The sequence below is a fragment of the Lytechinus variegatus genome, chromosome 14 (assembly GCF_018143015.1).
Source record: "Lytechinus variegatus isolate NC3 chromosome 14, Lvar_3.0, whole genome shotgun sequence".
In the NCBI taxonomy this organism is placed as follows: Eukaryota; Metazoa; Echinodermata; class Echinoidea; order Temnopleuroida; family Toxopneustidae; genus Lytechinus; species Lytechinus variegatus.
Window position 1 is genome coordinate 22,777,475 of NC_054753.1, and position 120,886 is coordinate 22,898,360.

Below are 120,886 nucleotides of genomic sequence, written 5' to 3' on the forward strand. Positions count from 1 at the left end.
TAAGATCCTATTTGTAGTACATGAGTGCATTTCCAATTGCATTGAAACAAGGAAAAGCCCATAAATGTTTTTTTTTCTTTAAAAAAATCATTGTGAAACAAGAGAAGAGATAGATTCTTGAATTTAATTGATCGAAAAGTCCCACAGTTTAATGGTTTTCTTTTTTATTATTGTTTTGAAACTGGGGACTGAATACATGGAGATGGTCTTTGTGTGGTGTGGTCAACAGTTTCATATTCGTTCTATCCTTGTTTTGATTGGTGCCGTAACAATTCCTGTGACGTTGTTCAAGAAACCACGCAAGATACGATTGTTGTTTTCAATAAAAGAGAAACTAGGAGATCATGAGATTAGTGAATTTAAAGCAAGAATATACAATGATATGACACAAAATAATTATCTTTAAAATCATATTTTTTACATGCAAATTGGCAATGTTGCGATTTACTCTTCATCTCTTTTTCACTATTTTCTGTGCTAAAAAACCAAGAATGTATTCAACATACAATATTGATCATTTATCTATTCCATTCTCATTAAAAACATATTTACACAATTATCACAAACAGTGCATATGTATATACAAATATTAAAATCAAAACGATAATTGAATGTTCATTATTTACTCGTCCAATCACGTTGTCTACTTTCATTTAGTCTAATGTCATTCTGTCCAACAACATTTTGTTTCACAACCATTTGGTCCAATCATCACATCGTCTACTCACCATTTGGTCTCATTACCAGTTGGTCTTATATCCTTTCATTTTCATTCATTTTGCACAATCAACACTTATTCCAATTAGACCAAATGTTATATGGACTAAATAGCTATTGGAACAACTGGTCAGTAGACGAAATGGTGAGTGGACGAAATCGGAAATTAGACCATGTGGGTAGTGGACGGCATGATGGTAGACCAAATGATAGTAGACGAGTTGTCAACTGGGATGAATTGGCATTAAACAAATTGAAAATAAACCAGAGAATGATAAGAGCAGATTAGTGAAAAAGAAAGGAAACAGGATAAGAAAATAATGAAAGGGGAAAAAATTCATTTACAATGATTTACATTATGAAAGAAGGTACACATTTAAGGAATAACATTTTCTATGCATTATCCAAACATTTGGCTATCATTTGCAATTTGAATGCTTTAGACAGGAACAGACAATGGTATAGGCCTTTCTAGTGACTTTGATGTTGCTAGCCAACTTCAAGGTTAAAAACTGCTGTGTTTATGGATAATAATCCAGCATTTATCAGAAGGAAAGGGTGGGGTGGCGTTTCCCTCCTGATATTCATTAAAAAATTAAGTCGTCCAAGATAAAGTTGATCAAGGTCAAAGCACAGATTTTGAGTGAAAGGATAAGAAAAGGGAGTAGCTTGCCAAAATTAGAACAAAATACTGGGACATCATGAGCAGCGCTTGATTATGTGAAAACTTTTGGTTGCTCTAGGCATGGAAGTCCATACTCTAGGGGGGGGGGGGGCAAGATAGTCCTCTCCCGACACTCTCATGTAGATCACCACCCAGGCTACAAAGGTATGACAGAGAAATGGGCTTACAACCACCCCCATAAAATATAATACCCCAATATATAGCAATAATAATGATAATAAGCAGTTCTTTGAGACACATAATACCATAAAAAATAGTATCTACATATATGTGTGTAGAAGAATTATTAATTTCTATAGGGCTAATTTATAATGCCCTAAATTGTTTTTTTCATGAAAGTTGTATTATGAGGCCAGAAAAATAACAATGTCTTTTAGTTGTCATCCATGAAGGACATACATATATAGAGAGACAAACAAACAAATAGAGAATTGGCATCAAATAACCATAAGGGAAAATAAACATAGAGTAGAAAGGTAAACTGAGAAGCCCACAGACTATCATTCATTTTTTGACAAGTAATAAACAAAAATATGATGCCATGTATAGCTGAAATATATGACCTAGAAAAATGGGTGGAGCCTAATTCTATTCTTGTGCCATTACTCATAAATAGTCTACCAAAGCAGACTTCACATGAAACTTGAAAAAAAATGGTAAAATTGGGTTGAGTGCAGCACAATGTGGATGAATTTCTTGCCGAAGGAAATTACGCTATGGCTGGGATTCGAAACCACAGCCATCAGTTTCAAAGTCCAAAGACTAATCCACTGGGCCACAACGCTCCACATATAGGCCTACAAAGATAAATCTCTTAGCAGGATAATGTAGTCTGTGAAAAAGCCACAATAATCGAGAACTCAAATTCAGCGAATGGGGTCTCATGCTGCTTTTGAAGGAGCATATCCATGTATTGCGAAACATGAAAACTACTGGGTCTGTGCATACAGACTACAGGTAGACCATACTTGCACTTTTATTATCATATCAATATGTACAGACAGGGAATGATGTTTTTTTTTAAGGGGGGGGGTGTACGCAACAGGGATAACTTTGGCAACCGAATGTCCATTCTTCTCCACACAATATGTGATGAGCTCTCTAGATGCAAATTGATGTTTCAATTTCCATTAAGCTTGACAGGTGAAAGGAGAAGTTCAAACGTTAAAAATTTGCATTAAATAGATAATCCTTCATTATAATACAGGTCAGCCTATATCAGCGAATGTTTCATATAATTTATCTGTGTGAGAACCCGTTCTGTGCTGATGTTGCAATTTTGCACATTCAAACAGTTAAATTGCACAATCGTAATAATTAGCTTTCTCCCTTAACATTTATACCGGAGAAGCTAAAAAATGGCTATAGTCATTGAGTAACAATATATTATCAATGGTGCAATCAGGAACTTTAAATTCCCAGAAAATATCATAAATACATCATATAATACAAAATCATGTCATTATAATCCCCCATAATAAATTCAGTGGGCAAAGAGTTAAATGGCCATTGTCTTCATTAGAAGAGTCCATATCAGATTAAAATCAAACAAATTTGTCTCTTTTTTAGGGCTCCATGTTCTCTATTGGGAGTATCTCTTTATGTTAGAAACTAGTAATCACACATGGAATATAATTATTATTATTCTTTCAGCATCATCAAACAGAAAATAATATATACAAACAATAGGATACGGAGAGTCACATGGATGTCAGGAAAGGGAAAAAGATTAACTGAATAACTATAGCCCGAAGGTTTTCCTTTCCGGAGAGAGAAAAAATATGTCCCCCCCCAAAAAAAATATATATATATATAAATACATGTATATGCAGTATGTGGTGCCATCTCTGTGTACATGTACCTTTTAGTTCTAAGTCATTTTTTATTATTTTTTGTGGATCAATTTATTGTAGTAAACATGCAAGTTACGGGTGGATCCCATGAACATAAAAGAAAGATCACCAACCTGAATTTCACAATTTAATTATAAAAAAACCCTGAAAATGTCCAAACATTTTAATCTCATATACATGTACAGTGTAAAAAACAATTCAAATAACGCTGTTTACTAAGTGAATCGCACAGTAGTTGTTTGAAAGTGTCCAAAATCTTAAACAACCATGCTTGAATTATTGATAATTAAATATTTGAATTTAAACTTTGTTGTTTAAGATTTTAAACAATTGTCTAAAATGTTTAAACAACTATTAAGATTTTAAACAAATGTCTAAAATGTTTAAACTACTAAAATGTTTAAACAACTGGGCGTTGTGGCGTGCGCCTGTAATCCAAGCTGTGGGGAAGTTACAAATTGATGCAGAGGTTCGAAGTTCGAGCCCTGGTCACGTCTTTCGGATGGTGACGTTAAAGGTCGGTCCCATGCAGACGTAAATAATCATATCTGATTTATACACGTCTGACAAAACTCAAATACACACACTATTGTGTGATTGACATAACAAACCGCATTGTTCAAATTATATTTAACTTTTATCTTATATATGTATCTAATATCTACTGATCAACTAAAACTATTGAATAAATTGGCCTTTAAGTTATTCAAGTGCTAGAAGTTATCTGTATTGTATTGTAGGCAAATCATTTGATATTTTCTGATGAGCTTTTGCCCCACAGGTTCTTTAATATTCAGGTCGTTGCAGGCCATTTCTCATCAGGGTTTTCCCCCCAAACCAACCCTAGAGTATAATACTCCAGCTTTAAAACTGGGTCAACCAATCATTTGTGGCTAATTAAAAACCAGGTCAAAACATTAATCACACCCAAAAGGGAATAGTTTAGATGGTATATGGTGGATCTGGAGTACACTAGCGGTTACAATTGTAAACTCATAAAATAAATTAGTATTCCCTCATCTATTACATTATTGTACATGCACTGAAATTTATCATCTGCTGTATATAAACTTTCAATGATTTGAAATGAATTTATATTCTTATGTGCAGTAAATGTGTAAATCTTTAACAGGGGCGGATCCAGCTTTTCCATAAGGGGGGGGGGCAAATTTTTCAAAGGAAAATTTTGACAAGCCCCCCCCCCGCCCAAAAAAGGGTCTTCAACAACCAATTAAAGATATTTTGTACCCGAAAAAATTTGACTAGCAAAAAAAAAAAAAAGGTTTTCAACAGAGGGGACACATCTCTGTTTTAATGGCATTTTTACATTATAAATTTTAATTTTGCTTCTCAAAGGGGGGGCGTGCCCCCTGTGCCCCCCTGGATCCGCGCCTGATCTTTAATGATTTGACACTGAATTGAATTACCAAAGCAATGGGATTGTCAACATGTCTAAAATACATACTTACATGTAACAACACCCCCAAGGAGAAAAAAATTGAAATATTAATTTCAAGTTTGACATACTAAATACAAACCTTGCTTTCAATCTAAGGCAGAATTCATTATGCAGTCTTTTTCCTTCTTAATTTATCTTTTCATAATGCCCAAAATAAAAAAGATATATTAAAAGAGAAATCAGATGGAATGATTGGCTAAAAAAACTAAAATTTAAAGTATTGCAACAAATTTTCCATAACTTCAGGTCTCTGTGCAAATATGAACTCCGAAACCAGTGCTCAAATCTTGACAAGTATACCTCCACACCCAAACTCCCTGGGATTAAGCTCTGATCAAAACAGAAATATCATAAACTGACGTTAATCCAACAAATTCCCTGATCATTCTATAACTGTGCACACACTATCCAACATTCTATGCCACAACCGTGCCCTACAACACCTCCCAAAATAAAATCCTATTTCAAATCAAAACGGTTTTCCATTAATCCAGCCGTCAAAATTTGAGAGGGGTGCACTGTGACCCCCTTAGGGCGTGTCGTGTGCCCCCCATCGCAGTTTGTCTAGGGTAAATACAGCGATGGGGTAACACAAAGGCTCCCTTTTTCAAGCTTTTAATAGAGCGTCAGGAAAACTGGATTTGGGGACCTAATTCTTGGGGGCAAGGCATGACCTGAATAATTGCTAGATTAAACGGTGGCAATTATATTCCGATCAGGCGTTTCATGCCATAACATCCAGGTGATGTATAGTATGTTATTCTCCACATATTACTTGTGCATCTTATACCCCTTTCATAAACCCAATTATGCGGCTAATAGCAGCATAATTTGGTCGTAAAATCGGAGGAGGACCAGAGTTATCCGCATTATTTTGATGCTGCAATTATCCGCATAATAGCAGCATCGGGACCAGATTTTGACTTAATGAACGCATTTCGAAAGTAATGTGGATAATTGCCAATGGAGGGGTCACAAGGTCACCCTTTTCCAACGCAACCGCATCAGAGGGGGTGTGTGCGGTTGCCATGACGATTATTCTTTTTCAGGACGGGCGCTCAAGTAGTGCAGATTATTTTCGAAGTTTATGAACGCAATTCTTATTGAATTATCCGCATTACTCTTAGGCGGCTAATTGGAGGATAGGTTTATGAAAGGGGTATTACATACTGTAATGAACTACAGACCTAAACTGTGGAACAAACAAAAGGTACTCTTTTATATGGGTCATTTTCAGGCCATTCACATTCAGGTAATACAGATATTCTTCATATTCTGTGGTTCCTAACTTCATATCAAACTACAGACATATATACTGCACATCACTCAGTATTTTTGTTTACATGAATGGGTCAGTTTTTTTATAACATAGAGTTCAATCTAGGTAATATACACATGGGAATTTAATTGTATTAAACTATTGACCTAATCTATACAACAAACAGTTAATAGTTTTATATCTATAGGTCATTCTTCGGGTCATACAATGACAATACAAATTTCAGTTGACAAATATTCTTCATACAGTTTGGGTCCTAACTGTTTTATTGACCTTAACTGTTGATTGGGTCAATAGTTTGTTATATGGGCCAGTTTACAATACAATATTGAAGTAATACCCACCTGAGCATTATCTACAGTATTTAACTATTGACCTGATATGTAGAACAAACAGTGAATAGTTGTTTATATTGGTTTGTATTTGATGATAATCAATAGGGACAGTCCCTTATTAATTGGCCATTTTCCAACAGCTGTCAACTATATCACTGTAATAGTACTAAATGATTAACTTAAATAAACATGATAGTTTCCTGTTGTATGCTATTATTCCAAAGAATACGGAAAACACCTAGTATACTTTTGCAACATTAGTATAATAATAATAATACTAATATGTCCATTTATATAGTGAGGTTACCATGTGCATATACTCAACTCCGCCTTGATACTTCGCATCATATTATTTCCCCAGCTGTAGCTAAGCTGCCATATTAATGAAACTAAAGCATTCAAGAAATAAATCCTACCGGGTACCCATTTACCTCACCTCACGAGTGCAGCACAAAATGGATGAATTTCTTGCTGAAGGAAAATTACGCCATGGCTGGGATTTGAACCCACGACCCTCTGTTTTGAAGTCCGAAGACTAATCCACTGGGCCACAAGGCTCCACATAATAGTAACCAATAATATGCACAGCAATCATGATCTGCGCAACATTGGCAATTGAAGATAGAGTAATCATCCATATCTTTTGTATCATTCGTACGGACAAAATATCTGATTGCATATACTATCTTACAACACATCTAATGGATGACTGCAATATCAAGTTGCCCAATCTGACAAAACCAAACCGTAACAAAACCTAATGGTATGAAAAATGCGAATTTTAAACTTAACATTTCTGAATTACATACAGTTGTGTGAAGCACCTGAAATGCAGCATATAAATGAAGCTTGCTCATAGAAAACTTACTATTACTATTCTGCTAAATAAGAAAATAAACAGCTAAAAATGAAATAGCAGGATCCCCCCCCCCCTGGAAAAAAAATCAAAATTTTGTTCAGTTGTGTTAATACCTTGGTCACATTTGCTACGGCCGCCGTAGATTCTAAAATTTCTACGGCAAGTAGTAATTCTACGGTCGCCTCAGAATTTCCACGGCCACTTACTCTAGCGGTCACATATGTTACGGTCGCCGCACGGCGTATTTTTTAATTTATGGAGAAAAAAAATCTGCGGCTGACGTAAGTCCTTGAAATCATGACGTACGGTCGCCCTAGGGCGACCCTGCGCTGGCCGTAGGTTTTTGACAAATTCTACGGCAGACGCGAGGTGGCCGCAAGGCGCCCTCACGGCGGCCGCAGGGGGACTATACAGTGAGTATACCATGAATTGCTTTTCACACTCATGATATTTTACATTAAACATTTCATTTCAGAAAGTTTTTACAGTTTCGCACCACGCCCATACACGCATTCTGGGCGGGAGGGAGGGAGTGGGTTTTCGGGGTCCGGCCCCTGAGTAGGCAAAAAGGGGGCGCCAAAAAGAGGGAGGGAAGAAAGGGAAAGAAAAGGGAGATAAAAAGGGAGGGAGAAAGAAGAGAAACAGAAAAGGGAGAAAAGAAAGAGATAAGGAAACAAGAAGGGAAAAGGAGAAAGGGGGAGTAATAAAAGTGCGGGAGCACCAAATTAATATTCGACCTAGGAAGGGGGGTCGCCAAATTAATGTTTGACACTGAATATTATACGATCAGTAATGTTCGACCTAGGAATGGGGGGGGGACAAATTCGACCTTTGGGGTGATTCGCACGTCGCGCTCGCATCGAATAATTAGTTTGATGGACATCCTGTTAATGAATACCTAAATTGCGTAGAATGTCCAATTTTGGAACGGAATATAAAAAAAGTTCAGCTCGCTCTTGGCGCTCGCGTCGAATAATTTTTAAGTGCCCATCCTGTTCATGATTACCAATAATGCTTAGAATTTACAAACTTTGGGTCATTTTGGAATATAAACAATTTTCAGCTCGCCCTGACAGATAGATAAATACCCATCCTGCTCATGCTTACAAAATTTATCAGAATATTCTATTTTCAGGTTTATACACAAGCTAAAAATCGCGTTCGCATTATTTATTTGGAGTTAAACATGTTAACTTGTTTGTAGGAATAAAGTTAAGATGTAAATAAACGCATTAGTCTTAAGTAAGAACTACACCCTATATAGGAAACAACAAAAATCAGCATTTAACTCCACATGATGATAATGATGTTAATAATAACAATAATAATAAGGTCATATTTTACCCAAGTTAGCCCCTGGTGAAAAGGCAATATCTGTGATTCCTGGTCACATTAATTTTGTTCTTAAAAAAAGTGGTATTACATCATATTCATGGATAGTTTGCTTTTAAAAAGTGGTCTGCAGTTGCCCTTTTTCATGTGATTATAAAATAAGATAATTCAACATGCATTTAAGGCACCTGTTTGCCTGACGAGGAGGGGTCGCCATTTTTTGTTCGAAAAGTACACATACATATGGGCCAAAATTATGGGGTCGGGCCCCCGAGGTGCAAAATTCTAAATACGCGCCTGGTGGCTCCCGAGCAGATAACACAAAAGGAGAAGGGGAAAGGAGGGAAGAAAAACAAGAGGGCAGCCGCACGGCCACCGCACGCTCGACGTACGGCCGCCGTAGACCGTTCTACGCCATGCCTACGGCTAGTCTAATTTCTACGGCGAGCGTAGAAAAGAAAAAATGTTATAACTCCGCGTTAAAATTCTACGGCCACCCCTACGGCCTGTAAAAAGTAGGAATCCGCCGTACGTCGACCCTGCGGCCACCGTAGATTTTCTGCGGCCGCCGCAGAAATCTCTCGAATTCAGGTATCTACGGCCGCCGTACGGCCGCCGTAGAGCAAATGTGACCATGGTATAAAGCATCTGAAATACAGCACATCAATGATGAAGCTGCCGCAATGTAAAAAACTTAACATAATACTTTTACATTAAATCACAAAAATAAAGAAAATAAACACAACTGGAAAGGAAAGAAAAGGACCCCCTTCCCCTGAAAAAGAATAAATCTGAAATAATGTTCAGTTGTGGTAAAGTGTCTGGTATATTACATATAGCATGAAGCTGATTCACAGTTGAAAACTTAAAAATTTTACATTGCATCAGAAAAATAAGCAAGACAATAAGCCCAACTAAAATAGCAGATCCTGCCCTGAAAAAGAAGTATGGCCATACAAATCAAAATTAGAATCCCACATATTGTGTTTTTAACAGCTTCGCCAAATTCGGATGTACAGTTTACCTGTTTATTGTCTGTAAGAAATGTAAACAAGGTTGTTGATTGCATATCATGATATATGTCTGTGCCTGTCACTAGGATGCTTGTCACTAGGATGCTCTGGATTTTGGACTGTTTACTGCTTTTATCTCTTAAAATTCTACGTTTCACTAAGACAATCATGTTTTAGGACCATCTGAGAACACATAGAAACCACTGGTAATGTGAATTTTCACCTGATGTTGTTAAATGTTTGATACTAAATACTGGCATAATAGGTATCAGCTTGTACTTCAGTCCCACCTATATACTTTTTCATCGAGGGTGTATGAAGACCATAATGACTAATTGAGCTGAGCTACAGGTCTCTTTGACTTATCCCTCATTGGAACCAGTTCATCCAGTATCATATGTGTGGAAACATTTGCTAAAGTGATTTTATATTTGATATTGATACCTGAGTATACTTTATTCACCAAGACAGTGTGAACTTTGCTTCAGTCCCACTCCATTCCCACTTGTGTGATTCTGTGCTGGTGATGACTTATTATCACAAAGTTCATTGGTATTCTCAGGACTGCTTTCTGGTCCTTTGGTGACTGATTCGCCTTAATAACTTGTCAGTTACTGATACACTAACTCTCTGTACTCAATTCTGAGGCCAAATTGTCCTTTAATCCTCAGTCCCAGTAGTTCAGTACAATATTACTTTACTCTTTGCCTCCTTGTCTGAGGAAGAGATTACTACTTACCTACTTCCTCCGGTTCACTTAAACTGCTTTTTTTTAAAGTCACATTGCCATTTGATAATGTGTAGTAACCAGACAGCATGTCGGGTGCTAAAAGACCCAACCTTCATCCTCGATTGAAGTCCGACTCTGTTGCATGCAATTCATCACTGGCAGGGAAAGGCACTCCGCTTACCCCGCATTCTACTAGTGTAAAGAAAGGGAGCTATACTAGTACTACCCCGCTTTCCTCCCGTACCAGTGATGAAGTCAACCTCAGCCCAGCTCAGGGCTGGGATCATTTACAGACTGTTGTAGAAAAGGCAGTTTCGTCTGCTTTAGTGAAGGAACGACACTCCTACACTGAAATCCTGGAAGCAAAGCTCACAGCTGCCATGGAGGCTGAGCGGCATAAAATCAGCGACATCTTGGATGAGAAGCTTGGCACACTTCATGTCTTGGAGGTAGCCATCGATAGCAAGCTCCACCAGTTACGTGAAGTAGAGGCTACACTGGAAACCACTTCAGCTAAATTGAAGGACCTAGAAGCCAGGGTAGATCACCTTGATCAGTACTCGCGACGTAACAGCATACGGCTCCTGGGAGTCAAAGCTACCCCTGGAGAGGACACCAACCAGATTGCCATCGATATCGCCAAGCAAATTGGAGTCGATCTTAAACCTGATAGTATTGATCGCTCACACCGGATCCCAGCTCGTATCTCACCAAGCAATGACACTACCCGTTCACGCCCACCACCTATTATCGTCAAATTCGTTTCACACCAAACCAAATTCCTAATGTTCAGTAACCGTAGAAAACTAAAAGGTTCTGGTGTTGTTATAGCAGAAGATCTCTCAAAGAAAAATCTTGACCTGCTTACACGCACATCGCGTCATCCTCGCGTATCAACTTCGTGGAGCACAGATGGCCGCGTCTTTGCCTTGATCCAACAGGATGATGGTCAAATGAACAAAAAACTTATCAGAACCGTGTCTGATCTGAACGCATTAAACTAATATGATGTATTCATAGACGATTTGTGAACGAACTTGTAAACTGGACTTATAGAAATACATATTAAACTATGAACTCAGTATTAAACTCTTGTCTTATTGAACATCTACGGATTACTTAAACTATGGATATCATCCTGAGTATCAAAATACTTACATGCTTACAGTGATAAACTTGCCAGTGGACTCAACTTCATATCTATACTAGTTGTTTCAAATTTACCTTGTCTGTTTCGTGTAAATATATATATACATTTTGTTTTTCTTCTTTTCCGTACGGTTCATAATTTTTGTGTGAGTGGTGATGAAGTGTTATATTTGTGGTAAATGCCTGAGACAGTATACACGAGGTAACTTATGTGATGATTGTATTTATGTGTTACCCTTTAATCATTATAAATCCGACAATGAATTCAAATTCCAGTTATTATCATTCTTTAAGTTGAATAAGGATATTGAGTATGACAGATTTAGATGTATGAAATTAAACCCATTCGAAATGAATGATCTAGATTTTGACATTTGTTCTTATGGTTTGGACAATGAAAACTTTATTGAAAGATTAAAATGTAATTATATATTTTCTGACGAGTTCAATAACATGCTCAACTGGGATCCAGATGATTTATTTTCCTTGCTTCATATTAATGCAAGGAGTTTGATCAGAAACTTTGACAAATTTTTATACTTACTGGGGTCAATTCAACATAAGTTCAGTGTCATTGGTATATCAGAAACCTGGTTTCAACCATATACAATCACAGATATGTTTAATATTCCTGGTTATACTCTTGTACATGTAAATAGATCTGAAAAGGCTGGAGGTGGAGTGTGTATCTATGTTAACAATGATTTTGATTTTGAAACATACCAGGATGTATCTACTTGCTCTGATATATGTGATTCTTTATTTATTGAATTGAAATGCAAGAAAAGAAAGTCTATTGTTGTTGGTTGTGTTTACAAAGCACCAAATGTGAACTTGACATGTTTTAATGAGAAAATGCATGAATATATTAATATGATTAATAGAAGTAATCTTGAAATGTTTATTATGGGTGACTTTAATGCAAATCTATTGAATGTTGAAACAAGTCAGAGTACTAATGCATTTTTGAATCTCATGTATAGTAATAGCTTTTATCCATTAATAACCAAACCCACAAGAATATCTAACGCATCAGCAACTCTCATCGATAACATTTTTTGTAATTCTTATGATGTCAATATGATAAAAAGCTGTTTACTTATCGATGATGTATCAGATCACTTTCCTATTTGTGCAGTGAAGAAGATTACACATGTGAACAAATGTCCTAATACAACTGTAAAGAAGAGATTAATTACTGATGACAATATCAATGCATTTAAGAGAAAACTAAAAAACGCAGACTGGAGTATTTTAAGTGCAATCAATGATGTCAATGTATGTTATGAAATGTTTCTCAACAAATTTCAACGTCTGTATAATGAGTCTTTTCCAGAGGTAGTTAAAAGAACACATAAACACAAATTTAAAAAACCATGGGTATCAAAGGGCTTGTTGCGATCTATTAATAAAAAGAACAGACTGCATAAGAATTATTTGAAAAATCGATGTCTGGAAAATAAGATTAAGTTGAATAAATATAGGAATAAACTAACTCATTTGTTACGTGCTGCAAAAGAAGATTATTATCTTCATCTCTTTAATAATATTAGAGGAGATATTAAGAAAACATGGAACCAAATAAACCATCTGCTAGGGAAAAGAAAGCTTCGTGGTATTCCTAATGTTATGTTTAATAATGGTAAAAAGTATGAAACAGCACCTGATATTGCAAATGAATTTAACTCATTTTTTGCTTCCATAGGTAGTAACATTTCTCAGAATATTCCATCTACACCATGCTCATTCAGCTCCTTTCTTAGTAATGAATCCCCGATAAATTCAATGTTTTTAACTCCAACTTCGGTTTTTGAAGTTCTGAAAGTATGTTCCACTTTAAATCCATCAAAGTCGAGCGGCTTTGATGATATATCACCTCGTGTGGTAAAAGAGTGTATAAACTTTTTTGTAGAACCATTAACCTATATCTTCAACCAATCACTTTGTTATGGAATTGTACCTAATAAACTGAAAATATCAAAAATTATACCCATATTCAAAAAAGGTGACAAAAACGAAATGACTAATTATAGACCCATAGCAGTACTCCCAATCTTTGCAAAACTACTTGAAAAACTCATTCACAAAAGATTGTATTCTTATCTTCAGTTGCATAATATTTTGATAAAAGACCAGTATGGTTTTAGAAAACAACATTCTACTGAACTTGCAGTTTTGAATTTATTTCAACATATTTTATCAAATATAGAACATGGGAAGTACTGTGTTGGAATATTTATGGACTTGTCCAAAGCATTTGACACCATTGATCACCACATTCTTTTACAAAAGCTTCTTCATTACGGCGTGAGAGGTAATGCATTTAATTGGTTTGATAACTACTTGAATAATAGAACACAATACGTGGTGGTCAATGGTGTCAAATCATCTATTCAATCGAATAGATGTGGGGTACCCCAGGGTTCTGTCTTAGGCCCCCTCCTGTTCCTTGTCTACATTAATGATATTGTAAATTCATCACACTTGGTTAAATTTTCTTTGTTTGCTGACGACACTTGTGCAATGATGGCTAATAAATCTTTAACTAATGTTATTCAATCCATTAATGTCGAATTAAAAAAGATAAACACCTGGTTCCAATGTAATAAATTATCCTTAAACGTTTCAAAAACTAATTATATTATTTTCAGGACAAGGAACAGGAGGGTTCCTGGAAACCTAGATGATATTCATATTGATAATACAACATTAAATAGATTAAGTGATGTTAAATTTCTTGGGATTATATTTAATGAAAATCTAAACTGGAGTACACATATACATCACCTCTGCAACACAATATCAAAGAATGTTGGTATATTATCCAGGCTTAAGTATATTCTACCTAAACATATTCTGCTTATATTATATAATACCCTTATTTTGTCTTATCTTAATTATGGAAGTTATGTCTGGGGCAACACGTATAAAACTCATTTATCCAAAATTGAATTACTTCAAAAGAAAGCAGTTAGAATAATCAACAAATCTGATTTTCGTTCCCCATCTGCTCCTCTATTTAAAAATTTGAAAATACTGCCTATTTATGAACTTGTCACTTTTAATACAATTATATTTATTTACTCCACATTGAATAATATCATTCCTGAGTCTAAGGATAATCCTTTTGTATTTAATTCAGAACTGCACCCTTATAACACTCGTCAAGGTAACAAGCTTTATATTCCTCTTTTTAAAACTACAGCTGGTCTTCAGTCCCTAATAAGCAATGGAGTAAAGAAATGGAATGAACTCCCACCAGATATTAAATCAAGTACAACTCTGAATAAATTTAAATTACTGTTCAAATCACTACTTATGGACACTCTTTAAATATATGTACCTCCCTTAAGTCTTTTAGTCTCAGGCATTTGTGTGTGTGTGTGTGTTAGGGTATGTGTTTGTGTGTGTGTGCGTATGTTGGTGTGTGAACTTATGTTCTATTGTTATTGCATTTGTTCTTAATGTAAGTTATTTCCTGTTTTTTATAATTTTTTGGGATACCATGTACAAGCATTTTGCTTTTCGGTGTCCCAAACCATAATTTAATTTTATCATCTATTGTACATTGCTATTTTGATATGTGTTTTATGGTTGAATAAATAAATACAATACAATAAATACAATATAGACAAGGCACATCCAGTTGTGCAATAATTAGTGAACCCACCACAATAATAACTCCTTAATAACTTCATTTGATTGTTTTCTTCTGCATTCATATCATCCGTAAATACATTTTTCCATAACATAACATATTAAACAGTTTTTGGCATGAATTAGAGTGAGGAAAGTACTGTAGACAATGAAACTACACTGGTCAGCGAGCCCAGAGAAACAAACTTTAATTTATTGAATGTTATACAGATATTCACTAATGGGGTGTGTAATATAAACATTCTTTGGACCGCCTATTGTATTTTCCCGAGGCCATGAATATATTTTTCTGCATGTATGGCGCCCTCTTGTGGATTAGATTTTACCATGCATTATCGGCCTGCCTTGGGTCCTGGACCTGGACATTCTTTGGACCGCCTTTTGTATTTTCCCGGTCCATGAATATATTTTTCTGCATGTATGGCGCCCTCTTGTGGATTAGATGTTACCATGCATTATCGGCCTGTCTTGGGTCCTGAGGGGTTATATTTTCCTGAAGCGTGCAGCGCTGAGGGAAAATATGATCACGAGGGAAAATATTAATCCTTTAGGTGGTCCAAAGAATTTTTTTAAAACACATCCCATCATCCAATATCTGTTATATTAGATAGCCTCTAATGATGAAGATAAAGTAAGGCCTTACGATGCGTGCAGCTTATATTCACAGTGATTGATTGAACTGTTATAAATATAACGTTGGATCTTGATCTATAGATATCTAAGTAACGTTAGTCTAACGCAGTGAATGACCCTTTTCTATTCAAATCAACTTCGTTTAGGCCTAGCCCTAGATTTAAATCTAAGTTTGAACCCAGTCCAGGTCCAGGACCCAAGGCAGGCCGAAAATGCATGGTAACATCTAATCCACAAGAGGGCGCCATACACGTAGAAAAATATATTCATGGACCGGTTGGTCAATATATTCATCGAAGGTGGACCGGCTGGGAAATACATTGATTTCGATCATATCACGTGACGCGTTATGGACCAATCACGCTTGGCTATCTGTCTTGGCTATCTAATATAATATTTTATTGCCTGACTTCACAATCAATACATGTATCTAAAGCAGAGCAGGACTTTCAATACGTTCATTATTTGGTGGGGTTCACTAACTTTCGAGCACCACTGTATAAGCACATCCACCATTAAGGCAGATACGAACCAACAGCGCCATCTCGAGTCCTGAACTGCTCATACCTGGCCAGTTTCCTGACCCATAATAATAACAGGCATTTATATAGCGCCATCTATCTAGAAATATTCTATTCCGAGGCGCCTTCTTCTTATTATTATTATTATTACAATTCTAGTGTAGGCTAGTAATGTAGACCCACTTGAACGATAACATGCTAATCAACTACTCAATACATTTATAACGCAATAATTACATGTATGTTACCAAGTACCGGTAGTAAAACGATTACTTTTCCTCTAAAAACATTTTAGTTTCTCTATATACAAATATAATTATATGTCAATTTATTCTCAGTAGTTTTAGTAGATCTGAAAATGTATATTTTAAGACTTTGTTGTATTTCCATAGTCAATGAGAGTCCACACACAGTTCACTCGCCCTTTAAAAACATAATGGTCTTTAATCAACATCTCTCAAAATTCACACCAGCATTTAAATCCATGCATACAAAATCATTGTAAACATTTTACAGGTAGAAGAAATTCATTGAAGAATCTGGTATATAAGTAAACATGATTTATTTATAACTTCTTGTAATTTTTAAGGGCATCTGATCTATGTCAATAAAAAGGTTGTTATTGCCTAGAAGGAAGAAATATTAGAGTAGGATTGTTGTTGATTTATACAGAAATCCAAAGGAATATAACTGAAACATATAGATCATCTTCCAAAAAACCTATGGCATTATGCATTGAAATTTGCTTCTGAGTTAAACACGTATCTAATCGCTGTACTGTTTAAATGAAAAACAAAACCAAATTTACAATTACATGGGCGGAATGTGTAACTTTGCTGCGATTTTATTTTCCCTAGACTTCTGGTCGAATGCATAATAGGTAAATAACTACTACACCATGAGTATCATATCATTCCCAGAAAATGTATTTAAGTTTGAGCAACAGAAATACTGATTAAAGAGATTTGTGTCTTGCTTTGCTGCCCATATCACTGCAACCTAAGGGCTCAAATGGGGAAGTTCATCCTACATATTAGGTTGGTTCTAATAGAAGCAGAAAAATCGTAGAAAAATATTGGTGAAGGTTTGATGAAAAAACATCAAAGAATAAGAGAGTTATGAATATTAAGTTATAAATTTATGATGTCATATATTCGAGCAGCTTCCTAAAATCATTCAATTTCTTAATGGACTAAGTATTTTCTTGTCAAAAGGGGGGTTTGAATGGTGTGTTAAGGAGCTTCTCATCTGTGAATGTCACAAAATCAAAACTTAAAACTTAAAGGTAAATGCTAGTTTTGGTTACGATATCAAAATGAGTTCATACAGAATCCAATGAAATGACCACCAAAGCGTCTGTTTGTATGAATAAAAAATATGTGCCAAAGGATTCTGGAAGAAATTGTGTAATTTCTGAGAAATCAGCAAATAAGCACAGGATTCGGGTCAAGCGTCGGGCCCGACATTCAAAGCAATGATTATACACTGTCCCACGTGCTCTTATCTGGTGATCTTCGGTGTGAATATTTTTCAGCGTAGATTTCAAGATTTCTCAAAGTTCGAATGTTGTTTGAAGGTTTGCATGGTGGCATGTACAATTGCTGATGTGGTTTACGGTACACCATGTGGAGTGTTATAGAAGCAGTGGATAGAAGGAGAGAGGAAGTGGATAGGCGAGAAAGTGGAGATTTGAGAATAGAGTATTCTTTCTTGAGAATAGTCCTGAAAAGGACTGTAAACCAGAAGGAATGTTGAGTGAGAACAGCTTGAGTAGTAGAGCTGATGAGGAGATGCTGGCTTGCGTCGGCGAGTAGAGATGATGAGTAGTAGAGAGACTCGACGTTTCGGACAGGTTGACTGTCCGTCTTCAGGAGTGAAGACGGACAGTTCAGTTTATGTAACTGTACCAGAAGTTCAGTTTATGTAACTGTACCAGATCTAGATCCTCGATGATGTACTGACAATTAAGCCTTGTTTTACAGACTTTCTCATGAAATCAGTGTTTACTGCAACTACTGGCATTTCTCTTTAAACTTTATAAATCCATTATTCTCAGAGCTACCAAGTCTCACGCAATATGCGTGAGACTCAAGCATTTTGGACTCTTGTTCATCCCCTCAAATCTCTGTCTCACGCAACTATCACAGCCTATCCCCATATACATTGTACACAATGTCTATGATCTCACTCAGATTCACAGAAAATCTCGCGCATAGCTGGTCTTTGAACTTGGCATCTCTGTATTCTTTCATGGATTTTCATCAAACCTCACCAACATATTTTTATCTAACTTCTCTTTTTACCAAAACCCACCTGATATTCAGAATGAACTTTCCATTTCAGTTAGACCAGTACCTTTGTGGCCATAAGTCCTTTTATCACTAAACCACATGGACTCAAAGTCAATACACATGTAATCTTCTTAGAATACCAATTCCTCGTAATGGTGATCATCTGTTCAGAAAAATAACAATGCAATGTAAAATTCTTGACATATTTAATGCATGCATATTACGCCCCCCTACATGAATATAATAAATATATCAACAGATAGAAATGTAATTGATACCGTAACAATGGATAGGTACACAATACACCCCTACATGTACTTCCACACACGTTGCAATTGAAGAAATAACCAAATCTTTGACCCCCCCTTCAAACAATAGTACGTATCATGCATATGGAATTGTTGATATAGAGGTCACTGACCACTGGATATTGTAGGGTTTGTGTGAATTAGTCATAACTGTTTATTTGAGTTCGGATGACCTTTGCTTTGTGAGTAAGGCTTGTAATATTTTACTCATTTATCAACAATGATAGACAGTTTGACAGACACTTGATGGTGTATAGTGCTTCCTGAGGACAATGGTCTATTCTTATTCATCAGGACACATTGTTGATTTACATTGCGGTCCAGTGGATTAGTCTCCGGACTTTGAAACAGAGGGTCGTGGGTTCAAATCCCAGCCATGGCGTAATTTCATGCCGTAACAAGGAATTCATCCACAGTGTGCTGCATGCACTCGACCCAGGTGAGGTAAATGGGTACCGGCAGGAAGTAATTCCTCAAAAAGCTGCGTGCACCGAATAGTTAGCCTAGCTTAGCCAGGTAATTATAATGCAGGGTCCGCTGGAAGAACATTTTTCGGAACTAAAGTGGCTACCATGGGTAAAGATACCATTTTTATCATTACTATATTAGAGAACTAGAATCATGCTGAATGCATTACAACAAACGGAAAATGGTGGGGGGGGGGCTACTTTATCCCATAATACGGTGTGGCATTTCTAAACGAATCATTGCATTATACTCAATTAACTGATTTATTGATGATGGGGAACTCTATAATTGGAAAATAATCACCGATTTATCATGTTTTCAAAGACCTTATGCATTACTGTCATCGCACCGCCATCGTAGAGGCTGATGCCATTGCCTTGATCTGCAGCTGGCACATCCCTGACAACCCTATAAATGCGTATTCCTACATCCTCTGAGGGAGGGCACTGTCAACGAGATTATGACATCATGTGCATTTAAGGTGTACAAAATACTATATACCTTGGAAATTATACCTATCGAAAACAGAGTTTAGATCTCGTCATTCACACAACATACTTTATGAATTTCTTTTCTAACGCCCCCCCAAATATCTCACAATTACTTCAAACCGCTGGCGTAAATTCAAGCAGTGAACCTATTACTCGGGGAGGGGGGATGAACTTTTGTGCCATCCACCCCCCCCTCCTTGAATAATATAACGTCATGTATCTACACCCTTGCTTCATACGTTGAAATTGCATAAACTTCAGTAGATCTAGCAAACCGTAATACAATGCATGCTCTAACTTTTTTAAACCATCCAACATTGTGGCCGTTCTCCCCCCCCCCCCCCCCCCCCCCCGAAAAAAAATTCAATGACCCAACATAACACAATGAATTACTCAACACAATTCATTTCAGAAACCTATTATTACCTGCTCTAAGAAGTGTCAGTGAACTCAAAATGTACATTGTATTTTCTTTCCCATTGATCATCACGTGAGAGGTGAATCAACTTAATTTCCAACAACTATATGATGATTTGGGATGATTTCAGTGCATTGTCTAGTTTCTTTTTTCAATAAACCTTAATCTATTTACCAGTTATTGAAGTTATCATTTTTTTGCATGTGGCTGTGGGTTTTACATGTAATTGGAATCTGAATGATTAAGAAACCATGGAGTATGCTGGTCGGAAGTCATTAAACTCTGTAGACCGCGCAGGCAGTATTCACATACAGCAAAGCTAAAGTTAACCTTAGGTTAACTTGGGACTACATTTTTAAAAATGAATATTCAATAAAAATGCAAAATTGAGCATTCCATAAAAGGGAGGACTGAAATCCTTGTAAAGTCTTGGGGTTAACTGTTAAAGATAAAAAAAAATATGGTTGGTAACCAAGAAACTAAAAGATGAAATGTTCACAAAAGTGAACAAATCTTCTACAGAATTATAAAAACTATAAATCAATATCTGCAAAACAATTTTTCTGGAAAATATATAATTAAAGAGTAATGAGCAAATGAAAAAGATTTGAAAAATGATTGCCCCTTTATGGTGTGGTCCTGGTCCATCATTTTGTTTCCTGTGTTAGCTATACTAGGAGAATCATGTGGTAATGAAGACAATTTCAAAGGAAAGAAGAACAAACTAGATTAGAAAAGAAAGATCTTGGAAAAAATTCTCCATTGATAGATAAACCATTTGGATATGGATGCCATTAACAGAACCGAAAGTAGAGAAATAGAATTCACCATGAATCAATTGTTTATAATGCAATTCAACTACTCTTTGTCTGAAAGCTCTCAAAGAAGACATGCTTTGTATATTTCGAACCAACAGCGACAAAAATATGTCATGCTCAACTAATTCTTGCTAAAAGATCAATCAGAAACAAAAACGGAAATCAATTTTTCCTACTCTTGGTGAAAATCAAGCGACCTTCACGCATCTGAAAATCAAGGCCATTTGTCTCAATGTTCATGCCAATCATAGCTTGCCTCATCTGCCAAATTCAGTTTCAATTGCTGGCTTTCTATTGACAAAATATTGTATATATTTTGCTTATTTACATGGTATCCAGGCAACGCTGTGTTTGCGATCTAAACATAGGCATGGGTTATTTATGGTTCGCTAATCCCATCATTTGGGATTTAGAATATTTTCAGTTTTGGGAAGATTAGTCATAATTCAAAACACTGTCTATATGTACAGTACAACCATGGACCTACTAGCTTTATCACCATGTTATAATTACACTGCCAAAAATCTGGTGTTGATTTAACACAAGCCTGGAATCTAAAGATGTCCACACCAGAGAAGTGCTAAACAACACCAGTTTGGTTTGGTCTAACACCAGATAGGTGTTTATACAACACCAGTTAGTATTAAAACAGCATCGGTTTGATTTCAAACTGGTGTTATCTCAATACTTCTCTGGTGTGGACATATAGAGATTCTGGGCTGGTGTTAAATCAACAACGGAGATTTTGCAGTGTATAAGTATGAACTATGTATCTGAAATCTCCACACTAAAAGTATATGAAACCAAACATCCTGAAACAGAATATATAAGGATGATGTTACTTTAAATATAATTAGAAAGTCATCATATTTTTACAGGAATTATCCCCTGGGGGGCAAATATATTGCTGTACACATGCGTGACAAAAAATTTGTTTAAAGGTTTTTTTTTCAGTTTTGGACACAGGCCCCAAGAAAAAGGGTGGTTTTGAAAGACTGGTCAATAAAAAAGAGAGAAAACATACATAGAAACATTTTTTTCTCCTAAAAAATCTGAGTAGTTTGGAGGTCAGAATTCATAAGTCAACTACCATCACCTGCGTATTTGATTCTGATATACATATATTGCTAAGAATTATTATGATTAAATGGTAACAGTATTCAAAATTCCAAGCTGCCTATCTTCAGCTATGTCTGCAAGTATCAGAATTGCACATCAGCAAAATCACTGGTTACACAACATCTGGGGCCCCGTCTTACAAAGAGTTAAGATTGATCCGATCATATGGAAATCCATCAATGTCATGATTTCCCTTTTGGAAATTCGCTCAATATCCTCTGAAAACGGAGAGAATACTGAATTGTCAGAAAACAGTGAATGTATGAATATACGTAAGTTCTATAAAATATTTTGAACAAACATGTATTTCAGATGTTGATGATGCTTGCGTTCCATAGTTGTGATTGTTGGATCAATCACATTATCACAACTCTTTGTAAGACCGGCCCCTGTTGTTTAATAGTATAAAGTATGAGTGGGTTCAAGTGCATCGTATACATCCTTCTACATGGAATGGGTAAGCTTTTCGAAATGATTTCCTTTGCAACAGGAAAATCAATGTTCCCACTCGTCTGTGAAAAGGACAAGTGATATTAAAGGGAAAGGGAAAAATCCACATAAAAACCCAAGGTTTGAAATGAATCAAAAAGCTAAAATGGTGAGATAATGTCATCATTGGCTTACAAATTTTCCTCGACTCGTTCATCATGCACTTTTCAAAATGCACTAAATGTAATACATTTGGGCCTGTTGCATAAAGCTTTTACCCTAGAGAACTTGGGTTGTTTTAACCCCAGTTTTTCTCCTGTTTTAAAATCAATGGCAGAAGTCGGACCAATCTGAGTGTTTAGATTTAACCAGAGTTTTCTCAGGTTAAAAGTTTTAGTGCGACAGGCCCATGATTTGTATTTTTTATATTTTATTGTTTACTTTTTAAATTTCATTATCAAGTCAACACATATTTTTGGAGGACTTTGCCTTTAGGGTCAAGGGCTGATTGAATTGTATGAATTTGCTGTGAAACAAATTAATAAGGAGGGGAAGGGGCATTATATAGGCTGGAGAAAAAGATATTAAATGCTCAGTGAACCCTGAGGAAAAAAATGATAGTACCTGTATATCTTGGATGGGAGTTAGAGCAGGATTTCAAAGCCCTAAAACAAATTATCAGGATAATCATTTCATTCTTTTTAAGAACTCTACTATAAAGTGAACAAAGGAAGAAATATCCTATTCCTCCCCCCCCCAAAAAAAAAGATGCAGGGATGTCCATGAGGTAGAGTCTTAGCAGAATGTTTATTTCTATACAATGTCATAAAGGGGTAATGTCCAGGAAAATTGCAAACGGGGCAACATAACACAAATCACAGCTTTGCGGATAAATCATGCTTTATGTGCAATGGAATAATGCCTGGATATTTTCCGAACAATGACGCAGGGCACTTAAAGTGAACAAAGGAAGAAAAAGATGCAGGGATGTCCATGAGGTAGAGTCTTAGCAGAATGTTTATTTCTATACAATGTCATAAAGGGGTAATGTCCAGGACAATTGCAAACGGGGCAACATAACACAAATCACAGCTTTGCGGATAAATCATGCTTTATGTGCAATGGAATAATGCCTGGATATTTTCCAAACAATGACGCAGGGCACTTAAGTGGAATAGTAATGTCCTGTATTATGAGAAGTTATCACGAGAGGGATTCCCCTTTTTGATTGGAAAGCAATACTGGTGACATTAATAATTAGCCATTAGTACATTAATGATCGCCGTAAATTGTGCGGACGGACGTCATTGCATTCTTAAACTACATCACAAACAGGAAATACTTTATGATTAATTCCAGGTACGTACATTCATGCCTCTATTTTGAATGTGTGCGTGAATCAATGTAGTAATTATGGAACATTAATGTTTGAGGGATTGTTTCAGTCCTTGAAGATATTTCAGGAAAACAAAGAATTGATTGCAGCTGCTGCAATCAAGAGCGGAGAAAAATTGTGGATGTGTTTTGCTCATAAGTGCATGTAAAAGTCCCGATAGTTAAGCCACTCAGAAAGATTGGGAGGGGGCCAAGTCTTTAAAATCCCTAGCAAATATGGAGAGTTGACATTAAATTAAACATAACAAAGATGCTAAATAGAAATGAAATTAATATTACATATAATGAAAAAAAATAAATGAAACCAAATATGATAGCCTTCAATAAAAACTAAGAAAAACTAAAATTAAACAAGATAACAAAATATAAAAATAATGAAATAAAATGAAATTGACACCCTGGAAGCTAAGATAAAATAAAACAATAAAGAGTATTTCTTATCAATTCTAAATGAAGTGTCAAAGTTACAGAATCCTTTAATCTTATATGTTTTGTGGACTATTGCATCAAAATAAAATGATACAAGGAATGCTCATATTCTATTTATAAATATGCATGACACATTACAATGAGTAAGATGAAACAGGATTGGTTTTGTTCCCTTTACTAGTAGTACAGACACAATACTGGAAGTATAGAGATGATCAATAGGCAAGAAACAAAACAACTGTAGGTTTCACGCCACAAGGGGGAGCTATTTAATTAGAAACATTGCCTCAGATAATATCAATCTCAAACTACATTTGGATTTGGATACTAATGGGATTCAAACATGAAATTAACATTATTGTAAGTTAAAACCAGTTTCATATGATGGAAAAGGTCAAAGAATCTTATCTTCCCAAACAATTGAGTAAAAATTCAAGAAATTAAAACAAAATAAAGAAAAAGGCATTAAGAGAATCCTGTAAAAGGTGCCACTTTCTTTTCCAGTGCAATCATTTACTTAAAGGGGAAGTTCACCCTGAAGAAAACTTTGTTGTAAAAATAGCAGAAAAAATAGTAAAAAATATTGGTGAAGGTTTGAGGAAAATCCGATAAAGAGTAAGAAAATTATTAGAGTTCAAAATTTGGGATTTGTGACGTCATAAACGAGCAGCTGCCCCATGTGTTATGTAATATAAAATGTGTGAATTTCAAATTTTGTATGGTTCCTGATGACTTAATTTTGTTTTCTTTTCATGATCGGGTGTGAAATGATTTGTCTATTGATATACAAAAGTTACAGTGAAAACCATTTTCAATTTTCTGAGAAAATGACATTTCATTGATTTTTTACCATTTGCTATGTAGAAATGCTGCTCGCATATGACGTCACAAATCAAATAATTGAAATTCTAATAACTTTTTAATTATTTGATGAATTTTTCTCAAACCTTCGGCAATATTTTTTATTATTTTTTCTGCTATTTTTACAATAAACTTTTTGTCAGGGTGAACTTCCCCTTTAATAGCGACTAAAATGTATAAAACGAGAAACTTCCACTAAATCATTACTCTCACTAACTTCACTTTCTCTCAATTTGATATTCTTGGGACAAAGGATGAAACAATTAATTAATAATCAATAATATTCCATTTGTATATATCAGAATATGAAAATAAGTCAAATTGACTTCACACACAAATTTGGGACTATGTCTGTGCGACTTAGTGAAATCACAAATGAAATGAACTTTCTCACACACAAACACACACACATATACATATTACTTTGATCAAAATAAGAATGAAAGATAGCACAAAAACATTAATTTTATTTCATAAATATTTTAATACAAATCTCCTTCACAAGGAGAACATTTCATGTGTTTTTTTTATACAAAAGACATCCATTAACGCTCTTTAGCTATGGCAGAAAACACCTCAAAAAACTTTGAGGGATTAGTGAGAGTTTTATTTTTTCAGTTGGAAGCAACTCTCATTTTCAAACTTTGTAAAAATGACAATTATGATGTACTGAAAGGAATATAAGTTTTCTTTAATATGGCTTTTTATGTTTGATAGAGAAATTTGTCCATTTAATTTGCCAATTGTGATATTTCAGTCCATTTTACATTTATAATTAATTTTTAATTTTAATTTGATATGAAAATATAAATCATAATAACAATGATAGTGTTATTCTTACTTTGAGAATTATTCATTGAGAAAAAAAATCCTATGAACAAAACTACTGACAACAGAAAATTTAAGACAGCCAAACACATGTACTCAACCAAATGTGCACCATCTCCACACAGTTTTTGATTTCCTTATGTTGCTGCAAATATTTTTACAAATTTAGGCAAGTCTAGTTTATAATAGTTCAAATACATCAAATATAGTATCAGATGCTCAAGATAACAAGGGTTGGGGTCTATGGGACTTGTGTATCAAATTGTGTTCAACTGGTCAATATAATATTCACTGTAGTTCTTATGGCACTCTGACGAGCATGGGAGCTGTGCATTAGTCGGTGCGGAGAGCTTGTCTTGCTGCTATGGATTTGTTTGATTCATTGTTTTCTTCTGCATCCATAACATTCGTATAATACATTTTTCATAACATAATTAACATATGTTAGCATTTCTGGCATGAATCATAAATAAAGAGTACTAAAAAGATAATTCCAGACAAAAATGATTAACTATACGATATTCACAGGAGAAGGATTTGCAGGAGGATTGTCATCATAAGCAGATTGCTTGAAAAAAATGACAATCTCAAACTTATACTAATTGAATTAATTAATACATCTATAAAGCAGAATGGGCATATATTTTCAAATACGAAACTAGGATGAATTCATGCAATATTATAGTACGAAGATGGAGACGATGAAGCTGAGGGTGATGGTGATATGATGGATTTAAAGGATTTAAATCCTTTACAAAAGTAAAAAGAAAACCTCCCTACATCACCAGTTTTTCAAAAATAAGTTTACTCAATTTCCAAACCCCTCACCAAGATCATGAAATAGAGGCTATGTTTAGGTAAACTTTGTCAACATATTGTATAGAGCTACTACACGTTTTGAGTTTGATATTTGTTTCTGTAAAGCTCATATAAAACATTCTGAGCAATTAGTCTTGTAAAATAGGCCCATTTGAATGATATCACTCTTATTCACAACTTAATCCATTAATACCTCAATAATAATGGTATGAAGAAGCATAAGAGGTACTTTTCCTCTAAATTTTTTTTAGCTCCTATAGGCAAATATACTTTTTGTGTTACTAATAGTTATCTCAAAAAGGTATATTTCAAGACTAGCTATTCATAACACACTGTCAATGAGAGACCACACACAGTATTGTTCAGTTCGTTCCCCCTGTATACTGAAAATTGCTGTATGACCATCAGGCAATAAAGAAATTAAATTTCACGATTGTTTCAGGTATGTAACTACCTAATAAACTTGCCTTAACCGGAGCTTTCTTGATAATGTCTGAGTTGCTGTATTTCATCATGTAACCAGCTACAACCTCCGACTGGCAATCAAGTGTTGCAAGACTACTGCGAAAGAATCAACAAGGATGGTATGTTTTAGAGTTATTGCAGTTACGAATGTTTGTCGGCCATATTTGTGCGCACATACTGGCTGTGGAAATCAAATCATACTCATTAAAGTGATTGGTTAACATTGGTTTGACTTTTAAAAAATCTGAGCTTGAAGGTCACACTTGTCACTTGTGTCTGTGATGTTACAACAAGTGGAATGCCTCTGGCCGTCTCACCTGCATCACACGATTCGACATAGCAGCATTGCTGACTTTGAAAACTACTATAACTCGCACAAGATGTTCAGTGATACTTGGTTACTCGTATTTCCACGTTTTATGAACTAGACCAATACACTTACAGAGATAGGATGGTAATTCAACAAATACCCCCAATGTGGCCAAAATTCATTGACCTCATCTGACCTTTGACCTTGATCATTTGACCTGAAATTTCCACATGATATCCAATGATACTTGATTACTCGTAAATCCAAGTTTCAAAAGTCAGATCAATAAACTTGCAAAGTTATGATGGTAATTCAACAGATACCCCCATTATGGCCAAAGTTCATTGACCTTTGACCTTGGTCATGTGACCTAAAATGCGCACAGGATGTTCAGTGATACTTGATTACTCTTATGTCCAAGATTTATGAACTAGACCAACATACTTTCAAAGTTATGATGGTAATTCAACAAATACCCCCAATTCGGCCTAAGTTCATTGACCCTAAATGGCCTTTGACCTTGATCATGTGACCTGAAACTTGCACAGGATGTTCAGTGATACTTGATTACTATCATGTCCAAGTTTCATGAATCAGATCCAAAAACTTTTAAAGTTTTGATTGTAATTCAACAGATACCCCCAAATCGGCCAAAGTTCATTGACCCTAAATGACCTTTGACCTTGGTCATGTGACATGAAACTCACGCAGGATGTTTGGTGATACATGATTGACCTTATGTCCAAGTTTAATGAACTAGGTCCATATATTTTCTAAGTTATGATGACATTTCAAAAACTTAACCTCAGGTTAAGATTTTGATGTTGATTCCCCCAACATGGTCTAAGTTCATTGACCCTAAATGACCTTTGACCTTGGTCATGTGACATGAAACTATAGTAGGATGTTCAGTAAAACTTGATTAACCTTATGGCCAAGTTTTATGAACTAGGTCCATACACTTTTTAAGTTATGATGTCATTTCAAAAACTTAACCTCAGGTTTAGATTTGATGTTGTCGCCGCCGCCGCCGCCATCGGAAAAGCGGCGCCTTTAGTCTCACTCTGCTATGCAGATGAGACAAAAATGAAGCCCAGAAAAAATTGCATTCGAAAATAGTTATTTTAGTGCTTCAAAAATTGGAATATAAAGTGACCGGAAACACCATCTTAATTTCATCCCATACACATATGTGTACTATTTAGGCGTCTATCAGATGCCTATTTACAAAATCGGGGTTTGCCTTGTAGTTTTAGCTTTTCATTCTCAATAATGGTTGTTATCAGGGTTTTTTAGTTCTAATACATGCACTTGTACACATGTTTCATCTTGGTTTGAGAATTTTTTAAATCGGCTGCTCACAAAGTTAAACAATACCTTTAATCTGCTTGATTCACAATATAGTGCACCATCTATCAGTTGCAAAATTTCAAATTTTGGGGTTGACATCGTGCGCAGGCACAGGCAGCGTACAGAGCTAGTGCTTCAATAATGGAAACCATATGGCAAGAATTCACCAGAAACGGTCTGAATTTCGCAAAGAAATATATGCGGGCAAATATCTCTCCTACCTCCCGGACCCTACTTAACAGCATATCTGGTCAAGCCGCGTGAATGCATTAATTTTAGTACTAGCATGTGCAACAGATGTCGACTTTTTTCCCATGATGCATTGCAAATTGCTGCCTGTCCGCAGCATCCGATAGATGGCGCACCGTATTGTGAATCCACCTGGGCTCCGTAACACAAAGATTAGTGATCAATCGCTAAATGAACTGACCAATCAATATCAATGTTACTTGCGCATTAGGTTTGAAATATTGACCAGGGACCAATCAGTGCGGTTCTTGCATATTTGCGATTGATCACAAACCTTTGTGTTACGGAGCCCAGATTGATCTGCACCCTGCTTTTAGCTACACAAACATGTATGGTATACTTTAATATGGACTGCCTAAACAAAGAGCGATCCTCCCCTTAATAATAATAATAATATAGGATATTTATATTGCGCACATATCCACCTTGTTAGGTGCTCAAGGCGCTCCTATATTACCAGGCTAAGCTAAGCGTTCATAGCGCACACAGCTTCTTAAGGAATTACTTCCTACCGGTACCCATTTACCTCACCTGGGTTGAGTACAGCACATTGTGGATCAGTTTCTTGCTGAAGGAAATTACGCCATGGCTGTTACAACCTCTATCGTATCCACTCTTTACTATCAGTAGTTTCACATGACTTGAGTAGAAAATTAAATCCCAGGTTGCCCAAACTTGAATATGGGACTGTGCTTTATCTTCACACAGTGCAAAAAATATATATTAAGACTCATTTTTTTTAAAATTAAGTTTCAAAACTAAGTCTCTTATAGTTTCTCTTGACATTGGCTGAAGTAAAAGTTAGGATGAAACACAAAATAATGAAAGAAACTTCAAGTTTTGCTTAGATGGTGGGCTCAGGTAAACTGAGACGTAGTCTGAGATGCTGATAAACTACTAACATGAACCCTTCATTTTTTGTCTTAAAGGAAAATGAAACCCATATCTAATACCACATAATATCATCAAAAAATGCAAGATAATCAAAATGAATTCACTTATACCCCAATCTGACTCGCAAGTATGGAGTACCACCTCTTCAATTTTTTTTTCAGGCTTATAGTCCCTGGAAGAAGGGGGGGGGGTTAGTTCAAAATTTGACCTCAGCGACAAACTACATCTCTAAGTAGATATCTACGTTCATCTATTATTGATTCGATTTCCAAATAATCAATCAGAAATACACATAAAATTCATAACAGCATTATTCAAAATTTGTTTGATATCATATTATTGTTTCAAAATACGATATGATGAATTTTAATGATTAATTTTACACCCTTCCAATTTCCAAATTGTAGATATGGGTGTAAAATTTATTATCAGAATTCATCAAATCGTATTTTAAAATTATAATATTAAACAAATTTTAAACAATATTTTTATAAGTTTTATGTGTATACATTTCATTTATCATTGGTAAAATAGAATCAGTCATAGGCAAACATTTTAGAGATGTAGTTTGTCGCTAATGTCACAATTTTAAAAAACCCCGCAAAAATCCTGACCCCCATCAAGAAACTTTGAACCTGAAGAATCCCAACTCTGAAGCGGTGATACTCCATACTGGGAAATCAGATTGGGGTATAAGTGGATTCATTTTGATGGTCATGTACTTATCAATGATATTATGAGGTATTATATTTTGGGTTTCGTATTCCACTAATTCTCCTTTTTTTTAAGAGTTAAATTTAATTGGACCCTTTATATTACTTGATTGTTTATTTAGCATGTGGGCAGACAGATTGTATACAGATATACTCTGTTGTAGTAGTAATAATAATAAGCCGTGTCCAAAAGCACGTATCACAATCACTATATGTTTTCACCAAGATTGAAAGAACAATAAGGAACACTAATTATGAGATCAAAAATCCCATGCTGCTTTAAATGCAGAAGTATGAAGGAGCAAGTCCAAAGAAACACTGATATTCTAGTAACAAAAACTTCCCATTGGATTCAATTTGTAGACAGGTAATGATTATTTACTGTGGTCTACCTAGTCACTGTATCTCATAAACATGATATGTACAAAAAAAATGATAGTTACCTTTCAAACTTGAAGGAGCATTGGTGGTACGATCTTGTTCACCGTTTCCTGCCCTTTGAGCTGCTCTACAATTGCTAAGGCAAACTCAAAGGCTGTCCCCGGGCCTCGGCTTGTTATCAGTTTGTCATCTCGCACAACTCGGTCTTCGCTATAGGTGAATAAACCTAGAAATGAAAAAAAAAAAGATTTAATAAATATTCCTTACCAATATGAATGAAAGCATCAAAGCAGGTTTCATAATTGTGGAGCATCGTGGCCCAGTGGATTGGTCTCCGGACTTGAAACAGAGGGGCATGGGTTCAAATCAAAGCCATGGGGTAATTTCCTTCAGTAAGGAATTCATCCACAGTGTGCTGCACTCGACCCAGGTGAGGTAAATGGGTACCGGCAGGAAGTAATTCCTCAAAAAGCTGTGTGCACCTGAATAAGTAGCCTAGCTAAACCGGGTAACAGCAAGGCCTGCTGGGAGAACATTTTCGGAACTGAAGTGGCTACCCTGGGTAAATATACCATTATTATTATAATGAAAAAAAAAGTTGCACAAACTAGTTTAAAACTTTCAACCATTCTTTTTTTAAATTAAAAATGAGGTTAAAAATTTCCTAAAAAGAAAATTTCTTATATCATAATTACTATTAATATTTAAGTATATATACATGGACTTGCATTGCTCCAATAACTACCATCCTCAGAGCTTCTGCCCAGGACCCGATTGCATAAAAGTCACTATATATGGTCGTTCTGTCATCCAATGGTGACTTTAAATATTGAGTATTGTGGTAAACTGCCAATGCGTCTATTGCCAACTCGTCCACTCATCACATGGTCTACTTTCATTTAGTCTAATGCCATTCCATCCATCAACATTTCCTCTGACAACCATTTGGTCCAATAACCATTTGGTCCTATAATCACTTCGTCAAATCACCAGTTCGTCTACGACCAGTTCGTCTAACAACCAGTTGGTCCAATACCCACTTTCTTTTCATTCATTTTGCCCAATAAACACTTATACAATTACACCAAATGGTTTATGGACTAAATGGCTATTGGACCAAATGGTTATTAGACAAAATGGAAAATGGACGAAATGGCAATTAGACCATGTGGATAGAGGACGAATTGATGATAGACCAAATGATAGCTGATAAGTCAGTAATTAGACGAATTGGAAATAAACCAGCGGTGTCACCATGGTAGTTGTCACTAGATGCAACAGGGTCCAACAATGTAAGGCCCCTCTTGATAAATAAAAGAAAAATCTTACCACTATTTTCAAGTTTCTCTTTCACCCCAGGGTGTGAAGTAATTGTTTTCTTTACTCCAACTTTGTGCGTCATCAATGCCGTTGGTGCTAGAATATGCAAAACAGATAGAATAAAGAGAAGATAGCTTGGTCATGTCACTTTACAAAAATATGAATAAATTTCACTTTTTGTAATCCCCCTACTTTCAAACTAGCCGGGTGGGTGTTTCATACAGCTCTTTTTAACTTACAAACGACTTTACAAACGACTGGTGATCGTTTCTCAGGATTTAAATAAACATCAATAAATATCTTGTGAGTAATTTACCACAAGGATCACAAGCTGTTTGTAAAGTTGCTCATATCTCCAGAACAGCTTCATGAAACTCCCACCTGGTGCCGCCACAGGGATCGGGATAAGATCCAGGGTCCTGTCTTAAAAAGAGTTGCGAATGATTCGATCAATCTCAAGTATATGGAAATCCATCACCATCATAATTTCCCATAAAAATTCTGCACAAAGTTCACTTGTAATCAGAGGAACAAACCAAATTGTCAAGACAACAATGAATGTATAAGTATACATCAGAAAACATTTCGAAACAATCATGCATTTTAGATGTTGACTTCCATAGATGTGGTTGATAGGATCAAAGGTAACTAACTCTTTGTAAGATGGGGCCTTGTTTTCTGATCAATGCAATGCATATTCTTTAGTGTTCTAATGCTGTGTTTTCTGCAGTATGTATCAATCATAAGGTAAAGCAGAACTTGTACTGTAAAGAGCGAATATCTTTGGATTATGTAACTGTCCACATTTCTTACACAAAACCTTTATTGCTTGTTTATAGCAGGTGTTGCCCTAAAAAAAGAAGCCCCTAAAATGAAAGAAATGGCGCCCAAAATTCAGTAATCGCCCTCATGTGGAAAAGATAGCCCCTAGAAATAAATAATAATTTTATGTTTTTGTTTTCTCTTGAGGACAAACTTTGGACTATTACGCAGGTTGATCTTATAAGCGAATCGTGCTTATAGTGTAACTCGCCGGGTAAGTTCGCGTAAAAGTGTTCTATTGCAAATATAATGTACAAGCGCACAGTGAATGGGGAGTTTATGCGAGAAAATCACTTCAGTACAAAATATTCACACACAAACACTCTTATGTTTCTTTTTTCCAACTACTTATGTTTTTCTTTTGGGGTGGGGTGTTGTAGTCCGTTCTAGAAAAACAAATCTTTCTCATCACAAAATAAAAGAGATTTAAGACATACAATAACCTGGAAAAAAAACTGCAGCATATTTTTAATTTAGAGCAAATCATAGGCGATCGTGTACCTGTGCATGCAGTGGATCCTATGCGTGCATCCAGTGCATTGGTGTGCAAACAAATGGTACCAAACAACACAGAGGCAGTGCGCGCACACACTGGACACATTTTCAAGAAGCTAGGGAGCAAGTTACACTATAGCAGGAGTTTACAGTTTAAGACCGTAACAAAAGGCCACTAAATGTGAACTCACCAGCACAGATAGCTGCAATGATCCTCCCAGAATCTTCCTGTTCCTTTAACAGTTCACCAACTTTCTTGGACTACGGAATGAAAGGGTAAAAAATTTTGAAACATACTGAAAGACCAACAGACTAAAAGTCATCACTAGGTCTATGTTGAACTTTTTTTTTGGAAAAACGTACTTACAAAAATTCTCTCATCGTATAAATCTCCAGCCTGTAGCTGTCGGATAACATAAAAAGGCACGGTACGGGGCCAGAACAATCTACGCATTTGATCACTGTAAAGAATCGGAAAGCAATGCGGCTCTGTCTATGGAAAGCACATCATACAATATACATAACTATGGAACATAGTCCATGCTAACAAATTTTCATAAAAATGAAATAGAACATACAAAAACTGTATTCATAGCATAAACAGGAATATACATGCCCCCAATGGGAATATATTCATCAAAAAAAAAAAGAAGGATTGGAAGGCATCTCTGCATCCCCTTCAAACCTACTTCTATTCACCTACCTCACAAAGATTCTTTGCTCCTGGCCCACCCCCTGGAAGTATGATAACATCATAAGGTCCCTGTTGAAATAAACATAAAAACCTTGTTAATCTTGCAGTCTTACCATTCAGGAAATATAACGGCAGAGCTGTCAACTTTAAAAAAGTAAAAAGTAGTAATCCAGAAGCTCAAAAGTCATAATTTTGACATAAAGTCATAATTTCATATGCACCATGCGGTATTATACATGTAAGTTTCTTTGAAGAGGTCATTATAAAGAACAGATTCCTTAAAAAGAAATGAATCATCTTTCTTACAAGGCTCGTATTCAGAACAATCTCTGGTACTCTCTCTCTTTTGCGTAAATCCATGATAAATCCAAGAGGAAATATCACAAGATTGAGTCAGTATTTAAGCCTGCGATAACATTCAGACTATTTCACAGCAATGTAAACAAATATACACAATCTTGTGAATATTGAGCATCGTTAGCAACCTTCAGATGAGTTTGCCACTGCCCAATGTATTAGCATTAAATGTAAACATACTGATTTGCCCTAAAAGTAAAATAATTAAGGTCGGAAGCATAATGACATATAATTAAAGGGGAAGTTCACCCTGAAGAAAACTTTGTTGTAAAAATAGCAGAAAAAATAGTAAAAAATATTTGTGAAGGTTTGAGGGAAATCCGTTAAAGAGTAAGAAAGTTATTAGAGTTCAAAGTTTTGGATTTGTGACGTCATAAACGAGCAGCTGCCCCATGTGTTATGTAATATAAAATGCATGAATTTCATATTTTGTATGGTTCCTTATGACTTAATTTTATTTTCTATTCACGATCGGATGTGAAATGATTTGTCTATTGATATACAAAAGGTACAGCGAAAATCATTTTCAATTTTCTGAGAAAATGAAATTTCATTGATTTTTTACCATTCGCTATGTAGGGATGCTGCTCGCATATGACGTCACAAATCAAATAATTGAAATTCTAATAACTTTTTAATTATTTGATGAATTTTTCTCAAACCTTCGGCAATATTTTTTATTATTTTTTCTGCTATTTTTACAATAAACTTTTTGTCAGGGTGAACTTCCCCTTTAAGGTCAGAAGCATAATGACATAATGTTGCATAAGAATTGTAATAATTTTCACTTTTTCTGAATGGTTGGCAGCTCTGTAATGGTGGACAATGATTTAAGAAATTTAAATGTCTGGCAGAGTACTTTGCACAAAATAGAGTATGGCAAGGTCCTTCCCTTGCCAAACTCTATAGGATATTAGATTTGGTATTAAACTCAGTGTTCCAGTTCTGGCTTTGTGGTTAAGAGTTCAGGATTTAGGCTGAAAGTTCTGAGCTTAGGATTAGAATCAGATTATAGAAATTGTTTTCTTGAAGTCACAGGTTTCTAAGAAACCGTTTTACCTCAAGTAACTGGAATAGCAATTTGCTAATATTTGATTGAGTAAAAGACAAGCACTGGAAATGCCTGCAATAAGAGCTACATCTCTAGGGTACACAGCTAAATCAGCTTTCTCAGCATACGTTTATTATAACATTTATATAACTTTTGGCATTTTCAGCCAGGAAATTAGAGATACAGAAGTTACTTTTGCAGTTGGCAGAGATGCCAAGTTCAAAGACCAGCTATGCATGAGATTTTCTGTGAATCTGAGTGAGATCACAGACATTGTGTACATTGTATATGGGGATAGGCTGTGATAGTTGCGTGAGACAGAGATTTGAGGGGATGAACAAGAGTCCAAAATGCTTGAGTTTCACGCATAAAGCGTGAGACTAGGTAGCTATGCAGTTGGATGAGTAAAATATACAGAGTAAATACATGCATCCAATTCCATCTTAAATCTAGGAAAGGGACATTACCTCCACCTACTTGAAACGCTTTAAAGGAAACCAAAACCCAAGCAGAGAAGCAATCTTATTTGAAAGAGTCAAATGAGAGGGACAGTTTAAAAAAAGTTTCTCCTTTATTTTACATATTTCATATTATCTTCTCCTGACCTTGACATATGTGGTGTGAATTATATTTTCCCATGACATATGTTGTGCTCAGAAGGAGGCACGATGCATTTTGAAAGATAATGAGGAAAATCTGAAAATTTGTGTACAAAACAAATGGAGAGTTGCCCACAAAATCAGCCATTTTGAAGCACGTTTGCCAATTTGAGGATCTCCATGGAAAGTACAACAAGATTTTTCAAACTCCCAAAACTTGCTTATTTCATAACCGATTTTGATGAAACTTTCACTAAATTGTTCCTTTCAATTTACTTTTTTCAACAAGACTGCTTCTCTTCTTGGGTTTTGGTTTCCTGTAATGGTGAATGGATTCCCCCACAAAAGCTAGTCTGCAGGCTCAGACTCATATTTGACACTTCAACCAACAACAAGTCTAGAGTGAAACCTAGACTCTAAAGACTATGTCTGTGTCAAGAGCCAGCCACAGTACATAGTGAATCTAGTCTCACTACTTCAGACTCTGCATTATGAACTATGCAGATTGTGAAATCCGAGGGTCTGTGCCAGCAGACTACACAAAAACAATTCCTAGCAATAATACCCTCTGCTCAAGGTAATTCAGATTGGGATCTATGAAAAAACTTTATGAGAGTGAAATCAAAATGCTCTCGATGGGTGAAAATTAATAAAGGGGAAGCTCACCCTAAAGAAAAAATTAAGGCAAAAATACAAGAAAATATAATAGAAAAATATTGGTGAAGATTTGAGGAAAGTCCGTCAAAAATTAAGAGAGTTTTTAGAATTTCAATTTTTTTTTATTTGTGCCTTCATAGACCAGCAGATGCCCCATATGTTATAAAGTATGCATGAATTTCAATTTTTTACAGGATCATGACTAAATTTTTTTTTCATTCAGGAGCGGGTGTGAAATAATTTGTCTGCTGAAGGCACAATGAAAAATTGAAAACCATTTTCAAATTTTTGAGGAAATGAGATTTCATTATTTTTCTACACGATGTATGTGGGAGCTGTTAGCAGAGCTTAGTTAGCACACGTCACAAATGAGAATATTAACATTCTAATAACTTCTTTCATCTTTTCCTTTGATAGATTTTCCTCAAAGCTTAACCAATATTTTTAAAAGTTATATTTAGAATAAACTCTGTGTCAGGGTGAACTTCACCTTTCAGTTGGCCTTTGCACTCCTTACCTGTGCAACAGCTTCATCCAGAGTTACGTCAGGAACGATGGTGACATTTCTGCTGCAAATCACTGGATCCTTGCCAAACAATCCTGCCACAGTGACTTTAACCTGGAAATAAAATGTTGACAAGGTCATCAGGGTTCCCAGCTTTACAAGACAACATTCCCTGATGAAGTATAAAAATTCCCTGAGAATTATTTAAACCCATTCCCAGTTTCGCATGTTTTCTGAGTTGTTGCCGTGAATTACATGTATTTTCAGTATAAAAACAATACCGGTAATTTAAAACTAATTAGTGCCACCATAACCAGTCATTCAATGAACATTGTCTTGATTTGCACAAAACATAACAGAGTCTGACTGACTACCGTGCTTTTGACTTTTGGGCTGCTCGAAATGCCCTGATATTCCCCCATTTGAGGCATTTTCCCCTGATTTAAGGTACCAGTATTTTTCATCAAACTCCCTAATTTTTCTGTGACTGGAAAAAAATAAAATACAAAACAAGTATGAAGCCATAAAAGGAGGAAAAACCCTATAGAAACCTATACCATGAGAAAATTTGAAGTTTAAGGAATAAAATGATGTATAATTCAAGGGCATACCTTGCCCCGCAAAGCACTTAGAAAAAAAGGATTACACAGTCCCAGTTATTGCATTTTGGGTAAGTTATGAAAATCTACTTTTGCTGTAAAAAAATCTGCACATTCTCCCCTTTAAACAGTAATATCTGTGTCAATATTTGACATCATGAGTTGATTTAAGCACAATTCTTTTATTTCACAAGCTTTCAAATAGAACCAAATTTGTTGGGATACCTTCAATTTGTTCAAGATTTCTAAAAGCACCTCGCATGTTGTGTGAGTGCGCTCAAGCAAGCTTTCATTTTTTCAACATTTTTTTTTGACAGAGCAAATTCTACATATTTTCCCCTGTGAATTGGAATATCGCAGTCAATATATCAGACAATGAGTTGATTGCAGCACCATTTTTTTTTTATTTCACAAGCTTTCCATCATTGGTCCAATGATATCAAATTTGTTGGGATTCCTTTAATTGAAGATTTAAAAAATCACCAAACTCCCTACCGTACCGGAAGGCGGAAGAATAAAAAAAAGAATAAAACTAAAAGAGAATGAAAGAAGAGTGTTTTGGAGTTGGAGAATTAATATTTTTCAAAATTAGTGGAGGGGACATAAGTAAGTTTTTCCATGTTATTCTCCATTTCTAACTCAAATTAATAACTTATTTCCCTCGCTAGTATTAATCGAATCCAGACCCCTGTGCTCCCCCGCCTTCTCGGCGGAGCTTCTTGACAGAGGCCCGTAGCTCAGCTACCCCCGGCGAGAAATTGAAATGACTTATTCTCAGATCTCATGTTGACGTGACGGCATATTCAATCATCTCTTTACCTCAGCACGTCTCAGAACATCAACTGGAATGACAGTTTCCATCTCTTCCGCTCCGGGAGCCAAAATCAGCATCACAGACATTATGAAAGCCAAGTTACGATGTCGATTTTTACAAAATAATTAACTTCAAAAAGTTTGTGGTTGTATGCATGGCAAATGGACGTGAAAGTGTTATGGAACGCCAGATGCCATGTATTACAATTATTATTATTTGGTTTTATTTTTGTTATGATTTATAGGTTCATTAAACTATCAAGACAATTAGTGAAAACTTATGAATAATTAAAATACCTAAAGATTACTATTTTTGCTGGTCTTTTTTTTACAATAGATATGAATGCAAATCATTTTCGAGATATTATGATAATTTTATGGAACGCCAGGTGCTGAGGATGGAGAAAACATGGGGACAAAGTGGAAAATATTGACAGCGGCCAATATACCATAAGGTGAGTCCTTTCTTCCCGCCTTTCTTCCAGCATCAAACTTCATTGTCATCAAAGTTCAATACATATATGATTTTTCCTTTGAATTGCATAATACATCAATTATTCCGTGCATTTCGTATGGAAATCGGATTGAGATTATATCAAATATATCCACTCTCCAGCATAGATTAATGGTTTATCTTTGGTTTACAATATTGCTTGATCGATCATCTTTTTTACTAGTTATATTGCAACCATTTATTTTCATTGCAAAATCGGTATAAGAATACCTCCTTTCTATCAATATGTGCATGTGTGTATAATTTTGAGAATTATTGTTAACAGGCGTGGATCAATGCATGATACACGCATTTACAATTGTTTTGGAACTCGTAATTGATTTATAATCATTGTTATCGTATTTCATTTGTATTTGTTTATATTTACGATGTATGTTTGATTTGTATTTGTTTATAATGTTGATACTGGAAATGGAAAATAAACTTAAACTTGAACTCAATTTTTTTATGAATGTCATTCTATATCAAGACTGACTTTAATTTTAAATCAAGAAATCAATCTTGCAACGGCCCTCTCCATATGCTAACCTCACTTTTCTGTATTCTTGGTTTTATGCCACTTGGTAATTGATCTACTATCTCAGTAAAAAATTGTTTCGGTTTCCATGGTCGCTTTGTGACTACCTTTCCCCTTTTTATTCTAGTGAAACATGATATATTTATGATACACCAGTCTTAAAAGGACAAGTCCACCCCAACCAAAACTTGATTTTAATAAAACGAGAAACAAGCATAACATTGAAAATTTCATCAATATCAGGTGATGTAAAATAAGAGAGTTATGACATTTTAAAGTTTCTCTTAATTTCACAAACCAGTTATATGAAAAGATCCTGGTCGGTAAGCAAAATGGGGAGACTGATGACGGCTACCACTCTCTGTTTCTTTTGTATTTATCACATGAAATATTCAGATTTTCTCCTCATTGTCAAGCCACTGACATGACTAAGTCAAGGGTCGATCGTGTGGTCCAGTGGTTAGAGCATTGGACTCATAATCGCAAGGATGTGAGTTCGAGTCATCACTCTGCCATTGTCTCTACTTTGATGAAAAGGCCTGACAGTAATATTCTGTCGTCTACAAAGTCAGCCATTCTAACTGATTAATCTAGACGTAAAAATGTTTCCTAGGTAATTTACCAGCAAAATGATTTCCTGTCGAGTTCCTACAGGAGTTACCATAAACAGAAACAGAAAACTAAAATTAATTGCTCCCTGAACATGTGGAATCAGCATTGTTTAATACATTGTTTAATGGTTCAGTCAAGTTGCTCCTTAATATTCAAACAATAGAAAGCAAAAGAAATAGTGAGGGACATCAAGGACTGTCTTATTAATGTCCAGAATTGCGCATTTTTTTTTAGATAGAGGCGAACATTTTAAATGTCACAACTTTTTTAAATTTTACATCAAATTTTGATATTTTCAGCGTTATGCAAATTTGATTTTTCTTTAATGATTAAAATCAATATTTTCTGGGGTGGACTTAACCTCTAACAACGAGATAAGATACGAACAAAAAGATAAATAATTGAGATTTAATTATAGGCTATAGCAAAGAAATCAGTTTCAGTATCTCACTAAAATATAAATATATTGACACGTAAATTCAATTTGATTCAATTCAAGATTTATTAAAACATGATCGCAGATGTTTGACAGCTGACTTGAAAACTGTTTCACCACACAAAATAAAATGCAAATCCAATGAATCATACAATTATAACAAATTAGGATATCACGAACAAAAATTGCATACAATTTCCAACATCATTACATAATTTGCATTATACTGTACTTTGTTCCGTTGGAAATAAAACTTAATTTGAATGTGAGTGTAATATGGGTATGTGCTTGCATTATTATTCCACATTTCTCCTTTTTCCATTAATAATGCAAATAAAAATATGCATATAAAGTACTTTGATTGAATGGATCCAATGCATAAAGTGTAATGTACAGGACCGTATCTAAAACGATGTGATATGAAGAAAATATAAGATGCAGTATAAGGAACTCATCTATGGGTTTGGTACTAGGAACTCATCTTATAAGGTGTGTATAAGGAATTCATCTGTGTTTGGTATAAGGAACCCGTTTTATAAGGTGTGGTAAAAAGAGTTCATTTCATAGGGTTTGGTAACCCATCTTACAAGTGATATAAGCAAATTCATCATACAGGGTTTGTTATATAAGTATTAGTTGTGGTATAGGAATTCATTTTATTATTTTTATAAGATGTGATGTAAGGATTTTTCTTACATGGCTCGTTATAAGGAATCAATCTTATAAGATGTACTAAAAAGAATTCATCTTTCAGTGTTTGGTATAAGGAACCCATACTATAAGGTGTGAGAAGGAATTCATCCAAAAGGCTGTGATATAAGGTATTTATTTTGTAAATACAGGCGGCATGAGAAAATAACTTTTTAGGTGCTAATGGCTTGCATACCCTTCCTTGAATGGAACATATTCAACACGATTGACACAAGTCATGATAGGCCAATACAATTCGTGATGATATATGATATGAAATTACATTAATTTTATTTCTTTCAACTCTTCCGATATGAGAATCATAACTTACAACATAATCACAACTTGGCAGTTAAAAACAAACATATGAAATTAAATTTTTCCCAAGTACAAGAATAAAAAATATAGATGAAATAATGAGGTAAGAACATATCTTACACTTAAATCTACCTACTAAACTTCTTTTACATCATTCTAACCTGGCAGGTTTGGAAATCTTTACATTTTAAGTATTAAACAGTTCCTTCGTTTTCAAACTATGTGGATTAATTCTACACAGAAATAAAAACAAGAGTTGACAAGATAAAAGTTTGAAAATCATATGTCATCTCGGGAACTACGATTATAACTCATGGTTAATAATTTCATATAATGCCTCTCGATTGAGTTCCGGTATGACTGATATCTGACGTTTAGGTTTATGTGCCATTTTGGCAATGACTGTAGAATGTCAAGTGTTCCTATTCTTGGTTCTCTTCCAAGCTATAAAAAGATATTGCCATGCCTTAAAATCTCGCTTCCATTGTTGCTCAACCTCCGAGATGGATGCTGTAAAATGAAATAAAACAATGCCAAAGTTTTAACAAATAAATATAATGCCAGTTGGGACAATAGCCCCGACAACTGACTTCTACCCATTGAACCATCCCACCGAAGGGTTACCTCAAAATAATTCTGCCCCACAATATGGATATTCAATTTGAAAATGGTTTAATCTTGTTCTAAGTTATTCATTGAAGTCCCTTTTTATTTTGTCGTGCAGTTATCATCCACAAAATACTGATCTTCTGGTTTGTGTGTGAGGATGTGGGGTGTGTGTGTGTGAGTGGATGTGTGTCTGTGAGGGTGTGTATTTATAATTCTGGCCGATACTATTCAAACTGAAAATGGTTTTTCAAAGTCCCTCCTTATTTTGTCGTGCAGTTATTATCCACAAAATATTGATCTTCTGGTGCGTGGGTGTGTGTGAGAAGGTGTATGTGCGTTGGTGTGTGAGTGTGTGTATTGATAATTCAGCCCCATAGAGAACGGGTATTATTGAAAAGGTCTATTCCTGATTATTATAGCTCCAACTTTATCTTGCAGTTATTATTCACAAAATATTGAAATTCTATAGTTTGTGAGTAGAGGATCCTTAAACCTACTTCTACTGTTCTGCTCTTTCCGCAGCTGCGAACATTTCTAATTCACGGTACAGAGACCCATTTTATGTTCACAGCCTTTACCATTTAGTGGGGGTAAGTGCGTGGGTATTTGAGTTACACTTATAAAGTAAAGGAAACTTGAAAAAGAGAAAGGAAATGTGTGTTTTTCGGTCACTTACCGGTTGATGCTTTCAATCGTGGCATATACACATTCAAGAAGTGACACTCCCTTGCCCTTGCTGCCCTACCATTAGGGAATGCAGGAGACAGGTCTTTGTGCATCAGGCCATTCTCGGTGAAAGGCAACCAAGGTTCAAAAGCATCGTTCACAAAACCATCTTTACTCGCCTTGTTAGGGTCACTGCAATGATTATCAAACATATGTTACTCAATCTTAAAAAAGCACCTAAAAACATTACGTTCACTTCTTAATAATTTTGTCTAAAATTTCTTAGAAAAGCGCATTTAGTACTCTATGCATTCATTATCATATGAATTATGATGATGATGATGATAGTCGCATTTTCCCAACACCTCATCGACACACAAAAAGTATAGAAATCCTATTATTCTAACATCGAGTGATTACTAACCACACTTATCCCTATCAACCTTATAGAAACATTCTCATAGCATGTGAACAAAAATTGCCCTGCGACGCGTGCACTCGAATATTTTCACGGTAAGAACAATCAGTGCTCTAACTGTTAATATCATATATCTGTCGCATTTGAGACACCTTACGGCAGAGGCTACAAAACACTCTTTTGAAAAGCTGTTTATGAATTCTATGAATCAATCTTACCCTGATTTCGCAAAGTTGGCCCAGAATAGCATGATCTGGAGAGAAAGAGACCTTTCTTCCTCTGTGACATTAAATACATGAGAAATCTCTTCAATAAAGGGCAACCCGAAGACAAAGGTCACTTCTTCGGAATGAGTCGCCTTTAACCAACGAGTAGATGGGGTGACATCAATCTGTGTTTCATGTATGAATTCTTGAATACTCCTGTAACAAGGAACCGAGGCCAAAAAAGAATATGCATCATCCCTGGTTTCAGGGGAACTTGATAATTATTTTGCTAACCAAGAATTGTAGAGGTAACTGTTATGAACTTGAAGTTACTTTCAGTGGAGCCACCAGACTCGGTGTCCCAGCAATGGATATAATAGACCTTATAACTTGAGCTTCGCGAATGCTCGGTGAGATGAGTTATGACGAGGAACGTTGTCGAACGTAAAGTACAATTACGTAACGTTTATAGGCTAAATCTAATCAAAACTTAAACTTGGACTTCTGAGATTTTTTTCTATTCTATTTTTAAGAATCTTAAACGAGAGTGTTTTTAATATTCAGGACAAAGGTTTAAATTTGTACTTTACTATAGTTGCTGGCATTGTCCCATTTTGGAGCTTGCTGGTTTTGGTTCTTGAACAGCTGTCCATATGGAGTCCTAACTATGATAACGTTGTAAAAAACATGTCTCATTTTATGTTCTAAGATTGGTACAGTGCCCCGGGGGAGTTCCTAATTAAATGCCTATGGTCAAAATTCGCCTCGATGAAAATGGGTATACATCGAAAAAAAAATTCACAAGTTCATGTTTGACTCACTTGGTTGGCGCGTGTGTGAAAATATACTTGAAGATTGGGTGAACACCCAATGCCTGATGAGCTCGAAGAACTTTGTCCGAGGTACATGCATAGTTCACATCCGTGAGTACGTCCACGTAGGTCCGAGAGAAGTTGCCATTGATCAAGTCCTCGGACCAGTCTGTGTACATCTCCAGAACTGCGTTACGGAGGATCATTGATTCGTTGTAACCCTTCCATGACACGAAGGATGTCACATGATCGTGAGCAGTTGTCAGGTTCATACTGGGAGGGTACGGTTCGTAACGATGGTCCCGGAACATGGTTCGCAGTCTGGCCGTGCCTTCGTCTTTATTGTAACCTGCCATGATGGGACATTGTTTGAAGTCGCCCATCCTATAGAGGTTGTCCGGTGTGTCCTCCAAGAAAAGGCCATCAACGTGGAGCTTGTATCGCCAGCCATGTATCTTTGGGAAAAAGAAAATGAACATAGCTATCGGTCTCTAGAAAAACAATTCGCTGACTTGGGAAATACAGCATGTCGATTGAGCTCAAAAGACATAGAGAATATTTTGTTAAGATAGAACGGCGACGATGATGATGACGACGATGATGATGATGAAGATGATGATGATGAAGTTCATGATGAAGATGATGGAGATGATGAGGAAGATGATGGTGATAATAGTGATGATTATGCTGCTGATAATGATGATGATGGTGATGATGATGATGATGAAGATGATGATGATGATGAAGATGTTGATGATGAAGATGACGATTAAACAATGACCACATGAATCCTTTAGGAAAAGGAGAAAAGTAAATAAGTTAAAATGTAGGGCCTAGCGAGAGAGATGGATGGGAAAAAGAAAGAAGAGAGAAAGAGCGAATACCGTTCCTGCAGCCTCCATGAGATCGGTGGCATCTTTCGATCTCAGGCATTCAATCATGGCGGGCACAGAGGCAGTTTGACATCCCATTGACTGGCCGAGTTCTAGAGCTCTCTTCCGATCATCCTGTAATGGTGTATTCTCGAAAGCCCACTCGGCATAAGCATTTCCACTCTAGAAAAGAGAAAAATGTTATAGTTCAAAGTGACACAAAAATATTGTTAGTGATGTGCTCACTCAACATATGACATGGTACTATTAATCTCATTAGCCTTCGGCCTATACGTCTTAATAAAAAAATTTGTGGATATATATGCAGGGGCCCGTTTTATAAGAACATGCACAGCTTAAACAAGAATATGATCAACCAATCAAATTGAATGATTTATGTAGCTTTAAACTGTATTTAATTACAAATGTTTATTATAGCAAGTTTCATGAAATGGGACCCCGGAGGTCTGTGTAAGAGCCTTACGTCTATAATGGTGCATGAGACCAAGTCTCATTTATCTGACATGTGCCATAGTATGGGGGTGCTTCTCGATCAGCCAGTGAAATTCAAGAGAAGTTCTCATATCTGACAACTTATCGGTAAAAGAATGATGACAAAACGGAAATACAACTTTCTAATCTGAATGGAGAATTTTCATAAAGCTTGCTATTCATAATAGAAAAGGGTTCCCTATTCATAAGGGTCATTATTCATAACAAGGAAAATGGGTTATCATAGCTGAAGGATCTCTCTTCATGATAAGGAAAAGGGTCATTATCCACAAGGTTCAATATCTTGCTATAATAAAAAAAAGGATCAAACAAGAGGTCACTTTTCATAATGGACAAGAAGTTCGGTCAAGCTTAAGGTCAACGTTCGTCATCCCATAGTGGTCATTATGCATAACAAAACAAACAGTAAATGGGGTGGTTACCTGCATTATAGCTTGGCTGAAAAGTCCCCGACTCAACTTAGAAAGCAAGTGAAAGTGCACACTTGCAGAACCAGCGCTGGCACCAAATATCGTAACCCTGCTTTGGTCTCCACCGAAAGCTTATACAAAGACAGCGGAAAACCACGTCACAATTAAATATGAATACCAGTTGTGGCACAATTTCATAATGAGTTCGTACAGAATCAATACAGAATGCCAAAGTGACTGTATGTATGAATAAACAAGCGCCGAATTCTAGAATAAATGAGAATTTCAGCCAGATTTCGGGCCTTTCTGCAAGCAATTCTGACCCCAATCCCCAACTTCCTGGACAGTAATTTAAAATAAAATTCACATTCAAATTCAAAAGTTTATTGATATAAAATCCTGACATATAAGGATCATCATCAAAAACAAAGAAACATAAGACAAAATAATAATACAACATAAACATAACATATAGTGACAATGAGGTATTAAAAAAAAGAAAAAAAAAAAAATACAAAGAAAAAAAGAAGAAGAAAAATACCAATCTTGGATGCAATGTTAGATGCGAGATAAATAAATGCATACAATATGCATACACATACATATTATACCTAAACATTAATACACCCATATACAAATACATAAGTATAATATCATATTTTACTTTCAAGCATCCTAAGTCTCTCCACGTACACATTACTTATTCCTATATATAACACATTATTTGCTAATATCCATGTCATTGCTACCTAATATTAATTGGAAAATAATGCGCATTGGTAATTTTCATGGGGGGGGGGGTGGGTTCGCACCGCAAAGCAGAACGAATCAAGAACACATGCAGTAAACATATTGAAAATGCCAGTCAAATAACAAAGAACAGCTGCGAGGTCTTTGTCGAATATTGGTGAACTGGAAAAGCATGTAGGTTTCGTCCAAGTTTCGGAGCTGACGAAAAATTACAAATATGTCGGGGGTTTTTCTAGATTCCAGGACGAAACTGCTATTTTGAATCACCAAATTTTTGACAAAGACTATATCTTGGTTATTCTTTGTTATATTATAAAAAGGCAATTGACAATACATTTTCTATGATCTTGAATTCGTCCTGCGACGCGTTGGGAAAAAAATCGCTTATTTTACTCAGAACCGCAAAGTCATTTCGTACAGTATACATAGTAAAAAAAAAATAGATACATTGCTGTTTACTACATGAACCTTACAGTAATTGTTTAAACAGTTTAAACAGGAATTTAAATCTTAAGCAACAAAGTTCAATTTTCAATATATAATCTTCAATGAATTCAACATTATTGTTTTAACGGTTAAACAAATACTGTAAGGTTCATATAGTAAACAGCGTTGTATAAAATCTTAAACAGCTTTTTTACTGTGTACATGACAACGATGTAGTGTCCCCCCCCCTTAATTATACCAGAGTATACTTCACGTGTTTGCAGCCCAAATTATGACAGGCACGTATACGCTTATAAATACCATAGTTTTCACAGTGTACATAAAATCTTACAATTATCTACTTTTTCGTTTTTTCTCTCGGTTACAAGTGGCTGCCGATTTTATCCATATTATAGTAATTATTGTTCAATTGATCCTTTACATACCTCCGATATTTCGTTGTATCCAGCGTAAGGCTTCTACCTGATCAAGCATGCCATAATTACCTCGTGAGCCTTCCGTCCCTTTTAAATAGAGAATATAATGATTGTTGGATATTGATAGAAACTTTAAACTTAATAAAACGCATACAAGCTCAATCCGTTTATTTTTTTTTTGGTAACTCCCGTAGGAACTCGGTGTGTGTGTGTGTATTTTAGTTTTGTCAGACGTGTATCAATCAGATATGATTATTTACGTCTGGGACCGACCTTTAACGTCACCATCCGAAAGACGTGACCAGGGCTCGAACCTCTGCATCAATTTGTAACTTCCCCACAGCTTGGATTACAGCGCACGCCACAACGTTTACTCGGTAAACGCCACGCTGGTATATAACCAATATGAAACATTTTACGTTTAGGTTAGTCAGTCATAGCGACTGACCTTATAGACGACATATATTATTCTAGGGTCTTTTTATCAAAGTGGAGACAATGGCAGAGTGGGGATTCAAACTCACAACCTTGCGATTATGGTTCCAATGCTCTAACCACTGGACCACACGGGTGGTCCATCCCCCACACAGACTTTATAACTTTCCCCCTCTCCCTCTATATTCTCATACCTCGTTCATAAAATGATGAAAATTATGCACCAAGGTTAATCTTAAACAGACAATTAAACTCGATTAAGACTGAGTTTGTCCACTCATTTTTAGTCACCCAAAGTAAGACCAAATGTTCAACCCTAAATCAAAATACAATTGTCAATTTTGTATTATAAATATCAATTGTTGGAGCTCTGAAGTTCTAAAAACAGCAGGTACGTAAGCACAGAGAATTATCTTTTGTTCATTGTTCCACCCCGAAACACAAATGATCTGCGCTGACGGCCATGACAATCACTATCTAATGGATTCCAGAAAAGATCACTTAGCCCCGCCCCCCCCCCCCCCGTGTACCAGGCCATGTCCCTGGAAACAAGGTTGAATTTAGTCAACATTCCCATTGACCTATATTGACTATAAGATAATCAACAAAATGAATATCAGCAACCTTTGCCCGACAATGAAAGTAACTTTCGCAGAAGTTATTTCCTTCCTTCCTGCGTGCAGATTTGCTTGAAATCTAGTTTAAGTGCAATTCTTCTCATAAAATATTCCAACGCAAAGTGCAAGGATGTAAAATGAATTACACACTTAATCTAAAAATATATATATATTTTCAGGTTAAATATGGGCGGATGAGTCTCTTCCAAACGGGCATTCCTACAAAATTAAGTCTTTTCGCCATAAACAGCGATGTATATGCATGTTATTAGCTTTTCTTGTTGTCGTTGTTGACCAGGCACTCATTTCTTCTTTCTCCTCCCGATTATCGATCTCTTCACTTTGTCGTATAACATCCCCCTCCCCAAAACAATCTCCCCGTCCCTATTTTTTTAGGACCGTGCTTGACTAACCCGTTGAAAATCGTGAAAATATTCCGACTCTGTAATTGATGGTGACAACGATGACGTCACCTACGGCAGCCAATGGGACTCCATAAAACATGTACGTCATTGCTGAACCGGTCAAGAAAGACCCACCGTGGATGAAAACTAGCACAGCGGATCGCTCCAACTAGAAGTCAATAAATGAAAAAAAGGTTATATTTTGAGAAATTGCCAAAATCAAGAACAACAGGAACACATAGTCTTATTGAAAACAAAATAGTAGACGGTCATATAAATTTAAATTTGTAATTGCAGTCAACTATCTAATAACGTTACATATTTGCTGTATTAATATAAATGTTAAAGCTTGTGTATAGTTTTGGTAAATCCACCAAAATGCACCTATCACTATTCCAATTCATTGCTAGCTAATATGAATGGATATGCCCTATAACAGTTATGATGTGGAGGATATGAAATGAAAATGTGTTTTACAGGATAAATTTTGCGATTTTACATGGAAATTTAACTTGATCGGGTCACCCGATCAAATTAAAATATCTGTGTGTTTTTGTCTTTCAATTAAATCCTATTCCAAATCATGGAATGGGCTGAAACTTTCAAGATATGTTCTTTGTCTGTAACTTTTGGATATCTAATCACTAAATTTATAAGATAAGTGCTTGAATGCCCATTTTTAAAATTTAAAACAAGCATCGCCGAGAGAGGGCGCTATATATCCAAGATTTGAATACTTGAAATTTTCTCAGAGAAGTGCAGTTGGAAAAATATCTAACGGTCTCTACGCTTCAGTAAGACTGTCATATTAGATGATATTCGATTATCAATCACATTATTGACCCTTTACCAAAGCTATACACAGGCTTTAACAAATGTGTGATATTTTGTCGTCCATATACTTAGAGGGTGTACCCCCCCCCCTCCAGAGAAAGGAACTTTCGTTATTTTAACATGATGATCACACGGAGTGAACATAATGAATGTTTATGATATTACAAAATAATCATTGATCTATGGTGATACATCAGCCAGTGGCGTTCCGTGGGTCACAGCATTGGGGGGCACCAGCTATTTTTTTTTAATCACTTAGTGAGCGTGCGAAGCGCGCTAGTCGACAGGTATACTGACCTAATAGAGATATTTTACCATTAAACGGATATTATTTCACTGATTAAATAATGCGAGCGCGAAGCGCGAGCTGACAAATTTTGAAATTCAGACCTCAAAAGGGACGTTATAAGCAAAGATTTTAAATCATGATACGTACCTGTCTTGCAAAACAAACAAGGCGAGCGCAAAGCGCGAGCTGAAAATTTTGTATATATTGACCCCAAATAGGAAATTTTAAGGACTTTATTTTAGGAAACCATTAAAAGTATCCACATCTTACCACAGTTATCTAATTCGAGTGCCACGCGCTGGCTGATTTTGTTAGAATTACATCTAAACACACAAAGCACTTGTATTCATTGTAATCATGATTAAAATACGCATCTCAATCAAAATATTGCGAGCGCGAAGCGCGAGCTGAAAATCTAAGAAATTCAGAACTGAGGAGGGGAATTTCAAGGACTGTTTGTAGGAATCAATGAAGATCATACGTATTTCACTTATCAAATGATTCGAGCGCGAAGCGCGAGCTGATTTTTTTTATATATTGGCCCCAAACAGGGATATTTTAAGGACTATTTTTGAAGGAATTAAGAATATACATATCTCACCATATTCATCTAATGCTATCTAGTGCTAGCTGATTTTGCTAGAATTACATTAAAGCACGTGAAGCACCTTTTGTATTCATTGTAATCATGATTATCATACGCATCTCACTAATCAAATAATGCGAGCGCGAAGCGCGAACTGAAAATTTAAGAAATTCAGACATGAAGAGGGGCATTCTAAGGCTTGTTTGTAGGAATCGACTAAAGTATTTCACTAAGCAAAATGATGCGAGCACGAAGTGCGAGCTGAGATTATTTGATATTCAGATCGGAAAAATTTACATTTTAAGGACTGATTTTAGGAATTGCGAACGTAAGCAAGAAATCAGCCATTTTAAAGGAAAGTATGCCAATTTGAGGATCCCCATAAAAAGTACAACAAGAATTTTTATACATCCATAACTTGCTTATTTCTTAACCGATTTTGATGAAACTGTTTCTTTTTAATTGTTCCTCTCATTTTACTATTTCCAATGAAATTGCTTCTGTTCTTGGGTTTTGGTTTCCTTTAAAATGGTGCAATCACTTTAAGTAGTCATAAAAAAGAAGTATGCCACTACATAAAACAATAATAACTCGAAGTGCGAGGAAATATATTTGGTGTATATTGGCATGAAAACGGGCGATTTTAGTACAACATGAGTAATATATCTTGTTAAACCGACAAAAAGAATGCGAGCACCAGGAATAATGAAGACATAGGCCCTGAGCAAAGTATATGTTTCATAAAGTTATGAAAAATGTTTCTTATGTAATATAGCATAACATAATTGAAATATAATATAACATTAAAATGAACAATAATTTCTTCTTTCCCGCTAAGTTTCTCTTCCTTTCTCCTCCCCCTTTTTTGGGCCGGCCGATGGGGGGGGGGCACGTGCCCCCCTTCCCCCCGCCCGGTTTACGCCACTGACATCAGCATAAAATGAATCTCTCGTGACTTCAGAAATGTACTGGACGTATATGAAGCTCTCTTTCGAATTGGGCGATTTGTCGACCATTATAATATATACATGTATATATATCGACTTAATATGATATGGGTTCTAATCACAAAACAACTTGATTTAAACTAAAAATATTGTCAGTAATGAGGTTAAGTTGACTTACTTATGTACATATTTGTGACTTAAGGATTAAATGAATGATGAAACAATGTTGTCTTTTTTTTGTCTGTATTTTTTGCTCAAAGAATATCGGTACTATTTAAAGGGGTGGTCCAGACTGAAAGTATTTAAAGCTTAATAAATAGAGTAGAATGCACTGAGCAAAATGCCAAAAATTTCGTCAAAATCGGACAACAAATAGCAAAGTTATTGAATTTTAAAGTTTAGTAATATTTTTTTATCAAACAGTCGTCCTGAATATGCATTAGGTGGGCTGATGATGTCACGTCTCCACTTGTTATTTTGTATTTTATTATATGAAATTAGGTTTATTCAATTTTTTTCCTCCAAGAACTAGAAAAATTGGATTGACAACTGATTTAGTGCAATAGATATTCATTGCTGCAACTTATTTCATTATAAGGGAGACATTATTCACACAAGTATGAAATAATGAAAAAAATATGGTTTTATGTGTAATAACATAAGAAAACGGAAAGTGGAAATATGACATCATCAGCTAAACTAATGAATATTCATGACGACTGTTTTCACAAAATATTGCTAAACTTTAAACTTCAATAACTTTATCATTTTTTATCCGATTTTGATGAAATTTTCGGCGTTTTGCTAGGTGAATTCTACTCTGTGTATTAAGATATGAATATTTTCAGCCTGGACCACCCTTTTAATGAATATAATAAAGACAACTTAAACAAAGAAAAACTGAAAAGTATGGCATATTCTGTTACTAACCTTTGATAGAATAAGAATAAACGGTTTAGTGTCTACGAATATATATTTTTTGGGGGGTGTATGGGGTGCTATATCCACAACCCTACCGCTATTGATTGGTTATATTTCGACATTGCTATTTTCATCGAATTTCCCCAGAACATTTTCCAAACTCAAACTCAAAATAAATCAGCTCTAAATGTTTTCACTGACCATTTTTCTTTTCTGGCTCCTGCAGGCTCAACAAGCTTTGCTTTTTATGCAGCTTCCCGTTCCCTTATACCTTACTCCATCGCCTTTTTTTTAATTGGCTTTCATTTCAAATCCTGTATGCTTTAATTAATTGAATCATTATTCCATGTCTGATTTATCCCATGTTGAGTCTCGTGATATGATATTATTTCTTATTATGTTGACTTGTGATATATGTAAAATAGGGTCAAATTCATTTTAAATGCATTGGTGACCCAGGAACGACATTTGAAGGGGGGTGCTGGTTTGGAAAAAAAATTGACAGGCCCAAAGAAAAAAAAGTGGGTATGGGGGACGTTTTCGTTGCAAAAACAAACGTATTTTTTTGTTTAAGTTTCTACATTTTACCATACCCCCTGCATGATTTCTAGGGAGTGCTGCCTATGGCTACGCACCCCCCCCCCAAAAAAAAAAATCCCAGGGTGCTTCACACATACGGCCATGAAATTCAATTATACTTTACCTTATGTTTTGGGGAATACACATTCAAGTAAAGGCAGTCTTCATCGATGTCAGGAAATCGTGGATTGGTCGGCTGCATACATGCTGATTTGAACTCGGTGGTGTTCAGGGTACCTGGCCATGGACTCTTGGGGACCGGTGCACTGAAACGTTCTGGTGGTTCAGCATATGGAACTCCCTGTATTTTATATATAAACATCTAGTTTCTTAGTTCAATTCAATTGAACTGGCCATGGACCCTTGGGGACCGGTGCACTGAAACGTTCTGGTGGTTCAGCATATGGAACTCCCTGTATTTTATATATAAACATCTAGTTTCTTCCATTATCACATAAAAAATAAGAATAAACATTCTAATCCATTTCAACCTGAGTGCAGGATCAGCATCAAAACTTGTTTTGATCGTCTTTAATCTTTAAGTTGAGCTTAACTAAAAATTAGATTTGAAAAAGAAATCCACTCTCTTTTATATCATTGGTATTATAAACTGGTGGCGATGGGGGGGGGGGGGTACCAGGAGGGGGGTCCACCCGCCAGTCATAAGGACCACTGGTCATAATACCCGCTAGTTATAAGGACCGCTAGTCATAATAGTCATAAGGGTCGCTATTCATAAGGGGCTTTGTTCATAGAGGTCGCAAGTCATAATCAACGATGGGGTTCGCCATTCATAATCAAACAAGAGGGTCGCTAGTCATAATAAAGGAAGAGGGTCGCCAGTCATAAGGAGGAAAAGGGTTCGTTGATCATAAGGGTCGCCATTCATAATAGTGGATGAGGGTCGCCAGTCATAATAGTAGAAGGGGTTCGCCAGTCATAATGGTAGATGAGGGTCGCTATTCATAATAGTAGAAAGGGTTCGCCAATCATAATAATGGATGAGGGTCGCCAGTCATAATAGTAGAAGGGGTTCGCCAGTCATAATGGTAGATGAGGGTCGTTAGTCATAATAGTAGATGGGGTTCGCCAGTCATAATAATGGATGAGGGTCGCCAGTCATAATATTAGAAGGGGTTCGCCAGTCATAATGGCAGATGAGGGTCGCTAGTTATAATAGTAGATGGGGTTCGCCAGTCATAATAATAGATGAGGGTCGCCAGTCATAATATTAGAAGGGGTTCGCCAGTCATAATGGCAGATGAGGGTCGCTAGTCATAACAGTAGATGGGGTTCGCCAGTCATAATGGTAGATGAGGGTCGCTATTCATAATAGTAGAAAGGGTTCGCCAATTATAATAATGGATGAGGGTTGCCAGTCATAATAGTAGAAGGGGTTCGCCAGTCATAATGGTAGAGGAGGGTCGCTATTCATAATAGTAGAAAGGGTTCGCCAATCATAATAATGGATGAGGGTCGCCAGTCATAATAGTAGAAGGGGTTCGCCAGTCATAATGGTAGATGAGGGTCGTTAGTCATAATAGTAGATGGGGTTCGCCAGTCATAATAATGGATGAGGGTCGCCAGTCATAATATTAGAAGGGGTTCGCCAGTCATAATGGCAGATGAGGGTCGCTAGTTATAATAGTAGATGGGGTTCGCCAGTCATAATAATAGATGAGGGTCGCCAGTCATAATATTAGAAGGGGTTCGCCAGTCATAATGGCAGATGAGGGTCGCTAGTCATAACAGTAGATGGGGTTCGCCAGTCATAATGGTAGATGAGGGTCGCTATTCATAATAGTAGAAAGGGTTCGCCAATTATAATAATGGATGAGGGTCGCCAGTCATAATAGTAGAAGGGGTTCGCCAGTCATAATGGTAGATGAGGGTCGTTAGTCATAATAGTAGATGGGGTTCGCCAGTCATAATAATGGATGAGGGTCGCCAGTCATAATACCAGAAGGGGTTCGCCAGTCATAATGGCAGATGAGGGTCGCTAGTCATAATAGTAGATGGGGTTCGCCAGTCATAATAATAGATGAGGGTCGCCAGTCATAATATTAGAAGGGGTTCGCCAGTCATAATGGCAGATGAGGGTCGCTAGTCATAATAGTAGATGGGGTTCGCCAGTCATAATAGTGGATGAGGGTCGCTATTCATAATAGTAGAAAGGGTTCGCTAGTCATAATAATGGATGAGGGTCGCCAGTCATAATATTAAAAGGGGTTCGCCAGTCATAATGGCAGATGAGGGTCGCCAGTCATAATAGTAGAAGGGGTTCGCCAGTCATAATGGTTGATGAGGGTCGCTATTCATAATAGTAGAAAGGGTTCGCCAGTCATAATAATGGATGAGGGTCGCCAGTCATAATAGTACATGGGGTTCGCCAGTCATAATAATGGATGAGGGTCGCCAGTCATAATATTAGAAGGGGTTCGCCAGTCATAATGGCAGATGAGGGTCGCTAGTTATAATAGTAGATGGGGTTCGCCAGTCATAATAATAGATGAGGGTCGCCAGTCATAATATTAGAAGGGGTTCGCCAGTCATAATGGCAGATGAGGGTCGCTAGTCATAACAGTAGATGGGGTTCGCCAGTCATAATGGTAGATGAGGGTCGCTATTCATAATAGTAGAAAGGGTTCGCCAATTATAATAATGGATGAGGGTCGCCAGTCATAATAGTAGAAGGGGTTCGCCAGTCATAATGGTAGATGAGGGTCGTTAGTCATAATAGTAGATGGGGTTCGCCAGTCATAATAATGGATGAGGGTCGCCAGTCATAATACTAGAAGGGGTTCGCCAGTCATAATGGCAGATGAGGGTCGCCAGTCATAATAGTAAAAGGGGTTCGCCAGTCATAATGGTAGATGAGGGTCGCTCGTCATAATAGTAGCTGGGGTTCGCCAGTCATAATGGTAGATGAGGGTCGCTATTCATAATAGTAGAAAGGGTTCGCCAATCATAATAATGGATGAGGGTCGCCAGTCATAATAGTAGAAGGGGTTCGCCAGTCATAATGGTAGATGAGGGTCGTTAGTCATAATAGTAGATGGGGTTCGCCAGTCATAATAATGGATGAGGGTCGCCAGTCATAATATTAGAAGGGGTTCGCCAGTCATAATGGCAGATGAGGGTCGATAGTTATAATAGTAGATGGGGTTCGCCAGTCATAATAATAGATGAGGGTCGCCAGTCATAATATTAGAAGGGGTTCGCCAGTCATAATGGCAGATGAGGGTCGCTAGTCATAACAGTAGATGGGGTTCGCCAGTCATAATAATAGATGAGGGTCGCCAGTCATAATATTAGAAGGGGTTCGCCAGTCATAATGGCAGATGAGGGTCGCTAGTCATAACAGTAGATGGGGTTCGCCAGTCATAATAGTGGATGAGGGTCGCTATTCATAATAGTAAAAAAGGGTTCGCCAGTTATAATAATGGATGAGGGTCGCCAGTCATAATATTAAAAGGGGTTCGTTAGTCATAATGGTAGATGAGGGTCGCTATTCATAATAGTAGAAAGGGTTCGCCAGTCATAATAATGGATGAGGGTCGCCAGTCATAATAGTAGAAGGGGTTCGCCAGTCATAATGGTAGATGAGGGTCGTTAGTCATAATAGTAGATGGGGTTCGCCAGTCATAATAATGGATGAGGGTCGCCAGTCATAATATTAGAAGGGGTTCGCCAGTCATAATGGCAGATGAGGGTCGCTAGTCATAATAGTAGATGGGGTTCGCCAGTCATAATAGTGGATGAGGGTCGCTATTCATAATAGTAAAAAAGGGTTCGCCAGTTATAATAATGGATGAGGGTCGCCAGTCATAATATTAAAAGGGGTTCGCTAGTCATAATGGTAGATGAGGGTCGCTATTCATAATAGTAGAAAGGGTTCGCCAGTCATAATAATGGATGAGGGTCGCCAGTCATAATAGTAGAAGGGGTTCGCCAGTCATAATGGTAGATCAGGGTCGTTAGTCATAATAGTAGATGGGGTTCGCCAGTCATAATAATGGATGAGGGTCGCCAGTCATAATATTAGAAGGGGTTCGCCAGTCATAATGGCAGATGAGGGTCGCTAGTCATAATAGTAGATGGGGTTCGCCAGTCATAATAATAGATGAGGGTCGCCAGTCATAATATTAGAAGGGGTTCGCCAGTCATAATGGCAGATGAGGGTCGCTAGTCGTAATAGTAGATGGGGTTCGCAAGTCGTAATAATAGATGAGGGTCGCCAGTCATAATATTAGAAGGGGTTCGCCTGACATAATGGCAGATGAGGGTCGCTAGTCATAATAGTAGATGGGGTTCGCCAGTCATAATAGTGGATGAGGGTCGCTATTCATAATAGTAGAAAGGATTCGCCAGTCATAATAATGGATGAGGGTCGCCAGTCATAATATTAAAAGGGGTTCGCCAGTCATAATGGTAGATGAGGGTTTCTCGTCATAATAGTAGCTGGGGTTCGCCAGTCATAATAATGGATGAGGGTCGCCATTCATAATCAAACAAGAGGGTCGCTAGTCATAATAAAGGAAGAGGGTCGCCAGTCATAAGGAGGAAAAGGGTTCGTTGATCATAAGGGTCGCCATTCATAATAGTGGATGAGGGTCACCAGTCATAATAGTAGAAGGGGTTCGCCAGTCATAATGGTAGATGAGGGTCGCTATTCATAATAGTAGAAATGGTTCGCCAGTCATAATAATGGATGAGGGTCTCTAGTCATAATATTAGAAGGGGTTCGCCAGTCATAATGGCAGATGAGGGTCGATACTCATAATAGTAGAAGGGGTTCGCCAGTCATAATAGTGGATGAGGGTCGCTATTCATAATAATAGAAAGGGTTCGCCAGTCATAATAATGGATGAGGGTCGCCAGTCATAATATTAGAAGGGGTTCGCCAGTCATAATGGCAGATGAGGGTCGCTAGTCATAATAGTAGAAGGGGTTCGCCAGTCATAATGGTAGATGAGGGTCGTTAGTCATAATAGTAGATGGGGTTCGCCAGTCATAATAATGGATGAGGGTCGCCAGTCATAATAGTAGAAGGGGTTCGCCAGTCATAATGGTAGATGAGGGTCGTTAGTCATAATAGTAGATGGGGTTCGCCAGTCATAATAATGGATGAGGGTCGCCAGTCATAATATTAGAAGGGGTTCGCCAGTCATAATGGCAGATGAGGGTCGCTAGTTATAATAGTAGATGGGGTTCGCCAGTCATAATAATAGATGAGGGTCGCCAGTCATAATATTAGAAGGGGTTCGCCAGTCATAATGGCAGATGAGGGTCGCTAGTCATAACAGTAGATGGGGTTCGCCAGTCATAATAATAGATGAGGGTCGCCAGTCATAATATTAGAAGGGGTTCGCCAGTCATAATGGCAGATGAGGGTCGCTAGTCATAATAGTAGATGGGGTTCGCCAGTCATAATGGTAGATGAGGGTCGCTATTCATAATAGTAGAACGGGTTCGCCAGTCATAATAATGGATGAGGGTCGCCAGTCATAATAGTAGAAGGGGTTCGCCAGTCATAATGGTAGATGAGGGTCGTTAGTCATAATAGTAGATGGGGTTCGCCAGTCATAATAATAGATGAGGGTCGCCAGTCATAATATTAGAAGGGGTTCGCCAGTCATAATGGCAGATGAGGGTCGCTAGTCATAATAGTAGATGGGGTTCGCCAGTCATAATAGTGGATGAGGGTCGCTATTCATAATAGTAAAAAAGGGTTCGCCAGTTATAATAATGGATGAGGGTCGCCAGTCATAATATTAAAAGGGGTTCGCTAGTCATAATGGTAGATGAGGGTCGCTATTCATAATAGTAGAAAGGGTTCGCCAGTCATAATAATGGATGAGGGTCGCCAGTCATAATAGTAGAAGGGGTTCGCCAGTCATAATGGTAGATGAAGGTCGTTAGTCATAATAGTAGATGGGGTTCGCCAGTCATAATAATGGATGAGGGTCGCCAGTCATAATATTAGAAGGGGTTCGCCAGTCATAATGGCAGATGAGGGTCGCTAGTCATAATAGTAGATGGGGTTCGCCAGTCATAATAATAGATGAGGGTCGCCAGTCATAATATTAGAAGGGGTTCGCCAGTCATAATGGCAGATGAGGGTCGCTAGTCGTAATAGTAGATGGGGTTCGCAAGTCGTAATAATAGATGAGGGTCGCCAGTCATAATATTAGAAGGGGTTCGCCTGACATAATGGCAGATGAGGGTCGCTAGTCATAATAGTAGATGGGGTTTGCCAGTCATAATAGTGGATGAGGGTCGCTATTCATAATAGTAGAAAGGATTCGCCAGTCATAATAATGGATGAGGGTCGCCAGTCATAATATTAAAAGGGGTTCGCCAGTCATAATGGTAGATGAGGGTCGCTCGTCATAATAGTAGCTGGGGTTCGCCAGTCATAATAATGGATGAGGGTCGCCATTCATAATCAAACAAGAGGGTCGCTAGTCATAATAAAGGAAGAGGGTCGCCAGTCATAAGGAGGAAAAGGGTTCGTTGATCATAAGGGTCGCCATTCATAATAGTGGATGAGGGTCACCAGTCATAATAGTAGAAGGGGTTCGCCAGTCATAATGGTAGATGAGGGTCGCTATTCATAATAGTAGAAATGGTTCGCCAGTCATAATAATGGATGAGGGTCTCTAGTCATAATATTAGAAGGGGTTCGCCAGTCATAATGGCAGATGAGGGTCGCTACTCATAATAGTAGAAGGGGTTCGCCAGTCATAATAGTGGATGAGGGTCGCTATTCATAATAATAGAAAGGGTTCGCCAGTCATAATAATGGATGAGGGTCGCCAGTCATAATATTAGAAGGGGTTCGCCAGTCATAATGGCAGATGAGGGTCGGTAGTCATAATAGTAGAAGGGGTTCGCCAGTCATAATGGTAGATGAGGGCCGTTAGTCATAATAGTAGATGGGGTTCGCCAGTCATAATAATGGATGAGGGTCGCCAGTCATAATAGTAGAAGGGGTTCGCCAGTCATAATGGTAGATGAGGGTCGTTAGTCATAATAGTAGATGGGGTTCGCCAGTCATAATAATGGATGAGGGTCGCCAGTCATAATATTAGAAGGGGTTCGCCAGTCATAATGGCAGATGAGGGTCGCTAGTCATAATAGTAGATGGGGTTCGCCAGTCATAATAATAGATGAGGGTCGCCAGTCATAATATTAGAAGGGGTTCGCCAGTCATAATGGCAGATGAGGGTCGCTAGTCATAATAGTAGATGGGGTTCGCCAGTCATAATAGTGGATGAGGGTCGCTATTCTTAATAGTAGAAAGGGTTCGCCAGTCATAATAATGGATGAGGGTCGCCAGTCATAATATTAAAAGGGGTTCGCCAGTCATAATGGTAGAAGAGGGTCGCTAGTCATAATAGTAGATGGGGTTCGCCAGTCATAATGGTAGATAAGGGTCGCTATTCATAATAGTAGAAAGGGTTCGCTAGTCATAATAATAGATGAGGGTCGCCAGTCATAATAGTTGAAGGGGTACGCCAGTCATAATGGTAGATGAGGGTCGCTATTCATAATAATAGAAAGGGTTCGTCAGTCATAATAATGGATGAGGGTCGCCAGTCATAATAGTAGAAGGGGTTCGCCAGTCATAATGGTAGATGAGGGTCGCTAGTCATAATAGTAGATGGGGTTCGCCAGTCATAATGGTGGATAAGGGTCGCTATTCATAATAGTAGAAAGGGTTCGCCAGTCATAATAATGGTCGCCAGTCATAATAGGAGAAAGGGTTCGCCAGTCATAATGGTAGATGAGGGTCGCTAGTCATAATAGTAGATGGGGTTCGCCAGTCATAATAATGGATGAGGGTCGCCAGTCATAATAGTACATTGTAAAAAATAAGGTGCTAATTTAGCGCTTACAGTGATTGTATAGTGATTGCACTGGGAGTGTTGGTTTTCTAGTTTAAATTTGAACTAGAAAATCAGCACTAGTAGTACAGTCACTATACAAGCACTGTAAGTGCTGAATTAGCAATTAATTTTTACAGTGTAGTAGGGGTTTGCTAGTCATAATAGTAGATGAGGGTCGCAAGTCTTATTAGTAGAAGAGGGTCGCTAACCATGATAGTGGAAGGGGTTCGCCTGTCAGTAGAAGGGAACTTTGCTACATAATAGCTGAGGTGGGCGCAAAGCGTGAGAACACAAAAAAATGTGATTTTCAAGCCTAATATGTATTATATTGTAGTTCAAAAAGGGTATTTAATTTCGAATAAGAGCACATTTTTATTTTGAAAAATGGGATTTTTTTTAAATCATAACCAGCAGGAGCTATTAAAAATGACACCCTTTAGAAAGATAAATTATCTCATGTTATTGACATTACTTTTGAAAAAAGAGCACATTTCATTTTGCCAAAAGGCTTTTTCCTTTTGAAAAAGGGCATTTTTTTTTACCTACGGCGATTTTTTTTTCATCATAACCAGCAGAAGTTGTTAGAAATGACACCCTCCCCTAAAAAAAAATCAAATTATCTTTAGGCGAAAAGGTGTAGATTGTGAATGATTCCAATAACAAGGAAATCTTCTTTGAATATATGCATTTAAGATAGTGTTGACCTAAACCTGTACCACAGTATTTTCTAAAAGCCTTTTTTTTTAATAGAGGTTTTTTTTTAAGAAAAATGTCTTTTCTATCTATATTATACTTTTTTTTAGTTGATGTTGAATATGATATGAGCATGAAATTATTCCTTCATATTATATATTTCATTTTTTGAAAAGGAAAAAAAACAAATATTCATTGTTTACAGGACACTCATTTTGTAAAGGATTTGGAAGAAAGCATCTTAAAGGAGTGGGAGGAAGGTTTTTTTCTCATATATATCATCTAATGCAATGCTATATTATTTGATAAAAACATACAACTTGTTATTAAGAGAGTAAAATGCGACACTGATGGAAAGTATGTTCCTTATTTCATTGATTTCATTGTATGGGCAAAATGACCCTAAATTTTTTAGATGTATTGAAAGTATCTTATTGGACTATGATGATCCTCATAAAATCCTATGTGGTGATTGGAACCTGGTCCAAAGTTTTGAGTCAGTGAGTTAATTTAGTTGATCCATGGCGTCAGTTAAATCCAAATCCAAAATGTTATACTTGGAGACAGCCCACACCATTGAAGCAAAGTAGAAAACATTATTTTTTTGATATCTTCAGATATTATTTCTTTGGTTAGAAAATGTGATATTTTTATTTTTTTATTTTTTTTTTTTTTTAAACAAGTGCACACCTAGTTACCAATAATGCATACAGCATTTCCATTTATTTGAAAGCAGGATAAAAGAGCATTGTAGATTAAATGCCTTGCTCACGGGCATAGCTGCTGCGGCCGGGGATCGAACCCCGGACTTTCCATGTATAGCCAGGCGCCTTAGACCACTCGGCCACGGCACCTCCACGATATCCTAAATATTGATTTAGGATATCGTACCGATCACACAATGATCAGTTTAGAGATTGTGTTAGCTAAATGTTTTTACAGTATCTTGATATTGTCTTCATGGTAAAGCTTTTGAAACTGTTAGAAAAGAGAAACTCAGATTTATTATTGATTATCAGTTGTTTTTTTATACACTGTTCATAGGCGGATCTAGGGGGTCCGAGGGGCCCACCCCCCCCCCCATTGGCGGAGCAAAAATATTAAAAGGGGGGAAGAAAGAAAGAAAGAAAGAGAGAAAAAAAAGAAAAAGAAGGGAAAAGAGAGGAGAAAAAAAGAAGGGGAAACACAAGAAGAGGAAGACGAGTGAATAAAATAAGATGAGGGGAAGCCTAGGAAAATGATTTTTAAAATCCTTAATGTCACTATAAAAAAAAATCTCTTGCGCTTCTCGCTTGCATTGCATGTAAGGTGATTTACATATCAATATGGAGATTGAAATATTAAAATTTGAAGTCAACATAGAAAACATATTTCAGCTCAGAAATCGTACTTTCATTATTTTGTTTGATTTACAAAGTGATTTTTAAAAAGTGCTCAGCAAAACTTTTTGTTTTATGGTCTGAATTTTTAAAAATTTCGGCTCGCGATTATAGCTCGCATTGATTGTTGAAAATCTATCAACTCATGCATCTTCTTCATAAATCATAAATACAAAAGTGCTTTAAATGTATAGTTTTCAGGTCATAATATTAATAGATTTCACGCTCTCACATTAGGCTTATTAGGTTAATAAATAAGATATTAATTTAAGAATCAAATTGTCCCTTTTTTTCTTATAGTCATAATTTTCATATGATGACACAATGCTCTTGGAATGTCCTGGTCCTATGTCAAAACTCAAAGTAATAATAATGAAACTTTTGAATGAAATTAAAATAATGAAACTCTTTTTTTTAAATCTCATCCATATCCACCTCACAATTTTTCCTACAAAGTGCTTGAAATACAGAGCTTAAATTGACCCTTTTCAGATCGGAATATCAAATGTTTTAAGCTCGCGCTTCGCGCTCACACTTTATCGATTTTAACGATGACAAAAGGTATTTAGAATGCCCACTCAGATTCTAGGTCTAAATCTGAAACACGCGCGCGTTTATTCAGATACGCAGCTTGTTCTCTGTATAAATCATTATCCAGTTTTATTCCACAATATAAAAAAAATTGTGCTCGCGCTTTGCGCTCAATGTAGAAAGATATCCAATTACTCATCCTTTTCATGATTTACAAAACATGAATGGAGTGTCCCGTTTTTAGGTGTAAACAGCGGCGTAACAGGGGTCGGTGGCCAAGGGGAGGGGGGGGGGGGCAAGAGACAAAAATTTCCCGGTCATATCATGGAATAAACAGGCGCAATGGTGTAATTAGGCGACGATTTCGAAAGGGCAAGACATTGTGTATCAGGCAGAATTTATCTTTTAACCCTATCTAGGCCGGGGTATTTTGGGAGTTCCTATGGCCGGGGGGGGGGGCCTCCCAGGCCCCCCCCCCTAAGATCTCGGCCGTCGACCGCGCGATCGCGCCGAAAATTGGCACGCGGGTTGCCTGGGGCATAATCTACAAGATTGTATAGTAATTTATTTCATGCGAATCGCTATTAAGTGATTATGCTAATTTATGCGTAATTAGTATGCGAAATCATACTTTTCCCTCTAACTCCCTAAATAAAGCTCTAAATGTACTAATTTTTGGTATAGAAACTCTTTGTGGTGTCCTTAGCAAGCGTACATGAAAAAAATTGTGATATCAAATCATTTTCTTATGTATTATATTGTTTTTTGCAATTTCTTATGTATTTCTTTGTTTTTTGGGCCTTTTGTTTTTCATTGTTTTTTCAATGAAATTTGTTGGGGACTCTTCTGTGATCATTAAAAGCATAAAATGAATACATTTAGACTAGAAAAACAATAAATAATCATACATTTATGAATTTTGGTTGAAAACACAATTTGCATTGACTTTGTACACGAAATCACGTTTTTGAGCAATTTTCGGTCTGACATGCACTTACATAATGTTGCGTAATTTCGGAACCACGTACCCGGGTGATGCAAAATTGGTCTCAAAAGTTGTGCAAGACTTGAAAGTAAAAAGTCAGCGAGCGGTGCGGTCAAAAAATTTCGCACGGCGAAAATATCGCGCGATTCGTTGAGGGGGGGGGCCTCCGAGGCCCCCCCCCCCCGGCCTAGATAGGGTTAAAAAAAAGTTGCGAGAGAGCGATGCGAGCGAGCAAAAATTTTGACATTTTTAATTCAAAAATCCAATTTTGTGATAGATTTTGACATGATATCCAGAGAATATATTTCACTCTTCTCTCTTTCCATCCCTTTTTTGTGATCTGTACGCCACTGTTAACAGGATTATTTGCGGCAGTAGCGTGCAGAGTAAAGAAAACCAAAATCAAGGGGCGCAGTATGGCGCATGTGCTAAAAAAGCTGCTTAATATAAGTCCCGAGCGAGCGAAGCGAGAAAAAAATCACCTTTTCATGAGAATCTAAATTTGAGATATCTTTTTTTACATGGTAAAACTTTTGGGGACCATGGCCCAACCCTTCCATACTCATATACGGCAGTGCTATGCGTTTGGGGTCTGGGGCGTAGCCCCCGGAACTTCTTGATATCAAAGCCATTTAAACCTCGCAGATTGCCGCTATTTAATCAAATTGCGGGTATATACAGAATATAGCTTTTACACAACACATTTATTCAACCCAGTTGAACCAAATATTTTGAGGGGGCAAAACATAGCAATGTGGGGGGAAGTCGCCAGCGAGCAAGCGAGCTGGAAAAAAATGCCTATTGAAATTAAATTCTAATTATGTGATAGATTTCTCCATTATATTCAGCAAATAACACATTTAATTGTTTCCATTCATTTCATTATACGTTGTCTCCCATAAATTCTTTAATTTCCTCTTGGGAGTTGAACCAAGACCCCCCCTGCGCCTGTACGCCAGTGATTGAAAGTAAAGCTTAATGTAGGAAGGGTCCCTAAAGGGGGGGGGCGTAATAGAGCCATTTGAAGGTCATAGATGAAGAGCCCCTACTGCTTGGGGTCTGGGGCAAAGCCCCGGTAGCTTTTTTTGCATAAAATTTAGCAAGCTAATAGCACAATGTTGTATGCAGTTCCTCTTTCTTCTCGCTCTTTATTTTCTATCCTCGTCAGCCCGGTCGTGTTATTAAGTTTTTATTTCTTGTCCCTTTTCTTTATTTTCCAATTTAGCTTTTGACTAATTCCATTCTACCTTCATTTCCCGCTATTGTTTGCCATCTTTTAATTTATTTCCCATCATGCTATTGCACTATATAGGTCTATTTCAGAATGATTTGTTCTTTCTCAAATGTTTTTCTTTCGTTCTTCCCGCTTTCCTTCCTTTTCCATTTCAAAAAATATATTTTTCCTTGTTTTCTTTTTAATATATTATATTAACAATTTCTGCTCGCGCTTTGCGCTCGCTATATTAAAGGAAACCAAAACCCAAGAAGAAAAGCAATTTCACTTGAAAGAGTAAAATGAAAGGATCAATTTAAAAAAAGTTTCATCAAAATCGGTTATGAAATAAGCAAGTTATGGGAGTTTGAAAACTCTTGTTGTACTTTCTAAGGGCATCCTTAAATTGGCAAACGTGCTTCAATATGGCTGATTTTGTGGACAACTCTCCATTTGTTTTGTACACAAATTTTCAGATTTTCCTCATTATCTTTCAAGTTGCATCTTGCCTCCTTCTGAGCACAACATATGTCATGGGAAAATATAATCCACACAATATATGTCAAGGTCAGGAGGTGATAATGTGAAATATGTAAAATAAAGGGGAAAATCTGAAAATATGTGTACAAAACAAATGGAGAGTTGTCCACAAAATCAGCCATTCAGTCAACTCTGCTCGCGCTTCACGTTCGTAGTAGTTATTTGCATGCACATCTTTTTCAGAAAAAATACAAAGGATTTCCAAAAAATTAGCTCGCGCTTCGCGCTCACATTATATAAATAAAGATGATATTGTCTATAAATGTTCATTCATAGGAATAAAGCTAAGAAGTGAGTATTAGGATTACCCCTTCAAAGAAACCAAAAATTATCTTCGAGTGGCCGATCGGGGAAAATATGTCTGAAAAAAATTCCGCCCCCCCCCCCTATTCAACATTTGTTGAATTGATTCATGATAATGGTACAGTATTGCAAGAACAAACAGACATCTTAAGAGAAATTGGGTCATATAATGAACAGTTATATAAATATAAATATCATGGAAATAGTGATGCTGAAGAACTTTTTTTTATCTTATTAGAGAAGAGAGTTTCCATAGTCTTACAGAGGAAAACGATTCTTCTTTAGGAGAAATATCTTACAGTGAAGTTGATTTTGCATTAAAAAAATATGAAAAATAATAAGCCTCCTGGACGAGATGGATTTACAACTGATTTTTTTAAAGCATTCTTTCAGGACTTAGGTATATTCTTGGTACGAAGTATGAATTTTGCTTATATTTCTGGAAAATTATCCATCTCACAAACAATAATGGCTTGATAACATTAATTCCTTAAGGTGACAAAGTAAGACATTTCATCAAAAATTGGAGATCAGTTTCATTGTTGAATGTTGTTTGTAAACTGTTGTAAAGTTGTATTGCTCACAGACTTTAAAAAGTATTACCATATAATTATTCATGTTAATCAATCAGGATTCTTGTCTGGACGATTTATTGGTGAAAATAGGAAAATTTTGTATTATTTAATTGTGTATATGGAGAAGAAACATATTCCTGATTTCTGATTTTTCATGATTTTTTGTTTAAAACGCTTTCCATTTTTAAATTTGGCAAATCTTTCATGACATGAATAAAAATACTTGATCAGAATGCATTTTCTAGTGTTATAGTCAATGGGCAAATGACATTAAGATTCGTTTTTGTTAAGCGCTAGAAGTCTTGGGTTGTTAATTCGAAATTCACACTCTGCCAAACGAATTTATGTTGGCTTAAAAGAATACAAAGTTCTTTAAAATGCGGATGACACAGTTTATTTCTCAATGGTGCAGCTGCCAGTTTCTGTAATGTACTAAATATTTTGGATTCATTTGCTAAATGTAGTGGGTTGAAGGTCAATACGCAAAATCTACCATATACCTCAGCTACCATTTTGACTGGCGAACCCCTTCTACTATTATGAAAATCGACCCCCATCTACTATTATGACTGGCGAACCCTTTCTTCTATTATGACTGGCGACCCCAATCCATTATTATGATTGGCGAACCCTTTCTACTATTATGAATAGCGACCCTCATCTACCATTATGACTGGCGAACCCTTCTACTGTTGACTGGCGAACCCCTTTTAGTATTATGACTGGTGACCCTCATCCATTATTATGACTGGCGAACCCTTTCTGCTATTATGAATAGCGACCCTCATCTACCATTATGACTGGCGAACCCCTTCTACTTTTATGAATAGCGACCCTAATCTACCATTATGACTGGCGAACCCCTTCTACTTTTATGACGGGCGAACCCCTTTTAGTATTTTGACTGGCGACCCTCATCCATTTTTATGACTGGCGAACCCATTCTCCTATTATGACCGGCGACCCTCATTCATTATTATGACTTCCGAACCCTTTCTACTATTATTAATAGCGACTCTCATCTACCATTATGACTGGCGAACCCCTTTTATTATTATGACTGGCGACCCTGATCTATTATTATGACTGGCGAACCCTTTCTACTATTATGAATAGCGACCCTCATCTACCATTATGACTGGCGAACCCCTTCTACTGTTATGACTGGCGAACCCCTTTTAGTATTATGACTGGTGACCCTCATCCATTATTATGACTGGCGAACCCTTTCTGCTATTATAAATAGCGACAGTCATCTACCATTATGACTGGCGAACCCCTTCTACTTTTATGAATAGCGACCTTAATCTACCATTATGACTGGCGAACCCCTTCTACTTTTATGACGGGCGAACCCCTTTTAGTATTTTGACTGGCGACCCTCATCCATTATTATGACTGGCGACCCTCATCCATTATTATGACTGGCGAACCCTTTCTACTATTATGAATAGCGACCCCTATCTACCATTATGACTTGCGAACCCCTTCTACCATTATGACTGGCGAACCCCTTCTACTTTTATGACTGGCGAACCCTTTCTACTATTATGAATAGCGACCCCCATCTACCATTATGACTGGCGAACCCCTTCTACTTTTATGACGGGCGAACCCCTTTTAGTATTTTGACTGGCGACCCTCATCCATTATTATGACTGGCGACCCTCATCCATTATTATGACTGGCGAACCCTTTCTACTATTATGAATAGCGACCCCTATCTACCATTATGACTTGCGAACCCCTTCTACTTTTATGACTGGCGAACCCTTTCTACTATTATGAATAGCGACCCCCATCTACCATTATGACTTGCGAACCCCTTCTACCATTATGACTGGCGAACCCCTTCTACTTTTATGACTGGCGAACCCTTTTTAGTATTATGACTGGCGACCCTCATCCATTATTATGACTGGCGAACCCTTTCTCCTATTATGACTGGCGACCCTCATTCCTTATTATGACTGGCGAACCCTTTCTACTATTATGAATAGCGACCCTCATCTACCATTATGACTGGCGAACCCCTTCTACTATTATGAATAGCGACCCTCATCTACCATTATGACTGGCGAACCCCTTCTACTATTATGAATAGCGACCCTCATCTACCATTATGACTTGCGAACCCCTTCTACTATTATGACTGGCGAACCCCTTTTAGTATTATAACTGGCGACCCTCATCCATTATTATGACTGGCGAACCCTTTCTCCTATTATGACTGGCGACCCTCATCCATTATTATGACTGGCGACCCTCATTCCTTATTATGACTGGCGAACCCTTTCTACTATTATGAATAGCGACCCTCATCTACCATTATGACTGGCGAACCCCTTCTACTATTATGAATAGCGACCCTCATCTACCATTATGACTGGCGAACCCCTTCTACTATTATGAATAGCGACCCTCATCTACCATTATGACTGGCGAACCCCTTCTACTTTTATGTCTGGCGAACCCCTTTTAGTATTATGACTGGCGACCCTCATCCATTATTATGACTGGCGAACCCTTTCTCCTATTATGACTGGCGACCCTCATCCATTATTATGACTGGCGAACCCTTTCTACTATTATGAATAGCGACCCTCATCAACCATTATGACTTGCGAACCCCTTCTACTATTATGACTAGCGAACCCCTTTTAGTATTATGACTGGCGACCCTCATCCATTATTATGACTGGCGAACCCTTTCTCCTATTATGACTGGCGACCCTCATCCATTATTATGACTGGCGACCCTCATCCATTATTATGACTGGCGAACCCTTTCTACTATTATGAATAGCGACCCCTATCTACCATTATGACTTGCGAACCCCTTCTACCATTATGACTGGCGAACCCCTTCTACTTTTATGACTGGCGAACCCTTTTTAGTATTATGACTGGCGACCCTCATCCATTATTATGACTGGCGAACCCTTTCTCCTATTATGACTGGCGACCCTCATTCCTTATTATGACTGGCGAACCCTTTCTACTATTATGAATAGCGACCCTCATCTACCATTATGACTGGCGAACCCCTTCTACTATTATGAATAGCGACCCTCATCTACCATTATGACTGGCGAACCCCTTCTACTATTATGAATAGCGACCCTCATCTACCATTATGACTTGCGAACCCCTTCTACTATTATGACTGGCAAACCCCTTTTAGTATTATAACTGGCGACCCTCATCCATTATTATGACTGGCGAACCCTTTCTCCTATTATGACTGGCGACCCTCATCCATTATTATGACTGGCGACCCTCATTCCTTATTATGACTGGCGAACCCTTTCTACTATTATGAATAGCGACCCTCATCTACCATTATGACTGGCGAACCCCTTCTACTATTATGAATAGCGACCCTCATCTACCATTATGACTGGCGAACCCTTTCTACTATTATGAATAGCGACCCTCATCTACCATTATGACTGGCGAACCCCTTCTACTATTATGAATGGCGACCCTCATCTACCATTATGACTGGCGAACCCCTTCTACTTTTATGTCTGGCGAACCCCTTTTAGTATTATGACTGGCGACCCTCATCCATTATTATGACTGGCGAACCCTTTCTCCTATTATGACTGGCGACCCTCATCCATTATTATGACTGGCGAACCCTTTCTACTATTATGAATAGCGACCCTCATCTACCATTATGACTTGCGAACCCTTCTACTATTATGACTAGCGAACCCCTTTTAGTATTATGACTGGCGACCCTCATCCATTATTATGACTGGCGAACCCTTTCTCCTATTATGACTGGCGACCCTCATCCATTATTATGACTGGCGACCCTCATCCATTATTATGACTGGCGAACCCTTTCTACTATTATGAATAGCGACCCCCATCTACCATTATGACTTGCGAACCCCTTCTACCATTATGACTGGCGAACCCCTTCTACTTTTATGACTGGCGAACCCTTTTTAGTATTATGACTGGCGACCCTCATCCATTATTATGACTGGCGAACCCTTTCTCCTATTATGACTGGCGACCCTCATTCCTTATTATGACTGGCGAACCCTTTCTACTATTATGAATAGCGACCCTCATCTACCATTATGACTGGCGAACCCCTTCTACTATTATGAATAGCGACCCTCATCTACCATTATGACTGGCGAACCCCTTCTACTATTATGACTGGCGAACCCCTTCTACTATTATGAATAGCGACTCTCATCTACCATTATGACTGGCGAACCCCTTTTACTATTATGACTGGCGACCCTGATCTATTATTATGACTGGCGAACCCTTTCTACTATTATGAATAGCGACCCTCATCTACCATTATGACTGGCGAACCCCTTCTACTATTATGAATAGCGACCCTCATCTACCATTATGACTGGCGAACCCCTTCTACTATTATGAATAGCGACCCTCATCTACCATTATGACTGGCGAACCCCTTCTACTATTATGAATAGCGACCCTCATCTACCATTATGACTGGCGAACCCCTTCTACTTTTATGATTGGCGAACCCCTTTTAGTATTATGACTGGCGACCCTCATCCATTATTATGACTGGCGAACCCTTTCTCCTATTATGACTGGCGACCCTCATCCGTTATTATGACTGGCGACCCTCATCCATTATTATGACTGACGAACCCTTTCTCCTATTATGACTGGCGACCCTCATCTACCATTATGACTGGCGAACCCCTTCTACTATTATGAATAGCGACCCTCATCTACCATTATGACTGGCGAACCCCTTCTACTATTATGAATAGCGACCCTCATCTACCATTATGACTGGCGAACCCCTTCTACTTTTATGACTGGCGAACCCCTTTTATTATTATGACTGGCGACCCTCATCCATTATTATGACTGGCGACCCTCATCCATTATTATGACTGGCGAACCCTTTCTACTATTATGAATAGCGACCCTCATCTACCATTATGACTTGCGAACCCCTTCTACAATTATGACTGGCGAACCCCTTTTATTATTATGACTGGCGACCCTCATGTATTATTATGACTGACGAACCCCTTCTACTATTATGACTGGCGACCCTCATCACCTATTATGACTGGCGACCCTTATGATTAATGTAGCCTCTTCCTTTTTATGACTAGCGACCCTTATCTAGTATTATGAATACCGACCCTCGTTGTTGATTATGACTAGCGATCCTTATGATCAATTACCCTTATGGTCCATTATGAATAGCGACCCTTATCTTGCATTATGAAAATCGGACCTTATGACCCATGGTCCTTATGACCTTATGACTAGCGACCCCTTTTGCCTATTATGACTAGCGAGCTTTTGGGTATAGGATTTTACACGTTATGACTAGCGGTCCTTATGACCAGTCAGTATTATGACTTATGGTCCTTATGACTGACGGGCTTATCCCACCAGGAGGTGCATGCAATGTCAGATACAGACAACGGGTAAAATGAGTGAGGATGGGGTGACTTATGGACACTCATGGTGAATTTCGTTTTCAGTTCTTCCATTTCACTTTGTTTTTCAATTTTGTGAACATAGATTCATACAAAATCAGTTTGCATGAATATGTTCTAAGAAGGCATAAGCAAGCAAAACACTTGTGTGTGGCGAAGTTACGCCAGCCCTGTAGACATTTAAAAAATATACAAATACAAGCAACAAACTTGAAGCTTGCCATACAAAGAAATAAAGAAAAGGTAATGTTATTTTTTTATACACATTTGGCCCAATATCATTCTTGATCCCGATGGTCATTAATTCATCAACATCGTTAGTGATGTCCTGGTAGGCATTTTTTTCAATATTGAATCATCTATATTCCTTCCTTTCGACTTATACAACAGAAAATAATATTACATGAAATTATAATCCATTTAAAACAATGAAAACATAGTAAACAAAATAAATCTAAACACAGCAAAACAATCTGTTATCAAATGAGACAAATTTGTTACGTTTAGCAGAGCGATGAAAGTTCGACATTGCTTTGAAAATTTTAAATGATAATGCGCCATTTTCCTTTGTTGGAATATATATACACAGCAAAAACTGTGGTGTACATAGAGGACCACACCAGTTATTTTACACCGGTGTTAAATTGGTGGTGTTAGTTTTACACCTATAGGTGTTATTACAACACCTTTTGTTGTTACATTTACACTCTCTGGCATGTCTGGTGTTATGTTTGTTAAGTTTAATCTCTAGGGTCTAATTTTAACATCTCAGGGTGTGGTCCTCTATTAACACCAATTGGTGTAAGTTTTAACACCGCAGTTTTTACAGTGTATAAATAACATTTTGCACATCACAAAATTCATGACAACTTACCAAAAACACATCGACTGGTTTACTGATTTGAATATGTTTATGTTCTTCAAACAAGACTGTCTTTCCTCCTATCAATCCTTCGTGCAGTCTTATCACGGGCTGGCTAAAAATCTCCAGAGAGAAAAACACTAAAACAATAAAAGCACATATCACCGTCTTCTCAGCAATTTCCATTATGCTATGAAAATAAATAAACACATTCTGTATGGGAAGAGATTGATGTGCAATGGATGTACAGTAGACCTCATACTGACTAGGCATATAACAACTTTATGTGCGTCATGAGCGCGGCGGACAAAATCTAATTTCTGCGTTTTCAGTAGCAAAGGGCGGGGGGGGGGGAGAGGGCGACGCAGTGGCGTACCTAGGATTTCCCAGGGGGGGGGGCAAAACCGTCCGCCAAATAAATATAAAAATTTGACAAGCAAAAAAAAGTCTTCAATCACAAATAAAGGATATTGTACCAGAAAAAAAGTGACAAGCAAAAAAAAGGAAAAAAGGTCTTCAATCACAAATAAAGGATATTGTACCAGAAAAAAAGTGACAAGCAAAAAAAAAGAAAAAAGGTCTTCAATCACAAATAAAGGATATTGTACCAGAAAAAAGTGAGAAGCCAAAAAAGGTCTTCAAGCTTGTCAGTGGGGGGGGGGGGCAAAAAAGGTCTTTCAAGCTCGTCAGGTACGCTAGTGGAGTGACGCCAAGGTAATGGAAGCTGAGAAGCGGGGAGGGGGTGTTAAGACGACATTGGTAAATCTAGGGGCGGGCATGGGCTATGCCCCGGCCAAAATCTTTCAAATTCACTTTAGAATATGTCAAAGTGCTCCCGTGAAAATCTTGGCGGCCTAGCTCCCTGCATTGCTTAGTTCATTCGATTTTCTTCCAATTCGTTTGCGTCTTATAACACCCCCCCCCCGGAAAAAAAATCTCACGACCATGTATGAAAGTACTGCTAATGGTTTGTGTATCATTCTGGCCACCTTATATGTACACGAATTAAGACAAAAACCCGAGGTTATGATGTGTTTGTCATTCCGCCCCCTAAAAAGGAAATATATTTATTCATTATGAATCTCAAGAAACTATGCTTTTAGTTATTTTTTAATGTGTAATCCAAACCGAAATGTTTAATTTTAAGATAGGGGTCAATTTTGCGATTTCTTACATGCAGGCCTATACATGTAGATGTATTTTCTTTTGTTTGGATGGGGAGCATGCAGTTTTAGCAGTTGTACCTGGTGCAGCTGCCCTCCGCCCCCCATAGATTCGCTTTTTTTATCTCTCTCATGCCACAACGGTCAGTGGAGAAATAAGTATAAAAAAGGGGGAATTGAGGGGCAGAAAATAGCGTGCAGGAGCATCATTTCTAAAATCTTTCGAGCGAGAGAAACTGTTAAACATTTTTGAAGGAATATCTGATTATTGGTAGATTTCGATATGATATTCAGAAAATGATCCACCCTTTTCCCTTTACCCTTTTTTCCCTCTCATTTCGCTTGGTCGTCGAAGTTTACCCCATCCCAATAGAGGCCTATGCCAGTGATAGTGATGAAAAAATGAGAAAAAATGACATTTTGTCGTCATCAAAAGTTTTTATAGTTGAGTGCCTGGTAAATGGATAGATATATTCATTATTCTTCGGCTAAAGATTTTCAACTGAGGAGTTTAAACTATCGTGCCTGTACATGTATAGGTAAACTGAAGACTTTAGACTATAGTTCGAATAAAAGGAAAAGAAGGTCACGTGCCGTCGCGAGAGAGAGAAAAAAAATGGGCTGGAATCGAAAAACTCTGAAATATGATACCATCTTATGAATATCGTATAAAAATATTTACACAAATTTTGATTTTTGTTTTATTTTTAATGTATAAACATAAAACTGCTCGCTTGCTTGTGACTCTTTTTGTAAATTTTGCCCCATTGTTGTGCCCCTTCTAAGATGTTTGCTGATGGTGCCATGCACGTATGTCTAGACTCTGAATAACATACATGTGTGTTTTTAATCGTGTGATCAATACTGGCAAGTCATAAACAATGAAATTAATCTTTAAAACTCGATCAACAAACTTGTGGGGCGGCGTTGACTAAATGAATCATTTTTTATCTGTGTTTTATCTGATGAGCTGAACGATAAATAATATATATATATATATATATATATATATATATATATATATATATATATATATATATATATATATATATATATATATATATACAGTGCGAGAGCGATGCACGAGGTAAAATCTTTGGGAAATTTAATGTATTTTGTCTTCAAAATTTAACATTCTGGGCATTCCTGAGCAGAATTTTAAAATAAACGTTCTGGTCTGATCTTGGAGAGACCTGTGAAGGACTGTGTGCAATTAGGCATGAAGACATATTTCAACGATATAATAATGCTAGCGCGAAGCGCGAGCTGAATTTTTTTGACATTCTGACCTAAAAGAATGGACACTCCATGCAAGCACATGGAACGGGATAGGTATATACCCAAAGACCTTATAATATATTACTAGACCGAAAGCTGCGCGCGCGTTCAGCACAAAACAAATGAGATTAGACTCCGCCTACCGCGATCATTTGAAGACAAAAATAAGCCCCCATTGACATTCATGAGCGTAAATATATTCATATTCCGGCCTTGTCATTGGCTAAGAGCGTCATTAATACGCGATTTCCCCGATTTGTTGTCATCGATACTAGTGGTATCGTGTTACAGAAGTAATTATTCATTTGACCTCATTACGTCATCTAATTTATTCATTCTGAAACTTTTCTTTCCACACAAAAATGGACCTACGAACACTCCGGTGAGTACGTATAAATTGATATAACCACATGAATTCTGTGGACTATTTACAAATTTCACACTGTATTTTGTGATCTTAGGTTATTTCTCTACCAAATTAGAGAGTTTACTATCATTCTTCTGTTAAAGGAAAGCAGAATTTGGTCTTTGAAATTGAAGTTAGATTGTCATCGTCGCCCAGTGCAGCCTGTATGTTGCTTGCAGTGTTGCGGTTATGCAGCTGTATTAACCACATGTATTTTGTACGGGCTCCTAGCCGATTAATTGGGCATCGAGAGAATTTCGGGCCGGTTCGGAACACCTCCAATTAACAAGGACCAAGGGTGGTATTCTGAGATCCATTTTATCTCAGATAAAATAAAATATTTTATCTCCGTTAAAATCAGTGAGATAAAATACCCTTAAAATCTCTCCGAATTGGTATTCTGAGAACCATTTTATCTTCATTTTATCTCTGTAAGACACACCTATTTTTAAATCAATATCCAATTAGAAACGCGCTTTTATAGCTCTCTCATATCACTCAACCAATCAAAATCCATTCCGCCGGGAGGTGTGGCAAAGGGTTGGGATTGCGTCAATTTATCGACTTCAAATACGCTTGCACTATACGCTTACGCGTCTTTACGGAGATTTCTTTTTAACAAAAAGGACAATACTCTCATATTTTTTGGAGGCTTCATCGAATCTTTTCAAGCATCATTTCAAAGGCAATATTAGTCAAGAAAAGTCTTATGAAATACTCTCTGATTGTACAGGAACAACGTTAAGGTGTTATTCTCAATAAATATATAATTTTTCTTCATTTTCATGTCACCATTTGGGGTTAATTCACCCAGAAATATTGGTGAAATCAACGTCGCAGAGATAAAATAGCCTCTACCCTCTTTTAAGTTTATTTTATTTTTGTCTTGAAAGTAACATGGGCGTAAGCACATCATCTGCGTTGCAATGGCCAGATACGCGATGGGTATGTGTACGCAGGCATTGTTCTGTTGCGTATCATCTGTAGATACGCAAGATAAAATTTATACGCAAGATAAAATTGTAAATTTTATCTCGGAGATAAAATGTCATCTCAGAATACCAATTTCATTTTAAGAGATAAAATAAAATATTTTAAAGATAAAATGACCTCAGAATACCGCCCCAACCCACGATTGATTAAAGCAAGAAGAATGAAGCTTCTTTTTGTACACTGTAACGTTAGATCTAGAGGGAGATCTGCATCTATCTTCAGTAGATCGAAACCCAGTCAGGAATAAACTGTGAAGTGGAGTGTGGATGAAGATATATTGCCTGTCATTGTGTCAATCCTCACTTTCAGTTTCAGATATCAATTTTTTTTGCATAACTATAGGCTTCTTCATTTAGCCCCCACCCATTTTAACTTATTGTTATTTATAAATAGGGTCTATAGTTAGACTCCTAGACCAAAAGCTTCAGTCTCTCTATTTTGGTTGTTCCGCTGAACTGTGTTGGCTCACTCACGAATAGTAAAAAAATGTCAGAAATTGTTGAATAAATCCCCAGAAACGACGGTTATTCCTGTATACGAAATAATATGCTGCTCTGCATGCATGTTTGTCTTATTATCAATAGGCTAGATCTAGGACCTAGATAGGCCTAACGTTAGATCTAATTTCTAACTTGGTTAACAGAGGATCTAGGCCTAGTCCTAGTGTTACTGTTGCTTCTTATTAATATTATTTTAGACTTAGATCTAGGCCTACGGTACTTCACTTTTATTCATTGATGCTTTCTAATTCTAGGCCAACCTAATTCAAATCGAGCCATCTAAATTATACTTTCCCAACCCGCGACACTTACCCCAGGCCCAGGGCTTATGATCTAGGTCTGTAATTTAGGCCTAGATCTAGGTCTGGGCCTAAACGACTCCATTTACATGTAGGCCTACGAGTATGCCTGTCAGTGTCAGTGGACCAAGGACTAGATCTAATCTTGGTCAATAATGGCAATGAAGTTTAAACTTTTAGCCAGGAATAAAAGACATCAAATCCATATAGGCCTAGATCTCAGTTTAGAACCAAAGCTTTACTTTCTAGGTCTAGATAGATCGAGAGTCCATCGTTACTATCTAGATCTAGACCTACGAGTAATTTAGATACGCGAATGCTGTTGCACAGCTCTGAGTCTTGGACTAGATCTATACTTTCTTACAAATAGATCTAGACCTAGTGCATGAGATGAAATTATGTTAAAGTCAAATGAAATAAGATTCGGAAATAAAAAGATGCAGATGTTTCTTTTTGGGGGGGAGGGCAGACATTTGAAAAAATTTAGAGAAACCTAAAATTCAGAAAGCGAGGGCCAGAAGTAACCAATATTACCTATGGCCGTTTTGTGCATTTTCTAAAATAAAATTGAAGGATGTCATGCAATTCTTTTTTTGATGAAGGTTTTCACATTTCATCTCTTACCCAAATCCCTCCCCTATACATACGGCCATGAAAAATATCACTTCTTATTATTGTACTCTCTTTTCTTTCACAAACAGGTTGAGTTTGAAGAAAAAGAAAAACAGGTTGAGTTTGAAGGACAAGAAAAACAGTATAGAGGTCTACCTATTTTGCAGATTCTCATCCAGGTATAAAAGTTAAACTAACCCATTCAAAATTACAGATACATTACATGCATTGAATGTTAACCATGTTTACATTAAATAAAAATAACCTGAGCCACAAAGAGGTAGGATCTGTACGGAACATACACTTCTTAAATATACAGGCTCTCGAGTCTAAAGTAGAACCAATGTCAAAAGTTATGTACTTTGGGCAAATTTATAAAATTAGGACATGTCCTTGATCTACTAGTAATTAAATTGCCTTTTTATTTCCTATTTGTTTATAAACAAAGCAATATTTATTTTTCATGAGTTATATTTTATAAAATTCATTTTATTCATTCTTTAGTGTGATATTCATATTTCATATTTGTAGATTTACGATTTTTTTTTGGTTTTACATTTTGTCTAATAGGATGATGCAATTTGACAATTTCCATGGAGGTGATTGATGATGATAAATAATTGGTGAAGTAGGCCTAATAGAACAGTGCCTGGACCACAGAGAGAAATACAAACTACAGCAGTTATATGAGTGAGTGAGTGAGTTAGTTAGTGATTATTTTTGATAATGGAGGTTGTTCACATTTTTTTGGCAACAAATAGACCTGCCTTTGAAAAACCCATTTCAATTTTGTTTCTAGATTATAGTTAGTGTCGTTTTTAATTACAGATCAAAATATTCTGTGCAACAAAACATATCAACTTTAATTCTGACTATTCATATAATTTACATATGTTAATTTATATATTCATATTTACAAGAAATCTCTGTCATTTTTTCGAAGAGTACATGTAGTTAGAATGGAGAGTGGTATGTAAACTGCAGAGAACATGTTTAAGTGATATGCTTTATAGAAGTACAACTTTATAATTAGAAGTAAGATTTCCAATGGTATGTGTTGAAGAAACATATATACCTATGCATAGTCGCACTTTTCTTAAAAACATTTGTTTTATAAATCATGACAATTTAATTGATTTTCTTTCTCTATTTTTTTCAATCTGCAGGACTGGTGTAACAGATGTTTTCATTCAAGAAATCCAACTATTGAACATTGAAGACTTAGGAACCACGTGATGAAGATGGAAAATGTTTTTTTTCCAAGTCCAATTAAAAAAAAATTATTATCACAACCCAAATTCATGACGTATGAAATTTCTTATTGATTTTCATTAAAATTGGTTGCAAAAAGAGAAGCTATAAACATACAAATAGGAGCAGCGGATTGAAGTTGCTTGAAAGTGGGGGGGGGGGGGCACAGGGAAAATGCTGTTTTATGTGAAATTTTTAAAAAGTTGCGAGCAAGCAAAATTTTGACATTTTAAAAACAAATATCCAATTTTGTGATAGATTTCGACAAAATATTCAAAATGATATATTTCACCCTTTGCTTTTCTTTTTTTCCCCTTGGTCGTGATTTTTTTTTTTTTTTTGGGGGGGGGCAAGAGCATTGGCAGCGGAAGGCAAAAAATTTAGGGGGGTCCACCTGAATTTATCCACCTAAATCTTAGAAGGGACCGCAAAAATTTCCAGCAAAAAAAAAGGTTGTCAACCAGAATTTTAGGGGGGGGCACAACAATTTTAAGGGGGGGTCTACCTGAATTTAGGGGGGACGCAGGAAAAAAAATTGACGAGCAAAAAAAAAAAAGATTCTCAACAAAATATTTAGGAGGGGGGACTGTCCCCCACCTCAAATTTAGGGGGGACAGGTCCCCCTATCCCACCGCTTCCACTGCCTATGGGCAAGAGTCCTTCAAGCCCCCCCTCCATCTGTACGAACCTGCTTATATACCCCACTCACATGAATTATTAAACTTAATGCACACAGGATTTCCTTCAGAAGTATATTATAGAAATGAAAATATTGTTTTCTTGTTTCAAAGGGCACTCGTCATGGTGACCATAAAACAGATCCTTCTCAAGTGAAAGGGGCACAGAACAAATTCTTTAGAAGTGCTCTTCTTGGGTAAAAGGGGGCAGTGATTCAAGAAAGGGCACTTTCAAGAAGGCGAGGGGGCACTTTGTATTACATGAAACGGGCTCTCAGATGGAAGGGCACAGAACACGTGGGGGGCATTTTTGGGTGAAAAATTGCATATAAGGAAGAGCACTAATTGGTATTACCTAAAACAGGTTCTCATCAGGTGAAAGGGACACAGTACACGTTCGTGAGGGGGCATTTTTTCAGTGCTTCAAAAAGTAGGGGGAATTGTGCCCCCCCCCAGCATACAAAAACATATTTATTTTGGTTCAAACTATTAACATACGCTTAAGAAAAAGGTAAAGCTTAATCCTCTGATAATGTGATTTTTTTTCTGGATAATTAATAAAATTCACCACTAACCAGAAAATTCCTTCATGTCTTTCATTTGTGTTCATATAGTATTTGTACCGAGCTAAAATGAAAGGGATTTGGAATTGGCAAAATTCAAAGTGAGACGGAGATCGAGAGAGGGAAAGAGTGATGAGAAGTGGGTTGAAAAGAGATGAGAAAGAAATGGAGGGGCACATAATTATGAAGAGATAATTTAGAGGGGGTGGTGAGAGAGCTGGTGTTGGAAGTAGGAACAAAAGGGGTGGAAGAGAAATAAGACGAGATTTTTGGAAACCAGGAGACAGATAACAAGTGGGAAAATAAGAAGGAAATATATGAAAAGTTAAGTTGCAAAAGGGGCTAGGGCCACTCCAAGAAAATCATTTTTTTTTATTCTCCCATATTGCAATATTCTTATGCGAAAATGAATTTTCATAATACCCTACCATTAGAAATTCAAAATTGGGTATAAAAGAAATCTACTTATCTTCATATTTTTTAAGATATTATTTTCCAGAAAAATTATGAATGGACCTAACCCCTTTTGAAAAAAGTGAATTTTCTTTTTTTAGTTCACTTTTTTTATGGGAATTTCAACTTTTCTATGGTATCATCTTATAGAGCTACTAAAAATCAATTAAGACATAAAAATCAAATTTGATTAAAAATGGACCTAACCCCTTTTAAAAGTGAGCTCTTCATATGTAGGAGAAGGGCGGCACAAAAGAACATGAGTGGGAAAATGATTAAATGGAAAAAAAAAACAGAGTAAGAAATGCTGGAGAATAAAGGGGACAGGAAACATATTGAGCATGATAAACTGGGGCCCGTTTCATCATGAGTTACAAGTATGGTAACTACGAATACCAATCATAATCAAGGTTCCCACGGTTATCACAATAATAGCGATGTTTAAATAGCTCAGTGTAATTCATTATGAAACGGACGCCAGAAGAAAGCAGGCACGGGGATCCATGAAGATTTTTTTTTTTACTTCTCCAAATTAAATTTGTAACAAGAAATTACTCTTTTAGTGGTGAAAGTTATTTTTTTCAGTATTCATACTCAACCAGTGAAAATGAATACAAAGTCATCATACCTTGCCCATACAAACATAATTTTTAAAAATCTCAATAATCATATTAACAATATTTGACCTGAATGTGTACTGCGTTGCCATATTTATGTATCAGTATTTTAAAAATGTTTTGCCTGAATGTTTTAATGATTTATTTTTCAAAGGGCAGTCAATAAATATGCAACAAGAAACTATAATGATCTATACTTGCCAAAGTACAAATATGATTTTTCTCGTTCCATTATTAATTATAGAGGACCTATTATTTGGAATAATTTGAAATCAGAACATAAATCTTATCAGTCAATGTCTCTTTTTAAAAGACAATACAAATCATATCTTATTAATCAATCGTTCATTAAATAGACTTTCAGTTGCCTGTTTTTTTTGCCCTTTTGTATTTGGTGTATACTTTATTTATTTATTGTTATGTTATGTTCGGGGACTAGCCTTGATAGGCCTTTGGCCTTTGCTGGTCCCCTGCATCCGGTACTTGTATGTTGTGCTTTCATTTGTTGTAATTGTTATCTCTAAAATTGTATTTTGCTTTTTTACCATGCCTCTTTATAATACTTGTAAATATTGTTTTATCATGTTAAATGAATGATTTTATCTTGGATGCAATAAAAGGCCATATCGGCCAATCAATCAAAAAAAAAAAAAAAATACCATCATTGTAATAACCATGATTTGCCCCCACCCCACCTCCACCTTTTTACCTAATCGCGACTTGATCTACTCTTTTCATCTTCCCTTTTAGAATTAGCATAGGCCTATAAGACGCAATACAAACATTGTTTTGTTTTTAAGTGATATCGCTTGTGATATCGATACTTTATAAAGCGCAACGTATCGTCTCAGATTTGCACTTGCTTGATTCGCTGAATCCTTCGCGTCACGAGCGCGTAACAAAATGAATACATTAATAAATTTGCCAAGTTGACCTTTGTCATTGCGCTGGTGTGCGTATTGTCTAATACACGTACAAAACCACAGTTGACGAGGGAGCATCGTACGAAATTAATATTAATGGGGGCTTATTTTAGCTTCTAATGGATTAAACAAAATGGCGGTAGCTTCGGGGGCCTGTATATACCTCACAACGATGCGAGCGCGAACGGAAAAAGGAGACTTCAGACCAATACATGTGAAACTCTATTCATGTTTTGTGAATCATGAAAAGAATGGGTGATTGGGTATCTTCCTTCATTAATAATGTGAATAAGAATTGCGAGCAGAAAATTTGTAATACTCTGATCTGAATCTGGATAAGAACAAACTGCATATCTCAATAAACAAGCTAAATATGCTGATATTTTTTAAAGATAATTATTTGACCTAGGACCGGAACGTTCTAAGGACATCAAAATGATGACTATCTTCCTTTTCCTCTTCCTAGGCGCGAGATGAAGCTTCTCGATATTCCATTCTGAAAAAGGGAACAATTTAGTTATAAACGTTATTATCTATCTAATAATCTAATACGCCGTATGAGATTGCGAAATTTGATGATTATTAAGGCCTGAATACTGGATATTTTAACACTTTTGTAATTATTGATGTGATATATGGGTTAATAACTTGATATATTGTGAACAATGAGAGCGCGCAGCGCTAGCTGATAAGTTTGACAATCAGACCTGAAAAGGGAAGACAATATGGTACTTGGCAAATCAAATAAAGCGAACTCTCTCTCTCTTTTGAGCCTCCTCTCTGCGGAGGTTAGCGATAAATCGAGGTCACTAATAGAATTGAGGAGTTGAAATCTATAGCTCATTATATAGTTAGCATAAGAATAAGACTATACATTTGATGTCCATGAATTTTATATACAGTGAAGAGTCATCTTCAGGATAGAATCGTTAACAGTATGAGGAAGGGAAGGGTCATGCGGCAAGAGCCTGGCGCAAGTCATATCAAAGGGATAATGGGTGTTGAGTAGGGTATTTCTTGGAGAGGAATGAGCTAAAATGTTGATATTCAGACTAAAACAGACATTTTACTAAGCGCTTGTAAACAATTTGCATATCAAAAGTATCGAAAGTTCGCTATCCGAGCTGTGATATGTTTTGTATATATTGACTTCAAAATTTGGTATTTTAAAACTTCATGTCAGCCTATTATGAGCAAGTTAATCTCATCGATCAATGCAAACGCAAAGCGCGGGCGAAAAAATTATATAGTGACATGAAAGATTTTTTTAAAATTTTCCAAGTCTTCCCCTAAATTTATATTATTTACTCGTCTTCCTCCCCTTATTTTTCTTCTTCATTTTCCTCCTCCCTTTCTCCTTCTATCCCCCTTTTTTCTCTATTTTTTTGCTCCGCCAATGGGGGGGGGGGGGGCATCGACCCCTGATCCGCCTATGCTATAGGCCTATATGTGAGGCCTTTCTCGCGTGACATTTAATTTATCTTCTTAAAAAATACCCTATCCAAGTATATCAACAAAGTAGTACAGTAAATTTGAGCCAAATTAATTACTTAATTCATTATGTTTTTTTAAATAAAAAATCTATATATTCTATTGCTACATTCACCCATACATAGCCGTACGCAGAACTTTTATGGGGGGGGGGGGGGGTCAGTACGCATAAACTTTTTCCAACGAAAATTGAAAGTGAGGGAGTGAAGCAACCGAGTTAGCCATCAGGGCACCTTTGCTTTTTTACAAGTCAAATCAAAGGATTTCTTGCATTCTTTTGGTAAATTTTGTGAAAATTTCCCGGAAAATTTTCAGCAAAAGTAATGTAAGTTAGTTTAGGGTTAGGTCCTTAGGCTTCATACAACAAGCTTAATTGGTTCCCGTTTCATATACAAATTCTATAACAAATGCACTGTGTTAGCCAATCAGATTGAAGGACTTCAGTTAACTGTTATTCGTTGTTAAAACAGTCTAGTTTGATGAAACGGGCCCAGGATTGAAAATCCCATACGACTAATAAATCGACTGCGATTTTTTTTATATTAGGTCCAGTGCGTAAGTTATCTTTTTTTGTTCAATGACGTCATACAATGTTGCAAGCCGGTTGAGAAGGAAGGGGAACAAAATATACCGTCGACGTTTTTAACACTTTGAGGAACATTTTAATCTTATTTGCAAAGGGCATTTGCTTTCCGGTAAAAAATACATCTCAGGTACAGTATGTTTTCATTATATTTACATTTGAAAGACGTTTTCTGTGTATTTTTTGCCCGAAATCTGTGTAGGATGGGACAGTGGAAAGGCCATTTAATAACTCCTAGTCCCATGTATGTAAAATCGTGTTATCAATGTAAGGAAAAGTGGTCGAACATTTTGAAATGAGAGAGAGAGAGAGAAAGGGTGGAAAGGTGGGGTATATTTCTGAGTCGAAATATTTTTACGTGATTATCAATCATCATGCCTTTTATCTAACATATTAGCTTGTAAAAATTATAAAGTGGTGCTATTGCTAACGTCAAACGACACGAACGATGTGCATGATGTGTAACTGCAATTGCAAACTCGCTATTTAAATTGGATCAACCTAGTCTTGAGCCTTTGAGGACTCCATGATGATGTCTTTTTTTAATCCTTTGACATAAACTTCTTCATCATTGGAGTCTTGAATCCCCAAAACAATGATGGATTTCCTACTCCTAGGGAAATCCATCTTCACCCAAATGGTCGTGATTTTATTCATCTCTACAACTTCTTACGCCAAATGCGTAGAAAGGTGTAAAAAAATAGTCAATTAAAATGTTAAAAAATGAAGGTTTCTTACCAGACTAGTCTGTCCTGTCATATAGCGAGGTGCAATATAATTGAGATTAGTTACCTCCACCGTTAAATTGTGCGTTTTTGTACTTCATAGTATGCAAACGTTTATAAGAAGCTCGGTCGAAGCTCAATTTTAGTAGTCTGTAAGAATTAACATCACTAAATATAATCATCAGAACAAAAGGAAGAGAGAGGGAGAGACGGAGAGAGATCAGTAGAATATTCTTATTCGAATCTCTTTGTTTTTTTCACATAATTCAGGATGACTTTATAGTCTGCATTTCTTCCCAGTAATGTTGCGAGGTCTGATATTGGCTTGTTTAATTTCAGGCTTCTTTGCATAGTTCTTCTTTCTCTTTCATGTAGTAAAAAATGTTCTTTTGTCTCGGGAGCCTGACAATGGGAACATAAACCATTTTCATGTTGATTACGTTTATACTGATAATAATTCAATTTACATTTTCCAAGTCTTAGCCGGTGAATCATAGTCTCTTCAAACCGAAGGAGACCTTGTTAACTAATTGTTTCTGCCACGTTGCGTTGGATGCTAAATAAATGTCTTCCTTTAGATGAGGATACCCATTGAGCCTGCCAGATTTCTTTATAAATCAAAGACATGTGGTTTTTCCTAACTCCTCTTTGATATATGGAATGTGTAATTCAACTTCTTCTTTTGATGCTCCTTTTTTTTGCTAAAAGGTCTGCCACTTCATTCCCGTGAATACCGCAAAGGGATGGTATCTATTCAAAATTGACATAAATATCTGATGATTGTAAAACTTTGATTTTATACAAGATATCAACAATAAGATTGTTTTGAATTCGATTGCTTTCGAGTGCTTGAAGAGCTGACAATGAATCTGTAAAAATTACCACGGACATACCGCTGTTATCTCCTAGCCAATCAAGTTCCGTTACCATTGATGTTAATTTGGCTCTCATACTTACAGAATTTAATCTATAGTATCTTTTAATATCCAGTTCTGGTATATAAAAAGCAGAGTCGGTTCTCTTGTCTTCTTGTTTGATCCATCAGTGAAGATCTTTAAGTAACCTTTCCATCTTGTATGTGTCCTTTCTGAGACACAGTTTTTCATATTATCTTGTAGTAAGTTACGTTGTTTGTTGATGACATTATGAATATAGTACGATATATTTGGCATTTCATATGACCAAAAAGGTTCTTTTAATATTCTTTGGCTTAGTTGTTCAATTTGGATTTCTTCATTGGGCTTACATGCTGTAACTACAAATGGTCACGACCTGATTTCCAAGTAAATTGATCAATATACCAGGAAGGTTCAATAATTTCTATAGCGGGATGATGAGTATGGGTCATTCCGTGCCAATTCACCCAATGAAGGTGCAATTTTGCACCCAACCCTCTCGGATTGGTTGTGAATTGGTACATATAAAATTCATCATGGCCCACGCACATAACAGAAAAAATTAGTCAGATCGGTCCCTTGGTTCTTGCGCTATGGCCCGCCCTTTTCTCCTTGTTTTGACAAAAATGGGCGTGACCTTCAAATTTCAATGGCCATTGTGTCGTAACGTGTTGACCAATTTTCATGAAACTGGTACCAATCAAAAGGAAATTCAGAAAGGAATCCAAAACATGCATCAAATAATGTCTTGGAGCGATTTATAAGGTAATGACCTTTGACCTTGAGTTTGACGCATGGACAAATAATTTTTTACCTTGATTTTCATGTATGTTAATTATTTGTATGATATGTTAAAACCAATGACGATATTTTATTTCTTCACCTTTTAAAACTCTTCCAAAGATACCATGAAATTTCACTCTAGTCTCACATACTGATATTCATGTTAGTAAAGTGTTCACCAGTTACATGATTTCTTCCAATCTTAAGTCACAGTATGCAAACACATGAAAAGAAATTACTCTCATCAGTTCACAAATGAAACATTAAACATTTATGCTCATGAATAGGTATCTGTTTATGCATTTTGATGTTCAGCAATATATATCATATATATATTATGGGAGCCTGAAATGGCATATATCCACCTTGAGCACAACGTAGCCTTGAGGACTTTGTGATGATATTTATTAAATATTTTGACATATACAGTACTTCTTCATCACGAAGCCTTGAACCCCCTCCAATAGCGCCATAAGCGAGACCAACACACCGGGATGGATTTTCCTAGGAAATCCATAGTTAGAGGGTGAAATCGGTTTGTGCGGGTGAATTTTATTTATCTATGAACCTTCATACGCTTAACATGTATAAAGGGATAAAACTTATTTCACTATAAATGGCAAAAATGAGAGGTTTCTTACCAGACCGATCTCGTGTAGATCCCTCGATCCGTTTGTCAACAAAGCACGTCTTTCGGATGGTGACGTTAAAGATCGGTCCCAGACGTAAATAATCATATCTGATTGATAAACGTCTGACAAAACTCAAATACACACACACACACTCACAGAATTACCATACCCCCAATCCTAAGTCTAAGAGTAATGAGTATTGCATGTTTATTAAAGTCTTTACTTATTTCTTGCAACCTTCAGGGCTTTTATAGTAGAACGCCGTAAGAGATGGCCCGCTCTGCAGCTCAGAACCAACAGCGCCAAGGCCAGCGGTCCACTCAGTCACAGAGACAGGGCCAGGCCAAGCCAAGCAAAGGTCAGCGTCAGGATGCAGCGGAACGGAAGAGGGACGAACGAGCCATCAGGAATGCTTACAGGAAGATGAAGAAGGATGAATCTTACCTTGCCGACGATCAGAACTTTGCCAGCTTTGCCACCCAGCTACAGAGCATGGGTCTCCAGCTGAGGGATATCCCTGGCGATGGGTTAGTTTTAACACTCAAAATAATATGTTCTGTACAGAGAAATTTGTTTTCCTGTGCATTCCAAATTACATTAATGTTTTTAGCTTAATGGAAAATATTGGGGCTCCTTTCCTACTCATCTTTTTGAAGCTACTAACAGTTTATTTTATGTTATTTTTATTTTTGAATGTTAATTTTTTTGTCCTTTAAGGTCAATGAACTTAGACCAACCATGCTGGGGGATCAATATTGGAAATCTTAACCTGAGTTTAAGTTTTTGAAATGTCATCATAACTTAGAAAAAGTATGTGGACTAAGTTCATGAAACTTGGACATTGGGGTAATCAAGTAATACTGAACATCCTGCTCGAGTTTCAGGTCACATGACTGAGATGAAAGGTCATTTAGGGTAAATGAACATGAAATATTTCATGTAACAGGAGGTGTCTGTCTGTAAATGTCTTGACTATCTTGATGCTGTGAACCATTTATCAATAGAGGCTGAAAAGAAAATAGAATTTGGTTTATATTCTATCAGTGGGTGGTAAATGACATTTAAGATCAATTTCCTGTAATGAGTGTGACCATGATGCTTAAAATATTTTTGATTTCATGATGATTCTCTCTCAGGAACTGCTTATTCCGGGCCCTTGGGGATCAGTTGGAGGGACACGGGCGCAACCATATGGTCCACAGGTTGGATGTAGTCCAGTATATGAGGGATCACAAGGAAAACTTTGAGCCGTTCATGGAAGATGATGTTCCCTTCGAGAGACATTGTGAGTATAATAATAATAATAGGCATTTAAATAGCGCCATCTATCTAGAAATATTCTATTCCGAGGCGGGTTATTATTATTATTACCCTGGCTTTAGCTCAAGCTGCCTCTCAGCGCTCATGTATTCAAGGAATTAATCCTGCCGGGTACCCATTCACCTCACCTGGGTCGAGTGCAGCACATTGTGGATAAATTTCTTGCTGAAGGAAATTATGCCATGGCTGGGATTCGACCCACGGCCCTCTGTTTCAAAGTCAGAAGACTTATCCACTGGGCCATAATGCTCCACATCGTTACTGATTACTGATTACTTATTATTATCGTTATTACTGTCTTTCTTGGGCAATGATGGTGAGAGACATTAATTATGAGTACAATCATTTGTTAACATGTTGTTGGCAGTGATTCGTGGGATCATTGTTGAGTGGAATTGGGAAGCCAGTAGTCGTAGTTATAAAAAACACCACCACCACACAGGTTGTCATAACCTTAAAGGGATGGTCCAGGCTGGAAATATTCATATCTCAATAAAAAGAATAAAATTCACAGAGCAAAATGCTGAAAATTTGATCAATATCGGATGACAAATAACAAAGTTATTGAATTTCAAAGATTTACATTATTGCAGTGAAACAATACTAGGCATGTCTGTATGCATATTCACTAAGTGGGTTGATGATGTCATATCCCCACTTGTTCTTTTGTATTTTATTACATGAAATAAGGTTTATTCAAAATTTTGCCACCGAGATCAAAAACAATTGGGTTGACTACTGATTAAGAGCATTAGTTATTTATTACCGCAACTTATTTTATCATAACGAAGACGCATCATTTACACATGTATGAAAAAATTAAACATTTATGATAATAATAATAATACATATGATTTCTATAGCGTCTTTTCCATTTTGATTAAATGCTTAAGGCGTTTGAAGGGAGTAAGACATAAAAGTAAAGAGAACTAAGAGAAGTACAAAAAAAAAAGACAAATTTAAAAATGAGGAAAAATGACTGTCTTCAAACCTAGTACCTGCTGGTGAACAAAAGCAATTTTAGGTTGCCCTTAAAGGATGTTGCAGAGTTTGAGTTTTTTAGCTCCTGTGGCAGTGAATTCCACAGGACTTGTCCGGCATGAGCAAAGGCTCGATCGCCCCAGGATTTTTTAGATAGTGGGATATGCAAGAGACTAGATTGGGATGATCGCAGTGTGCGTGCAAGTTGATAGTGGTGTATAAGAGATGATTTCATGTAATAACATAAGAAAAAGGAAAGTGGGGATGTGACATCATCAGCGCACCTAATGAATATTCATGATGATGTGTATATAATTGTTTTCACAAAATGATAAACTTTAAAATTCAATAACTTTGTTATTTGTTATCCAAATTTGATGAAATTTTCAGCATTTTGCTCTGTGAATTTTCCTCTATTTATTTCGATATAAATGTTTTCAGCCCAGACCATCCCTTTAATTGAAGGCATTGTTTGTACTAATAGTTTTCCCAAATATTTTTATGATAATATCTCATTTTTAGGAATACATGGAAACGAATTCAATTGATTTTGTAAGCTAATATATTTTTATTGAAAATTAATTTGATTTCAATCAAAACAGGAAAAAATGAACAAGCATACTGATTTATTGAAAAAAAATGTATGTTGAAGCTTTCATCTGTCAAACATAAATTGGTCTGTGCAGAATTTTGATTTAATGTCTTATTTTTAAATGAACTATTTTGTTCAAAGATTGATTTTGCAGCTCCAAAATTATTGAAATTAATAGAATTCACTTGAGGTACATATACATGTAGTCATATCTTTTACAAGCATATACCTATCAGATATGATAATTATGATTACATCTTTCTGCTGAAATATGCAACTTTGTTTTGAATCTTTGTCCATGGCTAGATTACCAGTGTATCCCAAAACACCCAGTTTTGTCACAGCTTGATTTGGTAAAAGTATTTCATGTCTCTTTGTATTCATATATACAGTATCTAACTTGGCCAAGCCTGGTACTTATGCAGGGAACGACAGTATAGTGGCCTTCGCTCGCCTCTTGAAGGTTAATGTGGTCATTCATCAATTGAATCTTCCAGTTTGGAGGGTAAGTATTCTTTTATGATGATGATGTTGATCAAGCAGCAAATCCATAAACCAATCGATCAATTAGATATTAAAGAGTTTATGAAATTATTGTATCACATGTAGTCACTGGTTTGATGAAATGAATTGATGTATGATTTATCAACTACCAAGGAAATATTCAATCATCTAGTCAACCAACCAACTGATCAGGAAATCTTACCCATCTAGTTCTTAGATCAGTCTGTCATTGATCAATAGATATATCAGTTGATCAATCAATTTAATCCAGTCTATCAACCAATCAGAAGGTCAATCAGTTGTACCCCGTTTAGATCTATTCTTCTCTGGTGTCACACTAGACAATCGGCCTTCAAGATGCCATATTTTCACCATCGCCCACATAACCATCATATATTTATTGCTATTGACCTTTCAGATTGTAGGTTCAGAGAAACCTTCATATATCCTACCATAATGGAGATCACTACTCTAGCGTAACGAAACTGGGTGATAATACAGATTGCACTCATGACCATTGTATATTTCTTACTATTTACCTTTTAGATTGTAGGTTCAGAGAAACCTTCATGCAAGGAGCTTCATATATCCTACCATAATGGAGATCACTACTCTAGCGTAAGGAAACTGGGTGACAGTTCAGAAAAAGCCACCAACTTCCGTGGTGAGGTAATTACAGTCACATTACTATGATCTTGTAGACCATATATGTTGAGATTTTCAGGGCAAGTCCTTTTTCCCTGGAGCGAATTTCCCTATAACAGCAAATGAGAAATATTGAAAAGGGCGCAAAAATATCAAAGTCTAAGGCATTGAGGCAAGTCAATAAGGCATCCAAGACCTCAGCTACTTTCTCAAGCTTCAATTATTTTGTCTCCCAAACCATCAATGCTGAAGCACTGCTATCAATTCTTAAAGAGAAAATCAAGTAAAATTATAAAGAATAAAGGTTCAATTCAAAAGTGGTGTTATTTTGGGGAATTTGCAACTGAACAACTGCAAAATGTTTTTCTCCTGACATATAAAAATGATGAAAAAGCAAGAAATTGTGAAAAAATGTTCTTGTGAATTTCCTAGGTTGAAGTGAAATCATGTAAAACTATTTTTATGAAATGTATAGCATGTGCAATTATATCATGTATAACCCTAGTGTAATAATAAATATACTTAAAAAACACATATGTTACCCAGGGTAGCCACTGCAATTCTGAAAACTGTTCTACCAAGTGTGTATTATCTTTGTATAGCTCCTCTTCTATTTATGTTACATTTGCTTTCTTTCTCTTATTTTTCTAGTCGTCTAGTTCAGATGATATAAAAACGAAGACCAAGTCCAGGACGAAGTCCAAAGTAAGCGACGAGACCGATTCACCATACACGAATGGGGCGGTAGAAGAAAATGGTCTTACGGATCTAGAATTTCATATAATGGATGAGACGGGTTGTGAGGTAAGTCATTTGGTCTACTAACGGTAGGTCTAATTTTCCAACCAGAAAAGAAAATGGTCTTACTGATCTATAATTTTATAGTATGGATGGAACAGGGTGTAAGTTAAGTCGGAGGTAAACACTCATTTGATTTTCTATCAGTTGGTCTAATAGTCATTTTTTCCAGCTGTAAAAGAATATTGTCCTACTTAACAAAAATTGCGTATTATGGGTGAGACAGGTTAGGACATCACCAAGGTGGCCAATTCTAAGTCTCCATATTTATAGTGATTACATCTTTTTAAAACTTTTGAAAATTAATTGTCTAATATTGTTAAAACTTTTACCTATCTAAATGTATGATTCTTCTTTTTCCTCTAAATCTTAACTTTTATTTTATTGTATTCATAATTGAATCTTCCAAGAATGAAGTAAAAATAATTTTTTCTCTCTCTGATTACCCTTTTGATATTATATGAAAAAGAACAGTGTTTTTTTGTTTGTTTGTTTCAATTTTACCTGCTTAAACTGTAAAGTGCTTTGAACATGTTTTGGTGAAAACGTTTCTATGTAAATATCAAAATGTCTATATTTCTTGCAGAATGTGCAATTAATACGAGATACCTTCATGGACCAAGATTATGATGTAGATGCTACTATAGGAATTTTACTTCAATTAACCAACGCAGATTGGGACACTCTTTCTCATGGTAAGATCACCTACTTTTAATACAAGGGTTTCTGGTACATGTAACTAGAAAAGGATTTTTTTAATCTTAAGTCTTGGCCCCACTGCACTTACGGATGCAGAGAGGATGTAAAATGGAAAAGATCTTGCCATCAGTTGGAAAACATTATGTATCGGTTGTGTACTCTTTGCATACGTGTTTTATACACTCTATATCCATGGAGCATCCGTCCACTGTGATTTCATGGTTCACCCATTTTTTCCATTGTCTGGAGCGGATGAAAATGGATGGAGCCATCCCAAAATTTTGCTTGTCCGCTGTATCCGTTATGAGTACGTTTTGTGTCCGTCGGCCACTGGGACCAGGCCTTAATGTTAGTGGAAGTATCATGGTGTAGCGGTTCTGACTCTCGCCTTGTAGTCTGAGAGTCGTGTGTTCGAATCCAACCGAGGCCAACCGTCCTTTGGCAAGGGTGTCTATTCACACTTTACCTCTCCCCACCCAAGTGTTAAATGGCTACCGGGTATGATACGAAATCCTATGTAGTATGCCCTTGGGAGTGGAGAATGTGTGTACAATGTGTGCATGCATGCCAGGATCCGATGACCAGGGTAATAATAATAATAATTAAGTGGTAGCTTTCAAAAAAACTTGTCCACTCAAGAAAGATTACAAACGCTCCTTTCTGGGACTACCGAATAATGATATTACGGGGGTGATATACTGCAAAACTTTCTTTTCTTTATTCACCATGAAAATGTTCCAAGATTATTTCACATAGTTTTTGTAGAATGATAAATAGGAATTTCAGAATCCTGGGTGATTTTTTGCAAAGATTTAAGTTTTCAATTCAATTTTAATTCAATTTATTGTTTAACCGTAAAATTTGACTGATAATTGCATGATTAATTTGATACTCTCAAGTGCATAATACTTACAGTAAAAAAAAAAGTGAAATTTGTATTGAATTGATTAATAAGAAAAATTAAAGGTTGCCTGCTGGGTGTTTCATAAAGCTGTTTGTACGTTACAAACAACTTAATTAAAGGACCTGTGAACTCTTTTTTTTGTGGTTAATAATATATATGTGTACCATATCCTCAGAGGTGTTGATTATAGTTCCTTAGATAGGGTCACCAGTCTTCGTAAAGTTGCCCATAACTTTATGTTTTCTTTTGTTTTACTAAATTTCCACACACCCCTACAGATAGTAACTCTATAAAATCAGGGGAGCGATCGCCTCAGGGGGCAGCAGGCATCTGGTCTGCCGATGGTTCCGGGACTAGGTTGTTTGGCTTGCCGGAGGACAGCGATAGCAGTAGCAGCAGCAAGACGCAACCCAACAGGACTGGAGGTGGGAAGGCCAGAAACCAGGTACAGTTAAAGTGTATGGTCTTCTAATACGCCATCTAGTGGTTGTGACTCCTGTCTCTTAGTCTGAGGGACGGGGGTTCGATTCCCAGCCATGGCTTGTTTTCCTTCGGCAAGAAATTTACCCACTTTGTGCTGCACTCAGCCCAGGTGGGGAGAATGGTAGAAATTCCTTGAATGCTTGAGCGCCTATATGGCGGCTCAGCGAAAGGTGGGTTAATAATAGCTGCACTTTGTATCCTCATGCAAAAAGCACTTTATAAATCCAGCTATTATTAATATCATTATTATTATTATCATCATCTTCATCATCATCATCATCATTATCTTCATCATCATCATCATTACAGTTTAAATGGGATTGCATTTGTTTTACAAAGAGTCATGTGAGATCAGTTGTGCATGGATGAAAGTGTGATTACTTTGATTAACAATCTCTTCGATGGTTATGAATTATTGTACATCAGGAGCAGCATGTTCCCGGTGTCGTAAGTGTTATACATCACATACAAATGTCTTCAAATATGTATAAGGGAGGGAGAGGTTCTGCTTATCATTCATGAATATCTGTCTTTGATTGGACATTATATGAAGCATTTCATTTCATCAACGTTTGGTGTCGAACAAGCTGCCAGATCTTACAAGTTTACTTGATTTTGATTGGCTCAGAAGCACAGTTCAGACGTCACATGCAACTGTCAGATAAGACATACTTTATTAGCTAAGACATTCGATATGTTCTTTTTCATGAAACGCCCCCCTGGTATTATAGGGAGAGTATTTGCATGTTAAGAACCGACTGCCATGTTTTTTTCTGTTTTTGTCTCACCTGCGAAGCAAAGTGAGACTATAGGCGCCGCTTTTCCGACGGCGGCGGCGGCGGCGGTGGCGGTGGCGGCGGCGGCGTCAACATCAAATCTTAACCTGAGGTTAAGTTTTTGAAATGACATCATAACTTAGAAAGTATATGGACCTAGTTAATAAAACTTGGCCATAAGGTTAATCAAGTATTACTGAACATCCTATTAGAGTTTCATGTCACATGACCAAGGTCAAAGGTCATTTAGGGTCAATGAACTTAGACCATGTTGGAGGAATCAACATCGAAATCTTAACCTGAGGTTAAGTTTTTGAAATGTCATCATAACTTAGAAAATATATGGACCTAGTTCATGAAACTTGGACATAAGGTTAATCAAGTATCAATGAACATCCTGCATGAGTTTCACGTCACATGACCTAGGTCAAAGGTCATTTAGGGTCAATGAACTTTGGACGAATTGGGGATATCTGTTGAATTCCCATCATTACTTTGAAAGTTTATGGATCTGATTCATGAAACTTGGACATAATAGTAATCAAGCATCACTGAACATTTTGTGCAAGTTTCAGGTCACATGATCAAGGTCAAAGGTCATTTAGGGTCAATGAACTTTGGCCGAATTGGGGATATCTGTTGAATTCCCATCATAACTTTGAAAGTTTATGGATCTGATTCATGAAACTTGGACATAATAGTAATCAAGCATCACTGAACATTTTGAGCAAGTTTCAGGTCTCATGATTAAGGTCAAAGGTCATTTAGGGTCAATGAACTTTGGCCGAATCGGGGGTATCTGTTGAATTACCATCATAACTTTGAAAGTTTATTGGTCTAGTTCGTTAAACTTGGACATTAGAGTAACCAAGTATCACTGAACATCCTGTGCGTGTTTCAGGTCACATGTCCAAGGTCAAAGGTCAATGAACTTTAGCCGAATTGGGTGTATCTGTTGAATTACCATCATAACTTTGAAAGTTTATGGATCTGATTCATGAAACTTGTACATAAGAGTAATCAGGTATCACTGAACATCCTGTTCCAGTTTCAGGTCACATGATCAAGGTCAAAGGTCATGTAAGGTCAATGAACTTTGGCCATGTTGGGGTTTTTTGTTGAATAACCATCATATCTCTGTAAGTTTATTGGTCTAGTTCATAAAAAGAGGACATAAGAGTAACCATGTATCACTGAACATCTTGTGCGAGTTAGAGTAGTATGCAAAGTCAGCACTGCTGCTATATTGAACCGCGTGATGCAGGTGAGACGGCCAGAGGCATTCCACTTGTTTGAAATAGTGAGGGAAACTTAAGTCTTGTAGTCTACCTGCAAAGTTACGACAGTTGCAGTTATGAAACGGGTCGCAGATCTGTTTTATTTGGAGGAGACTTAAGGTCAAAGAGATTTAATTTGCTCTTCCCCTCCCAAGCACAGGTGATTCCAACAATAATTCAACTGCTCCTTTTTCTCCTTCAGAATTCACGGCAGCAGAAAGTCCAGAAGAGGCTGGAGAAGAAGCAGAGGCAGGCCGAGAGGCATCGGCAGAGAATACAGGGCGAGAACTGCCACAGCAACACAACGACTAGCAGCGATGAGGAGAACAGCAGCGTCGTGCTGGTCGGCCAAATGGGGGAGCTGTCCATCTGACGACGACCCGAACCCGGCACTTAGTTAGATTCACAAAAATAGACACTTCAGGGATTTGATATAGTATCTGCATTTTTGTTCTGTCCGTGGCACCTGTGTTCCGGCCCATTCAACATGGCCAGCCTGCATTGGTTGATTATTCCATGATTGTGAATATGAGTACAATCAGTTCCTGCATAGATGCGCTGAAATAGCTTTGGAACCCTACATGCATTTCTTATTCTAATTCTGTGATGGGGTGTTGCAAAAAATATTTGCAATTAATTGCAAATTGTTCTTTTGCAATTTTACAATGAAATATATGTTGTTTTTGTGGCAAATAAGTCTACACTCATTGCTGCAAGAAGCAAGGGCCCAGGGCCCTGTCTTACAAAGAGTTACGATTGATCCAATCAATCGTAACTCTATGGAAATTTATCAGTGTCATAATTTTTGTCTACAAGAAATTTGCACACTGTCCTTTGTAAACAAAGAGAAGCACAGTGAATTTTCAAGAAAACAATGAATGCACGAATATACATCATAGTCCCGAAGTTTTGTTTGAACAAACATGCATAATAGATGTTGACGTTGCTGGCTGTCCATATTTGTGATTGATTTGATGATCAGTCGTAATTCTTTGTAAGACGGGGGCCAGCAATCACTTCACTGGCGTAAATTCAAGTAGCAAACCTGTTGTTCGGTTGGGGGGTGAACCGTTGTGCCATCCCCCGCCTGAATAGTATGACGTTTATTTACGCCCATGAATCGATTGCAAGATATATGAACGATTTTAGGACCCTAATTAGATTTGAAATTGATCGCAAGTTCTTTGCAATGCCCCATTTTAGTATTTCCCAAGGGGCCGTTGCTTATAATGCAGGAAGAAGCCTGTTTTGACAGGGGTAGCCGACATTGTATGGTATTTCATAGAAAATGCTGGTCTAGGGAGTGTTTCATGGGGGGTTTCATGAAGGGACCGGCCGGAAGTTTTATCCGACCAGTCCTATTTTATCTGACAGTTGCCATAGTAACAGTCTTCTGAACCAATTAAAATCAAGGAAAGTTGTTGGGTCCGACAACCTGTCGGACATAAATGTTGGTGAAACGATCCCCTGAACTCTGTGTTTTTAACCCTCTCTCTCACACTCAAATGAATTATTGGTTTTCATAGCCGCCATGCTTTTTTGCTGCACTGTCTTTTCACTGATATTTCTGCTGCAGTGCTTGACTGGAAATGATAATGAAAATATATCGAGTTCCTTCTCCAAGTTCTTGAAATGATAATATTTCATTACTTTTCAAATGAAAGTTGAATTATTTACAGAATTAAAACCTCAATTCCTGCAACAATACACCAGGCAATGACAAACGCCAAGAAAACGTAAATACAGATTATAACCAAACAAGTCAAGTCCTGTCTCTTTTATTTTTCATAGATGTATTCAAAATTATTTCATATTATGGTATAGGCTTCATGCCTCAAAATAGTTTATTTTTTGTGTTAAAAGTTTCACTTTTTCAATCTTAACATGGAGAATTGTGCTCCATATTGAATATTATTTCTTGTTTTATATTTATATTTTTTTCTTTATCTTGCCCTTTGTTTCCTTTTTATTCTTACAATTATTTATTTTAAACAATGTGGTGAGGAAAATAAGAGCACTACGAGTATTATGCAGTGGGAATTCGTTAATGAGATTAGAAATGTGTATCAGTATTCTTAATATGATGAAAAGGTGATATATATAAAAAAAAGTTGTATCGCTTTATTGATTAATTATGATTTATTGTTGTAGTGATGTGTAATTTCATAGTCCCAAGGACCTTTTTTTATACCGACTTTAGTTTTAAAAGGACTTTTATTATATTTTTTTCATACATGTATACTTTAAAGGGCATACAAAGTTACAAACCAGCAGCTTTAATAGCGTAACCTCAAGTCTTCTTATACTCCTATCTGTCCAGGTTTATTTCCCATAATGCAACATTTTCAGTGTAGTCTTGTAATGTAGGCCCACGTGAATGATCAACCAATCCACTACTCGATGCAATAATTAAACTGTGAAGTTGGCAAATTAGCTACGTTTCCTTTAAAATACATTTGAGTTTATCTGCAAAATGAAATTATTGGCTAATTTATTCTCTGTATTACTAATGGTAGTATGTTGAAAGGTATATTTTAAGATGGAAAATTGCCAATTTGTCTATTGCCAACTGGTCCACTCATCACATGGGCTACCTTCATTAAGTCTAATGCCATTTCGTCCATTTGGTCCAATTATCACTTTGTCTAAGCACCAGATCGTCTATGACCACTTAACCAGTTGGTCTAATATCCATTATGATTTCATTTATTTCGCCCAATTAACACCAGGTCCAGTTATACCAAATGGTATATAGACCTAATGGCTACTGGACTGACTGGTCATAACTTATTAGACAAAATGTTAAAGGACGAAATGGGAATTAGACCATGTGGATAGTGGACGAACTGATGGTAGACCAAATGATAGTAGACAAGTTGGTAAGTGGACAAGTTGGCATTAGGTCCATTGAAAATTAAGACTAGCTATTAATAACAGAGTCAGTGAGAGATTACATTACACAAAGTGAAGGTCAATACACCCCACCCCTTCCCCCTTTTAAAGGCCTGGAAGTCCTTCTTGGGGGCAGTTGCATATAACTGTTCATAAGTTTAAGAGCGACTTCAAGAACGACTGGTGATCCTTTCTTACAAGCCGAATAATCACCAGTGAATGTATTTACCCAAATGTTCATTGGCGATGGTTAAGCACGTAAGAAAGGATCACCAGTTCTTAAAGTTGCTCTTAACTATGGCCCCCAAGGACTTCCCCTTAAAAAAGGGGGGGGGGGGAGTATTGGAGCACCCACCAGATATCAAATTGTTTTAAAATTATAAAATCAAAGAAGTAGAGCAGTAAGGGTCCACTTCCAATCCAATGAAAATTTAAGGCAGACTGATTGTATCAGCCAATCAGGGTTCATGCAGTATATGCATATGGTCAACAAGACCAACATCCAACCAATCAAAATTGCTGTTTCAAACGTCCAACCCCTGTTGGGCCCAGTTGTACTTTTATTGACATTTAGAGTATTATGTATTACTTACTTTTCATATTGGTGAATTTTGTTGCTTTTATATCGACCTCCTTGCAATGTTTAGATAAATGAATTACCCACAGTAATTGGTACTTAATGAAATAATATCAACATGATTTTTTAAAACTTGTTACTAGATATTAGTTTGGTAATCTTCTTGATTGATGGTTATATAACATTGATGGTTGAAAATAGAGACAAGTATACTGTAACACAAATTTTGCACTTATTTCTACAATGCTGGAAGTGAATGCTATCTTTGCAAGAATGAAATGTTGCTTTTGTACATAGTAGAATATTATTGTACAGTCTAAACTAAATATAATTATATGAGAACACTCCAAAGATTTGTTATGTTGTTTTATTTCTCGTTTTGAAACACCGTAGCTTTAAAAAAACACCAAATTATTTACATCTCTGAAAGGAATCGGTATTTTATTTTTACATGTTCCCATTTTCAACATGATTACCGAATTTACCATAGGTATCAGTTTGATAATTTCTGTTTCCCAATATTTACTGGATGTTAAAGGTCAGGTCCACCTCAGAAAAATGTTGATTTGAATCAATAGAGAAAAATCAGACAGGCACAATGCTGAACATGTAATCAAAATTGGATGTAAAATAAGAAAGTTATGACATTTCAAAGTTTCACTTATGTTTAACAAAATAGTTACATGAACGAGCCAGTTACATCTAAATGAGAGAGTCGATGATGTCACTATTTCTTGTTTTTTATTGTTTGAATTATACAATATTTCAATTTTTACGAATTTGACAATTAGGACCTCCTTGCCTGAAGCACAAAATGTTAAAATAATGGAATTCCACGTGTTCAGGGAGGAATGAAACTTCATTTCACATGACAATGGCAAGAAAATCAAAATATTTCATATAATAAAATACAAAAGAAATAGTGATGTCATCAGTTCCTCATTTGCATACCGACCGAGATGTGCATTTAACTGTTTTGTGAAATGAAGCAAAACTTAAAAATGCCATAACTTTCTTATTTTACATCCAATTTTGATGAAATTTTCAGTGTTATGCTTGTTGAATTTTTCTCTTTTTAATATTCAAATCAAGTTTTTGTTGGGGTGGACTTGTCCTTTACATTTCTATTGTTATTAGATACAAAGATTTAAGAATGGAGTCTCACTTAAATGCCTAGTAGCCTGTGATATAAAAGGTATGACCGAGATCATGCCAAGAGGATGCGCACTAATGCGCATAGATCCAGATTGTGTGTTTCATATCATGTCATACTTAAATCTTTATTAAACAACCCCCCGATTCTTTTACCCTTTTTACACAGGATTTTCTTAACCCCGGACTATCGCTAACCCCGTACTATCCTTAACCCCGTACTATTTTTTTCCCTTTTCACACATGCCAAATTGTTATTGCTAACCCCGGATAAGGAATGCTTGCTTTTTACACATGAAACTCGCTAACTCCGGACTAGTGGTTTTGTCCATCATTCGTAGTACTTCACTCGTACACTTTTTACACACGCTAAAATTTCCTTAACCCCGTACTATAGGTGGGGCTAAATTGCTATTTAGCCCCACCTATAGTACGGGGTTAAGCTTAGCCCACTTTCGTTTTACACTAGCGATCTTAACCCCATACTATCGCTCTTAGCACCGCAATTGCTGGGATAACCCTGCTTTTTTGCAGGGCCAAATAATCCCGTACTAAAGGTGGGGTTAGCCCACTTTGCAAAAATGCTGTGTAAAAAGAAAGTGGGCTAAGCTTAACCCCGTACTATAGGTGGGGCTAAATGGCAATTTAGCCCCACCTTTAGTACGAGGTTAAGGAAATTTTAGCCTGTGTAAAAAGGGTATTTGAAACTGATATTTGAGTTTCAAGAACGCTGAGCATCCTCACCTCATGTACTCCTCGCTCGCTTCAAGCCGTCGTATCTCATAAGGGGAGTGTTTCACAAAGATTAAGTCTGACTAGAAATTACTCTTGAATTTCCAGTTGCGAATGATGTAACACGTCACCGCATTTGTTGGACCATGGTTCATTAGACCTGCACCACTGCATTTTAATCAATTACATCTTAGATATGGTGCGTTTGTATTTAAGCATGACTGTCTTTTTGAAACACCCCTTGATTAACTGTTCTTGTAATGGCCCTCGCTGAGTTGTCGTTTTCCACTTTATCTTTCAAATCTCACCTAGTCTCTTTCCTGTCATTTCCATTTCTCCTCAACTTCCACCATCTCAAAAGCCCTCTTCAGGGACGAACTACTTGGTGAACCAAACATTTGTTTAAAGGACAAGTCCACCCCAACAAAAACTTGATTTGAATAAAAAGAGAAAAATTCAACAAGCATAACACTGAAAATTTCATCAAAATCGGATGTAAAATAAGAAAGTTATGACATTTTGAAGTTTCGCTTCATTTCACAAAACAGTTATATGAATGAGCCAGTTACATCCAAATGAGAGAGTTGATGATGTCACTCACTATTTCTTTTGTTTTTTATTGCTTGAAATATGAAATATTTTGATTTTCTCGTCATTGTCATGTGAAATGAAGTTTCATTCCTCCCTGAACACATGGAATTCCATTATTTTAACATTTTGTGCTTCAGGCAAGGAGGTCCTAATCATCAAATTCGTAAAAATTGAAATATTGTATAATTCAAACAAAAAACAAAATAAATAGTGAGTGGCATCATCGACTCTCTCAGTTGGATGTAACTGGCTCGTTCATATAACTATTTTGTAAAAATAAGTGAAACTTTGAAATGTCATAACTTTATTTTACATCCGATTTTTATGAAATCTTCAGCATTGTGCTTGTCTGATTTTTCTATATTGATTCAAATCAACATTTTTCTGATTTGGACTTTACCTTTAAGCATGACTGTCTTTGTGAAACACCCCTTGATTTACTATTCTTGTAATGGCCCTCGTCCAGTTGTCATTTTCCACTTTATCTTTTGAACCTCACTTGGTCTCTTTCCTGTCATGTCCATTTCTCCTCAACTTCCACCATCTCAACAGTCCTTTTCAGGGACGAACTACTTGGTGAACCCAAACATTTGTTTAAAGTGATTGGTAAACATTTGTTTAAAGTGATTGGTTAACATTGGTTTGACTTTAAAAAAAATATGAGCTAGAAGGTCACACTTGTTACCTGTGTCTGTGATATGTTACAAAATGAAGCCCAGAAAAAATTGTGTTCGAAAATAATTATTTAACGCTTCAAAAATTGAAATATAAAGTGACCGGAAACACCATCTTAATTTCATCCCATACACTTATGTGTGCTATTTAGGTGTCTATGAGACGGCTATTTACACATTCGGGGTTTGCCTTGTAGTTAAAGCTTTTCATTCTCAATAATGGTTGTTTTCAGGGTTTAATAGTAATAATGCATGCACTTGTACACATGTTTCATCTTGGTTTGAGAATTTTTTAAATCGGCTGGTCACAAAGCTAAACAATACCTTTAAGGGTGAGATCGGTGTGGGGATACAGGTTTCTCAGCCCATTGGGGAAATCAGGGAAAATTATTTTACTTTTTTTCCAGTCAGGGAACCATCAGGAAATTTGAAAGAAGAATAATACCTTGTATCAGGGAAAAATGCCTCCAATGTGAAAAAGATCAGGGAATTTTGATCAGCCCAAAAGTTGAAAGCATGGTAGTCAGTCAGACTCTGTTTTATTTTGTTGCACTTCAAAACAACATCCATTGAATAACTGTTATGGTGGTACTAATTAGTTTTGCATTATTGTTTTAATACTGAAAATCCATGTAATTCAATGCAACAACTTGGAAAACGTGCGAAACTGGGAGTGGGTTTAAAAAATATTAGGGAACTTTTAAACTTCATCAGGGGAAAAATCAGGGAATTTTGTTTTCTTGAAAAGCTGGGAAGCCTTGGATAGATGGCACTTTTTGTTATGGCTGCCATATTATTTTAATTCTGCTGGATTTCATTGTATTTAAGTTACCATTGTCACGGGATAGGAAAAATAATAACTAAAATTCAACAAGGCCCACAACATTTATTAGTCTGTTTTTCAGATACAAGTATAATTGCACCAACACTTTCTCGCCCGACAAACTTCACATCTGAGTAATCAATACCCAAAATTCAAATACATTCACATTAATTCTTCTGCCTTATAAGAGCATTTTTATTCTGCACTCCACAGGCAATTGCATGACATAGAAACTGAAAACTTGAGGTCATTTAATTGATCTCTATTTCAAATGTGACATTAAAATAAAGTACAAAAGAAAATATTACATTTCAGTCTGTGAAACAGCAAGTGTGTCAAGCTTAAACTACAAATTTATCCCACTACCTCCAATGACAGCTACAAGTGAGAAATATATATAATGTTTCGTGGGAAAAAAATACATGGGCATCTGGGCAAAAATCAACACCAAATTCATATGATAATAAAATAATTCATTCATTGACCCTATATGACATTTGACTTAATCATGTGACATAAGACTTGAACAAGATGATCAATGATTCCTGCTACCCTAATGTCCATATTCCATGAACCCATAAACTTTAAAAGTTACGATGGCAATTCAACAAATACCCCTAACATGGCCAAAGTTCATGACCTGGTCATGTGACCAAAACCTCAGCTAGGATGTTTAGTAATACTTGAATACCCTTATATAATAATCCGCTTTTATATAGCGCTTAATAAATCAAAACGACATGTCTAAACGCTTTACAGATATATTATTACCCCGGTCATTGGATTCAATCAGTCATTCCCACACACAATGTGTGCACATCCTCCACTCCCTGGGAGTATTCCAGTCAGTCGCCGGTGAGGCGCACACAGTACTGGACAAGCTACAATGACTTTCACATCCTACCGTGTACCCATTTAGCACCTGGGTCGAGAGTGGTAAAGTGTGGATTAACGCCTTGCCAAAGGACGCTAGACCGCGGTGGGATTCTAACACACGACCCTCTGTTTACAAGGCGAGAGTAAACCACTACACCACGGCTCCTCCATATCCAAGTTTCATGAACTAGGTCAATATACTTTCTAAGTTTTGATAACATTTCAAAAAGCGGCACCTATAATCTCGCTGGAAGGGCATGGAGCGAAATGGTACATGTATACTTATCAAAGTGCAAGATATGATATTGATAACACACCACTTACAACATTGGAAGCTAAGCTCAATCCTCATATATATGTAAATTCTAAAATGAATTTTACATGCTAATAGGTTAAAAGTCTCTATATATATATGATCAACCCCAAACTGAATGGATAAACTTCATACAGGGGAATTTCAATCTGAAAGTAAATTTGTTTTCATACAGTCAAGCTTTCAAAAATTACAAAGACCAGGTGGGTGTTTCATAAGCTGTTCGTAAAGTTACAAACGACTTTACGCACGACTGGAACATGTTTTAAGGTCATAACTCAATTACATAGGGAGATCACATGACACAAGAAAGAATCACCAGTCGTTCGTAAAGACCTTATGAACAGCTTTATGAAACACCCCCCCTGAAGATGTAGCAAATTAAATAAGTAGTAGGTAAGTTGTAATCTTTAGAATTTTTAACAGATTGATAATTTTTCATGCTTTTTATTACTTATCACACATTATACAGTGCATACAAAAAATGATACATTATTAAAAAAAAACTGTCAAAATTATGTTGCTAAATATGAACAAGACATTTGTTTATATCTATATATATTCTAACAGCTACTCTATCACGCGAAACAAACAAAAATTGTTTGTGCTTGACCACACACTTGAAAGCAGCAGCCTGAATTGAGTTCACCCAATCAAATGATTTTCTGTATTCATTTACGATTTGAGATGAGAATGATTTAGCAAATAACAATGATTCACATAATCACATTGCTTTCTTATAAAACAAAACAATACACATAATTTTGCAAAGGCATTAGTACAGTATAACTCCTCCTATTTGGGGTCTTGGTCAAAGTCTATTACCCTTGGCTTCACCTCGGGCATGTTAGAACTGCTCCACAGGTACCTCGGGGGTGAAATTCATTCTAATGCCTTTGCTGATGTGTATTTGTATAATATAATACATAATACGCTGTAATACGCTATTATGTTCAAGATTTTGTTGTTAACTTTCCATTGTTTTCATGGCTCATCTCCCCAGTACCTTATTTCACTGATCAAAAGTTATACCCCTTCAAGATCCTTACGTTCCTCCTTTTCCAATTCTCTTGTTACCCCCAAAGTTTCCAAAACCTGGGGTGAAAGATCATTTGTTTACTCATCCTCTAAGCTATGGAATAGCTTCCCTCAAAACATCAAACAGTGCTTGACTTCTGAAACTTTCAAAAATTACCTTAAAACATTTCTGTTCAATTCTGCTTAATTTCTTTTATAATTTCCTAAGACAGACATGGTTTGCCAAAAATTGTGTACTATAAAATGATGTGCAAAATGATTACTTAATTCTTACACGTCTTATATTAGAATGGTTAATTCTAGATAACATGATTGCAAAAATGACAAGACCGTACTGTAAGGTACAGATAGGAACTTACTTCTACTACAAATATGACAATTTTTGTGTGGCAAAAACAATCATTATTATCAACAATGATAATAATAATAATTTATATGGCACCTTTTCCAGTGAATAAGAAACGCAACTATCATTATATCTGCTTTAGCTTGCAACTCTCATTGCAATAGAGGAATTCATCCTTCCACGTACCCATTCACCTTGCCTAGAAAGTGGAAAAGGAAAACACACCATGGCTGGGATTCAAACCCAAGACCCTGTTTGAAAGACGAGTCAGAACCCCCAGACCATGATCCCCCTTTTTTTTGAGCAAAAATTGTTCCCGTAGAAAATGTGTACATTAGAGACAGAATTGAGACATGAAGCCTATAAAGTAAGGCTAGATGCTCTCATATTGGTGTCTTTCAAAGAGTCTGCGCTTTGTATTGCTGCAGCTTTTAGCGGGAATAATCATCATTCAGCATCTTCTCCCTTACAATCAATCAGTTTCTGCAGAGAGAAAACAATGAAGGATCAGGAAAGATGGGATGGAAATGCTTTGCATTAAGCCGATGAAATTTGTGTAAAGAAATCTTATCGCAGGTGACAAGTTTGGTTCATCTGAACAAAGACAGAGAGCCTGATGAAACCGTCATGTCAAATCTCAACACTGTCCAACAGAGTGATCCTGATGGGCACCCCGCGCTTGTGCCGGGAAAGTAAAATTACTCTTGAGCATAATCGTAAACAATAAATATCTAAACACATTGGCGTGTATTCTGAAGTCAGGTTTAACTTAGACCACGGTCTAACTCTGTGCTAAACTTATGGGAAGCCAAAAGAGTCAAAATTTTTATTACATTCTATGTTTCTTATGTTTACTGTGCTCCTTCCTGATTCATCGATGGTGAAGACAATTATCTGTTTATACTTCCAAGACAATTTTGGATGATTTCAGAGCCAAATGAGCTGAAATATGGTATCTCTACTGTTAGCGATTCATGTAACAATTGGCTATCCATACTTAAACCACAACTTTAAACCTGAGTTTAAGTTAAACCTGACTTCAGAATACAGGCCTTTGGCACCAATCATCAATGATCTTCAGTGTTGGACGTACTGCTAGTTTCTCCTTCACTCTGGCTAGAACTTTCCACTTGGTGGGTGTCATCTTGTTTTGACGTACTGCTCGTCTCGGCATCGGTCTGCCCTGGGACTTGGTGGATCCCGCTCTCAGATTTCTTCTGTTTCTTCGCTCGCATCGCATCCAATGTCTCCTCTACAGAACGTTTGTCCCGTTTATTATCACTCGGAACTACAGAGAGAGAATAAATATGATAAAGTGTCTAATGAAAAATTACCTTATATATGTGTGCATGACATCACATCTAACGAACTATGGAACATTTATCTTGTTTATTACCACTTGAAACTGCAAACAGAGAATAAATGTGATATAGGTTTAATGCAAAACTCAATTATTTGCATGACAGAGGCTCCACACTGTGATTTGCCCTATGTGATTTGCCCTATTAATGGTTTGTTTAAAGCTCAGGAAATCTTCCTAAACCCAAGAGCAGATAAATTTCATATTCAATTTTGATACATGTATATAGCAATAACTTGTACTGTACATTTGTTTTGCTGACTTTTGCGCTCATTTTGCCAACTCTACGACATCTCAAATTGGATAAGATGGTTTGGTTTTTGCCTTTTTCTTTGATGTACACACAATATCTGCATATAGTAGCAAACTATAATAATCTGTCTGAACCTATGTCATCGGTAAGCAATGAGCTCCGCTATCATTTTGTAGCATTGCTAGTCAGGCATTTTTGCATAATAAGTAGACCAACTGCTCATAGGCTGAGCTGATACAAACTAGTCTGGGCTCAAATTGAGAATTCAAAAGGGCAAGGCAATTTTCAAATAGGGCTCTCAACAAAATCGAAAGCCGGAGCTCACTATAGGGGAATCCAAGGCTATTAGAGAAAAGGCATCAGTAGCAGAATGTACTTTTCAATGGGATGCGTGCAATGGAGAACCACAGGATATAAAGACCATTCTGAAAGCATCGGAGGCCATAGCCTTGGGTTAATTCAAGCACTGCTCAATGCATCAAAATATCGAGGAAGATGACTCACCAAAACCAAACTGCTTGTTCGGCGTGAGATGACGGGCAGCATCTTTGGCACTATCCTCGCCTATGAGATCTTTGTACTTGGCCTTGTAATCTGAATTAGGTACGACCTTGGCTGGTACTCTCGCTTCTTCCAACAGCCTTGCCTTCTCCGCTTCCTCTGCCTGGAGTAGGTTTCACAAGATGGGATAAACAAATGAAATTTCATAACGTAGTTTTGATATTTACAGTGCCTACCATCGTAATCATAATAATACTACTAATAATAACGGCATATATTTACCCAGGGAAGCCACTTCAGTTCCGAAAACTGTTCTCCCAGCGGGCCCTGCTATTATTATTACCCCTTCATAAGCAGTATCATCACTTTTACTAAATAAAATACTATGTTCATGATCATCATTCATGATGATCATTTTACTAAATACAATACTATGTTCATGATCATCATTCATGATGATCATTATCATCATGACCAATATTTTCCTTCTCTTCTTACTCACTGTTTCAATCAACATAGCAATCATCCCGCATCATCATTGTCTTCACCATCATCATCATCATCATCATCATCATCATCATCATCAACATCATCCTCACATTCACCATCGTCATCACCATCATCGTAATTGTTATCATCATCACCATCGTTCTTATTATCAACATCATCCCCATCATCATAATCGTCATCATCATCATCATCATGGTCATCACCATCATTATCATCATCAACTTGACATTCTCTCCTTATTATCACCATAATAATCCTCTATTAATAACAACACCATACATAAACATTTTGAACATCTCTCCAAAGTAATTATATTTCAAGCATACATAGTAAATACTTTCACAGGTTACAAATGCTATAATAAAGGGACATAAAATTCCAATAAAAACCTACCACTTTCTTGGCTAAGAACCTGGCCTCCTCCGGGTCCCATTTTTCTCCTCTTCTGTATGCATCAAGTTCCTCATCAGTAGGTGGGATTTCCTGTAGTGAAGAAGCATTTGAATAAAAGGGAATTAAAAAATAACACGAATAAAAGGAACAGACTATATTCTATAAAAGAATAAAAGAATCACCTTCAAAATTATTTTACTAATACATCATTCAATTTATTCTCTCTTCCCAACATATCTCTGCAGCTCTATCTCAAAATATCAGCCTTCACGTAGTCTCCGCTCATCACCTGATGCTCTATTGCTCCAGACACCCAGAACAAAACACAAATGGGGGGACCATGCATTCTCTGTTATAGGACCAAAGCTGTGGAATCAATTGCCTATCCAAATATGCCAAATTTTATCAACAGAAACATTCAAGTCCCAGTTGAAAACTTATATGATCTCTCATTAACAGTTTAATAGTGTGTTTATTCAGGAGAATTCAATTTTGTTCTTTTTCGTTTTCTATTGTTGTTGTGTTTATTTTTCTTGAAGCGCCATGAGCACCGAAAGGTGGACCTGTGCGCTATATAAGTAGCCACCATTATTATTTACACCTTCTGCGGTGAAAGGCAATGAACGCCTCAAGAAATTGTCTTGATTCCCTTCCAAATATTTGTAGACTTAAGGCAAAAAAAAGATGCCCTGTTTGATAGCTTGTGACATTGCTGCCCTATGCTAATACAGTGCATGTGTCCCACTGAAAATTTCTACTACTGATGCCTCTTTCTAATGGCCTTGCATGGCCCCTAAGTGAGCACAGACTTCCCTTTTCTTTACGAGCCCTATCAAAAGATGGCATTTCCTCTTTGAATTCAACTCAAGTCAATTACTTATTGTCATGTCAAATGAGAATTCTTAATATGATCCCTGGGAATTACAAACTAAAATAATGCCTTCTTTGAAGATCTTGTTCAAACATGCAGAAGAATGGTGATTATTTAAGACATGTATGTATGTATTTAGATTATTATCCTTCTGTCAATAGAGGAAGTCTATCATGATATCAAGTATCAAGCTAATGTTCACTGAACCTTCATTAATCATAAATAAGGGGTGTCAATGATCACAAAAAAGAGCTGTAAAAAGCTAATGAATGATGAAAAAAAGCTTAAAATGAAAGGTCTCCCATAATTTTTGTACAGAGAACAGGAAATCAAAAGTAAAAATAGATCAAACAAGTCAAAAAGTTGAACTCTGATAAACTATGATTTGCTTTTTTTTTCAATTTGAATTATCATACAATCACTATTTTCCCTATTCAAAAGTAATAAATTGGGAATGTAAAAAAAAAGCACTCCTTTCAATCCATGGAGGCGTGATAACTCAGTAGGTAGAGCGGAAGATTCAGGTGCCGGTGACCCGGGTTCGATTCCCAATTGGTGCGCTAGTGCCCTTTGGTAAGGCATTTATCTTCATTACCAGGTCCCTCGGAGAGGAATTTTAGCCATCGGCCCTCTGGTTGCTTGCTTGAAAGCATAAATGCTTTCTTAGCAATCAGGTTAAAAATCACTACCATTTACCATTAGAAAAATGCAGCACATTATACAGTGCAGTTGAAAAAAACCCAAACCTTTGTTTGGTGATTTTTCATGCTCTATATTCAAAATTATCATATTCAGTGAAAATAAACTGTTGATGTACCTTTTTGAACAACATGATATAGCGATCAACCTCAGCCTCACCAAAAGAGAAGGAAGTCATACCAGCTACTTCAGCAACATCATGTCTACAAGACAAGAAAAAAAAATGGATGATGCAATGACTCCAAAGTATGAAAGTTACATACATTAATGTATCTTGAGCAAACATGTTGATCATACATTTATTTAATTTGCTAAGGTACTGCATATCTATACGTATTGTTAACATTAAGAATTAACAATTCATATTATGTTAGCATTTCATACTAATTTTCAAATGCCTTTCGATGTTCAATGATCAATCAAGTTATAGTATTGAAAATGCATTATTCTTGCAAGGGGCCCTGTTAAAGACTGCCACAATTAAAAGATGGTAGGAATCCTATTGAAGAATAAGTTGATATAAAATACCTTTCTCAAATTTACTTAGCATACTTTCAAGATACTGGGTCCTTGTGTGGCAATTTGATAGATCTGATTTTGTATCACTTTATTTCACTATCCAAAAAGGAACAATGTACATAATTAAAAACCAAACATTTACATAAGAATTTACAAACACAATGAAGAGAAGAAATAAAAGTTGTCCAGAGATACAATTTGGAACACATACGATAACACATTATAGCAGAAACCTTGATTGTGATTAATCTTACAATAATTTCTTATTATCATGAACACAGTCAAAGTACGTAAATCATTATTGCATTATAAATGCGGAATATTATTATTATTATTGTTTCTGAAATGCTTACATTATGCTGCGATAGACCTTGTCCATTGGCGGATACTTGAGCCTGGTCCTTGTACTGTCATTCAGAAATGCATCCACTTCTTTCTCAACTTTTGCTCTGAATTCGTTCTTCCGCTTCCTGTCTTCTTGCTTCATCTTCTCCATCTGTTTTTTCCTCTCTAAATCAAGACAGGAATACAATAGGATAGGGTAGGACTACAACAATACAATCAACTCCATAACTAATTTTCCAAATGTATTCTTACATGATGCAACAAATCTCAGAAACTTTTTTCATATTTTTTTATACATGGTCGTTAAGACAGATTGCGCCTATTAATATGATGCTTGTTATAAATTCATATCATACTCATTAAATCCTCCCGAAGTGGTCCAATATACTGTGACTAGTAACAATTTACCTATAAACTATTGTTTAACAAATAATAAAATCTATTTGTATTATTAGGCCTAGATCGACGCAATTGTCATTATTAGGCCTAATTAATTACTTATTACCCTTATTACCGGATCTACTGGAAAAATGCAATTAATTATGCAGTCGTGTTTCCAGGTCTATCACTGTTGCTATCTTCATCTAACTATTAAAATAATGTGTGCCTGTGTGCTGTGCCAGAGTTACTATTCCCATGGGTGAGCATATTGCACTGCAGACCAAAACTTGTCTAACTGTGACTTGAATCTGTTCAACGTTGATGCAGTAACTATCTCTGCCGGCAAGGAGTTCCAGTCATTTACAACTCTGGCACTGAAAGTATTTTTTCTAACATCCAGTCTGCTTCTCCTCACATACAATTTGCATAGATGTCCACGTGTCGTCTGAGTTGATGCAGATGTGAAGAACATGTCCTTGTTCAAATCATCAATGCCATTGATGATCTTGTACGTCTGTATCATATCCCCTCTTCGCATTCTGTACTGAATGGAAGGTAACTTCAAGGAACGAAGCCTTCTACTGTATTCTTGATCTTTCAATGATGGCACCAACTTGGTCGCACGTCGCTGAACTTTTTCAATGGCTTTAAGGTCACAGACATACCTTGGGTGCCAAATAGCATTTCCATACTCAAGAATAGGTCTCACCAATGCTTTGTACAATTTAACAATGGTATCTTTATCTCTATAAATGAAAGTACGCCTGATCAGAGCAAGTACACGGTTGGCTTTCAGTACGGCACTTGCAACATGGGAGTGGAACTTCAAGTCAGAGTCAATGATAACTCCTAGGTCTCTCTCTTCGCTGACTTTTTCAAGCACAGTGTCATCAATCTGGTACTGAAAGTGTACGCTCTGCTTTCCTATGTGAAGAGACTTACACTTAGATGCATTGAAGTTTAGTTGCCATTTCTCTGACCACTCCACCAGCTTATCTAGATCATCCTGAAGTCGGTCACAGTCACTCCTTTGCTTGATTTCACGAAATAGTTTTGTGTCATCTGCATAAATCTTGACAATGCTGTCGACAACTTCAGGCAGGTCATTGATGAAGATCACAAACAAGGTGGGGCCGAGAACACTTCCCTGCGGAATTCCACTTTGGACGGGCCTCCACCGAGAAACTTTTCCATTAAGGGCAACTCTCTGTCTGCGTCTTAAAAGGAAACTACGTAGCCAATTCTTGATACAACCTGTAATACCATATGACTCAAGTTTATTCATGAGCCGCTGGTGAGGGACGGAGTCAAAAGCTTTACTGAAGTCGAGATAGATTGCATCCACTTTGTATCCTTCATCAAGAGTTGACGTCCAGAGCTCCATGACTTCTAACAGCTGTGTGACACATGATCTACTTGGGAGAAATCCATGCTGGGAGTCATGCAGGACATCATTCTCAACAAGGTGCTTAACAACAGCATCTCGTATAATTGATTCCAAAATCTTGCAAATGACTGAAGTTAGACTAATTGGTCTGTAGTTCTCTACAGCACTGCGGCTACCTTTTTTCGTGAATGGGTGTTATGTTGGCATCTTTCCATGCCTGTGGGAGGACACCCTCTTTCAGTGACTTCCTGAATATGAGTGTAAGGGGTACACATAGCGTTTCTGCCGTTTCTCTCAGAACTTTTGGGTGAAACCCATCAGGTCCTGCTGCCTTACAGGTCTTCAGCATTTTGAGTTTGTTCTTTACCATGCTTGTCCTTTACCATGCTTGTCCTTACTTCTACATCAGTCAACATGTTCCCTCTGTGTCTGTGATCTAGCAATGGGACTTACTTTCAAATTCAAGTTTCAAATTTGTTCAATAATAATTTTCATCTTTAAATTGTTCTTCAAAACGGCATTTTGTATCAATCATCGTTAATCGAAGGTACGGTACAAACAATATCAAAATCATTAAAATTATAATAAAAAAACATGATCAAAAAGTCATCAAGGACAAGGCTACGTGCCCGCGCCGTCCAAATATCGGACAGAAGCAGGCACTGACTGAGCGCAAAGCATCGGACTCGTTGTCTCTCAACAGCCGGAGGCACTGGGTCGGAAATGATTGGAATTGCGGTAGATTCCCTGTCTCGGCTTCTTGGAGCTCCAAGTTGTAAACGATTCACGTACGTCAGGGAGGAAAACTACAACTAAATTACTCTCACCTTGAGCTAACTTCTTTTCTTTCTCTCCTACTGAAGGAGGTTTCTCCATGGAATTCAGAATACTTCCCAGTAAATCCATTATTTTGTAGGTTGTTTCATCGACTGACGTGAATAAAGTCGCGATCTTTCAGCTGGGTATGCTGAAGACAGCAGTCTATTTTTAGGAGCTATATAGATAGAGCTTTAGGGGAGGGGTCAGTGTCATAAGTTAGATGGTTCCAGAGGATAGAAGGTGCGGGCACAAGTGAAAAAAAAAAGCGAGACGATTTTTTTTTTGGGGGGGGGGCTTGTCATTTTTCTTTGAGGGGGAGGGTTTGAATAAAATAATAGCTAAAATATAAAAACATCTTTCATTTTTTAATGATTTTTTAAACTTGATTATCCCTGCGGAGACCAGCTGTGAATATTTTTTTCATAGTGATGATTTTTCTACATACTTGTCTATTTTTTTCTGGACGGGACAAACGCCTTTTTTATGAGCAATGACCCCCCTCCTTTTTTTTTGCTTGTCAATTATTTATGAAAACCAAACGCCTTTCTTTTTGGTGATGACATTTTTTGGCTCGTCAAAATACAGAACAAAATTCACCCCCTTCACAAAATTCCCGGAGCCATGCACGTTTGTTTGTTTGTGTTTTTTTTTTTTTTTTTTGGGGGGGGAGAGAGTTCGTAAATGTCAATGGTCCTGGAAAGCAGGGGTAAGCTGAAGCACCCTCAAAATTTTTCTTGGGGTGCTGAATGTGTATTCAATAGGCAGCACCCCCTGGAATTAAATCTGGAAATCTGGTAGCAAATGGCAGAATTATAATGAAAATTAACAACATTTTGTAGGAACCACTCTTCCTTTTTTTGCTTGTCAAATTTCTCGGAACTGAAAGCACCTTTATTATAGTAAAAATCATTATAAGACCCTGTAATTGGCAGTAGCAAATAAAAGAATTCAAATACCTTCACATAAAAAAATACACGAATGAAACATTGATCGATGAAAGTTGATTTGATTTTTTTTTAACATTCAACGTATATTATCAAAAATTCACATTTTAAATCAGAAATACGAGAATAATGGATTAAAGGTTAAAATAACAATAAGTCAGGGGCGGCGATCCTCGGGAGCAAAGCCCCCCCCCACTGAAAAAGTGCCCTACCTGAGGAGGACCTTTTTAGGTGTTACCTAATATATAATGCCCCTTTTTGCCCAAGAAAAATGCCCCTTACGAACGTGTTCTGTGCCCCTTTTACATAAGAATGACCCGTTCTTGCATGTGTTAACGAGTACCCTTTGAAACAAGAAAGTAATATTCTTATTGTTATTATCTTTCTTCTTATGAAGGAAAATAAACTTGTAAGAATAATCCTACTTGTCTTAAGTTTCATGAGTTTCATAGGTAATTATGCTGCATATACTGTAGGGCGCTTAGAGACTTCTGACAAAGTAAAGTATTAAGCACTATATAAGCAAGTATAATTATTATTATTATGAGTTGTGTACAGGTGGGGGCTTTTTACGACCAAGACAATAAAAAAGAAACAAAAGAAAAGAGAGAGGGTTAAATACATGAAATATGACATCGTTTTCAGAATATTATGTCAAGCTTTATCACAAAATTTGATTTTCGGTATAAAAATCTCAAACATTTTGCTCGCTCGCTTCACTCTCCTGCATTTTCTTCCTTTTCTTTTTCAGCTCAGTACGTCAGATGAGTCATTTTTCTTTTTTTAGAGTTTCTGAAAGAATCTAAATGTGCCTTTCTCTCTGTGCCCCCCCCCCACACTTTCAACTTCGCTCCGCCGCCCCTGCAATAAGGGTTACACTTCAAATTCCGAAGGTTCGTAATTAAGAAACACGTAAATTGCCTACACCTCGATGTTTGTTAATCAGAAAACGTAAAAGGGTTTGTTACTCCGAACATTTGTGGCATCATTCCGAAGGTTCGATAATCAGAAAACGAAATGAGGTTCGATGTTCCGAATTTTCGTGAATCCGAAAACGAAATAAGGTTCGTTGTTCTGAAGGTTCAATAATCCGAAAACGAAATAAGGTTTGTTGTTCCGAAGATTCGTTAGTTCGAAAATGAAAAAAATGTTGGCTAATCATTTAGTTTTCGGACTAATGAATCTTCGGAATTATGAACCTCATTTCTTTTTCAGATTAATAATCTTCGGAATTACGTACCTCACTTCGTTTTCAGACTAACGAACCTTCGGAATTACGAACCTTTGGAAATACTAACCTTCGGAATAACAAACCTTCGGAATATCCGAAGGTTCGGATCAGTATTCTGAAGGTTCGTTAGTCCGAAAATGAAATGAGGTTCGTTGTTCCGAAGATTCGTTAGTTCGAAAACGAAAAATGTTGGTTAATCATTTAGTTTTCGGACTAATGAATCTTCGGAATTACGAACCTCATTTCGTTTTTGGACTATCGAACCTTCAGAAAAACGAACCTTCGGAAATACGAACCTTTGGAATAACGAACCTTCGGAAATATGAACCTTCAGAATAACAAATTTTCGGAATATCCGAACTTTCGGAATTACGATTGTATGCGGCAATAAGTAGGCGGATGCTCTGAAAAGCTAGGCTTGTGTTAATCTGATCGATCCTTTGGGCTGGATTATGATCAATTCTTTAAGAAAATACAACTTGACAGTACTCTCAGAGTCAATCAATCAGAGTCATTATTCGGGGAAGATATTTTTCAAGAAATATTAAGATAAAGGCGTTTTTCAAATTTTTCTAATGAAAATCGAATATTTCAGATCTATTGAAACCTGAAAATGAAAAAGTTTTATCAGCAAAAACAAATTCAAATTGAGGGTATATAAGTGATCGTTTGCATGGTGTATCATTAAAAAAAATATTAAGTTTATTTACAACCAGTGGCGGACCCTGACCAGGTGTGGACAATGATTGATTGATTGATTTTATTTGGCAAGTCACCATAACATAATTATATAGAGTAGCATTAAAACAAACAGGCTTGCACAGGATGACCCACGAAAGCTCGAAAGCTTATTTCCAGTGGGATCCTCGACATACAGAATTCAGATAATAAAATGGTAAAATTATATTACTTACATATTAAAAATTAAGAAAAAAAATCTTAATTTACTATTACCAATAAATAAGATACATAAAAACAAATAGATAAGATATATAGATAATTTATACAAGAATATAACAAAGAAGAAGGAGAAAAGAAGGAGGAGGAGGAGGAATAGAAGAAGAAAGGGGACGAGGAGTAGAAGGAGACGGACGTAAAGGATGAAGAAGGAAAATAAATAAGGAGAAGAGCAACAGCAAAAACGGCGACAACATGACGAAGAGGAGAAAAGAAGGAAGAGATAAAAGAAATAGGAAGAATAGAAGAAAGGACATATCGAAGCTTCAGTAAAACTATGTAAAATACATAATAATACCTGGTAGAGGACTAAGAGGAGAGTAAAGAACTAGTGCCCCTACAATGCTTTGTCTCTTTATGGAAATATGTAAAATAATACCAAAAATGGAATCATGAATACATACAGGGTTTAATATTTTGTTATATACCCCTTTGATGGATTTCCCACTAAAATATGGTTTTCACTGACATGTTTAGTTCCTTTCATTACAAGTTTTGAGACATGCCTCTGGCAATTATTATTAGTTATAAAAGAAAACGGGCTGCGCCATCAGGCCAGGGCACAATTCTACTTTTCATACTTGCATACAAAAGTGGAAAATACCTATATCAACAATATCGCTCATAATAAAGGGCGCCGAAATTTGGACAAGTGCATGTCTATATATACTATCATGTTTAACTTTGCCAAATTTTAGATGGTTTTAATTATAGTGTTTCTTCCACTACTTTCAAAAAGCATATTCATTGATCATTTTGAAATTTGTCAAATTCATTTTGGGGGGGGGGGTGAATTATAATAATACTCAATATTTATAACGCGCTTTTCCCAAATGGCCCAAAGCGCTCACAATTTCAATTAACATATAAAAGATACAAACAAAAATCAGAATGACATATTAAATGAAGGCAATTTATATATGTTTACCCTAAATGGAGGGCCGGAACGATCGTCCCCTTACCCCCCCCCCCCCCGATCGACGACTCTGCATGCTTATAGATATGGTACAGGCCCTATCTCTTTCACAGGACCCTGAGAACGATTTTTTATTACTGGGGTATGTTGTATGACAAGCAAAAAAAAAGTCCCGCCTTTTATCAAGCAAAAAAAAAAGGGGTGGTGGGGTTTCATTACAAAATGTAGGTCATTTTTGTTATATTTCTCCATTTTGCCACACCTATATTCCACGGGGCGCGCTGCCTATGGAAAGTGATATGCGCGGCACCCCATGTGATTTTTTTTTCATGGGGGGGGGGGTGCTTCGGCACTGGCCCAGCACCACAAATACCCAGGGACATGCTCTCTCATAGGGTATTTTGATTCAAATCCTTACTTTATTAGACTCATATTTTTCCCTAGAATAGTTTTTTCATTTTTGACATGCAGCCCACCTGTGCATATTCTACTAAAAAATAAACAGAGTATGTTTGTAACATATTATAAATCGC

At 36.7% G+C, this 120,886-nt stretch overlaps 4 protein-coding genes across 5 annotated transcripts; 1 reads left to right on the plus strand and 3 right to left on the minus strand.

Moving 5' to 3' along the window:
- Positions 1 to 26,843: 26,843 nt before the first annotated feature.
- LOC121428058 (Parkinson disease protein 7 homolog) lies at positions 26,844 to 39,341 on the minus strand. Of its 2 annotated transcripts, none has more exons than XM_041624632.1 (7): positions 39,177 to 39,341; positions 37,771 to 37,872; positions 34,599 to 34,658; positions 34,087 to 34,156; positions 32,588 to 32,674; positions 31,321 to 31,484; positions 26,844 to 27,454 (listed from the first exon to the last, which is right to left on the minus strand). In XM_041624632.1, exons 1-6 carry the CDS (start codon positions 39,255 to 39,257, stop codon positions 31,324 to 31,326), a joined length of 561 nt encoding a protein of 186 aa, XP_041480566.1. In that variant the 5' UTR covers positions 39,258 to 39,341; the 3' UTR covers positions 26,844 to 27,454; positions 31,321 to 31,323. The 2 variants fall into 2 exon arrangements, with proteins under 2 accessions (XP_041480566.1, XP_041480565.1); XM_041624631.1 differs by having other exon boundaries at positions 26,844 to 27,457.
- Positions 39,342 to 42,418: 3,077 nt separating this feature from the next.
- Positions 42,419 to 54,310, minus strand: LOC121427278 (cholinesterase-like). Its single transcript, XM_041623616.1, has 9 exons — positions 54,113 to 54,310; positions 49,842 to 50,001; positions 48,386 to 48,463; positions 46,776 to 46,894; positions 45,853 to 46,023; positions 44,978 to 45,423; positions 44,169 to 44,372; positions 43,543 to 43,724; positions 42,419 to 42,767 (listed from the first exon to the last, which is right to left on the minus strand). The coding sequence occupies exons 1-9, from the start codon at positions 54,308 to 54,310 to the stop codon at positions 42,670 to 42,672; spliced, it is 1,656 nt and encodes a 551-aa protein (XP_041479550.1). The 3' UTR covers positions 42,419 to 42,669.
- A 31,932-nt stretch (positions 54,311 to 86,242) lies between these two features.
- Positions 86,243 to 102,067, plus strand: LOC121427489 (OTU domain-containing protein 3-like). The gene is made up of 9 exons (XM_041623912.1): positions 86,243 to 86,368; positions 89,518 to 89,801; positions 90,411 to 90,559; positions 92,560 to 92,672; positions 93,218 to 93,340; positions 93,968 to 94,120; positions 94,701 to 94,809; positions 95,996 to 96,162; positions 98,456 to 102,067. The coding sequence occupies exons 2-9, from the start codon at positions 89,545 to 89,547 to the stop codon at positions 98,624 to 98,626; spliced, it is 1,242 nt and encodes a 413-aa protein (XP_041479846.1). The 5' UTR covers positions 86,243 to 86,368; positions 89,518 to 89,544; the 3' UTR covers positions 98,627 to 102,067.
- A 7,177-nt stretch (positions 102,068 to 109,244) lies between these two features.
- LOC121428045 (sperm-associated antigen 7 homolog) lies at positions 109,245 to 116,478 on the minus strand. The gene is made up of 6 exons (XM_041624617.1): positions 116,314 to 116,478; positions 113,727 to 113,883; positions 112,973 to 113,057; positions 111,285 to 111,374; positions 110,385 to 110,544; positions 109,245 to 109,555 (listed from the first exon to the last, which is right to left on the minus strand). Exons 1-6 carry the CDS (start codon positions 116,390 to 116,392, stop codon positions 109,335 to 109,337), a joined length of 792 nt encoding a protein of 263 aa, XP_041480551.1. The 5' UTR covers positions 116,393 to 116,478; the 3' UTR covers positions 109,245 to 109,334.
- Positions 116,479 to 120,886: the final 4,408 nt, after the last annotated feature.

Excerpts from the sequence above, each read along its gene's own strand:
- LOC121428058 (XM_041624632.1), bottom strand. The coding sequence starts at position 39,257 with ATGTCTGTGATGCTGATTTTGGCTCCCGGAGCGGAAGAGATGGAAACT. Across the intron at positions 37,873-39,176 it reads ATGTTCTGAGACGTGCTGAG|GTTAAAGTCACTGTGGCAGG; the intron begins GTAAAGAGATGA and ends TTTTATTTCCAG. Across the intron at positions 34,157-34,598 it reads GAGCAAAGAATCTTTGTGAG|TCCAAGAAAGTTGGTGAACT; the intron begins GTAGGTGAATAG and ends TTCATTCCGTAG.
- LOC121427489 (XM_041623912.1), top strand. The coding sequence starts at position 89,545 with ATGGCCCGCTCTGCAGCTCAGAACCAACAGCGCCAAGGCCAGCGGTCC. Across the intron at positions 92,673-93,217 it reads TGAATCTTCCAGTTTGGAGG|ATTGTAGGTTCAGAGAAACC; the intron begins GTAAGTATTCTT and ends TTTACCTTTTAG. Across the intron at positions 94,121-94,700 it reads TGGATGAGACGGGTTGTGAG|AATGTGCAATTAATACGAGA; the intron begins GTAAGTCATTTG and ends TATTTCTTGCAG.
- LOC121428045 (XM_041624617.1), bottom strand. The coding sequence starts at position 116,392 with ATGGATTTACTGGGAAGTATTCTGAATTCCATGGAGAAACCTCCTTCA. Across the intron at positions 113,884-116,313 it reads AGAAAAGAAGTTAGCTCAAG|AGAGGAAAAAACAGATGGAG; the intron begins GTGAGAGTAATT and ends GTCTTGATTTAG. Across the intron at positions 111,375-112,972 it reads ATATCATGTTGTTCAAAAAG|GAAATCCCACCTACTGATGA; the intron begins GTACATCAACAG and ends TCTTCACTACAG.
- LOC121427278 (XM_041623616.1), bottom strand. The coding sequence starts at position 54,310 with ATGTTTATATATAAAATACAGGGAGTTCCATATGCTGAACCACCAGAA. Across the intron at positions 48,464-49,841 it reads ATTTTCACGATTTTCAACGG|GGACGGAAGGCTCACGAGGT; the intron begins GTTAGTCAAGCA and ends TCTATTTAAAAG. Across the intron at positions 46,895-48,385 it reads GATACAACGAAATATCGGAG|CTTTCGGTGGAGACCAAAGC; the intron begins GTATGTAAAGGA and ends TCTTTGTATAAG.